Source organism: Sinohyriopsis cumingii, chromosome 3, assembly GCF_028554795.1.
Source record: "Sinohyriopsis cumingii isolate HCF-2022 chromosome 3, ASM2855479v2, whole genome shotgun sequence".
Lineage (NCBI taxonomy): Eukaryota > Metazoa > Mollusca > Bivalvia > Unionida > Unionidae > Sinohyriopsis > Sinohyriopsis cumingii.
The window spans coordinates 102,170,582-102,314,760 of NC_142963.1; the positions used below are offsets into that span (position 1 = coordinate 102,170,582).

At 36.0% G+C, this 144,179-nt stretch overlaps 2 protein-coding genes across 2 annotated transcripts; both read right to left on the reverse strand.

Moving 5' to 3' along the window:
• Nucleotides 1–19,968: 19,968 nt before the first annotated feature.
• On the reverse strand, nucleotides 19,969–39,153 carry LOC149803414 (receptor-type tyrosine-protein phosphatase alpha-like). The gene is made up of 12 exons (XM_089953116.1): nucleotides 39,057–39,153; nucleotides 38,514–38,636; nucleotides 37,922–38,070; nucleotides 36,993–37,128; nucleotides 27,046–27,195; nucleotides 24,959–25,130; nucleotides 24,649–24,719; nucleotides 23,929–24,066; nucleotides 23,343–23,471; nucleotides 22,872–23,020; nucleotides 22,317–22,452; nucleotides 19,969–21,975 (listed from the first exon to the last, which is right to left on the reverse strand). The coding sequence occupies exons 1-12, from the start codon at nucleotides 39,117–39,119 to the stop codon at nucleotides 21,895–21,897; spliced, it is 1,497 nt and encodes a 498-aa protein (XP_089809242.1). The 5' UTR covers nucleotides 39,120–39,153; the 3' UTR covers nucleotides 19,969–21,894.
• A 22,096-nt stretch (nucleotides 39,154–61,249) lies between these two features.
• LOC149803415 (uncharacterized) lies at nucleotides 61,250–105,287 on the reverse strand. The gene is made up of 5 exons (XM_089951407.1): nucleotides 105,151–105,287; nucleotides 100,637–100,894; nucleotides 91,394–91,651; nucleotides 71,909–72,178; nucleotides 61,250–61,386 (listed from the first exon to the last, which is right to left on the reverse strand). The coding sequence occupies exons 2-4, from the start codon at nucleotides 100,817–100,819 to the stop codon at nucleotides 71,945–71,947; spliced, it is 675 nt and encodes a 224-aa protein (XP_089807533.1). The 5' UTR covers nucleotides 100,820–100,894; nucleotides 105,151–105,287; the 3' UTR covers nucleotides 61,250–61,386; nucleotides 71,909–71,944.
• Between the last annotated feature and the right edge of the window lie 38,892 nt (nucleotides 105,288–144,179).

A 144,179-nucleotide genomic window follows, 5' to 3' on the forward strand; every position in this document is an offset into this window, starting at 1 on the left:
TTCCATTTGGACAACATGTATCTTCATTGTAAACTTTATTTCTTACCCGAAGTACAGTCGCCGTCTGAGGTACAATGGATTGTGCGTGAAGAGTGGATATATGCTATTAATTTGGTTATATAATTTAGGTTTTGTTCATTTCTGTATGCATACTAGGCCTATGAAAACGTCTGCAGTTAATACAATCAGACCGTAAGTTTAGCTCTAGTCCAAATCTAGAAAGGTCTTCAGGGAATGCTATCGCTGAAGTCCCCTAGGATCCTTTATAAGTCTAATTAAATGTGAGGAAGAAAACCCTATAATTCCTCCAAGCGCAGTTACATCACATTATAAGCTATAAGAGCTAGTGGATAAATCACAATTAAAATTTTATTGTGTGAAATTTTATTAAAACTGTAGTTTAAGTCGTATTCAGGACATTTTTTGACTTTCTACACAATTTCATGAAGTGATCTGTCCCGTAGAATTTCTCTTTTGACTTGCACACACACACACACACACACACACACACACACACACACACACATATATATATATATATATATATATATATATATATATATATATATATATATATATATATATATATATATATATGTATATGTATATATATATGTATATATATATATGTATATGTATATGTATATATATATGTATATGTGTGTGTATATATATATATATATATATATATATATATATATATATATGTATATATATATGTATATATATATATGTATATATATATGTATATATGTATGTATATATATATATATGTACATATATATATATATGTATATATGTATGTATATATATGTATATATATGTATATATATATGTATGTATATATATATATATATATATATATATATATATATATATATATATATATATATATATATATATATATATATATATATATATATATATATATATATATATATATATATCTGGCTAGGGTTCTGTTGTAAAATTCAAGTACTGTTAACCAAGAATATCACGATATCCTATTTAATAGTCTCCATATGTACAGATTGTATTAAAATATTTTTATACCCGTTGGGTAAGATTGCAAAACTCGTGTGCTAAACAGGAGTCAGAAAATGCATAATCTGTAACATACACAGAGTCAGAAACACAATTTAGTTCAACCAACATCTATGAGAAACTATATTATAGTTAATTTAGCGACCTCAGTGACATAACTTGCAACTGTATTAAATTGCAAATACAAGACATGCACCACCACTATTAATTGAGCTTGGAAGATTATTCTGTTAAAATTGATCCAGTTTCGAAAAGTGTGTTTCATTCAACAATGATTTCTTATTTGATAGATTCATACAAGAAGGAGAAGCAAATAACAGTCAAATTGACAATTATTTATAAATAGCTTTAGATTCTCGAGACAGTGTATAAAACAGCTCCACAAAATATCTGAGATTAAACGTTCACATAGACACGGAAACAGTTAAAAATATCGTATATGACCCAACAGCAGAGTGTGCAGTTGACAATGTGTAGCAGAAGTACAATAACATTTACTGTTTGAGGAAGGAAATTTAGCTGTACAAATACATGGATAGCAGTGAACGTTTTAATAAAACAGCTATACCATCGATAGAGAAATCGTTTTCATCAGTTTATTATTCAAACACATTGAATAGAGAGTACCAGAATGTACATAATACCATGGAATATTTACGCTTTAACACATTTGGAGATCTTCATAACTACTTCGTAACGATAAATATATTAATACTATATCCCAGTATTAATACCATGGATTATTTACGCTTTAACACATTTGGAGATCTTCATAACTACTTCGTAACGATAAATATATTGATACTATATCCCAGTATTAAGGAGTCTAGTAATCTTCGTTTGAAAAATTACAAACTACACCCTGTTCAACAGAATACGTCTCTATAAGTAGCTCATGATACGCTGAAGCAAATTAAGAATAATTACTACTTGGACAAACATGGTTAGATAAAAATGATATGGTACAGAAGGTCAAGGTCACTTATGATATACCAAGATACGAGCAGCCTCTATGTGTGTGTCATGAGGCAATGCTGATTAAAATAACTAAATGGGTAATTGATCACATTAGATGGTAGAAAATGTATGTTCGCTTACCAGATGACAGCTTTTAAGAAGTGGATTTAGAGTTTCCATAACCTTTATTACCTAATTAGCACCAGATAGATCAGTTCTAGATGAAAATAAGACTGGTCTACAATGTTTTAGAAGTCGTCTGCTTCAGAGATAAAATGTCCTATTTATTATGGATTTAAATGTGCTGAATTCAAATATGATAATTAAAACAACTGATTGGCTACTGTTTCCAAGATATTGAAGTTTTTACATTTAACGTCTATGTATATTGTGTCGATAGTAGAGCGGTAATCATACATTGTAAACATAGGTCTTTTCATGTGTTTATGGTTCCTTTACATTATAATATTTCACCTGTCTTGTTATGTAACACGTTGAAAAACAACAAAAGGGTTTATTATGTAGGAAGAGGCAAAAACCCTATTATGCATATATAAGCACACAGTTTAGTCCTTATTCAGTGTCTACTCGGCTCTTCTTTGCTTTTTTCTTGTCTTCGATAAATTGATTATCTCTTGTCATTGTCCAGCAATAATCTGCAAACACTGATGGGCTCCATTTGCCAAGATAGTGTTCCTCCATTGTTGCAATGGCCTGGTGAAATCGCTTGCCGTGCTCGTCGCTCACTGTTGCTCAATTTGGTGGAAAAACATAGATGAGAATGCAAACAACGTATCTTTAGTGACATGATGCAACCAAGGCTTTTTTATGGCTTGATCAACTCAGTGACTCAGAATCAGTACAGTGTGACTACATTTATTTCAGAAGCATTTTGCCTGTAGACCAGTGTAATTGATATTCCTTGCAAAATAAGTTGATTGCAGGAGTTATGTTATATTACTTATATTAGTTTTAGTGGATCTGTAATTTGCTATAACTCTATGGTCTTAAATTAAGAAGCGAAACCAGCAAGTTTAGTAAAATTCAACAGGAACCTATTTCCATAGAATACAAACTGAAAATTCAAAAGACATTCACAGTATTGTGAATTAATTCCCAAAGAATCCTAAATGTTCTATCACAACTCCAAAAGTATAAAATGTTCCAAATTAATGCCAGTGATCTTGAATGTGTTAATGTACAATAGTTTTCAATGGGCTGATGTACCAGTAGTCGTGATGTATCACAATGATATAATCCAGAATGTATTTGAATAAATCCACAGTATTATTTTCGTTCAAAAGATCAATGAAAGCTTCATAATTCCAATGACTAATTTAAATAAAAGATGCCTCTGAAATTATATCTTAACACAACAGTAAATGGTTCCATTGACTGAATTTTAAACAGGAATGAAGGCTGTTTACCAGACCTATATATAGTAATTTCGCTTGACCTAAGTCACACTAGAAGTTTAGGCATTGAACTTAAATTGCAATAAATATCTTGTTACTCATTTATAATCGTGACATGAAAACCAGGAAAACAAAACATGATAATAATCAGATTGGCCAAAACTGTATCCTCAATCACGAACAAACGTCAAACACATGCAATAAATTCAATATAAGTAAAATATTTTCATTGTAGAGAGATTAAAAGCTTCTAGCAGAGATAGTGGTTCATATCCTATTTCATAATGTGTTCTAATACCGCTTCTGCTACGATTAGCATCAATATAAATGATAATTTATTTCGTGTTTAGATTTTGTCCGTATTTTATGATACCATTTTTGATGTATTTTTTAATTGAACTTTGTCAACTTTGTCAACATATCGCCATGTGGCCTTTAAACATCTGCACAGTTATCAGTTCTTTGTACAGGCTAGCTCGCAACCCGTCCGCTCTGGATCGCTCTGATATTTTAAGAGTAGGACTCTCGTCGCCAAAATTAAGAAGTTCCGAAAGAATAATTTCTTGTCTTGCACAATTTTAAAATTGTTGAAGATCAGATTAAATTGTTTAAGATATATGTTATTGTTATTTGATTTATTTTCATTGGTTTTCGCACTTGGAAATAAATATAAAATGTATATACTGACTTGAATAGCAATGTAATTTTAATACCATCATGGTATGCCACAATCAAACGCAGCCGTCAACATTACTCCGTTTTATTGATTTCATCAATGACACATTTAAAAGTTGAGTTATCACAAATGTTTAATGGCTTGTCTGTGAAACATTAGATTCAAACATAGTCAATTTGAATCCCATTAAATATATTGGAACTGCATACATGGTAAAGGTGATTTAACCAGTTTGTTGTGTTGAATCGAATCTTTGAATCATATTAAATGCTGCAGTTGTTAGTGCTTGTTAGAAAAATAGAAATTACAGTTTTTACCTTTTGCAAATCTACTACCACATCCACATCGTATATGATTAGCCTTTTTTATTGTTACGATTCTATGGTCTTAAACTAAGTAACAAAAAATGAGTGTAAACCAACAAGATTTCTAAAATTCAAATTATAAGTTATTTCTCTAAAATAGAAAGTGAAACTTAAAAATAACTTACAGATGGTTTATGAAATCCTAACTAGTCCTAAAAGTCATGTCACAAGTCAAAAGGTATAGAGTCATTCAAACGAGTTCCAGTGGTAAACCGAAGTTCACTCTGTTATGATGATGTGCCAAAAGCCGTGATGTATCACCGTTATAATCTGCAATGTCTTTAGATGAATTCACTGTGGTTCAACACAGTTACTAAATCCGAAAAGTCTGAGGACTTTGTAATTCCAAGCGAATAAATGAAACAAATAAATACTTAAATCCCATGATGTGCACTGAACTAGTCAACACGTTTACTTCAGTAGAAGTACATCTCACTACCTTTGAAACTATGAATATATTTACAAGAATGACCTCATCTTTAAAGTACAAATCTGCAACTATAAAGAATGTTTATATTTCATTTGTTATTTAATAAAAGACCCTTTCAATCTAAAATCTTGAAAACTAACACAAACAATTATTAAATGCATAACATTCAACAATTACACGAAACTCCTATTTACAGTTTCCATATACCCATTGCAATTTTGTATTGATTTATCCCTTAAGGTTTTCATCTGGTCTACTTCAGTGAAAATTTCATCATTGATTTACACAGTATTTTCAACTCTTGTGCATTTATGTTGCTTTTCTTTTTCCCCTTTCCTTTGTTCTCAGTTGCATTAATGACACTTTGTGTATTTTTCAGGTTTCATGGAGATGTAGTTTGATATTAGTAGATGCTATCTCGTTTCATTTGGACTTTGTGCGTGGTAATTAACTTAGGACATTTCTACAAGTTGTTTTTGTTCCTTATATAAAGGTAACATTAAAAAAATTTTTATAGCATGCCATCTATCTCCCTTCAAGTTTTAAAGCAACTAAAATTGCCTGTCAGATTTAAGATATTCTGTCAGGAAAGTTGCAAAAATAGCCCTTTGCAAACGTTGTTTATTATTTTAAAATTGTAAAAATCCTTTACCTCTTTTAAATTTAGGCCTTCGAGATCTATATCTTCTCAGGCAACCTTATAGACTAACCAATAATTTTGATCTTTCTCTTTGGTTGCTTTAACTGGGGTCATGACAACAGATCTAAGACAATTGTTATTGTTGCTCTAAACCAAATGTTTATATAAGTCAACGCAATTTCTGGTGCATAATGAGTCAACTACGTCCATTGTCTAGTCGGCACATACATTTCTGTCAGTGTTGTCCTTTTTGAACTAATCATTCACAGGTCAACTGTCAAAATGCAGTTGTATCCCGCTTTGTAGTTTGTAAAATATTTTGCTTGCATGTCAGCAATGTCCACGATAATAAGATACTAAGGCAAATATGTCTTTTTATGGCAGTTACTTTATACCTGCTCGTGGAATGTGTAACTTTAAACTTAAATTATATTATTTTCTTTTATCTTATATATCTCTTTTGTTCCGTTTAATTGGTTCCCACAATCGATTGATATATGTGAAACAATTGGAATAGTGAAATAATATAGAGAGCGTTACTTTCATCACTAGTCTCTATGGAAATGCGATCTTTCGGTACGTCATTTAGAAAGGTATACAAATATACAGAGGCTATTGTATATTTGACAACTTGTCTTTAGGTGGTATCAATAAAGCATAGGGAGATATAAACTACAGCAGGTACTTTTAGTTTGAGTACTTTATATTTTCTCTTTTGAGACCGACATGTTCAATTTAAATAATATCCTATCACCATTCTGAAAACCAATCAATTCAATAAAATGTAGCTTTATACCACTTTTTATGTTGTGTACAATTTAAATTGGTGTTGTGCTTTGCTAAGTGTCTTTATAACTTGTGCATATGAATTTATAATATTATGCAGGTACTTATGTAGATGGTTGTATTAAAAAGACGTGTCTGTAAATTAATAGATACTACAGAATGTTTAATACATATCAGTAACACAGAGGTTTCTCTTTTCGCGATAGTGACAAGAATTAGTATGACGGCAAAATCTAACAATTGTTTTAATAAACTAAATATTGGCAACAAATACACACACACACACACACACACATCGATCTACAAATATTGGGATTAGAAATACAAATTGTTTATTTATATTGTCAAGAACGTGCCTATTGCAGTTTCCAGTTATACTATTCCCCTGAAAATTGATACACTATTTTTGGTTATTAACACCTATCATAACGTCACTATATCGAGTATTGTCCTTAAAAAAGGAGACAAGTCCATCGTTGTTATGAATGACGACACGCTATTCAGTACCTTAAATCAATCTAAAAAATAATACAAGATACACGAAAAATATTAGTTAAATTCACAAAAAGGTTTCACATTATATAATACCTCATGGGTTTTATAAATCTTGCTTAATTTTGATATATGTCCAGTTTATGATGTAAAAATATTCCTGGAGTGCAAATGACTAAATTCAAGTATATTTCATAAAGAAAATCGGATTCTTTGTGGACACAGAGCGACTAGCAATGTTTCGTGTTGGGCGGCGAATCACAGCCGACTGGTGTAAGGGAGATAACCCAGTGAACCATATTTAAAACCCCGTGTGTTCGGAGATGTAGAATATGCCCAATACACTGTCCTCAATGCTTTACAAAACAAACCACTCTCTCATTATTATATATACATCTTTTAAGGAAACATCAAATTCCTGTGTTGGCACCATATTTGGTACCAACATCAGAACCCATCGCTTTATTCAGTGCGGGGTAGAATCTGGGTAAATCATATTTTAGCCATGATGGTTCCAGATTTGTTTGTTTTTATTGATATGTATAGTTTTTCGGTATTGCTTGCGATATTTATGAAAATAATCCGTGTGACGAGATTCAGATATATAGGCAGTTACAAGTCTGACATGCAGTTCTTGTGTATATTTATACTGTAGATATTGTTATTTCATGTTTATGTTTTAAAAATTATATTGCCATCGTTTTTTTGTTGCTCTTGTCAATCTATCTCTGTTTTGAAAGTACCTTTGATTTAGTTGATTTATGTTTATTTACATAAGTAGAGGGACTAATTATCATCGTCTACTTAAGTAGCACAAGATATCCATCTTAAGATGGCGAATTGCGGGACATGGGCTGAAGGTCTTAATTTGAGTTTGTTTTAAAAAAATCTTGACTGAGAAAGCTTCATAGAACATACATTACCTCTAGATTACTTGGAGGGTTATGATCATTATAAGACTTTTGAATTGTAAAGCGCATCTTTAAATATTTATTTTCAAGAAATGGTGGAGATTCATTATTTTAGTGTCGATAGGTAATTATTGCTGCATCAGTTTCCTAAGCAGGAAATAGAAAATGAATGGCACCATGTTGGGACCGAACTCTTCTCATGCTTAAAACACGATCCTGGGGTCCTCCACTGTGCATTTTTCGTAATTAGATGATTTATGCATCTCGCCATACAGTGAAATCAGAAACCTAAACAAAATATATTAATTGTCATGCAAATATGCGAATTTCCTCTAATCTTTGAACAACGATTCCATAAAGAACCAAAGTCACTCAATTTATAAGAGCTAAAGTATTTAACTAGATGAAAACTCTCAGTCATGCAAACTGAAATATTAAAGTGTTGTAGTCTAAAGTATTTTAAATTTTTTTGATTTTTCTCTGCTTTTAAATCAAGACACTATCGCGGATGTTGATAAATTAATATGGGAGTGATGTATATACATCACAATACTCATTTCCCAATTTCCTTTAAACTATTCATATAAAGGATCACCCATTTATTATTGTGAAGAAAATAAGTCATTATTACAGCTTTGCTTTAAACAGGACAGTTATATCGTATAAATATTCAGAGCGGTCGACTAAGTATTGACTGTAAGACGATCTATTTTGAACTTGCTTATTAAGTAGAAGTAATAAAGAAAATAATCAACCAAAAATATAAAATACGAGAGAAGAATGAACGGCAAAAGTAATGAAAAAACCCCCAGATTTTATATATAAGATCTATTATTATCAAGTAATCAAGAACCAACGTATGGATTTTATATTGCTAGTTTGGAAGATTCAACATTTTGGAAGCATCTGTTCATTTGTTCTGCCCATAACAGTGAATTCGTCTCTTGAAAGTCGATGAATGTTAAGGAAAACTTCACTTGTTTGCAAAAGCTAGCAAACTTTGTCTTGCGCCCCTTACGGAATTATTACTAACCCCGGAGAAGGACGGATAATTAAAAGGTTAAATAGTCCGAGCCCCAAGTCAGCAAAGTCGATGGTCTAGGTGTATTAAGTATACAAATAATAAGGTGAAAGAATAACAATTTAATAAACTATATCATGGCGTTCAATAATTACAGGAAAAATGTTCAAAGCAACTGCTTCCAATCAATACAAGACCTATCCAAATTGCCAGTTATTTCATCACGCGAAATTAGAGGTCAGAGTGTTTCCTTCCCGTGTCCCTTCAATGTTTCTCATCTGTAACTTCAGCCTTGTATTTCTTTGTCGGTACTTCCGGTACCCTTGTTTCCGTTCTCCAGTCCTCCTTGTCGGTAAGTACGGCCTCCTTGTCGATACTTCCGGTACCCTGGTTTCCATTCCCCGGTCCTGCGTCTTCGCACAACTGAGTAATTCCACGTGCTCTCCTAGTCTCCTTCTCTCTAATCTTCGGGTGGCGTCCTATCTCACCTGAAAAGCTGCATGTGGATTGGAAGGGAAGTACAATTTGGCCTCCTTGTTCAAACATAGGAGAATTAACACACTCTGACAGACCTTTCGTCAGCATAATGGTAATTAAATCATTAGGTCAACTTATACACACACCTCTAATTATTACATACACGCCTGTTCTATAATAAAGGCTACAACAACAACAACAATCACGACTTCTGATACATCCCTGCATATCCCAAAATCTCTTTATAGTAAACTATCAACATAAACAATATTCCTACGCATTTCCTACCTTACAAAATATAAAAGACACATACAAATATACAAATTCATAATTATACGTGCACAAAGCCAACAAGACCTGACTCTGCATAATCCCAACTATATATTCAAATACAAACAAGTACAATTTCTAACACTACTCACTATTAAATTCAGTTCTGCACCACGATGCAACATCGTAGCGGATTACAAAATTAACTTCGATTTGATCCTAACAACTCCATACATTAATCTTGAATATTACTAATTTGCTATATGCTACATGTTGATAATTCAGCTATACATAGAAGATTAAAATTCTACTAAATTAAATGCACATAATAACGTTTAAATCTTTAAATCGGGCGAAGATATTTTACCTTAGAAGCCTTTGTTCCAATTTCGTCCGAACTTCTTTCCCGTTCTTTTAATTAGAGCATACCTACGGCACTCGAATCGCAGTCTAGTGTCTCCAACTTCCCTTTGATCTACTCTTGACAATGTCCAGACATGCCCTGATCCGTTAATAATGAATGTAACAGAATAATGTCTGGCTGAAAGACAAACACACCCCAAACTTTGACTCTCTTTGTCTTGATTGGATACCGGTGGTTTCTTTGAAAACTGTCTCAGGTAGTATCACTCATGTGTTATAATGTCGGGTTTTTTCGGCCTATAGGTCTAAGACGACCCGTGACATCAATGCCGATTGCAAAACAAAATAGTTTCTCACTACCGTGGCAATGTTCTCTTTGTAGAAACCACGAACTGGACCGTAGCTTAATGGCTAAGGTAGTTTCTTTGTTTCAAAATCGGTCTGACGTCGTAATATTAATTACCAATTATATCAGAAGACATTTTTAAGCATGAGGCAGGTATTGATAGCAAGATTTCTCACACAACGTGACACACTTCTTACCGATATCTATCATTTAAACTGCCCATTAATCTTTTTTGCTACGTTAACAGGACTTTGTTAATAAAGTTTGTATAAGGGCATACATTTGGTTACAGATAGGATTGAATTCTCCAGGAATTTGCATAAAATACAATCGTTCTCTTTATAATTGTGTTTTTTTTTCAATAAAAGCCGAATAGGTACTACTTCGGTACTTTAAGTACTTCACATTGCAGTAAGATATTAGCAATTAATGTTATATTTCATGCTAGGTAAGTTCAAAAAGAAAAAGCTCATGTTAGGAAATTCCTTCGACATATCACGTAGGTTGAAGATATATACTAGTGTTAGTAAGGTCATGAAATCTGAAGTCTGGTGGCGTGAGCTACATCGACAGGCAAACCATTTTCGGAAACGTAATTCGTTATAAAACAAACCTCGTGACTCTGGAAAACAAGTATAGCTTTCCGTAACTTCGGAATGCAGGGTTGAGCCTATATGCTTATACAGCGCCTAAGAACTTGATCAAAAGTTCTACGCCACAGAACAACAGAATGCTGACTTCCTCTTGTATCTTATTACAGTTTAAAGACTTTATGTTGGGGTCTCAATATATTTGATTTTTTTTGGAAACATAGCTAGAAAGTATTTCATTCTCTCTCTTGACACAAGTATAGGTTTATTCTATCATATTAATTATGTTATAATGTTTTATGGAATTGTCCCACTTGCTGTTAATTTATATGTATTTTAATCGTAGTACTGACATATTGTGAAAATGATTTCGCCGCCAACTTCATGCTCGTTAATAATTAATTTAGAAAATAAAATAACTTTTACAGTTATAAAACACATTGTTTCGTTATATAAGATTCAGCATTTATTAACTTGCCCTTACGACAAAATTGTTTTGGTATTAGTTAAAATACTGAAAACTTTAAGTTTAATTTGACTATCTTTGGTTCATTCGATATGTTTAGGCCATAGTTTAAAATGACAGCAATTTCAGGGTCGTATGAAGTTGTTAAGCTTTGGAAAAAGTTAAATTTATAAAACGAAACAAAGTATTTTATGAAAATTCTGGGTAAAATGTATCGTAACACTACGATTTGTATGTGATATACAATGAAATGGATCATAATGTGTGTTGTTATTGATTTTTATAGACCCGATATATTGTCCATCCATCAGTCTTCTGTAAATTTCTATTCCGTACAATAGCTTGATTTGCCCATATTTATATAGCTAACAAATTTCGTGGATGGCTTTCACTTTGGGGAAGGATGGGCTCTGGGCTTAAATATTATTATCTTCATTTAATCTGCACTTAAATGAAGATAATAACTATCGGCACTCGAACATTATTTCTTAGGCTTTTACTTGGGGTACAAAAGAAACACGTCAATTTGCGGGTCAAAAGGTCAAATACTAAAATAGTTATTATTCAAGAATGAAAAAATTTCGCATACTAATAGTAGTTCTGCATAACAGACCTGGATCAAACTATGCAGATGGCTTGTACGTGTGGTAAGGAAGAAGCTAGGCCGATAAATGAGCCCCACACCTATGATGATAATGTATGCCGGTTTAACTGCCAGTCAGTATCGCTATACGCGTTGGGCTAATTTATCAACTTAGGAAGAAACCTGCTGTTTGGGATGTGCAAAGATCAACATTAAAAGTCTCTGAATGATATTCACCAAACTGTAGCTGATTTACACTGAGTAAAAAGAAAGTCTATTGGTATAATGGTAAAAGGTCAATGTCATTGACCCTGAAGAAAGCAAAATGTTGTTTCACTTAATAACTATAGATCTAGGAAAGTTAGTTAGTGAAAAAATGTATAACTTCACTGTCCGCTTCACAATAAATTATTTTAGTGGTACAAAATCAAGGCCACGATGCCACGTTTCATTTGTCGGCATTTACACTCGATCCCATGTATATTTACTTCCGGTTATGATGAACAAGTATGTTCCGGACTCGTGCACCTTTAGCATGTGAGGCACCTTTTTTGAAGTACAATTACGGAAATATTATTCAAAGAAGGAGAGAAACCATCTGAAAATAAAATCTTTTTTTTTTCTTCTAGTGTTGATAATGGCTTTCATAGACCTAAACTATTTTTTCCAACTGACTCTCACTAAGGCCGACCTTCAGTTCGCGATAGAAATATTATCATTTTCCACAGGCACATGACTCTCATTCAGCCACCAGCAGAACAGAATTTTGTCAGAGTATCACAGAATATCATCGATAAAAACCACCAGCATAACCGACCTCCGCATGAAAATATATGTCGACAACGGATTGCCTAATCAATTCCACGTGTTGCAATGAAAATTAATAAATATAGTACAACGAACAAAAGTCTTGTTGAAAAATTTGCATGCTGGTGTCATCGTTTTGATATCGGTCCATGTATGGGCCACAGCTTGTGATATGCAGGTGCGGTATGAAGAGTGGTTTCTTCATTGTTAAGCCTAGTTTCTTCAGAGGGTTCCTGCTGACAATTTAACCACAAAAGGACCTCACTCAATTCTAAGTTGTCAAATATCGTTTAACTTTGTGTCCTTTCATTATCTCTTGCTGCAAGTTCAAACACTCAGAACTAATGTTTAGGTGCAGTAAGACCCAGCTGGGTACTTATTTGCCAGGTAAAGTGTCCCACAATAGCAGTGAGTGGGTGTGCGTCTGTGGTATGTGCAAAAGAGGACGATGTTGAAGTGGTTCCTGACAAGCATGATTATGTAGCTTCTGAAGGGAATGACACATGTATCCACAATGTCAGTGTATATAATACAACTTGACCAGCAACTGCACCTGCATTACGTCAATCTGCATTGTTGAAGATATTTTTACGAAAAAATGAGTCTGTATTTAGATCCAAATATACAACCAACCATATACCAACCAGCACGGCGAAGCACTTATCAATCGTGTTGATGCTGCTTGTTACCGACATGACTTTGTATAAACGGTACCAAAATATATCAGAGAACGTCAGCGAGCCGACATGGATGTCCTCGGTGACTTGAATGCGACTAATCCAGCACGGAAAGAACGAATCTCACCTTGGGTCGTAAAAGGAGGCATGAAAGCCAAGAATGCATTGGCTGCTGAACTAAGAGCTTCATGCAGACAAAAGTCCACTCATTAAAAGCAAATTAATACTAATACAAACAATAGACACAAATAGCGGAACATTATCCAAAATATATTATAGTCCGCGTGGGTAAGTAGAACATGTAGCCAGTGTAGCAAAGGTCACGCATAGGATTTCACGATCATGGTTAGCCTACCAAGGGCTGTGGCAAATGCATTTACCGGTACCAAGAAAGACTTGTGCAGTACCTAATGAGGTACGTCAGGCTGATTTGTTGTTTTTGTTCCATATGATCTTGTCTGTGATAAACAGGGTCGTTCGCGCATATACAAATTCGCTTCACGATTGTCGATGTTGCCGGCAGATACAAGGAAGCTGAACCGTTGACATCAAAATATTCTGTAAGTGTCACAGATGCACTCGGATGCATTTACGCACATGGAACGCTCACATGAGCTGTTAACCAGACACGGTGTGCAAATCGGTCGTGTTAATATAGATTGTGACCAAGCTATTGTAGAAAGATTTAATCGCACTCTTGCAGAACGGTTCGTCGGCCATGAATACCCGTAGGAATTACTCAGGAAAACTCGGATAAAGGGAACTAGCCTAAAGTGCCCCTTCGGCCATGAATATGCGCAGGAATTAAACAGGAGACCTCGGATATAGCGTCAAGTGCCCCATCTCAGGTTTAGCTAACACATCTTCCATTTGTCAAAGCAGCATTAAATAAAGATTTCATAGCCAGCACTATTACAACAAGTCGGAGACAAGTTTGCTCGGTATCTGTATGCACCTGGAGATTTAGAAGGTGGACAATGTCGTGCTACTGACCAGATTTGGTCCGATTGATATTCCAAGAAAACCAACAAATTTCGGTTTGGGACCATACTTGGTGGGCTAATTCCACTAAACCAAACATTTGTGCGAGAGGAATTGCAATTTATTTTCACAGCGAATACAGAAATGTCAGTTGCAAGTTGTTCACGCGAATACAGAAATGTCTCCAGTGTATTATTGACGTGCTAGTGCGTTGCACTAACCAGTACCAATCGTAAGTTGGTTCACAACATCACGATGACCTAACGCGTAGGTGGTGAGTCCATCTTTTGGTATCCGTAGCTTGGTATCAAGTGGGGACAAACTCACTTTGGTGCATAGGTAAACACCAATGTGATGTTTTGACATTGTATCGTATTTGCGAGTAGGCAAAATCACGTCGGTCGCGAGGACATGCCACAGTTCGTGTTTTAGATCGTGCTACACAATCACCCGTGGAATACCTTTGGCGCTTTTAATGTGTTTGCTGGAGCCAACCAACCAATCAAGTAAATTGTGGGCCGCAGCCGAGCGTACTGTTCGATTAGTTTGCTCGAGCATTCGTCTTTGAACTTGCCAACAACATTTGTGTTAGCGTGTTCTTTTGGATACTCGTTTGTATCAAATATTGTGACCAAACATGGCTGTGTGTTCTTCGCATACACATCATTGGTGGTGATCTGTATCAGCAGCGAGTCAGTATCCGTGTGCAACATCTTGACCAGAACCTAGTAAAACAGTTTGATCTTGTCATAGTCAAACTGATACATGAACATCTTCGTTAAGCCAGCAAGGTCGATCGAAAAAAGATTGGTTTTGTTAGCGTAAGTTTTGAGTTTTTAACTGTGACAAGTCCACGATCAAAGATTTTTCAGGATTCAAAGACAGGGTCAGTGAAAATCCTTCGAAATGTATCTTGTTCACTATTACAGACAAGATCGACTCGAATTCCGTTTGTGTAGATTCTGCATAGTTTTCCCTAACCCGACATTGTTAATGAACTTGAACCAGTTCTCCTCCGTGTCATTCATGGCCTTAGTTCTCAGATCGGTGTTCATCTGGATAAACGGTGTCATCCAAGTGTATTGGATAAATTCAATCACAGCTGGTACAAATGGTGGTTTCGTACGTGCAGTGTATACCATGATTCATCAACGATCACACACTGATACTGGCCAACCGCGTACCAGATAACGACAACGTTTTTGGTGTCTGCGAATAATAGTTTTGCGCCTTATGTAAATGTACAATGTTTTCTAGATCATTTCCAAATTAGTATTCGTGGCCACTGTTAAATTTGTAATCGTGCACGTATTTGTGTAGGTCCACATGCGCAGGTTAGATTCGTAAAGGCTTTTGTTATCTAGATACATAATATTACTGTTAGAGGGAACGTAACCATACCCTTCCACGTCTGGATTGTTGGCACGAGCATATCTGTGACTTGACATTGACATTACACCAAGAAATAAAATCTCGATGAACAGATGCTGGTCAATGTCAGTGGGCAATTCACGCTCGTATTTGGTTTTGGACAAGGAAACTTCCCGAACAGATCAGAGAGCAACAAAACATCGGTGCGCAAATACAGATCATGATAGTTACCAAGGTTTTGCATTCGAAATGAGACGAAATTTTAGTTTTATGTTCGTAATCTTGTTTTGAAAAACCTTCATGTGGCAACGATGAGTAAAATGCTTCGAAAGATGGCAGCTGCCATATCAGCAAATCTGTCCGAGTAACTCATGGATATTGCTTACCTTGATTTCTAATCGTGATGATTAAATAACTGAGCAAGATTCTTCGTCCATACGTAGAGCAATACGGATTCTGAATTTTGCATTTCACTCAACAACAAAAAATCTTTTAGTGCTTCTCCATGCTGCCAGTGTGTTGATAGTGTAAATGGATAAAAGCCTTTGTCGTAAGTAAGATCTGGATTAAGTGTTTCAGGTTTGTTCGGTGATGCATCGAAATCATCAAAGTTGAGATTACTAAGTCTTCTTGGTATTTTAGAGGCAGTCTTGGTTATTACTAGCCGGATATAATGCCGATAAAATTGTCCATTCATAATGTTGTCAAACTTCTTTACGTTTATCGCTGACCTTGCGGGACCCACTTTGGTGTTGCTATGTAGCTGGATCCACGAAACGATCGATACGGTGAGATATGTACGTTGACTTTTGTACATTTTTGGAGAGTCCATCTCAATCCTATAATGGTGTATTTCTGCAAAGTTTCAAGAATAATTTGAATGCTTTTGTGAGTTTCATCGCTGTTTTTGCGATTCAGGATTACGCGGGCACCGCTGTGAAACAATGGCGTAGAAGTGTTAAATTCATCCTTGTCAAGTGACATAAGCAAACGCATGCTACGGACATCTGCTTTAACGACAGAGTGCCAAAAACGTTATCGATTTCAGTTTATGATCCTGATAATATACAAAACTTAAAACATGATATTAACGAACTACTTATTTAGAGACACCTTCCCCTTCCTACCGTGCCCCAGCTGAAACAGATTGCGCTGCGGCATTTAATATGGATAACAAATCGTTTGAGAAAGGCTAACATACTTTAAATATTGAGACCCTTATTTCTACTGATTCCACCACCACTTCTTACCACTGCAACATAGGTATAACAACGAAACTATTTTCTTGAAAAGCACAGCAATCACTTGTATATGAATTCAGATTTCGAAGAGAATAGCGGTGAATTAGAAAATCACGTGGTAATTATCCCACCCACATACAAACCAGATAAAGATGCTCGACAACTATTAACTTATGATTCCGTATTGGTTCTAGTTATTATTTCATTTACTTTTGTTTTGTCTATTTTGTATCTTTATGTGTAGCCAAAATTGTTTGTCGATTTATTTTTACGTGTCTGATATTATTCACGATCAGATCCACAGGGCCGGCAAAGTCGATTATTTATTTGACCCCAATACCACACTTAAGAGAAGATCGTGCGCCTGGACCTTGACGTAACACCAGCGTATGTGTTTTATAGTATTCGTAATGATATACGCAAGCGCTAATCAAATTAGGCGTCTATGTAGTCTTTCTTGTTTTATCTTGTTGTAAACAAACTAAGTTGTCAATCAGCCTTTGCCAAATAAAGTACGCCTATTTCAGGGTACTCATAGCAAAAGTCATTATTTTTCAGAATCACTAACCTCAATGACCCATCACTGAGTAGTGCGCCAACATAAATTTTTCAGACTGACGTACGTACCAAATATTGTCAAACATCATTGTAAATTTCATCAACACTATTGGGTTGTTTGTATTCGACAAAAGCCATTACTAATTTTCTCGTCTTCTTGCTTTGCTTCGTTTCTGCATCGTGGTATATTATTTTGTAAAACAAATACTGTCGGTTGGTGAGTTCGGACGCCATTTGTTTAATTGACTTGCTTTTGGATATGCTCATCATTAAAGCTGGAGAAACTCTCTCTAAAATCATCAAACATTTCAATCACTTCAGATGGAGTGGGTAATTTATTCTTCTTTTATGACTTTACTTTTACCTACACAATATTCCGCAAATGAATTATTTTTGTTTTCTTCATAGGCCTGTCCTTGTTTATTTTGTTTAATTTCTAAGGTCTATCTAAAATGAATCAATTTATTATTGTGTATTGAATATATCTCAGAGAATGCATATAACATATTTTGAGAAACTTTGATAAATCTGTATGCCATTTATATATTTACCAATGCAGCAATCCTTCAATATAACATATTTTCAGCTGTACATTTAATTTCAGTACACATTCCATAATAATTTAGAGAAAATCAATACGTATGTATGTTTATCAATCAGAACTGCTGCTGCCATAGTAATTCATTGTGTGTTTATAAGCTGGACAGTAATAATGGATGTCTTATAGAACCACATACATAACAAGCACATTGGTGTGAATTATCGGGTTTTGTCCTTTTTGAGGCTCCATGGGCTATGATATGCCTCATAGATTCTACCCCCGAAAAAAATGGTAATTATCCATGGGCTAGACACAGCATATTGTAAACCTAAGAATCCATGGTGTGGGTGGGTGTGTAGAGTCTGTGAGGTCACTAATAATCAAGTTTTAAAAATATAATTCTTGAGTTATTTGTATTTTCTGACATTGTGACAGCAAAATGAAATCGTGCCTTTAATTATAATAAGTTAATTCTGGAAGATGATTAGAATGAATTAAGATCTTCAATGGATTCTTGCATAAAAATTACTGCTAGGTCTGAGAGAAGTTTTTGATGACATCCTTGTCCCTGTCCGTGGCGAGATCAAAAACACGTAATATCCCTTGCTGTGTAACAGGAACAATGTGCATGCGATCGGTCATGTTTTTCAATTGAAAAATCAAAGATAACGACGTATAGTTTTACCAAGCCTAGCGTTTATAAGTTTGCAATTTTCGAGTATGTTCCATCACTAATATTAATGATGTATGTTGTATAATTACTAAAGGAATAGTTCTTACGCAGGTATTTGCAAATTTACAACTAATCATAAATGTTTTACATATAGGCTATATTTATACAGAAAAAGTCAACTTTGTTGAATAAAAATTGACATATTTGGCACATCGCATGGCGATAATCTTTCATATGTATTGGTGCCGAATAGAGAAATCCCATTCGCACGGGTCATAATAGACCTAACCACAGCCTATTCTCTCTCAGAACATATTGCTGTCGTAATGATGCTTGGGCCACTAGGTTATCTTTATCTGCGATATAGTGCACGAGAAGCTTGACTGGTTTATATTATATTTCTTTGCACACATCAAAATCACTTTATTAAAGAGGATGGTGGCCCCCACACGTTACCAAACGATGCTATTCGCATAATATGACGTCACATGCTATGCAATAACGAATCCGACCTTGCGTTTCATTATGGAAGACAATTCGCTGATAACGGTCCTAATTTGGGAATCCAACATCGTGTGTAAAATTTGTCTCACAAAGAATTAGTGTCGTTATTCGCACAGCTGTGACGTTATTTACAGAACGGCTTCTTTGGGAACTTCCTAATGGCCTTCAATGATTAGCCAGTAGGTTCACATCAATGCAGTACATCATGGGAATACAAGAGGAGAATTCATACTTACATTTAGATGGTGGATGCTAGTAATCTGGACTCTCAAGAGCGTAGAAAGTGTGATGTAATTGTTCGCGAATGTCAGCAACAGAACTATCTTATTTATCACCAGCATGTTATGCGAAATCTTTAGATTCTGAGCCAAAGACACATTAGACCTCCCACAACACAGCAATTCAATCTAAATTAAGTAGCGTCAAAATATTATCAATGAATACAGTTATCACTAGGTAACACTTCAACTGCTGCTGCACTGTGAAGTGGTATAATCCTACCAAGCGTACATCAAGTGGAATATAAAATAACTCCATACTTTTGTATAAAAAGTTTTAACCACTGTGCTTTTCAAATTTCAGATAAGTTCCATTCGACAGGAGTCATTAATATTCTTTCCATGTCATTGGCCTGGCGATTTGCTGATCAGTATATAATGTTGATTGCAATAAATAGATATCATCATTACAGTCTGAATAGACAATAACGCGTTTATTGAGTTTGAACTCTTGGATTAGAAGAAAGACACGTTGAAACGGAGAGTTTTTGAAAAGGACACGACGTAAAATTTTCAGTTATTTAATTAAAATACAATTATTTGCAGAAAATGCATTATATGTTTTTGCATTTGCATATATGTTGTTAACAAAGTACAAACATGAATATTATTGTCCTGGTATGTTTGAAATTACAAACACTGTATTATATATCTTTAAATTGTCGATAAAAAAGGAAATACAATTATTATATGAGTGGTTGCTAATAATTTTACTTAAATTTAAAAACCAAGTATTAGCTAATATGTATTATGTGGCAGTAGAATGTAAAAGAAGTAAAAAAAGCTATTAAAATGCAAAACTTGTACAATATAGCAGATAAATGATAAAATTAAAATAACCCTGTTGAAACATAGCCCTAAACTAATTTTAACAGAATAATACTTACATCTACTGCTCTGAATCTCTTCAATCACTGACTATCATAAAGTATTATGGAGAAATGCCTACGTGTAAAATGGGGCTATATTATGTTGTCCAAAACACACCCACTCCTTGATGTTTAAATTATTCGTCATGTTTATTAATACTCATGGACTTTTCCAACAACATGTACAAATTAAAATACAACGAACATGGCTGCAGCTTTTGAGCGAGCTACTGTATTGTCAGTTTTTGAAGAAAATACAATTCAACAGAACAAAATCAGCCTATTGTTCTTTTCTATGATGATTATACATTGATATTTATAAAATCTGTAACCTACATCATCTTCAAATTCTCAAAAGTCATTGAAGAAGGCCGTTGTTATTGTTTATATATTTTATGTAATATAACATTTAAAGTTTTCCCTAGAAAAGCGATGGGGACATGAAAAGACCTACATATGCTTCGAAAATACATTTCTATGCAAAGGCTAAACAGGAGAATTAGTTGGTAACCAAGTCTGCATATGTATATAGCACAAAATTACTTTATAACATTCTCTAGAATACAAACGTTTGGGGATTAAATTCACTTGTTTATATATTTGGGATTGCAGAACATATTTGAAAAGACATTGTATAAAATATGTATACCATATAAGCACATATGCTGTTACGATGTTCAAGTATGTTAATATTCAACTATTGTCCAGTTTGAATTAAAAGATGCATTGCTTTCAATCTTTAGCAGCCCTTTCACCTTTATTAGTGATGTATTCAAACTGTGTGGTCAATCTAATCATTTGATTTCTTTGAGACTTTTGTACATATTTCAGGACGTTAGATGGATTCATTAAAAATGTCATATGAGTTTCTTCATTTGATGTCCATCTCAGTATTTTCTAAATGAATCATTTCCCAAACGTCTTTGAAGACGATAATGTCCAGCATGTATCATTGATTTAATTTAATGTCACACCACGTCTTATACATACAATGGTACTTAGTTTATGCCGATTTGCACCATGTTAGTTCCAATAAATGTTCTGCATATTAAAATTCAACCTAACCCGAATAGCATATGCTGTACAAAACCACTTAGAAAATAGCTAAAACCAGCTCGCTATAGGCTACCATGGAACAATCCAATAAAGAAGTATACGATACCATTATAAAAGAGTATCACACACACACACACACACACACACACACACACACACACACACATATTAAATGATGACCTTTTTTCAGATAAAAAATTATAATATCCACTCGAATCAACATTTTATGATAATGTAAATGATTCGAATTTTGCAATGATCAAAGAATGGAAGTAAAACTTAGACCATTTGCGTTTGTAATGAGTTGATCCATTTTTGAATAATACGTTTATATCATTAGGAGAGGAATGTGGATTCAAATGTATATTCTGTCTATCAATGCAAACCATATGGTCAGTGTAAAAGTTCTCGTTTTATGGAAGGTAATAATATCAACACAAAATGAGCACTTAAATGGCTCGTATCTTCTTGGTATATTATGATGCCTCTAAGCTTCTCGCCTTCAGTTATATTTCTGAGAAATTTGAATACATTCCAAAATTGCTGAGATAGTCAAGAACAACTTCATGGCAGTATTTGTATTGCTCCTGAAATAGAAAGTTCACATAAAGTACATTTATAACTTACATATTCATCACTGGTTAGGTGCGTGACTTACTGCCATTTTGTTTTCTGCATTAGCGTGTGTTCTAAGTTGGACAGATTAAGATAAAGGTTGTAAATCAACAGCTGTGACAATTGCATAGATCTGCTGTAATACATGTTATTCAAAACCATTTCGATTTGTACTTATGACAAGAAGGTAAGATATCTAGATTTTCTCGATGCGATTCGCCCCAGTAATCCAAAAGGTAATTAAAATTATCTTTTGCAAGGTGAAGGTTATAAGTTGATCATTTTCAAATACATAATTTTATACTGCTCTTACAAAGTTTGGAATGATCTGTTGCCTCCTTGTCCTCATTTTCTTCACCGTCTGATAAATAGCCACGTCCCTCTCAACGTTCAGTCTCTCCAGGACAGTGGTCAGCACGCAATACAAGCCGCTCCTCTCTGCTCCATCCCTGATAGAATGTGCGTGAAAAGGGCACTTGTATTTAGTGAGTTGCTCTGTTTAATCATTTTAAATATCTATTCAACCCTATCCTTTAACAGAATGTATCATATTATATTTAGGAGATGTTTTGGCCTTTGAAGCTTATATTCTATTCATAACGTTACTCATTAACAATCGTTTCATTTAGTTCTCTTTACAGCAGGGGGATTAGAAGTTTGTTACGAATTTTAACTAGTCATTCGGATTTAACAAGAGTTATTCCGTTATCTAAATAATGTACGTGATATGTGATTATAGTTTACTGTAAGAATCGTTAGTGCATTAATATCTTTAGAATACAATGACCAACAAGCACCCATTTATTACTTATTCAAAATCTTATTATAGACGACAGCATGTAAAAATAGTCTATCTTGGGATTCTTACATGCAGTGGATGACAACAGTTTTTATATCGGACTGTCTCTGCCACTGTTCCACCCCGTCAATCAATTTCAGCATGGCGTCGGCCTGCAAGGGGACCTTGTCAGATTCGGGCCAGAACTTGCACTGGAACTGTCGCACCTCACGAGGCTGCTGAAAATCAAATTAAGATTGCTCACTTCAATGAGAACAGTTTTCAAGTATGTAAACTTCTGTGAGTTCATTTCTTTCCAATTTACTTTCCTTATGTTGCTGTGCCATAAGACACAACATAACACAAAATCAAACCAAGCATAAACCTGAAGCAAACTGTCTTTAAAACATCTAACAAAAAAGATGAGAAATGAAATCTGTACGAAACGTCATCAATATGAAATTCTGGCAACTGCTTAGAACGCAAGCTTGGTGCTCTTTGTTAAGTGGCATATGTACAACTCGGTTGGTTCATATAGACATAAATATTTTTCGGAAGTACCTCGCCGTCTTTAGTGAGCCGAATTGTTCTCCATACATAAACTGTATTATCTGTGCTCTCATCGACATTTTCGATCTTGAAAACCATCTCCGTCATGGATTCTCCTTTGGAAGGCCAATATACTCCAATCTATTAAACAAATAAAGTTCAAGTTTAAAATGTTCAACTCGTCCAGAAGCTTAACCCGAATTCATTGTAATATGAATGATTCTTTGAAGGTTAGTTCCAAGGCATTTTGAGAGATTTTGTTTTCATATGAATATGCAAATATATAAAACTGAAAAAAAATATGTCAAACTATATCTGAAATAATTGAAGAAAATTTATTGCTGAAGTATTAGTCATTAATCATTTCATTTTACAAACAAGGATGACTGCGTATGTATTATATCATTCTCATTAAGTGGAGAGAAAATATATCAACGGATTATCCAACTAACCATCAACGGATAAATACAATTGGCCAAATCAATTCTCGGGTCATATGATATTATCCGAACGTTTATAATGAATAATTGAGCGACAAGCACTTCTTCGTTTTGAATATAATATAAATGCATTGGCATTTGACACCATGGGTACTCACTCCGTCTTTATTCCTCGGAAGAACATTCAACATTACAATAGTTCTAACTCCGAAGTCGTACACCAGTCTCCAGAAGTCTATCACTGTGTCTTCTGTCGGCATCTGCGTTATGATTAATCCATCTTTCTGTCTATGGCTCTAGAAGTAATAATGATTAATTTGTATATCTTTGAATATAAATCTAACGTCAAAATTGTAAATGACATCTCCATCAAATTAATGGCCAAACAATCACCAGATCAGAGATCGTAAACATTTGAGCATCAGATTTGCCAAGTTATTGCCGTTGTTTCGTTATTTTAATTGCTTTGGAGAAAAAACGTTTACCCAAACCCATACTCTTGTATGTTGCATGACCTCATGGTCAGATATTTCTAATTGTTTGAGTCGGGATCTAACTGTAATAATACGATCAAGAAAACAGGCTAAATGACACAGGATATTGTGACATCATATTTTGTCCTTCCGTAATATATTTCCTGGAGTTGCAAACTTTGACTTCGTGATATGTAGTTTCGACCGCTACAATAAACGTTATATTTAGATGGCACCTTGCTAGAAACTCATGACACTGGCATGGTATATTTCACTAGAGTTTAATCAATGGAAGAAAGATACAGTTTAATTTCTTAGCAAAATTTCATCATGGGAAACTAAGTGAGTATTTGCATATTGTATCTAATTACAATGGAAAATGGTGCAACTAATATTCACACTTACTGGAAGTTTCACGGCATTAATGTAATCAGTCCTTCCTTCTACCAATGACAAGCAAGGCCTGTATTCATCAGCTGAAACGGAAACTGGAAATTATTTGGAGCAATCCACATTTTATCCATTGGGTATCAATTTTCTGAGTGCAAAGCCATGTCATCAGTATGCTTTTCGTACTTCTAAATGAAGATGATTGCAATTTTGATGAGATGAAAAACGATTGAAGATTGTACTGCCATGTACACATTTTACACTACATAGCCGAGTTCGAGAACTTGTTTTAAGTGGAAGGTTTTTAGTATCATAACGTAATTACCTGGAAGAATGTTGCTGTATCGGTTTTTGTGTTTGTTCATTTCAAGCTTGGAAGTACGCTGAGGATTATTGGTGATGGTCTCCTTCTTCGACTCACTCTCTTCCTCTTCGTCATCTGTGTCATAGTCCCCTGGTGGACGATATACAGCTTTGTTGCTCTCGTTTTGAAGTTTCTGCAGAATATTAACAATAATATATAACACTGAAATAAAACGCATATGAGTAAATACGTGCATCTAATATTACACTGTTCGATTTATATTTTTTTTTTAATTTCGTTTATACATGTATTCTATTATACCTGCTTAGATTCAAACCGTACGCTTATTCTTTCTTACAAAAAAAAAAACCACAACAACGAATGTCAATGAACAGCCATTTGCACATATGTCTTGAAATATCGGACATGCATATATTAAAGTCATAGTTCTGTGAAGATGACATAAACATATTTATAGAGCCCAGAAAAACGACTGATAGTCTTCATTTTTTCCCAGAAGAACCACACCGAGCCTCCTATGTCTTTAAATTGATCTATTATTATTTAAATATTTCTATGTATATGTTTGAAGCTATATATATGGGGGGTGTGGGATTTTGTTTTGTGAGTGTGGTTGTGGGTAATTGTTTGCATCTCTGTTTCATAGGCAATATAGTAGATTTCACGCTTGAAGATCGAATAAACGTCTTCCGACTGTTTGTCGCAAAACAAGTTACGCGTGACGTCGTATGAATAACAAATAAAAGTGCAGGCATGCAAGTATCGCTACGTCATATGATACACCTATAACATTGATACAATCGCTGTAAATTACTCTTCCCATATTTTAAGCACTTTTTCTGACGTAAACTGGTGATCCATTGCAGCCGTCGTGATAATTCACACAATATAATTATATTAAGCAATTTAACGAGTAACACTATGAGAAATAATGATGAATATGTTCAAGTGAATTGATCTTATGCATACAATAACGACTATTAAAAATAATAACATCAATGTGAGTGAAATATAGAACGTCTCCATATAATATCAAAACCATTGGAAAGAAACGTATTGCAAGAACGTGTGGAGTCGCATACACCTCGATGTTGCCAATCAGGCTAGTCTTTAATAGAAATAGGGTTATGACTAGTTGCTGAAGATGCGGCTTAGCTTCTTGAACTGTGACAGTCGCAGAAATCATCACATTACGATGGCAGGAACTAACGACAGGAAAAATTTCAGTATAGAAGGATTCCACTGCAAGTTTGATGTTATTCATTTCATTAGATTTATGTGGTAAAGTTTGAAAATTGCAGTGATGTCAGTCGCAAACTTCATAAGTTCCCTTGTTTTTTTTAAAATCGATCACTTCTTACATACATTATAGGACTGCAGAGTATATTCAAGATTTACTTAACTCCGAAACTGAAGAGCTTTACAATGTGCAAAACTTACGCACCTCATAAACTTATGATTTGATTATTGGAAATGCTACGATGAGAATGGGCAATTTTTGTTTCACAGAAACGCGACATACATTTTTACAAAGAATATAAGTTAGATCAAGTTAAAATCAGTACAGATACTTAACACACCTTGGCCAACGTAACAATCAAGGTCTATAACAATTTTGTTGGCTCTCAACACACATATGCGTCAGTAGACATGTCAGTTCGATTCACAATCCATAAACCATGGTAGTTTCCATAGTCTGTGTACACTACCTTATGTAAAATATCAGTTGAATGTTGAAACATAGCAATCCTTTCTTCCGACATTACCCACAACGTCTTGTATTCGCACTGACAAAATATTACACAACGCTCCTTATAACAATCGTATCAAGTAACGCGTGCCTCCCCTTGGGTACAGCTGATACCCCAATGTAAATTTTCCAATCCAATTCACTAACTCTAAGGCCCATATCGCACTCAATAAAGTGTCTTGCGTTGATAATAATTTAATAAAATAAGTAATATATGCATATCTGATCTACTTCAACTTTAGAACAGAAGACTATGTTCTTTACATTGTATTATCCTTAAGTTAGAAATGAAACTGGAACCAAATGTAACATCTCCCAACCCCCACTTCTAATCCACCTCGAATTCAAGAAGTAGTCCATTTTTTCTTTGCTTCCTGTCGATCTCCAGTAGCTCTGTGTACACAGACGAGAATTTTTCGGCTGAGACAGCAGATCCTGATACCATCAGAGCTTCCACAAGGGCTTCGTGCAGGAATCGATACTGAGCCTGGAAAATGTATATTAAGAGGCGACTATTATTCATTTGAACGGTATTAATTGAAAAGGAGAAGCACAGTCTGGATGAGGCACAAACATGATCTATAATGCATTATATATATATATATATATATATATATATATATATATATATATATATATATATATATATATATATATATATATATATATATTGATTGACACATATTCTTTGCATTGGAAAATGTAAATTTTACTTTGAAAAATATGTTCTTTGTCCTATAATACCGCAAGAATATATTTCACATAGAATGTATGGTTGTCTCAATTATCTTTGTCCTATAATACCGCAAGAATAACGGAACTAAAAATGGTGTTCTACGTTTTTTTTTTTTTTACCATTCTTTCTTTCTCTCTCCACTGTAATGTTAAGTCTATCTGTCCATCTCTCAAAACACTCCAGACTAAAGTACTGCCCGTTCTACTGTCACCCAAGGCAGTAACACTTGTATGCGTGTGCGTGCCTGTGTTAGCTTTCGCTTACACACATATCGTTTGTACGAACATTTAATAACAAAGAAATAGCAACCATTGACGTAAACCATTTAATGTAACCGTGTAGGTGTATGTCATCGTTCTAAATTTTCCTACAATTCACTTATGGGTCTACTAGATTGTATAAAATAATCTTCATGAGGTATCAAACAAATTTATTTCTTCACTGGTCGTGTTGGTTCTGTCATCCTACTGGATTTACCACCGTAGTTCTCTCAATTTTGTGATGCACTAAGGGCGGAGAAAAAAATACAGCACCATAACGCTCCTTGTTCTATCCACAGTCTAAAATGAGAGAACATTGTTACATTTTATTTTTTCTCTGAACCCATGTTTTGGCTTTAGAATTCAGAGTTAACCATGGTCAGGGTTATACAGTGCAGTGCCACTCGCGTCATTCTTGAACATTGTTACATTTTTTTCCGAACATGCGTTTTGGTTTTAGATTCAGAGTTAACCATAGGCAGGGTTATACAGTGCAATGTCACTCGCGTCATTCTTGAAAAAGCATTGTGCTTGTTTCTTTTCTTGAGAAACGGTAGATCTAATGTTAGAATTTTTCCGTGACACATTGCAGTGCCAAAATAAAGAGAAAGCTACGATGCCTGATTTGTACAAGTTAGTGAACTCAAAATTTTATTTCATCCAACGATTTACTGATTTACAATTTGTAAGGATGTAAGTGTTTTAAAAAAAATGACATGACAAACGGAACAGTTCACAGAAATAGGGTGACTATTGATCACAATTTTGGAGAGGTATCTTCAAACAGGCACAGATACCCTTAAGATTTCAATCAAAACTACAATGACGGAGAGAGAGAGAGAGAGAGAGAGAGAGAATGTATTTCCTACTTTAAAAATATCACGACACGTACGTTTGTTTTTATGGTATATTTTCCTTACGTAAAATAAGATAAGAATTCTTTATTTCAGACTACATAGTCCATGCATCTAAATTAAAATATAAAGTAAAATCATTGAAAAGATAAAAGAACATATAAAACATAACATAATCACATCCATAAAAAATACACCATTAAAAAATATCACAAGAGTGAACTGAAGAGCATGTGACTAAAACGTGACCACAGAATAGTAGATCCAAACAAGTCGTCATGTATTTCGTAATATGACTAACATAATTTAAATGAGTCGCCCATGGCGTGATCGTTTGTGTGTTAGTTTTATTGTTTGTGAAGTGACTAGTGGTCAGGTACAGGAAAACGCGTCTGATCATCTCGCGGTGCGAATAACAACTGAAACCGATTTGAAGCTAAGGCGGTGGAAAATATCGGTTAGCCAATGAAGTCACTTACAATGTGTAACACATTGTTTGGTTGTAAATTCAGGGCAAGTAGTGTAGCGGCCAGCCGCAGGATAAAAAAAAATTCCGATCTTGTCCCTGTGCGAAAAGGTACTGAAGTCAATTTGAAGCGAACGCGGTCAGAAAATAAGTCTAGGCAATGAAATCGTTTATGATGAGTGATGCATTGTTTTTTTCTAAGGTAGTGTGCCAAAATAATGCCAACGCAAGAGCGTTGTTACCATTTCAGTGCAGACAGATTGGAGTGTAAACTTACAGTCCCTTTGTTGCGTATTGTACCATTTCTTCTTGCCACATGAAATATTAAACGACCAGAGTACTGGTTCGCGTTTTGAAACTGACAAACATTTTTAATCTTCTTCAAACATTTTGACAATCACACTCACATCAATAGAGACAGAAGTGTTACAGTACCGGGTGTCAGTTTTTATTGGGTTTTTTTTCCCCCTTCAAACTAGTGAATTTGGGGTTTGTATGAAGTAAATAAATTAAAGTACAGTGAACCTCAAGGATGATAACCCAAGCTGTATGTCCATTGATGCATGTATTTACATCGGAAGAAATATGATCTAAAAACACAAAGATATAAGACAAGAATGATTAGAACGAACACAAAGACAGCAAACTGTAGTAACAAAGATGTTTTCCTTCACGTCCGCGTAACTTAAAGTTTCAATCCCTTTGCAAGACAAACTCGGTACCTTTTGTAGAGCTTGAAATAAAAAAACTGAACAAACTTAAGCAATTTGTCACAGATATTTTCTTTCACAGCAACAGACTAAACAACATAAATACCGTTACAACAATAAATAATCTTGCATCTTCTATAAAAAATAAAGAAATACGTCAAAATATAGAATTAAAGATTAACGATGATTAACCAACAAAACCGAATTTAACAAAGGCAATGACATGTGTAGAAATGCCTCTCACTCTGAGAAGGTATTTGGATGTAATCTGCCATGCACCAACAATTTGAAAAAAATGTATAAACAGAGAGAAACCTTAATTCAAAATTTAATTTTATTCCAAATTGTTTGTGTCTTTAGGGAACATACCTAAGCACTAATAAAGGGTGGAACAGGGAAGATACACATAAAAGCTTTGATATTTCTGAAAAAATGAGGTGATATTCCTACAGTTCTTAACCAGCTCTATATGCTGGGACGGGTCTGTGGAATATCCACAAATAAAGAAGTACAGATTTCTGGTCACGTTGCAAGTGTGTGTGTGTGTTTTGGAAAATGGTAAAAATTGGATACACAATTTTCTCGTGACACTTATAAAGTGAAGAGTCCGTACAACTGTCAGAAGCCGAACATAGGGGCTTGACAGTTGTTGTTTGGACACCTCCGCTCAACTTCACAACTTACTTGCTCTGTCTCATATTTTGATCTTAAGGAAAGATCACCTTTGTGCAGCAACAGTGGTAACAGCAGGAGGAGACGCCGTCACTGCTGTCGAAAATGGGTAGTTCTTTTAAAAATGAGCTTAGTATATTCTTTTAAAATATCAGATGAATAAAAACGTGTGTTAAAACAGGGTTGGTAGAATCGTAGTCAGCGACAAAGTAGAAGTGACTGAGAGAAGGAGACATCGTTGTCGAGGGCGTAGTTTTCTGGAGTACGTACTTGTCCCAGCGACACAGTGCCACCGTCTCTAGCTCTCTTGAAGACACCAACTGTCTGGGTATTTTTCTTGCAACTTTTTTCTTTCGTGGTAGGGTTTGAATCGAAGGGTCGTCAAGATGCATGAGGTGTTTAAGACGCACCGCTGTCGTTGGGTTCCTATATGCTTGGCTTTCACTTGCCCTTGTGAAATATACCAAGTCATTGTGACAACAAGAGGTAGAGAGGGTATATATGGAGAGAATGAACTTGGTTAAATCATTTCTGAATCAGCAATCGAGATGAAACGATCGCACGATTTCGGTGAGAGAGAAGAAGAACGTAAGAGGCAGCGAAGTGACGTATCGCCTCTCACACGAAATGAAGTGTTCGCTCAAATAGAAGACATGAGCGAACCTGAACCAATACCTTCTACGTCTGCGACCAGACATAGAGAGCCTACTCCAAACCAAAGTGCACCAGTATCACCCGCAAAGTATTACTACATTCGAGAGACGGAAGAGCGCCCCTCTAGAAAATTTAGAACCACGGCTTACAAATACACGGTGAAGTTTAAAGATTTCAAGTCCGACGTACCGTTGGAGAAAGCAGAAGGGTTCATCACCGAGGTGTGGGATTCTTTGCTCACCACACTAAAGAGACAATGTCAACCCAAAGAATACGATCGCTTGAGACTTTCCATAGAACACGACGATTTGAAATCCCCTGTTTGGATCGAGTTTAGCAGCCCTGCAGAATTGACCCCTTCCAAAGTCATGGACAAGATTCAACACGTGCAACAATCCAATGACCAGTTTGACATCACCGATGGAAAAGCCACACTGTCCATGACCCACGTCTCTCCTCCTCAAGGGACTGGACGCAAAAAGGTCTTATTGGTGGACGACCTTCGCAACACCAAAACAAGTCTCGTCCGAATTAACAATCCTCAAGACCAGATGTGTTTAGCCCGTGCCATCGTGGTGGGACGAACCTATGCGAACAAGAACGACACGGTAGAATGGAAAAGAACCTGGAAAACTATTCAACAATCCGACCGAGCCAAACAACGAAATGAAGCAGAACTCCTGTTACAACAAGCCGGACTGTCCAAAGACACACCCTGTGGCATTCCTGAGATGCAAAAATTGCAAGATGCCCTAGCTCCACGATACACCTTGAAAGTGCACCCTCAAGAAGTGCGCGGACCTCTGTTGTTTCGAGGGAAAGACTTTAAGGACGGAAAATACATTCATGTCTATTATCACGATGAACATTTCGATACCATTACCGCCATCACCGGATTCCTGGGATACAGATATTACTGTGAGAAATGTGGCTATGGTTATAACAATCGAGAGCAACACAAGCATTGTGGGTCGAAATGCTCAGCTTGTTTGGCCTCTCCACCCTGTCTGAACGAAGGGCAAGAACGAGTGCATTGTCCAGCTTGTCTGCGCACGTTTGTCAGCCCTGCCTGTTACCAACAACATCTGAAGACGCAAGGTTCACAGCAGAAATGTACTTGTCAACTCCTGAGATTGTGCCCTACGTGTGGACAAGGCATATGTACCAACAGTGCCAAGGCACACGTATGTCGAGAAAAGAAAAAATGTCACATTTGTCACCGAATCGTGGACTTGGAACACCAATGCTACATGCAAAAATACCAACCCCAACAAGAGAAAGAGGATGGTCACAAGAAGAAGAAGAAAGGCAATTTCGTCTTTTTCGATTTCGAATGCATGCAAGAGACCGGTATTCACATTCCTAATTTCTGCGTGGCTCATCGAGCGTGCGAGAAGTACATTCAAGAACCTATCTTCAGTTATTGCCCTCAATGCAGCAAGATTCCTGGAGGACGTGAAAAAAATCTTTCGGGGACCGAACACGCTAGCCGATTTCGCCCGATGGGTCTTAGACCCCATCGACAAGACATGGAGCCAAGAGGACATCGAACGTTACCGAGATTGTCATCGTCATGCCACGGTGATGGCTCACAATTTCTCCGGATACGATGGACAGTTTCTTCTCAGATACTATACAGAACATGGCACGGAACGTCCTAAAGTCACTTTGAACGGAGCCAAAATCATTTTCATGCAAGTTGGACAAGTACAGTTTAAAGATTCGATGAGCTATTTGGCCATGCCTTTGAGTCGAATGCCTAAAACGTTTGGAATGACAGAAATGGCTAAAGGGTACTTTCCACACTTTTTCAATACGTAAGCCAATCAACACGCCGTTCTACCCCATTTGCCTGAGGCTCACTATTACGACCCTGACAACATGCGTACCGAACAACGAGAAGCTTTCTACGCTTGGTACCAGGCTCACGCCTCAGACCCTTTTGACTTTCAGGAAGAAATGCTAAAGTATTGTCGTTCCGACGTGGACGTTTTACGGCGTTGCTGTGGAAAATTTCGAGAACTGTTCATGGAACACGGAGGGGTCGATCCTTTGAAAGAAGCTTGCACCATTGCCAAAGCGTGTTCCTCAGTGTACCGGCAACGATTCATGCCTGAAAACACCGTGGCTGTCACCAGTCCTCAAACGACCAACTATGTCAAACGTCAATACTCGGTCAAAGCCCTACGCTGGTTACATTACTTGTGTGACAAGGAAGACAAATGGATTCAGCATGCCCGCAACGGAGGAGGCGAAAAGACCATCGGAACGCATTCGGTCGATGGATGGGACTTAGAAAACCCCAAGATCGTGTACGAGATTAACGGTTGCTTATTTCACGGATGTCCCGTCTGTTACCCTGACCGTGGCACTAAAAATCAGTTTTTACAACGAACCATGGAAGACTTGTACCAGGACACTAGTCAGCGACGCCTAAAGTTAGAACAGCAAAGATACCAAGTGGTGGAAATGTGGGAACACGAATACGATCACCGTTTGAAAACCGATCCCGAATTTAAACGTGTCGTGGAAAGTTACCAGTGGGTGGACCCCCTGAACCCGAGGGATAGTTTGTACGGAGGAAGGACCAATGCCACCTGTTTGCTGTACCAAGCCGACGAAGAGAAAGGAGAAGAAATCAAATACTTGGACGTGTGTTCGCTGTATCCCTACGTGTGCAAATATTGTCACTTTCCTGCAGGACACCCACAATTGCTAACGGAACACATCGACCTGAAAAACATTAGACAATACGAAGGCTTGATCAAGTGCAAAGTTTTGCCTCCCACGGACATGTGATGTGATGTGATGTGATTTGGATTTTTAACGTAGCTTTAACAATTTTTCAGTCATATCGCTACGATCTCTGCAATGTGGCAGTTTATAGTGATGTCTAGCACTGGGGCATCATGCCGCAGACATGTAGCATGATGTCCCACCCAATCACATTATCCTGACACCGGGCCGACCAGTCCTAACACTAACCTCTTAATGCTGAGCGCCAAGCGAGGCAGCTGTTAGTACCGTTTTTGTAAGTCTTTGGTATGACTCAGCCGGGGATCGAACCCACGACCTCCCGCATCCGAGGCGGACGCTCTAACCACTAGGCCACCGGAGCGGTCCCCACGGACTTGTACCATCCCGTGTTACCTCACCATTGTCAAGGCAAACTGATGTTTCCTTTGTGCCGTACTTGTGCCGAAACGTGCAACCAAGATCAACCTTGCCAGCACACCCAGGAAGAACGCACCTTGACGGGGACGTGGGTCAGCGTAGAATTGTTTAAAGCTCTGGACATGGGATATAAGCTGTTAGAAGTGTACAAAATTTACCACTTTCCCAAGACAGAACAATACCACAAGGATGACCCACTCAGAAAGGCATTTTCGCAGACTACGTGGATGCCTTTTTGAAACTAAAGCAAGAAGCCAGTGGCTATCCTTCCTGGTGTCACACTCCAGAAGACCAAAAGACATTCAAAGAGAAATACTGGGCACAAGAAGGCATCTCTTTAGACCACATCGAGAAAAACGAAGGCAGGCGATCGTTTGCCAAAGTGATGTTAAATTGCTTGTGGGGTAAAATGGCACAACGGTCGTGTTTACCCAAGACAGAGTATTTGACAGAACCTTCCCGCTACTTCCAGATGATTCACGACAAAACCAAATTCATGAAACACGTGGACGTCGTTCGCGAGGATTTGATCTTAGTCAATTACGAAGAAAATCTGAACTTTGTACAAGCCGACGAATTTGGAAAGTCATCATTGCGGCTTATGTGACAGCCCATGCTTGCTTAAAAATTGTACGAAGCTTTAGAACTGTTAGGGGATCGTGTCCTGTACTTTGACACGGACAGTTGCATCTACATCGATCGACCGGGTCAGCAACACCCTAACATCGAAGGAGACCGTTTAGGAGCCTGGACAGACGAACACCCCGACGACAAGATTCTACGTTTCGCCAGTGGCGGTCCTAAAAATTACGGCTACCAATACCGGGACAAACAAGGAGAAGTGCATACGGAGTGCAAAGTGAAAGGACTGACTCTGAATTATCGTACCAGTCGAGTGGTCAACTTTGGGGTATTGAAAGAAGCCTTGCAATCTGGAGAGGATGGAAACTTTAAAGTGACCACTCACCAACCGAACAAGATTGTACGTTTACCCACTCACCACATCGTCAGTCGATCCCTGGAAAAAGTCTATCAAATCGTGTACCAGAAGCGAGTGAGACTTCCCAATCACTTTACGTTGCCGTACGGTCACATCGATGTTGGTCAGCATATAAAAACGGACAACTTCCAAGAACGACACTTCATTGCGAGGACAAGCGACGAGAAAGATGAATAACTCTACGCAGAAAAAAAAAAGAGAAGGAACAAACATCATTGACCTCTTTCACCACCATACCGTCACAGCAAAGTGCGTTCAAGAAGGGAAAGGATTCAATAGACCTAAAGGAGTATTTTAGCATCCAAATGACTCAGACAGCGACCTCGAGAAAATTTAGAACGACAACTTACACCTACACGGTGACATTTAAAGACTTCGCGTCTGACGTTCCAGCCGAGGAAGTATCAGGTTTTATTACGAATCTACTTGACTCACTGTTAGAGGAACTCAAATGTCATTGCCAAGTCAAAGATCGAGGTCGTTTGAGCCTATCAATGTATCACGACAGTTTGAACTCGCCTGTATGTCTCGAATTTAGCACACCTGCAGAAATAACTTCATCCAAACTTTTGAGAGCTATTGAAGACGTGCAGTCGATGAGAGAAAAATTTGACATCACCGATGGAAAAGTGACTATTCATATGGCATATGTTGTACCTCCATGGGAAGAAGACGATGACTGCTCTTGATCTGCTTACCGATAAGTGTACCTAGCACGATGGACGTAACAGCAGATTTACGACTGAAAGGGAGTACGTGATGGGAAACATCTATGCTGGGACACAAGTGGTAGCTGACCAGATTTTAAACAACGTATGTGACGGATAGAGAGACAAACAGGAACTTTCTCTGATTTGATTGTTTGTTACTTGTTTTATTTTAGCTTTTTCTTATAAACGAACATTTAATGTAAATTTGTTGCATATGAAGTGATTTTAGAAAGGAGTGAACGTTAATTTTAAACATTAGTTTACTAGAGTCAATAACTAAACAACTCGTAAATAGGTTTGTTTTATGTCCAAATGTTTATGTATTAAATGGATATTGCTTAGACCAAAGCACAGGCTAGAGTGCCCATGTATATACTTGAATAAATGTTTTGAACCCATACAACAGACTTTTCTTTTTAGAGTCTCTATTCTATCTGTGAGTCTTTCTTTAGAATATTTCTGTCCTCTTTTCTGTGTGTTTGGATGTGTATTTGTTTGTTTCTGTATGTCTATGTTTGTCCCTATCAACCCTTTGTCCCTACAAATACATTTCACCCTATAAAAGGTTTTGACGCTATAAACCTATGACGTCACCAATGTTTAATTCCCATTGATCCCCAGGTGACATTCCCATGTTCAATTCCCATTGACGCCAAAGTGCAAACCCCATATTTTAACGTTAAAGTCCCATTGACGCTAAAGCACCGGTCCTGTTCAATTTCCATGTTCAATTCCCCTTGACGCTCTACAGTTCCATCCATGCTAAAATTCCCCATGTTAAATTCCCCTTGACGCCAGAGTGCATGGACCGTTTTTGCATGGTAAGTCCATTGACGCTAGGGTGGCCCTATATACTACTACCGTGTTTTCAAACGAAGCTTTTGATTGTGGGTTTTTGATGACCAGATTTGAGGAAAATCTTGATGTGCGACAACAAGATTTATATTTTCTAATAAGTATAGGATGAAATGTCTTTTGTCCCTTAATACCTGCTTTGAGAGAGAGAGAGAGAGAGAGAGAGAGAGAGAGAACCTCGTTTTTGTATTACCTCAGTCTGTACCAAGTTGACTCTTTGCCCCCTGAGTTGAGCAACACAAGGAAATATGTGCACGTACTGCTTGTCTATCCCTTGATCGACCAAATAGTCCAAGGCAATGTAGGTGCCGGTCCTGCCTATTCCGGCGCTGTGATAAAATGCGTGTTTAAAAGAATAACTTATTTTTCCTTCGACAATGTTGTATACTTATTATTATTATTATTATTATTAGTAGTAGTAGTAATAACAGTAGTATTATTAATGGTAGTATTTTTTATTATTATAGGGGTACCGTTACTGCATCGAGTTATCGCAGACACCGAGTTACTGCGAAGCGACTAAAAGTTAGGGACCACTGTAAGAAATACTAGAATGAGCAACAACAATCTTTGCGATTTTCCTAAATACAAACTAACGCATCTACTATTTACAACTCCTACTCCATTCTCAAAGTCGTACACAATTTTGTTACCTCATAAGCAGATTTCAATCTTTCAAACAAGTTTATGGCCGTTGTTTCCAGAGATTTGCGTTGAAAAAAAAATGAAAAAAAAAAAAAAAAATGTACAACTACTGACAGGACCGCAAAGTCATGTTTTATATCATTTCTTTTTGTTGTTTTTCCTTCGCATTTAGAAAAGCGTCGAGACATTGCATTTCGGAAGTAGGTGAAATAATTACTTTTTAGGACGTCTTCATGCAATAAGTCGCAGATATTTATTTCTGCACATCATAATGTGTGAACAAAACACCTATAAAAGACGTGCAACAATTTGGTTAGGAATTTACAGCATATTCAAAACTCATACTTTAATTTCATAGTACCAATTAAAGTTTGATCGACAAAAATATATGCGTAGGAAATAATGTATACACTCTTAATAATAATAATAATAATAATAATAATAATTATTATTATTATTATTATTATTATTATTCACCTGCAGTGGACAACTGTTGGGCTCTGTTTGTGGGGCTGCGCGTTCCTAACCTTGTGCCAGAATTGAACAATGGAAGAGGCGACTGCCGGTACTCCTTTATCCGGCCATGCAGTGAAATGAAACTGTGTGACTTGTTTAGTTGTATTTTCCTGTTACAGATAACAGACACGCTGCTTCAGTTTGTTGCTGTCGCATCTTTCTGATATTTGTAATTATTCAGTTTTTATTTTCTCTATGCTTGATAAACGTTTTAAGGAGAATAATATAATTATAATAAATTTGTTAGACGGTATTGGTAACTAATGTTGAAAAGCGGTGAAAACAATAATTTTCTTAGTAACCTTTGTACGAATTGCATCACGTACCTTTGGAATCTCAAGTTCTCTTTCATCGTTCATTAGCAGAAGATAATAATTTCATGATTAAAACGAACATAATGTATTTTAAGCACCGACGACTGAATACAATATGTATGTATTTATTTATCAAGAGCCTTCAGATGGATAAAATGTTAATATATGTATCATATGTCCATTACGGATATTATAATACTTGAACTATAAGCTAGAATATGTCACGTAATGCGATTTACCACTGTCATGGTCAGGGTCCTTATGTCATATTCAGCAAACGTGTCAACATGCACTAGTGTAACCTTAATTCCGCCATATTGCTGCTGGGATCCCTCGTTGGGCCAGTACTGCAGACATTTCATCTAGACAGAATAATGTACAACAATGGACATTTTGAGAAAAATGTTATTTAGATTCACTCAATCGGACAAAGTAATAGAAAATAAAACAACAAACTCTTTGGAAGACTTTACACTGACATTATTGAAAATAAGACAAAGCGAATGGGAGACAAACTTTCAGAATGTGGGTCTTTACACTTCACGTTATGTGTAGCAATTACTTGATAGCGAATGAGGAAAAACATATTTTTGTGTGGTGTCTGGTGGCCTATTCAGCTTCTGTATGTTTGTTACCTGTCTAAAATACTGATTTAACTTTTATTTCGTGGAATTTGTTTACGTCATCAAAATGCAGTGTAAACTAAGTACGAATTTTACAACTATTTTCTTTTCTTTCTCTACTTTTTTCTACCATGACATACTATTGATTGGAATGCTTACCGTATCACCTTCAGCAAGACGGGTGAGCATGACTATTTTCTCTACGTCTTGTTGGTATATCATTCTCCAGAAATCATTAATACTGAATTTTGTTGTTCCTGGAAAGAGATGGCAATTCGATGGAATGGAAAGGTTAGAATTAGCTTGTTTTCATGGCAATACACAAGGCATTGTTAAGAATGATACCACTATATGCCCTATACCTGAAGCATAACACTTTATATACAGCATCTTAAGCAGATTATTGTATATTAAGTATTGAAATAAATACGTCTTTCATTATTCCTTAAATGAAATACGACATTAGAAAGCTGCCAATGTTGATTTTACAATATAAGACTAGATACATACATTGTGAAGAAACATTTATAATAAAAATTGTATTAAACATGAAAATCAAAATTACCTTGGGATGCTATATATGCTTTTGGTCTTGAATATCCCTGTAAATACACAAGAGTATCAAAGAAATAAATCAAATCATACAAAAGTGCTTAAGATGTTACTTATTTTATCATTCTTATAATACGATACGTGGAATATAAATACAGCAAATGTGTTTATACTTATTCGCGAATTTAAATTAAAATTTTGAAGACAACAGGTATATCTGAAACTTGTTATATAAACACTTGTTTTAAATATCCATTTGTTTAAAAAACGGTAATTAAGCCATTTCAGTATTTCGTGGTCTCGTTGATATGTGTTAATCTGCTTTTATGACTCACTTACCATATGGAGCTAAGATCCCAAATTAAATACTATACAGTAGAAGTCTTTTTTACTTCACTCATTATGAAAATATTAAATAACACTAATGTTGCAACATATTAATAAATTACAAATCATTTTAAGTAAGCCATTCAAATAAAAAAAATACTTACTTCTATAAAAGATGCGTTTATGTAGTCTGATTTGTCTTCTCCAACAGGCATAAGTTTGACTCTTGTGTAACATAAAAATGAATACTAAATCCTTTCTAAAAACGTGAACAATACATTAAAGGTACATGCACAGGCGCACATACACAAATGCGTACACAAATGCGTAATGTACGAACACTGGAACTTGATAAACGTGATATCTGCATGATAACTATTTATTGAATAAACGTATTTTGCACCATCCACGAGATAGAATGTAAGCACAGTTCAACCTTTCTTAATCCGTCCGATGTAAGATGGAATAATGTTTGCAATATATTCGTTGCACAGTATTAGCTTCCGTTAGTGCTTCTCAATACTAAAGAGTAAATGGTCTATAGCTGCAAATTGGAATCAGATCACAATTTATAATTCCGGTTCAGTACCCACGAATGCAGTCCCACTCTAATTTGGAGCATTGTTTCATGTCTAGTTTTGGTGATGATACAAGAGTTAGATTTAGGCATTCTTAGTGAAAAGGTAATAGTTTATTCTTTAGAAATTGAGCTTATGGCGTGGTTGTCTGTGTATATTTCGGCGATAGTGCACAGTGAGTAATAAGACCTTGGTGATGATCCGGAAGTGACGTATGTGTTTCATTTCACATTGCTTTGTTTACAGTCCAGCCTCTCAAATAAATGCCGGTGAACCTTTGACAAGAACTTCACCGTCAAGTCATCATTGAAGGTATTTTAGATTAACATATGATTTGTTTTGATTGGAACACAGTGGAAAGATCAGTTTTGATAAACAAATGTAGAGACTATCTATTAGAATTAATTGTGATCTGAATCCATTTATAGTGGCAGGATTCTTTACACTGTATATGCATTGTCACGTGGTAAATAGCATACCCCACAGTTAAATTTGGATCTTTTGCTTTAGATGCCATGACAACTATGGTCTGATAGATCAGATATAACTATATTTATTTTATTGCAGAAAACATATGACCGTTTGAATCTATGTAACTTCATCAACTTAAAGGAAAAAAATAAAGACAGTGATTTAATTTAATCATCGTTGTTGCAGTTTTAAGGAGAAGTTTATCATATCATTAATATGTAATTCATTGTTAGCAGACATCTGAACTATTCTTTGTAGGGACTGCATATTTTCTTTCACTATAGGAGTAATAATATGCTTTTACAAGAGCAACACCCAACTACATACTTTTAACATAATGTTAGATTAATTTTTTCTCTCTCTATCTCTGAATTTAGTACCAAGAAAATTAGGTTGATTAAATACAGTGTTAAAAGTCGTTTCTTTTCTTTGCTATTCACGTCTTTGTTGTAAATGCATTTTATTCAAATAGCTTTAAAAATGTTTGTTATGTTGAGGCCATTAGAAGCGAGTAGAAGTAATGACGTATTATTTTATTAATAAACATTCATATTTGCCTTATTTGTACTAAAATGCTTATGCCATTCAAGGAAAAAATATGACTGCAAACCTGAATTATATATCTATTCTGGCCCTTATAATGGCACATGTAACGATGTTATAGAAAGTAGATGACAGTGGTTATTTAACAAGCTGAATTAGCTTAAGGTACTTACGTTCGAGCATAAATACATACATAGTAAACCATCTTTTGTTGATGAACTTATCTCTAAATATTTTTCGATAAATTGTACTAAGGGTTTAATTCAGTTTTTTAAAAAAAAATTCTTGAAACTTAAATGTATGTGGGTTAATTTGACACTTGTCCAATAATCCATACTGTCTTTATTAGTCCTATTTGGTTTTACAGATGCAATGTAACATCCACATATTTTCATGTAAGATTTGACGCTTATCAAATCATTACAACCCGAGGCATGAATCCACTGTGACTTAGAATTAGACTGTTTAAAAAATTGATAAAATACACAAGTGTTATTAGCTCTACCTTTCGGCTGTTACACCCGTACACAGCACAATGATCGTGCCCGCCCATTTTATTCAACATGAATGATATATAAGTTTTGATTTGACGTGTTTACCGATGCTTGTATTCTACAATGACAGCGACTCAATTGCCCCTTCAATTGCTTGTCTCGCAAAAGCCGAGGCAATAGCATAGGATCTTGAGGCAACATTGTACGCGCAGAATAATGTGAAAGGGTGAAAGGACTGTACCAAGAGAGAAATCTTCGTAACATTGTTTGATTTAAAACTATACGCAAGTGATACACGTTCACTGAAGCAATTATTCCTGACCAATATGAAAATTATTTTCAAAATAGAAAGATCATAAATGTCTATAATTCAACATAGAATATTTGCATAAGCGAAACTTCATGGATATCAAATAAAGATATTATTCCAACATTCGGTATCGTAGTCAATTAATAATAGAACTGACTTACATGGGTAAAGACCTTTGTATCGGTTCTTCTGACGGTTGCTTGTCTTTGATGCTGCTTTTACTGGAGAAAGTAACCCAGACGGTAGAGCCTGAAATGTACACCTAATTTCATCGTTGATGAAATAAGATTGTCTAATTAAGCAATATTTTTGGAAAATAGATATACAAAATATTCCCACATAGTAGTTCACGATACATGTCCTTTAAATTCCTTCTGTTCTTAGTTTTCGTTTAGACTTAATTTCTAGTTTTCATTCTTTAAAGGTCAGGATCAAACGGGTAAGATTATATTGATATTAAGTGACTATTACTATCGTTTGTTCCTAAACTATGCAACAGAGAAGAAGCGAAACTACCAAGCTTAGTTTAATCAGAACATAGTGAAGTTTTCATGAATACAAAGTGAAAATTGAAAAGACACTGATAGTATTGTGAATTAAATCCCAGATAATCCTATATGTTCATAAGTTTAAAAGTACAATATGTTCCGAATGAATTCTAATAGTCTTGAGTGTCTTGATCTTTCACAATGATATAATCCAGAATCTCTCTTAATGAATATTTCGCCGTAGATAAAATAGAATTTCCGAGGTAACTAACAAGGTCATGAATTTGGATGTAAGTAAAGAACTTGTATACTTCATAGAATCATGACAAAAATCCGATAGAAAGATGATACTCATTGTTAGTTGAACATAATATCTATCTATCTATTTATCTAATAATCTCTCTCTCTCTCTCTCTCTCTCTCTCTCGCTATATATATATATATATATATATATATATATATATATATATATATATATATATATATATATTACTCTTAATCTGAGTAACCGAAAAAAGCGAAATCCAACAAGTTTTTTTTTAAAATTCAGCACGTATTTTATTTGACTCATAAAATATGTTGCATTTTTGAATTTACACATGGGCAAATCACAACACATTCAACGCATAAATTAAATACGATTTTTCTACAATAAATTACTATATCGTTATATAAGCACTTTCAGTTAACGGGTAATTTGTTGAAACTGTTACAGTGTTGTTGACTTTTTTAGCACTTTTTCCAAAGCATGGTACACTTTCTTCATTTTATTTGTACTATATATTTGCCGCATTTTATCGTCTAAACCGAAGTTGTTACTGACTTTTTGTAGAACATATCTCTAAGAGTAGTTTCAATGATCACAAATAACATTGCTATTTATTATTATTATTATTATTATTATTATTATTATTAAACCATGAAAAACCTCAAACTCGTCCGATAGTTTGCTTCCATGAAGTGTTTTCTCCTGGACATAATCCCACAGATTAGATAACATGACTGCACCGCGTGGAATGAGAGCATTCCCCTCCATATTGTAGTAAGTGTTATCTGTGGAGGCATATTCATCCGATGCTTCAATCTTTGTGCATTGTTCTTTCGAGTCCTCTTCATGTACTACCAAATATATAAACGTTTGGCATATATGAGGCAATGTTTAAATGTATTCTCTGAAATATATCAATGATACTATATATATATATATATATATATATATATATATATATATATATATATATATATATATATATATGTATGTATGTATGTATGTATGTATGTATGTATGCAAGTATCAGAGTGCGTACAGTGGCATATTTGGAGAGAACTCACCTAGATTTGTGTATATAACTTCTCGTATTTGCTGTTGTATACTGTTCTCTAGCTGTCTATTGTTTGGAGTAGGTAAAACACCATCTTTACGTAACGTTTTGTGGCTACTGTTCTCTTTTAACCTGAAAATGGAGCAGGAAATTGAATTCGTTGGGCATACACGAGGTCTATCCACTCCATTTCGATGAAACATGACAAATCTATGTTGTACTCCGATTTAGAGTAATATAGGAGTCGGATCAAAATTCTGAATAATTGACAATGTTGTAGTGTTTCATGTCAAATATTTGAAAATTATAGCCGCTTTTGGGTGGCTGAAGAAACATGAACCTAAATGCAAGACGTCCTCGAGATTTGTCACACGAACTGAGTATTACGGCCAATTCGATAACGAACATGTTATGACACATCTTTAAGCCTGAATTTGGTGCACGAATTCATTGGTTTTTATTTCCCAGCCCCAAATTAAAGGTTGATTAGGACACCATGACAGACTGGACTGATCTGAACACTGGACGAAGGCAAATGAATGAAATATTCATTCTGAAATATTATGTTAAATGGGCTTCCTTACTTTCGAACATTAATACGGTTTAAATATAAAATTGATGACATACACATTTGATCTCGTTTAGTACCTTATACTATAATAAGTATCACATAAATAATGTGCAAGTAGGTTCCCAGTCTTGTCAACCATTTTAACATTTTCTGGATTTCTTCAAGTTGATCTGTTTTCTATTATTGAGATGTCTATGTGGACGGTATAATCTTGTATATCACAGCGATTTAAGCACACAGTGTATATTGTGACATCTTCATACTTCTGGAACTATCCAAGAAAGGTCTATATTTCCAAGCATATCATAGATCATTTATATTGTTTCAGAAGACGTGTTTCTAGTTTTACCTGAGATAGGAGACGACTCAAGCATATTGCATATTCTGCAATAAACTGCGGGCAGCAGTTTCTATTCGCGAATTTTGAAAATATAATAATGTCGTTATGCGAAAGTGATTGGGATTCTCTAACTGCAGAGCGATTCTGGAATGGTCTACACTAGATTAAGATTTCAGATGATTTTGAACTCTGAAAATGCGCAAGGTGTGTTTGAAAGTTAACGGATAATAATTAACGACTACAATTGAAAGACTGTATCGTCATGATTGATGTATTCTAAGACAAATTCAACTACGTTACTTTTTATGGCAATACAAAATAAGATTGTAAACTAGACTATGAGAATCATATCAAGGATAGCTGTGACTATATACAGGACAAAAGTAGCAATGGAAAGGAATGACATTGCAGTTCAAACATTATCTGTTAAAAACAAAATGTAAATAACAAAGCAACTTTTTTGCGGTATATTTTCTGCATTATTCCCTTTACACAAAACGTCTCTGAGGGGATTTTGAAAGAAAACAAACGAGAAATATATGTTCAAAAAGCACACAGCAAGTCTCAAAATGCACAATAAAACATGGATAAAATCCTTGATTTTTTCATTAATCGCAGAAAACAAATTATTGTAAATTATATGATATAAAAATTTTCCAAATGCACGGGATTTCCATGAGATAATTTTAGTGAGTAAAGATATGATTAAAAAAGTAACTAAACATGCTCATTTAAATTATGCATGGTAACATACATCGTTTTAATACTGCATTGTGTGTTTCATGCATGCACTTTCTTCGAGGTGTCGACCCCTGAGAAACAAATCAATAAATCAAGTAATAACTTAGAATATATATATATATATATATATATATATATATATATATATATATATATATATATATATATATATATATATATACTTTATGTACAATATTTTTACACTTCTACATTACGTATACATTTAACTTGACCATTTACCTATGTCGTCTGATTGCGATAAAGATGACGATAGCTACCACCACCAGCAATGCTATAGCTCCTCCTGCACCCCCTGCAATGCCACCAATGTTTGTATTGTTTTCTTCGGAGTCAGCTCCAGTTCTTGCAGTATGTTCTGAAACAGTGGGAAAGATTGTATATGATTCTGCGGCGAAATTCACGTACATACGAGGAGAGATAGAGGGAGAGAGAGAGACATGGACAGAAAGAGAGAGAGAGTACAATTTGTTATATTTAATGAGTGAATTTGTAATATTTTATTAGTGTCAATTTACCTTATGAGAATATAAGGAAATATGTCACTAATGAAAATGCATTTTGATAGATCAAAAATAATTTGTTCAAATAATGTCATTTAGGGCGTAACGTCCGATAATTTATATATAGCGGAGAACAGCAACTATCAAAAGGTAGTGGACAGTATGAATGAGAAAATAAGAGAGGACACAGTTTCAACGACCTGGATACTGCATTAGTGCTACATGTATCTGCTTGCCCTGACATATGTACATACCCAGACAATAAGTATAAACTGAAAAAGCAAAGAGAGTCTAAACTTCTATCAGCCTTCTTATGGTCACTTGAAATACATGTCCATCACACTTGTAATTTGTACCAAACCAAAAATATGCAAAAGGCAACAGAACACAACGTGTATTGTTCCTTATTAACACCTTTGCTAAATTCAACGCTTTTTTAGCACAACTATAGAAACCAGGTGTAAGTACGATCAATCTATATCTCCTAAGAACATGTAATAACTAACACATGGAGATAAATACCCTCTGTACAAAATATAATTGTATTATATAAACCCCGACCATACTTTAACATAATCACACTGTACAGGTAGCAATTTCAAATCTAATTCTAAATATAATAATGATACCATGTTGTTTTTTCAACTGGTTTTATATGAAGGCAAAAGAAGATGCGATGTACACAGTGTCGTCATATCGAAGGGAAGCTATGATCTGTTTATATTGAATGACCACGGCATATTCATGACACAGTAGTATGCCTGGTTACATGTAATAGCTACAAATAGGATCGAGCAATGCTTTATGAATGACAAACTGAGTTAACGACCATGAGTTGGTAATGCGCAAAATACTGATACTAAAACAATACATATTCTTGAGTAGGTCAGGTTCTTGTGAATACTACTTAAGATTCATAGAAATTATTACAGGATTTGAGATTTAAAATTGATATGGTAAAATAATCAGATGTCATTAGGTTTGGTAACCAAAACTAAAAACTGTGAACATTTTGTTTGCATTACGATAAAATTACATCAGAATCAATTGCACAATCGGGAAATTATGAAAATAGATATGAAATTGCCTTTTCTTACGACTGATTATGAGACAAAAGACACATCGACATAGCATTCATTGCAGCATTGAAGAATATTATGCTCGGTTTTACTAGAATGAGGTTAAAGAGTGGTTGATGCTGTTGAAAAGGCGGAGAAAGTGATCTAGAAAAGCTTTTCGACTCAGCCATAAAATAATTGCAGTGACTATAGAATGTTTACCAGATATTGTTAGTCTCAAAGTTAAGTTTTATATTAGACAACATTTCATAAAAGTCACATGATATTTCTTGGATGAAGAATACAATTATACACAGAGAAGTCATGTAAGTGTTCCTAAGTTTGCATTGATAGCTATTTGCATTTTTTTGAAAAGTACAAATGATAACATACTGCATGGAATTGGTCTTATATTATGCAATGAAATGTTTCCTCAAAACAACTGAATGAATAAAGTGCATTTTCAAAAGTAAACGTTTTCCTTTGCGATTCTCAGAAAACATCTAAAACAGTAAAATAAAATAAAATATTTTAAGCATGTGTAAACGCATTACAGTTGGCATGACCATGTTTGTACTAAATCTGACAGAGACTGAATACATTTGGACTCAGAATCTCATAACTATCTGTCTAACCTTTCTGTACAACAAGAGTTATGAGGAAAGCGGTCACTGAAGGAAGAAAGAAGATATGTATAGATCCGGAGACTATGTTAGCCGAGTGGTTAGAATTACTGTTGGATCTCTGGAGAAACGGTACATTCTGTAAAATTAGATCAATATGAAGAAAACTTTGAAAGAGCTTGGTTAAATTAGGTTGATTTTCTCATTTCTCAAACATACTAAGACTAACGATCGTCAAGAGTTGTTCTCCTGAGAAATAAGAAATCTTAATGGCAGATAAATATGTTCATCTGCACACATTTATTTTGTTTTTCTTTTCCTGAGATCTTACATTTCTTTGACAATTAGTTTGAAGTAGTCTTTTATGAACTGATTTGTAGCATTTTGCCTCAAAATTGTATCCAGTTGAATACAACTTTTCAAACAAAACAACGCTGTATGTATTTTCAGTATTTAACCAAATTGTGTGTATATCTTTGAATGTTTTCCTACGTTACCTTATAATGTTGATACCATTGGTTTTTTATTTATCAATTGTCTTATTTGATTGGAGATGAAACGTTTTCATCTGGAATTCATTACTCTGGAGCTAGTAACAGTCACGCCAATGTAATGAAATATAAAAATCCCCTTCTAAAACACATAATGTATCATGGTCAACCAGTTATTTTGAACAGAGTACTTTTAACCATCTGAATTGGTTTTTTTTCCCTCAACTGATAATGTTATGCTTTTAAGTCATTTATTGGCTCAAGACCCATACATACAGGCTGTAATATTTATCTGAACATCTTTATAAGGTAGTATATGCTTGTTAAATATACATCCTACTTGATCGTTATGAATATATCACAGTCTTTTAACAGTTCTAATTCTACACACGGTACTTTAAACTCGCTCCTAAAACCAACTCATAAAAACTATAATAGTGAACCAGGCATTGTTTGTGTATTTTTCACGCATATATTTAAAATCTCCTCAGAAATGTAACATATCATGATTGGATCTTCCAGCATTTCATTCATATTTACGGATATAACAAGTTCATTTAAAAGTTTTGAAATATCTCCCAAAGTAATCCTAGTCTAGTAATTTGTCAATTGATATTTTAATGTTTTCCTATTGATACATGAAAACATGAAAAGAAAAATAAACTACTGATACATTACTGCCCATCGACAATTGTAATTATTCCTATGAAATTCGTTTTATGCTTCTTATTGTACGTTACTGTTTCAAATTAAAGGTTGACGGAATGAATGAACATGAATCTCGGTCATGAGAAGGGTGGATCAGCAATAGCTGGAAATTATTGGATAATGATTTAAGATGATACATTCATCAAGATTACCCTGGGTACTGAAATACTATGGGAATTATCTACCGTTACTTACACCTTCTTGGTTACTTGCTATGTACCTTGATACATTAATAATTGTGTCTTTCAGACCGTGAGAATCTCTCGTATGATATGTAATTGTGTAACCATCTTCATTATAGATGGAACTGATGTCTATCAAAATAATGCAAATATTATAGACGAGGACATTTGGCCTGCGTTTCTAAATGTTTTTTCTGATAAGAAAGTCACTTCTATAAGGACCGCATTATTTTAGATAATGAAGTTATGCTTTTCAAAATCAAGAAGAGAGAAACAAATTAAAGTTTACATTCATTTCACATTCATACGACGGATTTATTGTCATCAAGAACAACATCATGATCAACCTTCTCACTAATACAATTGTCATCAGCTGCATGACTATTAAAGCCATTGCGAAGAAGACTTCTCAATAGCCATCACTTAGATAAGCAGTGATATCCTTCTCCACCATAGAAAAGAAGCTTAAAGTTCCCTTCTAAAAATCAAAGGTTGTGATTGTTCATGGGACAATAATCATAAAGAACTGAAAATATGATTATAAAATGATTTTGCAACACCTTGGACTTTATATGATACATGTACCAATACACATTATCTCGACAGGAAAATATTTGATGAACTTTATGCAGGATACGTTAAGTTCAATGACCTGAAACTAAAATAAAACGTGCAGAAGAGAGCAAAATGAATTGTTCCGAAATTAATTGGGTAATGGATCATTTCGAAAGAAAAAGGCAGAACGTGTATGTATAATACCCACCAAACGTATACGTACCTGAAGAGTAGCAATCCTGAATTGATTTTGTTCCAATGCCAGTTGTGTTTGTGCTATTTGGGCACGTATAGCATGATATTTGGCCAGACATATTTTGATACATGCCTACATCACAATGGGTACACATATCAGGTCCTGGTTCGCTCTTGTAACTTCCAGGGGGGCATTCCAAACATAGTGATTGAGCAATAAAGTTTTGATACATACCAGCAGGACATGCGATACATTTATTTGTCCCCTCTGAAGACTGATAACTTCCTTTGGGACACGGAATACAATTAACTTGACCTGTTTGGTTTTGGAAAGTCCCGACAAAGCATTTGTTGCACGACACTGCACCAGGTAAATCCTGATAAGTTCCAACTGGACAAGCTGAACACTGACTGGAAGATCCATGATCTGGTTGGTAGAATCCAGGACTGCATTTGATACATGACTCAGATCCAGTGGATGACTGGTAACTTCCCGGTAGACATTGCATGCAAGAAGTCCGGCTTGTTCCATTCTGATATGTACCAGCGTTGCAGTAAAGACAGGAAATTTGGCCAGGTTTTGGTTGATACATGCCATTGGGACATTTCTCGCAACCTTGACCTTGGTTTGATCTGAATGTTCCTGCAGAGCAAACTGCAATGAGAAAAATTAACAAATAAAATAAAATAAATAAAAATATAAATAAATACATATGGGAGATAATAGTTGTTTAGCAATTGGTATTTGGTACTGCATCTAAAATGTAAGAACGCACATTTCCCGAGCATAATAGTTTCAGACCGTCAATGCTACATGTATGCATTCAATTTTGGATTGAATATTCAAAACTCTTGTAATGCGTAAATATTTATACTTTAACGTTAACATATCATTTAGGAAAAAATGAATACTTTCTTTAAATAATGCCAACTGTGAACGGCAATTTACTGATGGTACGAGACAGTTTATTATAACAATGAATCAGATTAGTCCAGTTTTTTCAGGGAATTACATCTTTAGTGTGGGTCATTTCTCATGGGTTAATTATATATATATATGTATATATATATATATATATATATATATATATATATATATATATATATATATATATATATATATATATATATATATATATATATATATATATATATAATTTTGTGCTTATTGGAAAGATAAATTTTTCAACTTCAAGGAATACTATACTTGGGCAGTAAAATGTGAATATAATTAATTCTAGGAGTCGAAATAGAAAGTCCGTTTTTGAACTGCCGAAGCCCACATGCAATCATGCGGCTATTGATATCGCAGATGAACAAAATCTGCAGAGATAAATGCCTTATATAATGCTAGTAGAAGGTACAGTTTCAGTTCTAACATGTTTTACCGTGTTCCTTAAAAATATGCATCTCACGTTGGATATATTAGACAATCTCTTATGAGAATCAGAGTTCGTTTCTGGCTTTATGCTTGTGAAAAAGTTTGTTCTGAATACTCTGAAGCATCTCGTTTTCTTAAGACACGTCGGCTTTGTCAGATAGTTTTAGGTATAACTTCGTAGTTAATGATAAACAGTGTTAGGTTACTGTTTTTAGAATTTGAATGTTGTAGGTGCACACTCATTCGGTAAAGGACAGTCCTGCCTGTATTTCTTCTTGCATATTGCACCAATACTTTCAATGTTCACAGTAAGCTATATTACTGTATGACCACGATGAGATAATACCGGTGTTTTTCTCTTCTTTTGCTTTCAACGATAATTCCAGTCTGGAAACAAACGGCACATATAAAAAAATTTGAGTATTTTCCAATATATTTAAAACAGATTGCATACTTATTTAGAGTAAGTATATTCTGCAAAACGATTAGGGCGTGCAAAGATTTTAAATGGATTCCAGGGTAAAAGTGGTTGCCTTTTCATAGAATTATTGTCAAGACCAAGAATACTTCATAGCACGAGTGTACAATAGGAGCACCCCTTGTAGTCCAGTATAGATGCGATGTTTTCCCTCTTAGACCATATAACATATGTTGTACGGCAATTACACGGCTAGCGTTTGATATCAATGACGTTGAATTTTAGGTGTGATGTTTTTTCATAGCTAAAACAATTGTCTCATATAGGTAATTATCCTGACAAACAAACAAACATACTCAGGTATTAGACTATTTACGACCAGTTATAGTCTTTACGTCAAGCATGCCATTATCGGAGCTTAGTCTTTCTTATTGTCTCACGGAGGTTTGGATCGGTTGGATAAAATTATCACTCATTCTGATGACTGCAATGGTGTCTGTATATGTCAAGATTTTAGTTGAAGTTTTCAGTATGGGCAAATGTTCGAACACTTGACAGGATGTACTACTTGGACTACGGACTTTGAAATCTTCGACCTTTAATTTGTTTCCATGCACAGTTGCTATTGCTTCAAGAGACCCCTGAGATTTTGCTTTCCATCCATTAGTCGCCTCCTTTGTATTTGGGAAGTGACAAATCCATGTCAAAGGCATGCATCTGAGTGAGGCTCCTGCAAAGTATTGTGTGTAGTGTAATATTGATGCACTATATAAGAATGAAATGTCCTCGGGTTTTGTTGCGCGTACAGCATTCCGTGATGATGGTTTAATCTTTAGTCGCAGTTATTTGAAAATACTGAACTTGGTTTACCCAATAGTGCATGCGCAAAGTGCCTGCAATTTGAAACCCAATTACTTCTAGTTTTCTAGCCGTGAACGTTTGCTACAACCGGGGTACTTATAGAGTACAATTTAATTATTTTTATCACAACACAATGAATTTTATCAGGATACTGACCACTTTATGGGAGCTAGCTTCAGCTGTTTTTGTGATGGCTAGTCTTATAAATCTTAGGAGGACGGTATTGGCTTACTCGCAGTGAGGGACCAAGACGTAGGAACTAATTAGTCTGCAGGGAATAGGGAATCCTTTGGTAAAATGAGATGGGCAAGCCTTGCAATGAGAACTGTGGAACTGGAAATACGTTGTGATCGGCCTGAGATATATTGTTCAATATTTTGAAAAAATCAATAATATTCAATATCACTATCTGGGTGTGTAAATAATTAAATATCGCCATATGAGTGAAAAATCAATAAATCTTATGCTATGATATGTTTGGCGATAAAATCGTGAATTGTACATATTTGTGCATAAATTCTATAAATTGATCATGCATAGTGATAGATCCATTTATCAACCATATTGGTCCAAAGATGCATACGTTGTTTCTTGCTTGATTCACAGACGTTTATAGTTTTGATTATTTCCATGTAGGAGCGATATCATTTCCTTATATCACTTTTTGAACTCAGTGCGGATCATTTTGTCAAATCCTATGTTTAGCTTTCTGCGCAAAAGTTCATTCAAAGCTCGATTACGTGATACATAAAGATCTCATTTATGAAAGTACTTTAGTGTCTTCGCTAAATCCAATCCCAACTCGGCTTCATCCTGTTACACTCATTAGATTGGGCACTGCCACACCCACACTAGCCAGCATCCCTACTTTTTCCTTTTTCCCTGCAGATAGGAAAGATTTTCTCTGTGTAATAACCATTCGGTTCAAATAAATACAATGTGTTTAATCTCTCTCTCTCTGACTGTCTTTCTCTCTCTGTGTCTTTCTCTGTCTCTCTCTCTCTCTCTCTCTCTCTCTCTGCGTATAGTGTCTTTGTTTGAAATTTCAGGGTGAAATTGCATTGTCTACTACGATTATTAATTGTGAGCAGACATGATTCGAATGTATGAAGATACAATTTGATCTCGTTACATTGCGTGATGAATGAAATGTCGGTAATATCACTGGTCAACAGTGAAATCATTACTGACTTGAAAAGGCCCTAATCTGTAGTATTTTAATGTGCCGAACACGAATATAACCGTGAAAAATTTGTATTGGCTCTCGTTTTGAAGATATTCATATACCTCATTTTCTATGTTTCACTGTGTAAATTTCTCCAGTAGGACTGCAGCAACATCCGGAATAATGATGTAACATTGCATAATACCATCATGCTCACATCATCCACAGTTGATTGCATCATTTTCTGATGCAATGCAATACTAATGCCATGCGGCTGCTGAAGTAAGTTGACGTCAGCAGTGTACTATACATGTGTAGGCCTATTATACTAATGCCAGGCGGCTGCTGAAGCTGACGTAAGCAGTGTACTATATAAAGCCCAATCAGATAGGTTCAGCATTTAAAATATTTTAGACGTTGTGCGAGACAGTTCAAGCTACTGTTACATAAAACTTATTATTTTATCCATTTACGTACAATAAAGAACAGTAATGCCTCGAAAGTGTGTTAATACCGCGGACAATTTTTGCTATATTTGTGGGGAAGTGACATTTGCCAACCAGAAGAAAAGTATCAATTCTCAAGTGAAGAAGGCATATCATCTTTACTTCGGATGCAAGGTTGGTGACCAAGACAAGCCTTGGGCTCCGCATATATGCTGTGCTACATGTACAACACAGCTTTCACAGTGGTTGAATTGCAAAAGGTCATCAATGCCGTTTGCAGTCCCAATGGTGTGGAGAGAGCCAAGCAACCACCTAAATGACTGTTACTTCTGCTTGGTTCCTCCTCTTTCCGGCGGAATAACGAAGCGAAAGAAGTCGAGAATAGTCTACCCAAACATTCCGTCTGCATTGAGACCAGTTCCACATGGTGAGGGACTTCCTATTCCAGAACCTCCAGCAGAATATTCTCTTGATTCATCTGACGAAGACAAAGGTGAGTCGACCTGTTCTTCTCCTGGTCCATCAGCATGCAGTGATCCAGATTTTCACTGTGGTGCATCATCAACCCCACACAGAATAACACAGGAAGAACTAAATGACCTGATTCGTGATTTGGACTTATCAAAGAACAAGGCAGAATTGCTAGGATCAAGACTCCAACAATGGAATCTTCTAGAAGAAGATGTCACAATTACTGCATATCGAAAGCGCCACCAGCAATTGGAGCCTTTCTTCAGAAAGGAAAGTAATCTGATATTCTGTTCCGATATTGAGGGCCTCATGAATGCTTTAAAAATCACTCATGACCCACAAGAATGGAGACTATTTGTGGACTCTTCGAAACTGAGTCTCAAGGCTGTGCTTTTGCACAATGGAAACATTCTTCCATCTATTCCAGTAGCGTATGCTGTCCACATGAAAGAGACATACGATAACTTAAGGCAGCTACTGAATTCCATTGAGTATAACAAGTACAGCTGGCACCTCTGTGGTGATTTGAAGGTAGTTGCCCTTTTAATGGGACTGCAGCAAGGATATACAAAATACATGTGTTTCTTATGCGAGTGGGATAGCCGAGCAAGGGAAATGCACTACATGAGGAAGGAATGGACTCACAGGCAGAATGTAGCCATTGGAGAGAAGAATATCCAACACCCAGCTCTGGTTGAGGCTCAGAAAATCTTGCTACCACCCCTTCACATCAAACTAGGTTTGATGAAGAACTTCGTGAAAGCCATTGACCGGACTTTGCCAGCATTCCGATACCTGCATGAAAAATTCCCTCGACTCAGCGAAGCAAAGATTAAAGAGGGAGTTTTTGTGGGTCCTCAGATTCGAGAGCTTTTCAAAGATGACCGGTTCAACAACTTGCTGGAAGGTGACGCGAAACAAGCATGGAATGCTTTTCGCCTAGTTTCTACAAACTTCCTCGGAAATGTTAGGGCAGAAAACTATAAGGAACTAGTAGAAGACATGTTGATGAAGTATAAGAAACTTGGCTGCAATATGTCTCTAAAGATTCACTTCCTTCATTCCCATTTGGATTTCTTTCCTAGCAACTGTGGTATTGTTAGTGATGAACACGGCGAACGTTTTCATCAAGATATCGCAACAATGGAACAAAGATACCAGGGAAAATGGTCCACTACAATGCTGGCTGACTACTGCTGGACACTCCTCAGAGATGCTCCCGAACAGCTGTACAAGAGACAGGCGAAGAAATCTAAGATGTAGTCAATGACTTGATTTTTTATAGGTAGGCTATTACAGTTGACCTTTTACTATTGGAATGCATTTCGTTATGTAAACATTAATTTCTTGCAGATTACAAAAAAACTAGAGCCAATTTTGCAATTTGACTGTCATATTCGTGTTCAGCACATAAAAATTGATAAGAATTGACTAATTTTATTTCAGTAACATGACTTTTGTAAAAATTTGTTGTCCAGTGTATTGCAACTCCCCAATATTGCTGAAATTGTGCTCACATGTGGCACATATATGGTATCACGCCTACATTGGTATCAGGGTCTCCCAAAAGTAATACTATTAGTATCATACCACACTTTTGTTTAGTCGAAGTGTGTTGATATGATCGACATGTGTAATGGTTCACTGGTGATATTTGTGTTTATTCTTTAAACCCAGGAAATGTACTGATAATGAATCTTAAGAGTTTGGGCGTATTGAGCATTTTGTTTCATAAACCTATTATGCGCATTTACAATATTATGTATGAATTTATTCTGTATGCTGGAAGCTTCAGCTGTAGTTCAGATATTTAAGCAATTCATCGCGGTGTTATTGTTCATGTCAATATCACACTTCACTTGACTCTAGTCAGACTTACAAGCCTGTATCAGTTTATCTGCAAGTACATGTAACGATGCAAAGTTTATGGCAAATCAAGCACTAAGGTATTTGATTGCAAAACCATTTAGAGTCTAAAGCCTGGTTGATTATCAATGCGTTTTGTGCTGTGAGCTAAGGAGTCTACAGGACACTTCGCATTAACGTGTCCTTATGTTCATCTGTACCTTGCTCTTTTGACTATTGCTTTCTGACAATACATATGAATGGTACTGCCAAATGCGTCAGGATTCTCGAATTGTATTTATGTTTCCCTGTAGATCTGTAACATAAGATATATCAGTTATATCACATATTCTCTTGGCAATTGTTGTAATCTTATATAACCCTCGAATCACAAACAGTGGACTTGTCGGCTTGCTAACAAATTAATTTAAATTGAAAATGACATTCTCCTTCTAAACCTTTGCACCCTTAAGAACGCCATACCTGTAAAACAATCATTTTGGGAAGTGGATCCCTCTCCAATTGTGGTTTTACCAGATTCACATGGATAGCATGATAGCTGACCTTCAGAGGGTTGGAACTGTCCGATCGGACATGGTGTGCATGAAGACCGGTTCAGAGAGGATTGATAAGTTCCACTTTTACAGGGCATGCAAGTTGTTGCTCGTGTTGTGTCGCTATAACTTCCAGCCTGACATGGGACGCAATCATTCTGACCAATTTGATTTTGAAATGAACCCGGTTTGCAAGACAAACAAGAACTTTGACCTCTGCTTGGTTGGTACATTCCTGCTGGACAGGCATAACAAACAAGACTTCCAGCTGGTCTGAATGTGCCAGGCCCACAGTCTGAAATATTGATTATTGTTATAAAAATATTAAAATTGAAAATCTGATCTCGAAAAAGTCATCATTAAGAAATGTAAAATATATATGGCACATATGTTTGTACCATGAATAATAACACTTTAAATAAATGTAATATCCATTACATGTTACATCTATTAGTTTCTTTGTAAGAGTTTATCATTGTGCTCGCCTAGTAGTCTTTCTCTTTGTCTATCAATGTGTTGGCACTTTCATTATAAGAATGACATAATGAGGTAAAGTAATGAAAATTTGTTGTCGACATTTATAGAAGTAATAACAATAATAGTAATACTACTACTACTACTTGCTACTACTACTAATAATGAAGACTTTGTATTGCGCCTAAACTTTTGAATCTCTAAGCGCTTTACAGCATAAGACAACACATATACAATGATATAATTACAAACAACAAACAACATGAAATTAGAAAACAGAAAACATGTTGAAAATATTTAAAGTAAGGAAACATTATTAGGTCTTTAAGTCTGTTCTTGCATCTAAATAGGTGAGTTTTAAGAACGCTCTTGAATGAGATCAATGTGTTTTTGTGACTAAGTTCGGTGGGCATTACAGAGGTCATCGCCTTCCATCTTGGATTTTCATCGGGTTTTGAAATGTGATTCACTTACATCTTTTCATTGATAGGACTTGTGTTTTAATTCTTGGATTACTTTTGGATTTAAATTGCAATACCGTAGTCTTTTTTTTGTGACTTAAAATACAATTCAAACTTACCTAAAGCGGCCATTCTATAATATCCACATATATAGATTTGAATAAGTGAGTTCTTATATAACAAGAACTTGATATACTTAATGTGTGTATCAATGGCAATGTACAAATAGAGGAAAACACACCGAAATGCTCTATTATTCCACACACATCAATACATTTCTGCTGAGGCCTTGTTCTTACATTTTCGGTCAACTTCCTATATTTTTAGGTTTCTTGTATTTCAATGGATTCCAGGGCAAAGGTGGTAGCCTTTTCATAGAATTATTTTCCATTGCCGTATTTTGTTCCAGTAGGCGAAGAGACCAAGAATACTTCATAGCACGAGCGGTGCAATAGGAGCACCCCTTGTAGTCCAGTATGGATGCGATGTTTTCCCTCTTAGACCATATAACATATGTTGTACAGCAATTACACGGCTAGCGTTTGATATCAATGACGTTGAATTTTAGGTATGATATTTTTTTCATAGCTCAAACAATTTCCTCATACAGGTAATTATCCTGACAAACAAACAAACATACTCAGGTATTAGACTATTTACGACCAGTTATAGTCTTACGGCAAGCATGCCATTATCGGAGCGTAATCCTATTGTCTCACGGAGTTTGGGATCGGTTAGATAAAGCTATCACTCATTCTAGGGACTGCAGCGGCGTCTGCATAAGTCAAGATTTTAGTTGAAATTTTCAGTATGGGCATATGTTCGAACACATGAGAGGATGTACTACTTGGACTACAGACTTAGAAGTCTTTGACCCTTAATTTGTTTCCTTGCACAGTTGCTACTGCTTCAAGAGACCCTGAGGTTTTGCTTTCAATCCATTAGTCACCTCTTTTATATTTGGTAAGTGACAAATCCATGTCATCGGCATGCATTTGAGTGATTGATGCTTCTGCAAAGTATTGTGTGTAGTGTAATATTAATGCTTTATATAAGAATGAAATGTACTCGGGTTTTGTTCCGTGATGATGGTTTAATCTTTAGTTGAAGTCATTTGAAAATACTGAACTTGGTTTACCCAGTGGTGCATGCGCAAAGTGCCTGCAACGTGAAACCCAATTACTTCTAGTTTTCTGGCTGTGAGCGTTCGCTACAAGCAGGGTACTTATAGAGTACAATTAAATTTTTTTTATCACAACACAGCGAGTTTTATCAGGATGCTGACCACTTTATGGGAGCTAGCTGCAGCCGTTTTGGTGATGGCTAGTCTTATAAATCTTAGGAGGACGGTATTGGTTTACTCGCAGTGAGGGGCCAAGACGTAGGAACTAATTAGTCTGTAGGGAATAGGAAATCCTTTGGTAAAATGAGATGGGCAAGCCTTGCAATGAGAACTGTGGAACTGGAATTACGTCGTGGTCGGCATGAGATATATTGTTAAATATTTTGAAGAAAAAAATCAATAATATTCAGTGTCACTATCTGGGTGTGTAAATAATTCAATATCGCCATATGAGTGAAAAACCAATAAATCTTATGCACTGATATGTTTGGCGATAAAATCGTGCATTGTACATATTTGTACATAAATTCTATATATTGATCATGCATAGTGATATATCGATTTATCAATGATATTGGTCCAAAGATGCATACGTTGTTTCTTGCTTGATTCACTGACGTTGCAAGTTTTGATTATTTCCATGTAGGAGCGATATCATTTCCTTTTATGATTTTTTAAACTTAGTGTGGATCATTCTGATAAATCCCGTCTTTAGCTTCCTGCGCAAAAGTTCATTCAACAACTAGGCTTCATCCTGTTACACCCATTAGATTACACTGTTAGACTGGCACACCCACACGAGCCAGCATCCCTACTTTTTCCTTTATCCCTGCAAATAGGAAAGATTCTTTGTCTCTGTGTAATAACCCTTGGGGTGATATAAATACAAAGTGCTTAATATCTCTCTCTCTCTCTTTATATATATATATATATATATATATATATATATATATATATATATATATATATATATATATATATATATATATATATATATATATATATATATATATATATATATATATATATAGTGGTTATGTAGAGAGTCTTTGTATGAGATTTGAGTGGCTCCTACGATATTAGTATCAGGGTCTCCCAAAAGTATTACTATTACTATAATACCACACTTTTCTTTAGTGGAAGTGTATTAATATGAGCGACATGCGTAATGGTTCACTGGTGATATATATGTGTTTATTCTTTAAACCCAGACACTTTACTGATAATGACTCTTAACATTTCATTTTCGGCGTATTGAGCATTTTGTTTCGTAAACCTATTATGCTCATTTACAATATTACGTATGAATTTATTCTGTATGCTGGAAGCTTCAGCTGTAGTTTAGGTATTTAAGTGTTATTGTTCATGTCAATATCACACTTCAATTGACTCTAGTCAGACTTACAAGCCTGTATCAGTTTATCTGCAAGTACATGTAACGAGGCAAAGTTTATGGCAAATCAAGCACTAAGGTATTTGATTGCAAAACTATTTAGAGTCTAAAGCCTGGTTGGTTATCAATGCGTTTTGTGCTGTGAGCTAAGGAGTCTACAGGACACTTCGCATTAACGTGTCCTTATGTTCATCTGTACCTTGCTCTTTTGACTATTGCTTTCTGACAATACATATGAATGGTACTGCCAAATGCGTCAGGATTCTCGAATTGTATTTATGTTTCCCTGTAGATCTGTAACATAATATATATCAATTATATCAAATATTCTCTTGACAATTGTTGTAATCTTATATAACCCTCGAATCACAAACAGTGGACTTGTCGGCTTGCTAACAAATTAATTTAAATTGAAAATGACATTCTCCTTCTAAACCTTTGCACCCTTAAGAACGCCATACCTGTAAAACAATCATTTTGGGAAGTGGATCCTACTCCAATTGTGGTTTTACCAGATTCACATGGATAGCATGATAGCTGACCTTCAGATGGTTGGAACTGTCCGATCGGACATGGTGTGCATGAAGACCGGTTCAGAGAGGATTGATAAGTTCCACTTTTACAGGGCATGCAAGTTGTTGCTCGTGTTGTGTCGCTATAACTTCCAGCCTGACATGGGACGCAATCATTCTGGCCAATTTGATTTTGAAATGAACCCGGTTTGCAAGACAAACAAGAACTTTGACCTCTGCTTGGTTGGTACATTCCTGCTGGACAGTCATTACAAACAAGACTTCCAGCTGGACTGAATGTGCCAGGCCCACAGTCTGAAATATTGATTATTGTTATAAAATATTGAAATTGAAAATCTTATCTCGAAAAAGTCATCATTAAGAAATGTAAAATATATATGGCACATATGTTTGTACCATGAATAATAACACTTTAAATAAATGTAATATCCATTACATGTTACATCTATTAGTTTCTTTGTAAGAGTTTATCATTGTGCTCGCCTAGTAGTCTTTCTCTTTGTCTATCAATGTGTTGGCACTTTCATTATAAGAATGACATAATGAGGTAAAGTGATGAAAATTTGTTGTCGACATTTATAGAAGTAATAACAATAATAGTAATACTACTACTACTACTACTTGCTACTACTACTAATAATGAAGACTTTGTATTGCGCCTAAACTTTTGAATCTCTAAGCGCTTTACAGCATAAGACAACACATATATAATGATATAATTACAAACAACAAACAACATGAAATTAGAAAACAGAAAACATGCTGAAAATATTTAAAGCAAGGAAACATTATTAGGTCTTTAAGTCTGTTCTTGCATCTAAATAGGTGAGTTTTAAGAACGCTCTTGAATGAGATCACTGTGTTTTTGTGTCTAAGTTCGGTGGGCAATTCCACGTTACTGGGCCTTGGTATGCAAAAGAATGTTGTCCATATGACGTCATTTTATAGTGGGAATAATGAGAATACGAGTGTCGAAAGAGGAGCATAAGTATCCTGCTGTTGGGTACACATCGGTGAGGTCGGATAGGTATGTTGGACTGGAGCCCGTCAGTGAAACTTTGTAAGATAACAAATTAGGTGTTTGATTCTGGATTGAATAGACAATGTATGGTATAGAGAAAGGGGGATGTGTGCTCTTATCGTAGAATTCTAAGGATGATCCAAGCAGCTGTGTTTTGAACTTTCTGAAGTTTCTGGATTGAGACGAACCAGACAGAATGGAGCTACAATAACCAGGTCTTGAAAGTACTAAGGAACACAGAATTATTTTAATGGTATCAACTGAAAGATAATTGCAAGTGGAGCTGATGCATCTCTGCTCAAGATATTCAGCCTTGCATATGTTCATGGCATGTTTGTGCAATGAGAGAGTGTTGTCGAGAGTAACACCTAGGTTTCGTACTGACTTCGTGAATTTAATGTTGGTGTTGCTGATATTCATTGTTTGAGGTAAAGGATATGAATGAGAAAGTCTTTGTACTGTTATCTGGATGGCTTAAGTTTTTTCATCATTCATCTGCAGCTTGTTACATGTCGTCCATGATTTCACATGGGAACTGCACCTCACTACACCTCGGATGATAGCAGTAAGTTCGGCTGGGTGGCTAGGTTTGTATATTTGGGTGTTATCAGCGTACAATTGGTGAGACACTGGATGATGATATATGACACTTGAGAGCGGCTGAGTGTATAGAATGAAGACAAACATGTCAAAGTACAGGTCCACGAAAAGAGCCCCGTGGAACACCAAAACATAGATCAACTGGGCTGGAGTGTATTCCGTTCGCTTACACAATTTGTGTCCTATTGCCCAAGTAGGACTTGAACCCACAGTACGACTGTATTGTGAATGCCAAATACATGCTGGAGATGGTGAAGTAATACATTATGTTCTATTGTGTCAAATGCTGCAGACAAATCAAGGAGGATGAGGATTGTAATCTTGCCGCAATCCAAAGCAGAGAGAAGGTCATTAACTACTTTCAGAAGAGTCGTTTCAGTAATGTGGCAAGGTCGATATGGAGACTGTACATTGTTAAAAAGATTTTGATTTCAGATGAGATACAAGTTGGGATATAACAACTTTTTCTAAGATTTTCGACATGTATGGGAGATTAGAATCTGGGCGGTAGTTCTCTAAGTCGTTATGGTTGAATGTTGGTTTCTTCAGCAGAGGCTTTACAATGGCAGTTTTGAAAAATGATGGGAATTCCCCGGATGAGAGAGCAGTGTTAATAACATCAGTTAGTGAAGGCACTATTGGATCTAAGCACTCAATCAGAAGTGATGTCGGAATCAGATCAAGTTCACATGACTTTGATGCACTCTTCATCGCGATTGTATGTACTAAATCCATAGAGACAGGTTCAAATGCTGCTAATGGTTGCCGCTGAAATCCTGTATCGCATCTGTATGGTGACGACGAGTCAACTGAAGGCATGTTGTCAAGATTATCTCTAATGATTTGTCGTTTGTGACAAAAGTAATTTGCGAACAAATCCGAAGATCGACTTGGGAGTAGGTAGTTGGAAGTGGTGTACATTTGTTACCGACATTAGCTTGTTAGTAATCTCGAAGAGCTCTTTCTATCTGGCCCTTTCCGTGGTCTTAGTACTGTAGTGGGTTTAGTTTGCTACATGGACTATGTTTGTGACATTCTTCTTAACTGCTTCATAGATTTGCGTATGAATAGTGAGTGTGGTGGAAAGCCATAGCCTCTCAGTTTTATGGCGGTCTCTTTTAGGAGTGCGAAGCTGGTCCCTAACACTACCATACCACAGAGAACACTTTTTAACTGATATTCTACGCTTGGTTGCTATAGCATGTTTGTCAAGCAATGAACGCAGGCAGTTATCGAGTTGTTCTGTTGTAAGAGGTAACACAGTTGTAGGTTTGCTTGGATGTCATGCATAAGTTGGGTTCTATTTATCATACGGAGGTTTCTCTTAGTAGCAAATAAAGGTGGAGGGGTAGGGACTGATACGTCAAGATGGCATATTATGCAGAGATGATCTGATGCAAGATCGTGGGATGCCAGGGAGGACCGTAGAATATTATCATCAGGTCTATGAAGAATCCATTCAAAGATGTGACCGTGTTTATGGGTGGGTTGGGTAACTGACTGTTTGAGGTTGAAAACGTCAATGGAATATAGCAGTTTTGATGTGTATGGATTTACAGGACAGTCAAAGTGAAAGTTGAAATCTCCAAGAATAATCAGATTGTCACCAATCGATTTTCCATACTCGAGGAGATTCGGAAACTGCTCCAGAAAGAAAGATTCAGTCAGCTTGTTTTTTTTTTCTACCAGGAGGAGGGTGGTGGAGCAGAAAAAAATGAGTTCATATTTTCCCATACAAATGTTTATTGCTGTCACATCACAGTTGGGCGTATCACAATTACAAACATGTTTAATATTTTGTTGTGTGTAATAATTATGCTGAAAAAATAGGACACAATTTAATGAAAGTAATTTGAGAGTAGTTATCTCACTCATGTAAAGAAAAATTGAATGCATGCACAAATAAGTTGCATAATTATTTACTGATTGAAATAGATCATAAACAATACAATTAATATACGAAATAGTTTTATAACTATGTTTGTAAGTGTAATTTATATTTAATTTAATTATTTGACGATTAGTTTTAATTTTTTTATATTTCATTAGATGTTATTGGGGTGTAGGATTGTTTGCTGGGCGTCATTTTTTTCAGAATTAAGTTCAGTTCCGTTTGACTTGATTGATCCTTTTTAATTTATTTCATTGATTTAAGTACCCAATAATATAAACATTATATCTATTTGTTGACATTAAAATCAGTGACAGATTTGGTAAACACCTTTTTAATTTTTTTAAAATTCTTTCTCGGTAAGATTCATTTAATTGAGTCAAGGTCATACCGTAATTCGTAAACAAACTTCTATTTCTTCCAGAAGGATGAACTCTTGACTATCATCCAGGAATCTGTTTTGCGTGTTATCTGGTCTTATAACTGATGTTATGATAAGAATTATATCAGTCGTGCCTTAACACTTGAAACGTCAAGTTGTTTTATGTTGTGTTCAGTTTGGGGCTGGGTTATTATTTTTTTCTTCAAATTAATGAATTTCAAGTGATTGTTTTCCCTGGAAATCTTGGACAAAGGCATTTATACGGAATTTAAAAACTGGAATAATTTTTGATTTGATTCAACGAGAGACTGTTGACACATCAGTATAACGCTGACAATTGCATATGTCATCCCCTTCCATCTTGGATTTTCATCGGGATTAGAACTGAAATTCACTAAGAAGGTTTCATTGATAGGACTTGTGTTTTTTTAATTATTGGATTACAATTTGGATTTAATTTGCAATACCGTATATTCTTTTTTCTTATTTTGTTTACTTTCTTGTCTAGGGAAATAAATTATTTGTTAAATTTTACAAAGCTTGTTGTCTTTACTCTTTTCTGTTACTTATTTTAAGAGCATAGACTCGGAGCAGCAAATTAGCAGGAAAAAAGGAAATTTCAAATGAAATTAAAGAAATTAGAGGTGGCAAGGGAAAAACACCCCCCACTTTTGATGTTTCAAGAAATATCAAGTTAGTACCCCCTTTTCTGAAAGAAGTATACTTTTATTTTCCTTGTTTTGAAAAAATTGCTGAAAATTTGAAATGGCCAAGGGAGTACTAGACTCTATTATTGTAATGTGTACTTACTGGTAAAGCTCATGGTATTTACATTTGACTGTCACTACAGCAGAGTGCTGACTATGATGTGGTTAAGGACTACATGTTAAAGGGTTATCAGTTGGTACCCGAGGTTTATCGACGAGGTTTTTTAGGAATTCTAGAAAATCACCTGACCAGACCTATGTTGAATTTGCATGGGAAAAAGCACGACAATTTGATGAGTGGTGCTCTTCTTAAAAGGTTAATAGATATTATGATAACCTCAGACAACTCGTATTACTTTGAAGAGTTAAAGAAATATGTCCATAGTGACATTAAGACTTATCTTGATGAGCATGAGGTTGAAACCTTGGAAAATGCTGCTCGTGCTGCTGACGATTATTCCTTAGCTCGTACAGTTCCTTTTGCAAGCAAGTCTGCCACTCAGCAGTCTTCTGGTAGAAAATTATTTCAGCCTAATACAAGCCCTTCTAAATTGCAACCTGGCATAACTGTTAGAAGTCAAATTTCTGATAAGAATGATCAAAAATCCTTATCTCTTCCTAGGTCTACCTATTGCAGGAAGAAAGGACACGTTATTTCTGATTGATACAAACTGAAAAATAGCAACAGAATCAAGACAGACCTATTCCAAATGCTTTTTTCTAAGAGGTCAAGGTCATGTATTGAAAGCAATACATTTGTTGGGTTTAATAAACCCCACTCTGATTTTCTTATGGAGAACTATGAACCTTTCATGCCGAAGGATTCTATATCAATCATGGGTGATTCGGCCAATTCCATTCCTATTAAATGTTTAAGGGACACAGGAGCTTCTCAGAGTCTTTTATTATCAGGTACTTTGACTTTTTCTGAGAAGTCTTCTGCTAATGAGTGTTTTTATTGAGGGACTAGAGTACGGCTTTGTTAATGTTCTTCTCCATTGTGTAAATTTGTGATCAGACTTAGTCTCAGTAGCCGTGACAGTCGGAGGAGTCTTCTTTAACCGTTGAAAGGCATTAATTTAATATTAGGGAACAACCCAGCTGTAGGTAAGGTTGTGGTTAATCCACTTGTAGCGGACAAACCTTGTTTGGATCAGAAAGTCGATCGTATTGAAAAAGAATTCCCTGATTTATGTCCAGCTTGTGCATTTACTAAAGCTATGGCAAATAAAGCTCTTGAGAATGATGTGAATCACGAAAGAATTCCTTTAGCTGACACATATATTGGTCAGGCTTTTGACGATGTCAGTTTCAATCCGTTTTGGATCAATCAAAGGGTATTGATCACAGTGATCCTCTTTTTAACTACTCATGTTCTTTATTCTAATCAGGATGACAAAAGACAATCACTTGTCCTCGAACAGGAAAAAGAACCTGAGATCTCTTGTTTGTGTCTAAGAGCCATTAGTGAAACTGAAGCCACATAAGTACATGTTTGTCATTTCATTAAAAATGGGATTTGTATGAGAAAATGGAGACCCCCCGAGGTACATGCTGGTGACGAATGGTCGGTGAACTATCAAATTGTAGTTCCAAAATCTTATAGACAGGAACGTCTTAGTCTGGCCCATGAAACTCCTTTGGCTGGTGATTTAGGGATTAATAAGATTTATCACAGGAGATTAAATCACTTCTATAGGCCAAAAAGTAAAAATGATGTTTGTAAATACTGCACATCTTGTCAGTTTTGTCAAATGGTAGGAAAACCCAATCAGAAGATACATAAGGCTCATCTGCAACCTATTCCTGCATTTGACTAACCATTTAGCAGAATAATAGTAGACTGCGTTGGTCCCTTACCTAAGACCAAGTCAGGTGATCAATAGATGTCGACCACTATTTGTCCGTCAACAAGATTCCCAGAGGCAATTCCTTTGAGGAATATTAAAACAAAAACAATAGCAAATGCTTTGATAAATATTTTTTTACTCAATTCGGCCTTCTCAAATCTGTCCAATCTGGTCAAGGGTCAAATTTTATGTCTGGAATTTTCCAGCTATTTATGCTTGATTTTGGCATTCAGCAATTCAAGTCAAAAGTGAAATTATGGTTCGACAGAACTTCAATGGAGATAACTTTTGGGTCTGGTGATAGAGTTCTGTCTCTCTTTCTCACTTTTCAAAATTTTCTTCAGATTAGGTAATACGGCGTTAAAAACTTAAGAGGAAAATGAATGAGTTAAATTATAATAATAGTACTCCAGGGATGCAAATAAATTAAAGGACTACTAGCATGTTGAGAGAGATAGACAGGTTAATCATGCAATTAATTTAGTTGTACCTGTCCCACTCAGTGAGGATTGAAGCGAAGGAATGTAATCGGACTCGACTGATTTTGGAGTGACAAATCTTCGGAATTCAGAAATAATGAATAATCTGGACCAGAAGCTTTCACATTTGTAACAGCAAGAAAGGAATGAACTTAAACAGTTATTACTAGAATATGAGCACATATATTTTCAGATGTTACTACAAGAACAAACAAAATTTACCATGACGTTGAAACTGTAAATTCCACACATGTGAAACAAAACCCGTACAGGATGAACATTCTCAAACATGAATACTTGAAAAAGGAAATTCAGTACTTGCTGAAGAATGATTTCACAAATCCGAATAAAAATGACTGAAGTTCACCATGTATACTTGTTCCAGAATCAGATTAAACTATCCGCATTTGCGCTGATTATAGAAAGGTGAACAGTGTGACTAAAAAGATTCATTTCCAATACCAAGACTCGATAGCTGCATTGATAAAATCGGAAATGCAAAGTAGGTCACCAAATTGTACCTTCTGAAAGGATTTTGGCAAATTCTTCTGATGGAAAGGGCAAAGGAAATTTCGGCTTTCGTGATTCCAAATGGTCTTTATCAATATAAGTGATGCCGTTTGGTATGAAGGGTTCGCCAAGTACTTTTCAACGTTTAATAAACATGATTACGTCTGGTCTAGATAATTGTGATGTTTGCATTAATGATATCATCGTCTACAAGGACACCTCGATAAAACATTTAGCGACATTTCGGAAATTCTTTGACAGACTCACTGATGTAAGTTTGACAATTAATTTAGCCAAAAGTGAGTTTTGCCGTGCTTGTGTAACATTTCTAGACATATCGTGGGACATGGACAAGCTATACCTTTATATGCTAAGATCAAGGCTATCTCTGAATTCCCTATGCCTATCAATAAAAAGCAACTGATATGATTTTTGGGAATGGCTAGATACTATCGGAAATTTTGTTTCAATTGTTCCATAATTGCTGAAACCCTGACAAATTTTTTGAGCAAGAAAATCAAGTTTCATTGGATGGAAAAATGTCATGAGGCTTTTGCTAAGTTTAAGGCAATACTTAACAGTGCACCATTTCTTAAAGCTCCGAATTGCAGTCAATCATTTAAACTGTCTGTTGATGCAAGTGATGTTGTGGTTGGAGCAGTATGGATTCAAGAAGATAAAAATAGTTGGTCTTATAATTGATGTTATGATAAGAATTATATCAGTCGTGCCTTAACACTTGAGATGTTACGTTGTTTTATATAGTGTCACGTTTGGAACTGAGTTATTATTTTTTCAAATGATTGAATTGCAAGTGATTGTTTTCCCTGAAAATACAAAAGTTGACAAAATTAATTCTTGGACAAAGACATTTACCGGAATTTATACGGAATTCAGAAACTGGAATAATATTTTCTGTGATTGAACGAGACTGTTGACTCATCAGCACAACACTGACTATTGTATATTTCGTCGCCTTCCATCTTGGATGTTCATCGGGATTTGAACTGAGATTCACTTAGAACTTTTCATTGATAGGACTTGTATTTTTTAATTCTTGGATTACACTTTGGATTTAATTCGCAATACCGTAAGATCTTTTTTCTTATTTTGTTTACTTTGTTGTCATGGGAAATAAATTATTTGTTAACGTTACAAAGCTTCTTGTCTTCACTCTTTTCTGTTACTTATTTTAAGAGCATAGACTTGTAACAATAAGTTATAATTTACATCCTATATTATGCCTAGTGGGTCTCATAAAACTAACCACGTTAAGGATATGATACGCCATGGGTAGTCTAATCTAAGGAATGTAGTAGTCTACACATGATTCTGAATTTGCGTAAATATTCCGGTGATACGGAAAGGTGTTACTGTGATTTGAAACGGAACAAGGGCTGATGTATTTTTCCTGATGATAATTATAAAGTGCACTGTTAAACAAGTGCTTGAGAGTTTTATAGTACACGTTTTAAAATAATTGGCGATTATTCCTAGACATTTCCAATATCACTGTATGCGTCAGGTAGCTGATGCAGTTTTCATAGGTTACTGCATTTGTGTGAACGAGTAAGTCGTACAAATAAAAAAGATTGTACTACAAGAAGAAATGTAACTAAATTTTTCTGTACTCCAAAATGAATACACAATCTAAGATTCATCAATACACACTAACAATATTAATGCGCACATATCTTAGTTAAATTTTTTTTATTGTTTTCGTCTACTTAAAATTGAAATTCAGATTCATATTGTGAATTAATGCGTATTGAAAATAAGTTTTCCAGTTGGTCTGGAATGGATGAATTTTGTTTTTCTGTTGATTAAACTGAACTTCGCTCTCCTGCTTGTGATGGACTGGATTTTTTTTTATAGCTGAATCAATTCCTTATGATGAATAAGTGTTTTGAGCAGTAGACTGGCACTGAATAAACTATACCTCTGTTTCTATTATGTCATTAATTGTTTGGAATCATCATGTGCGAAACATATTAGCTCTTTAATTGAAGTTATCAAACATGCGCTATGGAATATCATATTCATTTCGTTTTGAGTGCAGTAAGGAAAATGTGATTTATATTGTAAATGTAGTCTAAATTGCTGTACAGTTTTGCGGTGTATATCAAGTTTTTCAACCCATGATATGGCCATTTAATTCAGATTTGCAAAACTACTTCAGAAAGTAGATTTTGAAGCATCTCAAGATGAAAACTATATCTGTATATACTGATATTCTTAGTACCTAATAAAGAAGACATATTTTTTTTCTCTGTTACCTACATGCTGTCTGTTTTAGGGACCGCAGCTAAGTACATTTCCAGTATGGCTTCTATCACTAGCCTACATCTAAATATTGTATTAAAGAAATTCACACGGGGACATTTGCAAGGCAGCTACTGTGTGACAGCTAGCGGAAATAAGACTTCTTCGTCGTCTTGGCGTATTGGCTCTGAGGATCATGGTTTTCTACCAAAACCTTAAGTTCCATTTTTTTCTCGAATTTAGTATTTTAAGTAATTTGTAAAATGGTACGTATCTGGTAGATATGCGATAACCTTTGGCCTCAAGATACTTTTCTGTGCTATGTTTATAGACTATATATAACACTGGTCATAGTCTGAACCATTCTGTTTGGACAAAATTACACCATTTCTCCTTAAAACTGTTTAAATGATCAGAATGGTATTTTCGATACTGCATTTTTCACGTTTGTCGTGAACATTGCGGATATCACGTTCATTCATTTGTGACTTAGTGATCTTGTCCACACAGTTAACTTAATCATCTCTACTTTCAAAAGATCTAACAAGTCTGTTGCGTTATTCACAAACAAATCTAGGAAAGTAAACGCTAAAGTTTCTGTTACACGAGCGTACATTGTTTGTTTACAATCAAATTAGTTTCAAATACACGATATTATTTTTAGATGCATGCGTCGTGCAGTATGCAGCCGTGCAGAATCGAAAAATACTGCATGCTTCTGACAATGTAAAGTTAACGGGAAAAATGAGCATATAATAATGTAATTTATTCAGTTGCTGGCTGCTAAACATATCCAATTTCTTGAGCAAAATATTAGTCAAAATTGAAGGAATAATATTGCATTACTCTTGCCTTTCCATGGGAAGATATATCAAATGGACATTTAAGTTGAATTATGAATATACAAGTAATGTCTGGGATAAGAGAAATTTATATGTGTATATCGTGCGATGAATTCAAACCGATTCATCATGGCCTTTAAGAAACAAACATGATGGTGATTGTGATTTAACTATAATATCAGTCGATTAGTTTGCACATTTATTTCACCACATGATTCATGTAATTATTGGATTATTACAATTCATCTTGCTCATAATTTTTAACTTCTTACCCAGAACACATTGACTGCTATAGATGGCCCCGGGTCCTATTGTGGTTCTTCCATTTTGACACGAAATACATGATGACTGGCCCTTAAGACTTTGATATTTTCCAATTTCACATTTCGTACATGATGTTGCTCCTGTTGAGGGGCTGTAAGTTCCAGGATAACAATCGTTACAAGAACTATCCCCAGCATATGTCTTGTACATCCCTGGTTCGCACGGGTAACACCTTGACCCCTGCCACTGCCACTGATAGTAATTTCCAGGACGACAAACTTTTAAAAATAAAAAGTATTATTGATTAAGATGAACGCTTACGAGAGAAATCCCGATAGTTCAATGGACTGATAATATGAATTGGCTATTTGGGTTGATTCATAAAATTCTCGTACGGTCAAATTGTTTTCTCATTGCCAGGCGATTATGAGTATCGGTCCGCTAATGCAATGAGTCAGCACGAATTTGCTTTTATATCAAATTAGATAATCTATTTATCATATAGTTTAAATTCAAATATAAACCATTATTAAGTATAAAAGTATAAACTAAAAATACTGCTATAACCTAAATTCTCGTTTTCAGTTTTTAAAAATTACATGTACCGCCAATATCGGCACTGAGGTAAAGAATTGCTTTAAGGACCAGATACTGGCGTCCAAAGTATAATGCGCTAAAATGAAAAAGAATCTGCTGTGCTACATCGCAAGGCCTTAAATTATATAACAAAAAGAAGCGAAACCAAAACGTTTAGTAAAATCAACAAACAATTTTTTCTCTATGTTACAAAGCGAAAATTTAAGAAACGCTTTATGAATTAAATCCCACATAATCCTAAATGTCGTAACACAATTTCAATAATGTAGAATATAGTCTTGATATACCAATAGTCTTGAATATCCTCATGTATCACAATAATGCAATGCAGAATGTCTTTGACTGAGTTCACAATAATAACAAAGTAGTGTGTTTGTCCAAATTCAGGGAACTCTTTGCAATTCCAATGAATGATTTAAATATGTAATTCTTCTTAAATTATTTATCCACACATCTGTAAATAGGTCCACAGACTGAACATAAAACAGAGATGAATAATTTATGTATGAATCCCCTACTTAAAGGTCTTTCACTTTACGTGTGAGGTAACAATGTTCTGGAAGTTTTGGCCTTGAACTCAAATTAATAGTAAACATCCACAACCCTCACTCTGAGTAAAATTAAAATTAGCGACAGAACAAAGATATACATAACATGCTTTTATCTACATGTACCTAAATGTATCTCCATGCAATTGAGTTTCAGGAATTGGATGGTACTGATATACAAAATAAGAAATATTTGTTTAATTTATTGACAGTTGCAAGGCTTATTAGACAATACAATTACAAGCACCTGTAAAATTTTCTTAACTACAAAATAACTTAGGAGTAAGTTAATTAGAATCTTAATGAAATTGTTTAGATATTGATTTATTGGAAATTTAAATGAACAGCTTGTAGGGCGGTAACAATCAAGATTATATGAATTTGTCAATAATACTAAACCATATTAGAAGAAGAAACATTTGAAAAACGCGAAATGTTGACTTAGGAAAGGTACACCTAGGAAGTAAAGCTGATCATATATTATTTGTCCAACAAGAGTTCTAAATATTCTGAAGAGCAGCGTATGCTAATGCTATTAAACTTTAATCGATACTTTGCGTACCAGATTTGGGCAGACTGAAAGGAGAGACTGGATGTTTCAAAGGATTCAGCATTTAATGTTGTACACAGTCATATCTGATCCGCTTAGAGGGGGATCATACAAAAATATCCCTGAATGGATTTGGACTGGTCGGCCTGATGTCAGAATAATGTGACTGGGTGGGACGTCATGCTACATGTCTGAGGCATGATGCCCCAGTGCTAGACATCACTATAAACTGTCACACTGCAGACATTGTAGCGATATGACTGTACAAATTTTTAAAGCTACGTTAACAAATCCAAGTCGCACACACCCCCTGAATGGATTAAGAACAAACCGTGTTGCATAAACGTGCAAATAAAAAGGCAAGTGTTATGCTGTGGAGCGTATTTGTGGCTGGCAGCGATGTGCAGAGGAATTAAGTCACCAATTATCACAAACGAGATACAAAGTGCAGCGACAAAAACCATATGGACATGATAATCATATATCACTGGGGTGGTCCTAATGTTCCACCTTCGATGCATCCATAGTGAACTACAAAGATGGAAGGTACGTTTATTTTGGAATAAAAGAATTTTCATGTTTGTACTTATCATACATGCATATATATCGCAAACATGAATACAGCAATCAAATAATGCTTGAATACTGTTCAATTCACTGGAAAAAAGTGAGAGGACTAAAGACTTTCTTGCAATGAAAATAGCCCGTGTCAGATTCAATGTGAAAAGAGAAACATATATGCATCTAAATAGATGTGAAAGAGCAGTGTCTGGCAATCGTGCTAGATAGAATGTATGCACCTTTGCTTTCATGTCACGTGAACCAGATTCAGAACTCAATTTTTTCTCATGCGAGAGACAACGCGTGCCGCAATCACGTATAACAGAGATACATCTAGTCCTGGACAGTTATACTGCCAAATTTATTCAAGGAATTTCTGTTTGTACGACATACCAATGTGTTAGAAATATTCTTTGACTCATTGAGTAAAAGTTTCAAACTGAGACTGGAAAATGCAGATTTACAACATTCAAACAGAAAGATGTAACACATATGAATTCAGCCAACACATACTGCATCTGTGAAATAAAAATAATCAATGAACAAAAAATATAGAGGTCATGCTCGTAAATTACAAATACTGGTTAAATAAATCGTAATGTTATTAAGGTTTAGAACTAAAACAAATAACCCATGTTCATTATTATTGCAGCCCCTCCGCCAGCAACAAACATACTGAAGTATGAGATTATTTACCACCAACTATGTTCAAGTGTACCATTAGGGGAGCGTAACCTCTCTTATTGTCTCACTGAGTTTAAAATAGGCGAGATATGGCTTTCCCTCATTCCGGAGACTGGAGAGGCATCATCATAGTTTATGGTGTTTCCGTCAGTTTTCCTCTATGGTTATAAGTATTAAAACCTAGTCGGGATACCATACGTGGACTGTGGAATCAGAAGGTTTTACCCTTTTTTGATGCACCCCTACCTACCCTCCATCTGACCTTCAGAGAAAATAAAGGTTAGTGCAAACGTTTTGACTGGCGGTAATGTTTTCTGTATCGTCACAAGTACCAAAGATTGGGGATACCTGTCATGTTTAGACCGTGGAAATATAAGATACTTATTATTTCACATTCATCCACCCGATCGTATCAGACAAGGTCAAGGTCTGGTCATTTGAAAGTGAAAACCTATCTGTATCCGACACGGGAGTAGGCGACAAATATAATTCATTGCAATTTTTCTTAAACCCAAAGAAAGGATACACATCTTACTAGGGCTATGTACTCAATATTCTTTGCACTTTCACACTGATTGATTTCTATCCTCCCTGTACCTCACGGTGAAGGTTAAGGTAATTTAAAAATAAAAACAGTACTTTTATCAGGCAAGACTGAAGGCTAGATACATAATGTCTTGGAATTCACGATTGTTTTATTTATCTCATTATTTTTATTCTTGCAAAATGTCCACATCTATCATCGTCACATTTCTGTTTTACAACAAAGTCACTGAGATTTTGTGTTTCTCTACCCATGGTATTATTAATTTCTCTTAGTTCTTAAATATCCTGACCTTTACTTTCAATACAAAATGATACTTCTGTATTAAACAGTATATTTGTGGTTCATAACCTTGTTCCATTTGCCAAACGGTTGGTATAAATTTACGGGAAACACATTTGAAGATATCCATTTGGCCCACTAAAAGATTTCTTTAAAGGTTCCTGGATCTGACACAATTTGCAAATGTAACATTAAACCAAATATATCTCTTTGTCATAAAAGTGACCATTCAAGAGTGAATAATTTTATCGACAATCCACAAACATTAAAAGTTAGATATCAGGGTATTGACTGACTTATTTATTAAACTTTGCTCCCATAGTTCAGAGACAATGAACTGAACTGAAATAAGTATTTCAGAACTGCATTTTTATATAATCGATTTTGATTTGTTGCAAGATGCTGTGATATTGGTACTAAATTCAGTATATATATATATATATATATATATATATATATATATATATATATATATATATATATATATATATATATATATATATATATATATATATATATATATATATATATATATATATATATATATATATATATATATATATATATGACTGACAGTCTAGCAAAGAGGCATTTTGAAAACTCTGACACTCTGATTATATCCAGAGGTGTGCACACGATAAAAATGGACTGGCTGGTTGGATAATGCTTTAGATTATACACTGGTCAACAGTGAATTCATTACTGACTTGAAAAGGCCCTAATCTGTAGTATTTTGGTGTGCCGAACACGAATATAACCGTGAAAAATTTGTATTGGCTCTCGTTTTGAAGATATTCATATACCTCATTTTCTATGTTTCACTGTGTAAATTTCTCCAGTAGGACTGCAGCAACATCCGGAATAATGATGTAACATTGCATAATACCATCATGCTCACATCATCCACAGTTGATTGCATCATTTTCTGATGCAATGCAATACTAATGCCATGCGGCTGCTGAAGTAAGTTGACGTCAGCAGTGTACTATACATGTGTAGGCCTATTATACTAATGCCAGGCGGCTGCTGAAGCTGACGTAAGCAGTGTACTATATAAAGCCCAATCAGATAGGTTCAGCATTTAAAATATTTTAGACGTTGTGCGAGACAGTTCAAGCTACTGTTACATAAAACTTATTATTTTATCCATTTACGTACAATAAAGAACAGTAATGCCTCGAAAGTGTGTTAATACCGCGGACAATTTTTGCTATATTTGTGGGGAAGTGACATTTGCCAACCAGAAGAAAAGTATCAATTCTCAAGTGAAGAAGGCATATCATCTTTACTTCGGATGCAAGGTTGGTGACCAAGACAAGCCTTGGGCTCCGCATATATGCTGTGCTACATGTACAACACAGCTTTCACAGTGGTTGAATTGCAAAAGGTCATCAATGCCGTTTGCAGTCCCAATGGTGTGGAGAGAGCCAAGCAACCACCTAAATGACTGTTACTTCTGCTTGGTTCCTCCTCTTTCCGGCGGAATAACGAAGCGAAAGAAGTCGAGAATAGTCTACCCAAACATTCCGTCTGCATTGAGACCAGTTCCACATGGTGAGGGACTTCCTATTCCAGAACCTCCAGCAGAATATTCTCTTGATTCATCTGACGAAGACAAAGGTGAGTCGACCTGTTCTTCTCCTGGTCCATCAGCATGCAGTGATCCAGATTTTCACTGTGGTGCATCATCAACCCCACACAGAATAACACAGGAAGAACTAAATGACCTGATTCGTGATTTGGACTTATCAAAGAACAAGGCAGAATTGCTAGGATCAAGACTCCAACAATGGAATCTTCTAGAAGAAGATGTCACAATTACTGCATATCGAAAGCGCCACCAGCAATTGGAGCCTTTCTTCAGAAAGGAAAGTAATCTGATATTCTGTTCCGATATTGAGGGCCTCATGAATGCTTTAAAAATCACTCATGACCCACAAGAATGGAGACTATTTGTGGACTCTTCGAAACTGAGTCTCAAGGCTGTGCTTTTGCACAATGGAAACATTCTTCCATCTATTCCAGTAGCGTATGCTGTCCACATGAAAGAGACATACGATAACTTAAGGCAGCTACTGAATTCCATTGAGTATAACAAGTACAGCTGGCACCTCTGTGGTGATTTGAAGGTAGTTGCCCTTTTAATGGGACTGCAGCAAGGATATACAAAATACATGTGTTTCTTATGCGAGTGGGATAGCCGAGCAAGGGAAATGCACTACATGAGGAAGGAATGGACTCACAGGCAGAATGTAGCCATTGGAGAGAAGAATATCCAACACCCAGCTCTGGTTGAGGCTCAGAAAATCTTGCTACCACCCCTTCACATCAAACTAGGTTTGATGAAGAACTTCGTGAAAGCCATTGACCGGACTTTGCCAGCATTCCGATACCTGCATGAAAAATTCCCTCGACTCAGCGAAGCAAAGATTAAAGAGGGAGTTTTTGTGGGTCCTCAGATTCGAGAGCTTTTCAAAGATGACCGGTTCAACAACTTGCTGGAAGGTGACGCGAAACAAGCATGGAATGCTTTTCGCCTGGTTTCTACAAACTTCCTCGGAAATGTTAGGGCAGAAAACTATAAGGAACTAGTAGAAGACATGTTGATGAAGTATAAGAAACTTGGCTGCAATATGTCTCTAAAGATTCACTTCCTTCATTCCCATTTGGATTTCTTTCCTAGCAACTGTGGTATTGTTAGTGATGAACACGGCGAACGTTTTCATCAAGATATCGCAACAATGGAACAAAGATACCAGGGAAAATGGTCCACTACAATGCTGGCTGACTACTGCTGGACACTCCTCAGAGATGCTCCCGAACAGCTGTACAAGAGACAGGCGAAGAAATCTAAGATGTAGTCAATGACTTGATTTTTTATAGGTAGGCTATTACAGTTGACCTTTTACTATTGGAATGCATTTCGTTATGTAAACATTAATTTCTTGCAGATTACAAAAAAACTAGAGCCAATTTTGCAATTTGACTGTCATATTCGTGTTCAGCACATAAAAATTGATAAGAATTGACTAATTTTATTTCAGTAACATGACTTTTGTAAAAATTTGTTGTCCAGTGTTATTTATGCCGATAAATTTCCGCATGCACATAAATAACACAGCTGAAGCAAAATGAAATAAAATCAAAACGAGAGAATTAGTTATAAGATTCTTAATTAATAATTTCAGTGTTTATTGCAACCTTATTCTTATTAGGGTGTGCTTTCCGAAACATAATTGTCGTTGGTACCGAATGTCACTTCGTAAAGCAGATCTAAGAAATTTATTTTCGTATCGAAATATTGTTCCCATATCAATAGAATTCGCCAAACTCTGTTTTCAAACGCCACAAAGTTGTCAACTAGTCGACTAATATCGATCATGATATCACATATTCTCTTTCGGCAGTTAGTCATGTATAACCGTCGGCTCGCCAACAGTCGACCCGTCTCCTTCCTAACAAAATGTTCCAATTGCGAACGAGATACTTACTCTAAAATAATTCTCTCTCGAGAATGTCATGCCTGTTTTGCAAAAATTTGAGAAGTGTGTTTTTCTCCAATTGTGGGTTTATTAAATTCAAAATGGATGGCATGACAGTTGATCGTCAGAGGGCTAGTCGTCTCAAAAAGCACATGGTGTGCATGCAGACTGTTTAAGAGTGGAATGATAGGTTCCAGTTTTATAGGGGTTGAAAATTGTTGCTTCCAGCGTGACATGGATTTCAATCAGTCTCACCTTTTGAATTTTAAAATGTCCCAATTGAGTATCTTAATAGTATTAATTACCCTTTCGGTAATGATACATCCCAGGAGCACACACGATGATGTTGAACAGATGTATGCGCCAGATTGATTTTCAAATGTACCACAGGGTCGCAGAACAAAAAATACATTTGGCCACATCTTCATTTTTAGCATTTTGACAGTCCTGAGAATTAGAACCTCCTATTGATAAACATTTGCTATAGTATGACTGAATTTCAGTTCGACTTTTGTTTTACGTTTGTTATTCTATTGTATTTGGTATACACAACTAGCAAGGTTGATGTTTGGATACTAGTTATAAGAACTGCAATAAATAAAAAGCCATAACAATTACTGACATGTTGTTTCGGTTCAAGCAAGCATTTATCATCTCTGGAAGAATGTTATTCAATTTGGCATAAGCTGGCGTTAATATCGGCTTTTTGCGCTCCTAAATTCTTTTATCAAATTCTCGAAAAGGTAAAATTTTTCATAGTATTCATGATATTGTATATTCATTGTTTGCTATGCATGCATTTGTCGCTTTATATTGTGTAGAAGTCATTTTCTATGTCGATTGATTGGTTGAGAGTTTCATATTAAGAATGATACAAGGAGACATTGCACTAAGAGTTTATTGACGACAGCTATTTACTGACATATTGCTTAATATTGTCACCGGAGTTATGCGTTTCACAGCCAAGAATTCTATGTATTTTTCAATGACATTGAACCATATTTAAAGAACATCAGAAGAAACATTCGAAATTATCATTCAGCAAACCTAACTCTAGAGCAAGTTTAGGATACATATATAATTTTGTTTCAATCTCAAAAGACTTGAAAATACTCTGATGAGCGGCGTAATGGACAATGCTATTAAACTTGTAATAAATAATTGTGATGCTAGATTTAGACGGAAAATTAGCGAAAACACAAACTAGGCGTCTTACAGGATTGAACATTTAATATGGTACATATGTAGGTATGAACTGCTGAGATGGGGTTCATAAATTAATTTGCCTGAATGGATTAAGAATGAAACAGACTGCATAAATGTATAAAATAAAGAGGTAAGTGTTATTATCCGATAGCTGTATCAAATACACCAAGTGATCAAGTAGATGAGCCATCAAAATACAGATTTCCAAAGATATAAGCACGAGCTTGACATATCTCTAGTAAAGGAACAGGACAATACGAAAACTGAAAAAGTGTAATTATTAATGTAAGTGACAGTAAAAAAGAATATGGGGGTCCTGGACCACTTTTTCAATGTGTTGTTATGTACAAAAAATGTAGTTTCTAGTCCATTTTCGAAGGTGATTTTTACTGCGTAAAAACCACCTGCAAAAAAGTCAAGAACGCAATTATTGCTAGATAGACACGTATTAAAAAGTGTTCCTGAACCCCCATTCCCATACTACTGATCCCACTATTTGATGGGGGTTCTGGACCTGTGTTTGTGTGTGTGTGTGTGTGTGTGTGTGCGTCTGTTGAAGTTTTTTACATAACAGCAATTGACCACGGCCTGATGCGTTTATGTCCAAACACAAGCGGAGTAATATCGTTTGTCGTGGAAGGTGCATAAGACATTTTTGTTGACCAGCAACGTGGAAATCCTGTGTCGGTCTAATTTCAAAGTTCTTATCGTATAATAATGGAGACCACCAGCTAGAACCATCGTGTAATCATTTACCGTGGCAATTTTATTGACGACGGCCTTATTAATGCCTTTGGTCTTTTTCTTTACCGCCTCCGTGTCCATCTTGATACAATATATTTTGGATAGCAGACCAATAAACTCTGCAGTGGGGGCACCGTTACACTCATCTTTGAACTTTCCATGAAGCTTTTTATTTTCTGTGCAGTATAAATGTCTATATCGTAGGTAATCGCCGAGATAAAAAAATTCTTTGTGGGAAAACATATCTTGGTAAAAATCCTCCGTCTGAATTTCATATGCGAGTGAATCTTTGTCAGTCACGATCAGATCACCATACCATGACTTAATGCAGCTATAATGGGAATTAAGCATGAACATTTTGGAAAGATCGAACATGATGTCTCCAACAGACACAGGTTTGGCGAGTTTTAGATGTGTTTTTCTGGATTATATGGCTACCAGGTGTTAATCAAATATTTTCATGTAGACGAATGCGTCTGACAAGACAACTTTTGCACATCTACTTACCTCGTTGACGATTTCATTTTTGATGTTGATGTATTCCATGGTTTTCAGCAGTGAATCCCATGCCAACCCGGACGCGTAGAAGTACCAGAGCGGGTCTAGCAGGTAATGTTCCTGGAAGGGTTCCCTGAAATTCTGAAACACGTCCGCAAGTAACAGCAGGTTCGCTTTCAGATACACATCGTAGTAATCCCCAGTGTCTGGCAGTCACACGTTTGCTCCACCGCGAGGACTTTGCCGTATTCATCAGTGATATTGGATAGATTTAAGTGTGAGTAAAATGAGTGTTTCGGAGGAAGAGAAGTTTCATCGGTCCGCTACCAGCCATCGATGTACTCATAAGGATAAATCCAATTTCGTTTAAGTAAACAATTTCTTTCGTTTAGGCCTCGTCTAAATGAACAATTTTGGGCCAGTTGGTCCAATGGCGCCGACATAAACTGGAAGATGTTTATGAATCTGAAAGGTAAGTGAAAACGCCATGTACTTTTCAAAATCATTAGGGATGCTTTGGCTTTTGGTTCCGACAGACTTTAATACTTCTCTTACCCGCGATGGTTTAACGCCGTGACGATAAAGTGTCCATCGTACCTTCATGGATTATGAACAATCACTGGAATGAAATCTGGAACATTCAAACGGAGGTTGCATTGGTCATGTGACAGTGGTCTCTGACTTTCTTATCGCGTGACAAGGAACCGCCGATATGTCTTGCCGTTGTTGTTTTGTCGTCAGTGGAATCATCGGTGCTGAATTTTTTCGGAGGTTGATGATGCGATGGTACTCCGCCACGAGCTACTCATAGAACTAGACGACACAATCAGGAGCGCGATGATGGCGACAGAACGATGATAAGAGTTCATTTGCATTATTGCAGGTTTTGTATGCGATCGCGCACGGCACGTTCAGTTGCTCAAACTTGGTGAAACATCGATCAGAATCAGGATAAGGTGTATATTTTCTGTGGTTCTTGCGAACTGCAAGGTATTGTTTTCCTCGTTGGTCATCTGAATTGCTTGCGTTTTTTGGCAGTACCACGACGCGATGTGCTCCTACAGCTTTACCCGTGAAGAGAGACATTTTAGGCATCTGAGGCAGAAATGCACATTGTTATCGTGTTTGGTGTACTTGCAGCGGCACAGGCGGCTGATGCCTTTGATCCAGATGAAACGCGACGTACAGTAAATTAAGCTGATGTTGTGGGTGCACAATGTAATCTTTTTCCCGAGTTTTGTTTCTTCCTGTCCAAAGGCATTAATCTACAGATGGTTTTGCTCGTCTAGTTTTGGGATATCTTTGACTTCCGCGTCATACGGTACACGGGCTGCTTTGATGCTTTTTAAAATCTCCCGGGCTGTAGACGTCGTCAGACACCCTGGCAACCGCAGGGTCTTCAGCGACTGCCGCGTTGAGTTCATCCAATGCGTCATTCTATCTGGGCGTGTCGTTGGGTAATCCTGAAGTAAATCTCTCTAAGGCGGCGGATCAGTTGATGGCGTAAGATAAATTTTGTCCAGGGTTGAGCATCATGATAAAGAATTTTTATTCTATATTATGTTATATGCATTCTTTAATTGTTTGTCTCTTAACCTTTTTTCAAATTAGAGTACTGTGCTGAGGACAATGCGGTCATCAAAAAATGAAGCACAGGGCCTCAACCCTGCCTTTGGTGCGAAGTCGGTCTTCGTAGACACCTACAGGTGTGTCAGAACTGGATAGGACGAAACATTGGGCCGACCAAAATATTATTAAGAAAAGACTCCAAAAACCAACAAGGCTCTCTTGTGAACAAATTCTGTTCTCATGCTACCCATTTGGCTCTCGTCGCTTTGAGTTCCAGAGTCACAAAAACGTTGTTTCTCACGAGGTCGCGATGGCTTCCTCGAGGATATCTGGATTATGTAAAATGGCATCGGTGTTGTACACCTCGTCAGCGTAGAAGATCGCTGACATTTTCTATATTAGAGAATTACTATTAAAAGTAAACATAATGGATGAGAATTTGCACAAGAAACTCGATGAATTTATTTCACGATACCGTTTCAAGCAAAAGTCCGCGGAGTGCTATGATCTGAAGCAGATGACGTTCGTCGGATCTGAGCTCTCCGTGGTCTTGTGATGCTGCCGTTTGGCGACATCGACGTAATCGTTTCAAAACATTATCTTCGCCAGTGGTTAGGACGTTAGCGCGCTTTTGGTGATCAATGTTTGAGCCTGCGCTGCGGCTCTACACGCAGAAGCTGCAGAGAGATAAGATCGTGGGTAACGACATCTGTATCGATGACACCGTCACAGGTTTTCGTTATTCCTCGGACAGGTACATAGTCCAGATTGTGCTTCTCGAGTTTAAATGTCCGTTTGTGAGACACTTGGGAGTGATGCTCGAGTATTTCTAACCGCATGTGTTATCGGACCTGACCGTATATCCAATCGTGTGTCCAGGTCTGCTGAGCGACGCTGCGTTCGAAGCACTATTATAGTCAAATAAATTTCATACCACGGTACAGCAAAAAATGTCATCACCACGACTTTTGCCGTTATGTCCAAGCATACCTGTCCGTCTGTGTCATGATCACGACTTTCGCGAGGACTACGGAGACTCCGGCGTAGCAAAGATATTCCAATTACTTCAGCAGGGTCTGGACATGGAAGTGATACTATGCACGGCAAGCCATGCCAGCTAGCGGGTGTTTGTTGATTACGACATCGACATGATCTATCCGGAAACATCTTCACATACTTGCCGTTCTAGCCGATGACAGTACAGCAACATAATCTGCATTCTCATAAAAATTACCATGACGTAATCGTCCTGGCTATAATGCGTGTTCGTGAAAAAATGCTGACATACGTTTAACGCAAACAGGCATTTCTCTTTATCTATATTTTATGGTAGGCCTTTTTGAAACGGCTCACGGCATCGGAGCAGGATCGATCAGAAAATCGTCAATCGTTCTGAGCTCATCGATTTGATTAAAATCGATGATCGGTCTTATCTTATGTTCCTGCGGCGACTAAACTATGCAACAGCAGCCGAAGCTGAGGTACATGCATTATTAAGAATGCCATGTATTTAATGATGCTTTCTTAGTCCTACCTTAGATCCTGCAGTGATTCACCCACCACCCACAGTGGGTTCCTGTTTAAATCATGTATGATTCTTGTCATCTGATTGAGCTTGACAAGATCCAATATGGTATCATGAGTCGCCTGCAGATCAGTGTGGTCCAGATATTGTTTTACCACAACGACATGTAATAACCTAAACTCTTCAGCTCAATAGGGCGATGTTTGATGATATTTGTAAAGGTAATTAAAATCCACATCGATTTCTTCATCGTTGAGGTTTACTTTTTCAAAGGTCTTCACTGCTGAAAACATAAATCTTCGGTCCGTGGTGGCGCAGCGGGACCAATAGTTGTCTCGATACTTTTCTTGATCATTTATTGTTTCAGCAGATCGGGAGTTGCCTTTGGAGGGTTATCAAAATATCCCCCAGGAGGATAAAGAAATATGTCAGATGCAGATAAATGTATGCCGCTACAGCTGTGTCCAGGTCCACCTTTCCTTGCACGCTATAAAGGAGCACATGCATCAGTGCGTCCATGGCCATGTGGGGCTCAAACAAAGGTGGTCCTGAAACCACAGCGTGTGGTTCCTCGTCGGGAGCGTCCATCGGCCGATGTTAGAGCGACATTACTTCTATGATCGTGTCCAGGTCCTCGTACTCCAACCCGATGTATGTAAATTGTTTTATTTTGTCAATGGCATCGCGCAGCCGCCGGTTTCCTCGAAATCGCTCTCTCGACGCGACTTGTTCATGCACTCGTGGTCTTTCCGATGCGCGTTATCTCCTTCGTTTGTGCAAACTTAAGTCGCTTGACGTGGCCGTTTTTCACGATGGCACTGATTACCACTGGATGCAGCTACACGATTATGGCATGAAGGATCCTCTCGATGTCTCTGACTAACCGCGTCGATTCTATGTCGTTGCAAAGTTTAAACACGGCAATATAGTTGTCGATGGCGTGTAGAAGCTACCACATGTATCCCATGGAAAAGTAAGTTTAGCCTCATAGGGTTTCCATTGACGGTAAGCCTCTTCGATCGAGGATTTACACAGGTTCGTGGCCTGCTAATAAAGATCGATCACCATCTGGTGATTTTGGAGGTGTCTCTGAATCTTATTTGAAGATGTACTTCCCTCAAGCTAACTTCGGACGGACACTTGATCTCAAACCATCCTCCGATGTATGATGACGAGTTGGCCCACTGGCTTGCTTTGGACAGTTGCGTGAACGCGTAAAATGCAGGGAATGACGTGAAATACTCTGAAGAGTCATTATTGATAAATCCAGACCTGTTGGACGCTTTGGAGGTCAGCGAACGGTATCAAAACCACTTAAATTTTATCACAACGTTTGTCCACCTACAGTTTGTTAACGACGTCATCTCCATTGATGGGGGTTGACGACATGTAAATCGTATTGTAATACATGTTGAGGTCTCCTGTCGTGTATCCACCAGGGCGTGCCAGAGCATAAACGATCAGCTGCTTGTATCTCAAAGCATCATCCTGCTGTTGACGAATCGAAATCCTCCTCCGACATGGCCTGCGATGACACCATAGATTTTCCAGATGTGCAGATGTTACCGGGTGTCTACAATTTAGTCTGCGCCATCCTGGACACGTTCGACAACCGTACAACGTTCTCGTCCGGCGGTGGATAGCCCACGTCGGCCAGATTCGTGCCCGTTCATGTTGCGATCCCCCTGCATGGAATCTCCGACGCAATTTACTTTTTTGTCCAGTTCCTCTTACGAGGTTTTACTGAAGCTGCCCTATCTTATGATGGTTCCAAAGGAAGTGTAGGTCATAATTAAAATAAAAAGTTTAACCTCATTAATTTAGATTCGAAGACGAAGACGAAGACAAGAAATTTCCTGCACCATTTTTTGCTGCCGAATTGCCACTATATGATCGTGGGTCCGACAGGTCGAGGGCAGACTAACTTCCTCATGAACAACGTGCTCAATTACGACCGTGTGATCATTTATACGCTTACTCCGCATCAGGACAAATACACGATGCTGTCGGAGTTCGACCCATCGCTAACAAGATGCACTGGCGACACCATCTTTACCATCGCGGATCCGGATGAGATCCAGCCGGTGGAAGAACTAGTTTTGGACATGCACAACATTACCGCGATTGACGATATTAAAATCAACCAGGAAAACATATTGAAGATCTGCGAGCATTTTTCTTTGTCGCGAAACAAATACTGCAACAGTACATACTAGACGCAATGGTATTACGACGTGCCCATATATATGGTATGTTTTGTCCTGCTTTTGGGGTGGAGAACCGGGACATCGAAGCGATACCGCGCGACGACTGCAGCGGCCTCGCCGCGAACGAATTCAAAGACTTCTACGCCTCTGTAACGTCCGGAAGTTCCAAACACGATTTCATGACGTTTCATCGCGATGGAGAATCTGTACCTGAACTGTACCGAAAACGATTTGACGAATTTTAAGTTCCTGCCCTTTTATCTGCTCCGTCGCTATAACACCATATCATTTGAGAAAATCACCAGTAACCTTCAGCACTACGTCCTCAGATAATCTGGCGAGTAAAGAGATGCTTTGCGTCAGCGCGTCATCGAAGATAAAGTGGGCAAGTAGGCGTTTCATTGCGCCCAGGAACTGCTCAAACCCATCACAGAGGGGATTGCTAAATGAAAGGAAACAGCGCTTTCCAATTCAGCAACGATGGCAGCCAAAGAGGTCATGCTCCTGAAAAACCTGACTGATCTCGAAGAGCAGGTGATGCAAGCTTTCGGCAGGTGATGAAACATAAGGCTAAAAAGATCGACTTAGTCACGCTGCGAGGATTCTGCCGAGGATAAGGAGTTACTGGTGAGCGAAATCAATACACAGCATAGCTTCCCGCGATATAAAGCCGTGCATGAGCCACATCGTAGTTATCAGCGGTGTTGTGTATGTGGAGTTGTCAGAACAGTAATGAATGAAAGTATAAAATATGAGACAATCACATGTGCAACTATGTAGAATCGTGGGTGAATTTTTATACACGTTGTTTTCTTCGATTCTATCGGCACTACCTTGAGAGACCGGAGCCGCCTCTATCGTAGGAACGGCCATGGACAGAAAATCGCCAGTAAGAACATTGGGCTGGCAACTTCGTTGTCCGCGTCGCTCGCAGCACCCATACGCAAGCCATCCTGGGAAACATTGTCTCAGACGACGAAGTCTTCAATGGAGACCTCGCCGCATCATGCAATGCATGTCCTCGAACAAATAGCGACAAAACTGCCACTTACTGCTCAGTCAGAGCAGGTTCTTTGTGACCTAGACAGGAAAACTTCCAATGTTTACATGTTAGGAGCTGGTCACCTCATGCCTGGGTACGGCATGAAAAGATTATGGTGACCACGGTCTGATTTTAATGAAATCTTAACTTGTCTGATATTCATGTCCTCATCAATTCCAGGCAGTATACCAAACGAGAACTCGAGTGCTATTTGGCACCGCCATAAGAAAGTAGGTAGAGGCCATGCAGAAATACCAGGAGGTAGACACTGGTATATAGGTTACGCTGCAGGATTTCTCAGCACTGTATCCCATTTTTCCTTTCGATGTGCCCAAGCATTCTGAAGATCAGGTGGACTATTGGCGATCCTGGTGGGGAATACCAGTGTTACGTCCTGTTAACGTCATACCTATTCATGATGCTGAATGTGCTAAACGGAAAGATGAATGTAGTCATGTAACAGAGGAGCTTTTCGAGAAGACGATAATTGGTGTAACAGCTCAGATCACCAGCCATCTAACAACGGAGACCACGATTGTTGTAACAGCGGCAACCGCCGGTGGTGTGGCTGAAAAGAAACGTCTAAACCATTTCTCTATAGCATGCCCTAACCACAACGACAAAGTCGTCAGCAACTAAAAGCAAAAACTACCCGCAGCAGTGCTGCTAGGGGCGGCTCCAGAAATATTGTCACCGCAAGAGTTCCGTTTGTCGAAACCTTTGCTACAAAATTTTTGAGCAATGTATTATTTGCACTGGGACTTGCTGAAGCGTTAAAAACAGTCACTGAAACTGCACAAAAAGCTGTGATGGGCAATGGTATTTCCGGTGCTGCCCGAAACAGAGTATTCTGCCAGAAACACGCCCTGTAACCTCTTCAGGTGGCTATCGTAACAAAAGACAGAAAAAAGCAAATAATAGCAATTATTATAAATAAAAATCAACCATGTCTTATACTCCAGTGGGATTAACGTTGTCCCTGCAACAAAAGAAAAACGAGGATGAGTCAGCACTTTCGAAAAAATTGTATAGATGAAGGTAAGCTAGGCTGCACACTCAGGACCGGATAAGCTCAAGTTGACTTGCCGCGAAAATTTAACTGAGTCACCAAAGATACAGGCAACACAGTTGCCCACGCACCTATAGACAACTATGTTGTCCAACTGTTACATCGAGAGAGAGTAAGAGAGAATTAGAGCCAAACGTTAGCAATATCAGAGGTGTGTTTTCCAAGGATCGTTTGCCAGATCAGATCAAACCAGACGAGAACTGCATCATCAACCTTAAAAATTATTACGATAGATCTGGAACTCACTGGGTCGAAGTGGTGAAATATCCACCGCTGCGCGACGTGGAGTGCAATGAATCATTCGGTTTACCTCCTACTGACGAATTGATCTGATGCCTTAAAAACCAGTCAACCTGATGCAGTGTGACTCATGACAGATTCATGATGTCAACGACAGCACGTGTGAATGGTACCGGATCCGTTACATCCTGCAGTGGTACCATGGAACGTTTATGTAAAATCAGTTTTATCACTGCAAAATAGTAGATTGCATGAAGTACAGCACAATCATGAATTCAAGTGTCTCAAGTGCAGACCTAGAACTAGAACCTCATGGTAGTACTGTGGGGATTACCATGTATGGTTACACACAGAGCACATATGGTAGTATAGGAAAATGAGGGGCCTGGAACACTTTTTTCAGTACGTATCTATCAAGCAAAAATGGCCTTCTTGACCTTTTCTTCTTCATGTGTTTTTCTGCCTTACAAAATGGACAAGAAACTACATTGCTTTGCTGCGTGAAAACACAGTAAAAAGTTTCCCCAAACCCCTTTTTACATACTACTTGTGACATAAAGCGCTTTGTTCAAATTTAGATCATACCAACGAGAATAGCTGAGATATAAATAGAAAGTAGAGATACAATGATATGTGGAAATGAAACTCATATTTCAATGTGGTTGTTCTGGTGGTCCACCTTCGGTATAACAGTTATCCAGAGATGACTAGAAAGACTGAAGGTGTGATTACCTTGGAACAGAAGATTTTTCAAGTTTCTTTCTGTCACAGATACATAGACATTCCGGACTTAAATATAAATGGAACAATTCTTGGATATTGTTAAGTTATTCAGAACATTTATTGGAACACAACAACTATATTGCAATGACTATAACCCGTGCCAGTGTCAATATGTAAGAGAGAAACTGATACACAACTGAATAGCTGTGAAGGATCAAAATCGTGCAAGATAGACAGTGCGCAACAACGATTCAATGTCAACTAAATTTTATTCACAACTCGACACATTATCATGCTCGAAATAGCTCGTGCCAGATTAACGTTCATAACAGAAGAAGTATTAGCAGTCAAAAGTACAAATGTGTTTGAATATAAATATAATGTCATGGGAAAGTCTAAAGACCAGTTAACATAGAGTTTATCTGTTATTACAAAGTTGAGTTTTGATAGGATCCTCCATGCTGATATTTCAAAATGTCTACGAATAAATACTATTTGATATGTTTCCTTTATTCATCGTCATGACTGGCACTGTCATCAATAATAAACACAGTATTTGTTTCTTGCAATAAATGACCAGCAACTCTCACCACTTAAAATAATTATCATCAAGGCCTAAAGCAACCAGCTGTTGATCCATGAATAACTACTTTACGTAGTACGTTGTACATAATAATTGGACAAATAAAGATGATGCACTCAAATGCATGAATAAGTTACATCCTACTTAGCATGCTGAATGAAATATGTACTATTTTACGATAAACAATACAATTAGACATCAAAAGAATTATATAAGCCGTGTTAAAAGGTTATTTGTTACCTTTCTCAATATGCGTTTTTTCAGTTTAGACACTAACATCTTCTTTGAACGGTTCCCTTTACGATGTTTGTGATTCATAATTCCAGCAGCAAAATATAAAATGAAAAATAATTTCTGTCTGATGGTATAAGCCTTTTTTGTAAATAATATCATAAATTAGGTTCTCCACAATGAAACGTCATACTGAAGTTTTATGACACATATTCAGAAACGATATGACATTGTCCGTAAGTCTCTCGAGTGATAACCATATGTATGAAATGGTGGACACAGTATTGGATTTTAACCAGATGCTGGCTGCTAAAAATATCTCCCAAATTCTTGTGCAAAATGTTACTTAAATTTAAGGAAAGATCTGGAGAGTTAGGCTAATTTATAAACATACAAGTAACGTTTGAGATAGTAAAAGTTCATTGGCGAATAGTAGACGATAAATCCAGACCGATTCATAATCGCCTTAAAGGAAACAAAATGGGTGATTATTAAGTTTTCCTAATTATCGGATTTGTGCCGACCTGTTTACCTGTAAATTTCGCATCTTGAATCATTGAATACTTCCACTAAAACAATTTATCTTCATAACAAACATGACCTCTTACCGCATTCACTGTTAGAGGTGGATCTGTTTCGAATTGTGGTTTTACCATATTCACAAACCTCACACCACGATTGACCCCAAGTGGGCTGATATTTTCCAATTTCACATTCCGTACATGATATTGCTCCTGATGAGGAGCTGTAAGTTCCAGACCTGCAGTAATTGCAATTGGTATTCCCAGCATATGTCTTATACATCCCTGGTTCACACGGGTAACACGACTGCTGATCCGAATGATAGTAACTTCCAGGAGCACAGACTGTAAAAGATATAAACTATTATTAGTAACACGAACAAGAGAAACCCATATAGTTCAATGGGTGGTTAATATGAAAGGTCTGCAAGGCTTTAATTTTCAAATTGTCATATGGACAAATTGCCTTCATAGTATTAGATGTTTTTAAGACACAACTGACAGTGAGTGCACACGAGAATATTTTTTAATCCAGTATGATAACCTATTTATTATGTACTTTAGAGAAATGAAATCTAAACTAAAACTTTACTATAGTTTAAATTCTCAGTTTAGTCCAGAAATAAAATAATAGTTCAACCACTATCGTCAACACAGTTAATAATTGTTAAGTACTAGAAACTGGCGTTTTCATGTACATGCTGGTAAAATAATCTCAGCGTGATGATTTGCTGTGTCCACATGCAAAACTGGATAGAACTTTCTATTACAGACTTATGTAAGGATTGCATAAGTATAAAGGATGAAAAGGATTTTTATATTATTGATTTTGTTATAACAGATGAACAGTACTCTGTTTACATGACTATCTCTGAATATAATATCAACACTGATAAAAAGGTATTTAAATATCTCATCAAAACTTAGATCAGACCTGATCTTCATACGATCCTAGTTACTCGTTTCTGTGATATCAATATTTGCATTCTAGCTAGGTTTTTAGTTCATGTAACTCGATGATATTCAGACACTATATTTCATTACCTATTAGACATATGCTGCTTAATGACATCTCCCTTATCATAAATTCCTCAGACTCAAGTATTCATGCTTACCCCCGTTATATATTTCAGGCGACACAAATCATATTATATTGAACGGATGTCTGAGGACTATCAACATATATTCTTTTATGTCTGGTAAACATTCCTTTTTCTAAATTCTAGTGATTTAATCGTGCAACAAGAACGACATCATCCGTCACGTTTTCACTATGTTGTATTGCATAAGCGCCAGAAACCACACGGCCACACTCGACGTGCACGGGAAATCACTACCTAGACAGAGTTTAATATTCGTTACACAAATTACACGAAAGTTTTAAAGATGACAAATTATAAACTGAGGCTAAGACATCAAGCTCACAGGAAGGTTTGTAGCCCATAAATGTGTCTTCTTGTATATAATTAAATATATTAGACACTATCTACGTTAGGAAATGAATCACACAGAATGAACGGTAAATAGAACATTATATAGGAAACTGCGAATGTATGTATAGCAGTTGTAGAAACGGTCTGTTGAATTTGGCCACTTTTCGAATCGCAAAGCTAGGATTCTCTAGAATATTCAATCAGTTAGATGGTAAAATCTAACGAACGTCCTCGTGATGGTCTCAATGTCGCAACTGGATTAAAGGCGATTGATCCTACTATTGGGCTGATAACATGGTGACTGCGTACGAGTCCCCTGTCAGAGGAAGCTAATTTGTTAAAAGTAAGAACAGATATGTTCCTTGGACTGCTGCAAATGTATAGTAATTATGAAGTACAAGCGACTAGTTACTAGGCTTGAGCTTTTGAAAAACTTCATGTTAGAGATTAAGGCATGAAATCTGAAAGAAGCTTTGTAATCATATAGGGTAAAATAATTTACAAAATGCCAGAGAATGTAATTTATTGCGACAGATTAAGTCATCTCAATCATTCCAGTCACTTAATTGATTGATAATCACATGATCAGACTACGTAAACTGATGAACGTGAGGTGAATTTACGAAACGACGGCCGAGGTAGTATGCTAAATGACAAAATAGACAATGGTGCCTCTATAAAACCAAGTTATATAACAGACCATTCTTGAGTCTATTTTCGAAACAAAGAAAAAATAGAAGAAAATTTTGGAAATTTAGCAATTCTCTTTTGAAAGATTTAGAATCCAAAACGCTTGCTAAGCACCCAGTTCAAGAGTGCCAGAACAGATACATGTTTCCCCACAGCAAATTATAACTTGGAACTAGCTACAGCTTCTGCGATTAGACTCCCCATTAAGGACGAATTAATTTTGAAATACTTTCATTAAAAATAAGAGGAAAAACTATTTATTATGCTTCGTATAAGAAACGACAACATGCTCTACAGGAATATCAAATTACGAATGAGATTTCTCTTTTAGAAGAAGAATGCAATACAAAAGAGCCAGTTAGTGGCAATTCGTGCCCACATATTGGAAGGGGTTAGAGTAAGGTCTAGGGCAAAATGGATTGAAGATGGGGAAATGGTTTCAAAATATCTCTGTAATTTGGTAAATAGAAACTATAAATGATGATACCAAATTTAGTTAAACAAGATGGAACATGTGCACAAAATGAGCTAGAAATTTTAACAGAAACTAATTTGCATTATAAAAAAAATATATTCTTATCACAATGTAGACACCACTGAATTTTATAGATATCTCTAAATTAGCTTGTACACAAAGGAAATCAGTGAATGGCCCATTTACACTAACAGAAACAATAGCTAGTCTTAAAAACATGCCTAACTATAAAACACCAAGATCAGATGGTTTATAGTCGAGTTCTTTAAAGTCTTTTTGGTGAAATGTTGGTCAGTATTTTGTAAGAGCAATCAATTTGGCCTATAATAAGGTTGAACTATCCTCAGCTCAGAAAGAAGATGCTATGCTAAGTTTACCTAATGGGGATAAGCCAAAACAATTTTAAGATACTGGAGACCCGTTTACATACGTAATGTATCATATAAACGCGCATCAGCATGCATTGCAAATAGACTTAAACATACACTGTCATCAGTTGTAAGTGGTGATCAAACGGGCTTTATTAAGGGCGGATACATAGGAGAAAATATCTGTACTCTCTATGACCTTATGTTTTCTCGAAAGAATGCAACCTACCTGGACTTCTTCTTTGAACTGAGTTTCAGAAAGCATTTTATTTCGTTGCGTGGTCTTTTATTGATAAAGTTCGATATTTTTTAAATTTTAGCAAGGATGTTCAAGGCTGGATCTATCTCTTCTATAAAAATGAAATCTTGTGTAACTGTAAATGAACAATGTTCACCATGGTTTGAAATCAAGAAAGGATGTAGGAGGATGTAGACAAGGTGACCTTCTATCCTCATATATTTTTCTTTTACGTGCAGAGTATAAGTACAAATATCAAAGGAATTAAAAATAAAAATAAAAAAATAAATAAAAAAACCAACAAAAAAACAAACAACAGAATATAGTTTCAAAGCATGCATATAACACTGCTCACACCCTGGATGACTCCGAGAAATCTCTTAAGTCAGCTCTAGATTTTATCTACCAGTAGTCTCAATATTTCAGTGCTCAGTATAAATATTGAAACATTAAATGTGTATGATACGAAGTACAACTGGAAGTACTAAAACGTATTGCCAAGAATATCATTTATATTGGAATATATCTTATTTTATGCATCGAGGTATTACATTCTCAATAGAGTCAGATGATATGGAGAAGCTTGATATGAAAGCAAAATTAGGGAAGTTAAATATTTACTTTTTTGTGATCAAAATGATCACTTATCCATTCGGAAAAAATTGTAGTTGTGAAAAGCTTACGCTATCTAAGATTAGTCACCTATTTCTAAGTTTACCAAACCTACCTAAATCTAAGCTTCACGAGCTTGAGGTACTTTTTGACAAGTTTTTATGGAGTGGATGAAAAGATAAAGTAAAAAGGAAGGTTTTATGTAAAGAAAATGTTGGATATAAACATGTTTGTACATTGACTGAAACGCACCTGCGTGAGAAGACTTGTGGCCTCTAAGAAAAATGGAAAGAGATTTTGACAACTTCCACATCAAATATAAAGTGTATTTCACATTTGGTATATACTTTATGACATAGGTGAGAAACACTTTGAATGTATTCTGGACTGATGCATTTGCAGCATCTATCGAATTACATAATAAAGTTACTGTAGAGAACTCAGACGATTTTCGTAAAACTCCATTATGGATGAATCATAATTTTAAAGTTAGCAATTCCAGCGTTATTTAAATGCACTGGGTGAAAAACGGCATGTTGCATGCAAACGATTGAGTTCATATATTATATATAGACGATTATTTTAATAAGTTTGAAATGCACTTCAGCATCCTAGAATTTCAAGGCAAGCTCATGGCCATTCAGTGTTTTTCCAATAAACTTAATATAAACATTCGTTCAAATATATATGGTCCATTGTTACATAAAGCTGTAAGTTTGCTCAATAACGATTAAAGGGAAGTAAATGTATATATAAAAATTAAAAGTTAACATTTCTAGGCCAACATCAGTATTAAAATGGAATCAAAAATATGATTTTATACATGAGAGTGACTGGAAGGAATAGTTTCCTTGCATTTTAAAATAGCTAAGCGTCCGAAACTGAGATGGTTTCATACTAAAATAATGCATATAATTTTACCAACAAATATGTTTTAACAAAATTGGAAAAGTCCCTACAAGCATGTGCTCTTTATGAAATGACTCTTCAAAGACTTTAGCTGATCGTTTTTGGAACCGTTCAAAAATTGAGTCAATTTGAAATGGTTTTATTGGGTGGATAAGAAGTACGTATAATCATTTGAACAATTTTCAAGTTTCAAAACTAGAATTTATTCTTGGTATAATAAATCAAAACAAAAGAGATAAAGTTATCAAACTCCTTTTGTTGCACCTGAAATCATAAATATATAAATGTAGATTTAACAATGAAACACTTAGCCCATTTAAAAAGAAGCGAAATTATATTATATGTCAGAAAAATATTATGAATATATCAACATGGAAAAAGTTTGATGAAAAATGGCAACTGCAAAAACATCTCTTTGAGAGATTCGTACAATATTTGCAGATCACAACTACGATTGTAACTAAGCTCAGATATGACAATATATGATATTAAGAATGCGTGCAGTGACGGTGTAATGACCTCATTTATTTTGTTGTTGGGTCTATAAGATTTGAAAAATGTAGTAGCTATATAATACACACATCTGCAAGGCAGAGTAATTGCAAAAGTGTTAATGAAATAAATTGCTCAAGCAATATTTATCTCAAAATATATGTATTGGTTTTATTGGGAGATTGATAATAAGAGAAAATAATCACTGAAGGCGATAATAGAATGTAAATATTGCCAAAATGAATAAGGAAACCAGTGACTAAATATAACTTGTCATATAAGTGAATGTTGAATCTAGTAGTTACATGCAAATGTGCATGGGTCTCTCTCTCTCTCTCTCTCTCTCTCTCTCTCTCTCTCTCTATATATATATATATATGTATATGTATCTTCTCTCTCTCTCTCTCTCTCTCTCTCATAGCCAATATTAATTTCTGTTTCGGGTTTAGTGTTAGAATATAAGTCTAGTGTGAGTCATTATTCCCTGTTAAGTACTGTGCACCTATACCGAATTTTGAGGTATTCAGTGGGATGGTTCCCTGACCTATGGCTTCCTATACAAAAAATATATCCCTATTGACGTAAGAAAAGAAAATCTTTCTGTCTCTGTCTGTCTCTCTGTCTGTCTCTCTCTATATATACATTGAATATAATGCTATGTTAATCCGCCGCCAGCTATATATTTTATGACAATACTAGCTGCATAAAATGAAAAGAGCTAAAGTTATGTTAAACCTTTTCCTACACAAAGAACGAAGCAAGTTAGCCAACGGTTCTCAACTAGAAAAGAATTCAAACATATTGCTAAACCTATGGCAATTATAAATAAATAATAAAAATATTCATAGATTCCTTTAAAATACATTTCAAGTAGTAAAAGTGGCTCGGTAGCAACCGTCTAGAATTTAATGCAGTGTTCTGTGACACTGAACCATATTTAAAGAGCGTCCGGAGAAACATTCAAAATTATGACTCGACAAACCTACAAATAGTTGGCAGATCGAGCAGAGGGTATATATATTTTGGTCCAACAAGAAAAGAGCTGAAAATACACTGAAAAAATGCGTAATGGATAATGTTATTATGCTTGTTATCAATAAATTTCATACTAGATTTGGGCAGAAAATTAGCAAAAATATAAATTGGAAATCTCACGGGACTGAACATTTAATACGGTATGTAGGTATGAAGTGCTCAGATGGGTTTCATAATAAATTTGCCTGAATGAATTAAAAATAAAACAGACTGCATAAACGTAGAAAATAAAGAGGTAAGTGTTATTTTGCGATACAGTGTATCAAATACATCAAGTGATCAAGTAGATGGGGTATAAACATACGTATTTACATGGATATAGACACTAGTTTGACAGATGTCCAGTAAAGAAAAAGTGTAATTAAAATTGGAAGTGACATAGAGCGCCATTGATTGAAATTACAACACACCAATGTGAATAATTGAGTTAGAAATAGAAAGTAGAAATACAGTGATATGAGGAAATGATAATCATATTTCAATGTGGTTGTCCTGATATTCCACCTTCGGTGCATCTGTAATCCGGAGACAAATACAAAGATGGACGGAATGTTTACCTTGCAATTGAAGATTTGTCAAGTTTGTTTCTGTCAGACATACATAGACATTACATAAATAAATATAAATGGAATTAATTAACCAGAAAAAAATATTAGCACACCTATGTTGCAACGTAAATTACCCGTGTCAGAGCCAATATGTAACAGTTAAACTGATACACAACTAAATAGTTGTGATGGAGCAAAGCCGTGCAGCTAGAAAGTGTGCACCATTGATTCAGCGTAAAGTGAATTTTATTACTAACTCGACACATTATCATGCCAGAGACGATGAATGCCAGATATAAGTATTCGAGATGTATATTCTTGGACAGGAAAAGTTGCTAGAAACATTCCAAGTGGTTCTTTTTGTATGGCATGCCAATATGTAAGAGATATAAATCAATAGTTTACAGACGTACGATGACTACTCAATATTGTTTGACTCTTTGGGCATGTCTGTCAAACTTGTGTATGAAAATTTGAGACAGTAAACTGCAAAACCTGTGATATTCAAAGACAAAGATGAAACCCAATTCAAATCAACCAAGATGTATGACATCTGTTAGCAGAAAATAATTAAATTAATCCTAAGTGATAACGATAACGTAAAGGGCAAATATGTATAGGGTTTGCTCGTAATGAGTGCAATTTAAATTATGAATTACCCAAAATATATTACACTATTAATTCATTACTTGTCAGGTTATGAAAGTCATAGTTTCTTTAAGGCATGGATTGAAAATGATCCAGATCAAGACAAGAAATATATTTAATTCAGCAAGGATTTCATAGCGACAGGTTCATAACAGAAGGATAAGAATTACAGTGAAAACGATAATTGTGTTTGAATATATATTTGATATCATGGGACAGTCTGGAGAATAACTAACAGAGAATTTATCTTTTATTACAAAGTTGAGTTTTGGTAAGATCATCTATGCTGATATTTCAAAATGTCTACGGATACATATTATTTGCTTTCTTTCATTTATTCATCGTCATGATTGCCACAGTCATCAATAATAAAGGATATATTTGTTTCTTGATATACAATGACCAGTAGATCCAACCATTTAACGAAGTTATAATTAAAGTCTTAAACAACCAGCTGTTTAATCCACGAATAACCAATTTATGTTGTAGGATGTGCACAAAAATTGAACAGATAAAGATGATGTAATAAAAAAGTTCTCGTATTGAGTCTCCATCACATTCAGTTGAGTTTATAGTGTTTCTACAACTATCCACTCAGCAGATCATCATGCTTTGATGCTCGTTTAGGTACGTTTAACAATATTTCAAACATATTTAATTTTAAAATATTACTTACCAAATCATCCGAAACAAAATAAATATCTATTTTGAGCATCTACAAGCTAATTTCAGTTGATGCAAAAGACAATACCTTGTTGACCAATGACATGCAATCTGTTACAGTATATGCTTCTTAAATCAAGCAGATGCAATGAGTATCAGCGTACAACTGTTCCCACTTAATTTGTTTATCTTTTGTAAATTTAACAAGCATGCGGACGAAAATAGGACACGATGTGATAAAAATAATTTGGCACGCCTTACGTCACACGATACAATTAAACTTTCAATGCATGCATGAATACGTTACATGCTACTTCTCATACTGAATGAAAATATAATAATTGATGATAAATAATACAATTAGAAAACAAAATAGTTACATAAGCTGTGTTGAAAGGTTATTTATTTTCTTTACCACTATGCCTATTTTCAATCTGGATTCACCAAAATTAACCATGTTAAGGATATGATAAGACATGACCGGCCTCGTGCAGAAGACCTGTAATAGGCAACATCTAATAATGTTTTAAATCTAGGGTAAACAAAGCGACTATCTAGAAAAGGAATAATACCATTCAAAAACCGAAAAAGGTGCGGGAAGGGTTTCCTGGCCATAATAATAATCTAGACTGCTCCGGGTTACTGCTTGACAATATCATGTTCTTTGAATGGTGGTTCCGTTTATGATGTTTGTGATTTATAATTCCACCAGCGCAATATACCAGAAAAAAAATTATATTAGACAGTAGAAACGTTTTTATACATAATATCATAACTTCGGTTCCTCACAATGAAACTTTATACTGGAGTTTTATGGTACATACTCAGCAACGATATGGGATTGTCCGTAATTCTTCCCAGTGGTATTTATGTATCAAATGGCAGACACCGTATTGGGTTTTAACCAGATTCTGGCTGCTAAAAATATCTTCCAAATTCTTGAGCAAAATGTTAATCAAAATTGAGGTACAGTTCTTCAGAGTTAGGCTAATTGATAAACATACAAGTAATGTCTGAGATAGGAAAAGTTCATAGGTGAATAGTAGACGATGAATTCAGACCAATTCATAATCACCTTGAAGGAAACAAAATGGGTGGTTATTAACGTTTCCTACATTATCGGACTAGATTCGACCAGTTTACCTGTAAATTTCGCATCTTGAATCATTGGATTCTTCCACTAAGACGATTTAACTTCATAACAAACATGACTTCTTACCGCATTCACTGTTAGAGGTGGATCCGTTTCGAATTGTGGTTTTACCATATTCACAAATCTCACACCACGATTCACCCCTATTGGGTTGATATTTTCCAGTTTCACATTCGGTGCATGATATTGCTCCTGATGAGGAGCTGTAAGTTCCAGGCTTGCAGTGACTGCAGTTGGTATTCCCAGCATATGTCTTATACGTCCCTGGTACACACAGGAAACACAGTTGCTGGTACGACTGATAGTAGCTTCCAGGAGCACAGTCTGTAAAAAGTAAAAGCTATTATTAGTAATACAAACGTTTACGAGAGAAGTCCACGTTGTTCGATGGGTTGATATTATGAAAGGAATATTTGACTTTTGTTTTCAAATTTTCAAATGGACCAGTTGTCTTCGCAGTACTGGATGATTTTAAGACTCCGTCGACAACAAGAATGTGTCAACGTGAATATTTTCCAGGCCCAATAAACTATTTATTATATAACTTAAGAAATGAAAACTAAACTAAAACAATTGCTATAGCATAAATGCTCATTTTCGTCCAGGAAGAAAATAACAGTTCAACCACTATCGTCAACACAGCTAATAATTGTTTAAGTACTAGATATTGGCGTTTTACATGTACATGTTGGTAAAATAAAACCAATTGCAGCTTGATAATTTGCTGTATACGCATGCAAAACTGGATATAATTACTTTGTGTTACAGACTTCCGTAATTACTGCATAGGTATACATGATGAAAAGGATTTTTATCTTTTGGATTTTGCTAGAACAGTTTTACAGGATATTGTTTCAGGAATATGTTCCACATTATTATTATCAGATTTTTGTTCAGCTTTATCTCGAGTTAATGAATGACAAACACGTATATCTCATTTCTTTGAATATAATATCAACACTGATTAAAAATGGTACCGTAATATCTCAGAAATAGCTAGATTCAGAGCTGATCTTAATACAGACGCAGATACTTCTTCCTGAGAGATCAATATGTATCTCCTAGATAGGACATTACGACATAGAACACTATGACCTGTTGAATTATGCCAGCACAGTTGCTTAATGATATCGCCTTTATCCAAAATCTCCTCCGTCTTAAGCAGTCATGTTTAACCCCGTTAAATATTTCAGACGACACACATCATGTTATATCGAACGGATGTCTCATGACTATTTTTAACATCTATTTTTTATATCGAGTAAAGATTACTTTTCCTAAGTGTCTTTAATAGATTATTGCTTACCGAAGCATCAGAAAAATAAATATTCATTTTGAGCTTTTACAAGATAATTTATGTTGATGCCAACGTGAATACATTGTTGGCCAATAACATGCAACGTATTACAGCATGTGCAGATGCAGTGATTATCAGTATACAAATGACTCACCCTTACGTTACTAATTTCTGTGTCGTTTTGTGATGAAAGAAATTCTTAATCACATCTGTAAACTGTTGTACCAATTAAAATTACTGGGATCAATAAAAAATTGACAGACCTTCTGAAATCACTATTCTTGTTCTTTCTATTGCTGCGCTATAAAACCACTTTCGATTATCTACAGCATTTAAACACATTTGTAGCAGATAATGTAAGAATTAAGCACAACATTTTTGTGAGAAAACAATACTTAAGAAAATCATAAAGAGAACGGTAACCCAATTATAAAATATGGATGTCCTGATTGTTACGATTGCAATTAAAATACAAACACCCAAAATAAATTCTGCTATTCATCCATAACTTCTCAGGTCATGACAGTCATCTTTTATCTAGGCCCTTTTTAAAAATTATGAAGATGAAGACGTAAATAGTCTGAATAAAGACAGAAAATATCTTTCATTTAGCAAGGATTTTACACAAACAGGTTCATGAATGAAGGATTAGAAATAGTTAAAAGGACAATTATGTTGTATCTAGATTTAGTTTTACGCGACAGTCTGTAAAACAGCTAGCAGCTAGTTAATCGTTTATGACAGACGTTTAAGAATATGACAAATATATTTGATTTGAGATTATTGTTTTGAATAATTACCTAAGCATCCGAAACAAAATAAATTTACATTTTTGTAAGAATCTACAAGTTCATTTCTGTTGATGCGAAAATGAATAACTTGATGAACGCCAGCTAATATAAGCCATACAATATGCAGTTTGGTGAAAATATAAAGCACATAAAATGTAGAAATAGATTTCACAATGATGACAAATTCAGATTAATTAAACTGGCATGAAATAGGATTTTAAATCATTGACAAAAACTAGATTCCCCAATCAGAAATCAGATTTCAACTGTCTTCTGCCATGGATAATTATTAAAAAAAAATAATCATGAAGTTTTAAGTAAAGATCCTTTAGACATAAATCAATTCATTTCATGTGAATATTATTACCTATACGATCCCGTGGAACAATAAAAAATGCTTTTGTTGGCGAAATACTATAAAAATAAGATAGCCAGGTCGAAATAGGATAAGGTTTCTTTTGAAGTGAAAATTTAAAAAATAAGTTGCATCAATCAATATTGTCTAATATACTGTATATACTCCATTAATGATACCTATTGTGCCAATTCTGTTTAAAGCCAAAAACGTAGGCAAATCAAAGCGACCAGTACAAATTTAATTAGGAATATTGTTGCATTGATTGATTTATATTTCCTTTCGACCTGTTGAAGTTGTGTCCTTCAGAAGATGTTTCTCTAAAGCAACAAAATGTTTACATGTTAGGATACATATGGGGGCAAAACCAAATTATATATATATATATATATATATATATATATATATATATATATATATATATATATATATATATAATCCTTGTCGTATATTAAAATTATTTTACATCGGTGACACAAACATTGGAAAGAAAGCTGAAAGGAAATATAAACCTGATCATCATCAGAATATCCTAATAAAAAGAAAAAGACATATTAGTAATATCAAATCTGTGGAGCGCAAACAGCGCAATTTTCCAAAGTTGCTATGGAATAACACTGAAGTTTATCTTAAGTCAGCTGACCTGGATATAAGCTCATAAGTTTCGCAAGGATCAAATTAGATTTTTCTCTAATTCCCAAAGTGATCGTAATATATTTCATGTTAATATTACTCTCTACATATTTTTGTAACTTATAGATCAAGTATTAATTGCATTCTTTGTTCTTACATATTTTGGTTCTGTATGCATTCTACCCAAATTTGGAAGTACCACTTTGAAAGACAACGTGAAAATTCTAGGAATTGCTATCTGTTGCTATTAGGAGGCTTTATATTGCGAAAAGGACACTATGACTTCAATATTTCCAATCAGTAGTTTCAATTGGTGATGAAGCTTTATATAACATTATTTGTAACCTATATTTTTAAAGAAGAAAATTAGAAAAGGATAATTTTGTATTGAAACTGTGCATTTTAAGTTGTGTCAGGTGAATTGATACATAATGGAACTGTCAAACAAATTTGGGCGTTGCATGCACATGGTCTTTATTGTGTAACAGGGGCAATTCTTTACAAAACCTAAATAGGGCTTTCTCCGCTTAATGGAAAAAAAGGGCTGATGCACACCAGCGAAGTTAGTGGACGAAGGGAGGGAGTGAAGCCTTCAGGTATTCCCCAAGTATTTCATTTATTCTAACCCAGGTTCGTTTCTAATAAAAGAGTATTCGGTGAAATAATCTAGTTATTGGAGAGAGAGAAAGTAAGATAGAGAGTTCTAAAAGTAGAACGAGAGAGAGAAGAAAAAGAAAGATAGCTCATTTCACTAAAGTGAAATTATTCCTTAATGAAATCAAGAAGCGAAGATGAAATTCCAATGAAAATAATAAGGTTTATTTAAAGTAAATAATTGTAAAATAAGCAGTTACAAACGAAGGATATATTTTAGGTGGATGGAGACTAAATTTAAGAAGGAAATTAGGAAAGTATGAAATAATCTGATAAATGACGCAATTAATAGGGTCAAGCTGACTTACTTACCATTTTGTACGCCACAACAAACCAGACGATTATATCGTCTCGATGAAGTAACTCTTTAGACACACAAGTCTGGTATAACGCTAAACAATGTTGACTGTACTATGCTTCAACAACCGCAAACAGCGATTCCGCCCAGCTCGACGCTGGACGGGTCGAAAAGCAAATATAAAATGAAATTCATACACGCGCCGCTACCGCTCTATCCGACATGCGCAGAGAGTGGACGAGTGCGCTGACCAGTAAAAATGGTCTGACATAAACAGAGCGTAAGTAAACACTTCATGTAGAAAAGAGGGGGGGGGGTGTAACTTTGAGTTTCTGCGTAAAAAAGTCCTAAATTAGCCACATCGTATATTAAAGAACCACTTAAAGTAAATTACACATTAAATTTCCCTCCACCATCACAATTGTGATAGCAAACTCATGTAGTCAGACACGTAGGTCATAATAATACCACGGAGTATGACACGGAGGGTTTAGAATAGAACATAACAAACTATATAAATGAAAAATATTTTGATGTTAGAAAAAGATTTACCTGACGATACGGTATCAATAACCATTGCAGAATATACCCATATAAGGTAGATCAACAACATTGTTGAACCGTCTATTTGATACTTTAACAGCGCACAAAGTTAGGCTTTCAACACGGAAGTTTTGTTTCTCTTTCATAAGTGTATAATGCACTTTTTAATTAAGGATACTTACTTTTGTCCCATATATTTTCTATCAGTAAAAAGTATCAACGCTGGCGGTATCATGAACTTACATCTAAAATCCGATGCAACATATAAATTCTATGATATCATTTACTGGAAATAAATTAAAAATAAATAAAAAACAAATAATATACGTAAATTATGACCAGACAAGATGAACAATAATAGTCAGCAAGAACACATCCAGAAATTTATTTTGATTTTATTTGTAATCTTTATCGTTGACCAGTAGGAGCTATATATGAACATTATTTTTACTTTCTTTTAAAATATTTCTCCCTCCAACAGTCCTAAGGAGAATAATTGGGTGGGTAATTGGGTTATGAGATTGCCTGTTACATCTTGCTCATCGTTACGACTATGACCTTCTGCTGACTCAACGACTGCTTACATTCACTGACATTGGTATGAAAGCTTCCCAAATCCTAGTTCTCAACAACATAAGCAAAATATCTAACATAGCTTCCGATATGATATGCCGTGATTAATTGAATGGTTTCATAATATTGGACCAGGAATCGAAGCTCAAGTCCATAGCGATATTGAAACGCATAGAAACGTGTTTGTACTTGTCTTTAAATAGACATTTTACATTACCGATGTGATAGGTTTGGTTTGTGCTCCAGTTTAAGGATACACTCACTGTACAAGCCTTTACGTAAAGCACAAATAATCGAATTAGGACACTCATATGAACGTCATGAATAAAATGGAAAGACGTGATGACGGAAGAGCAACAAACCGACGGAACGCATTTAACATACCCTGGTGAAAAACGGGAGAAATGAAAAGTATTAATACGGTTATATTTAATCCTTGAGGTGTCATTTGTATGTCCTTAATACGTCGTTTGCTGTGCTACCACATTTTCTTCCATATGAACCTTAGTTCTGCTCTTATGTTCATTGTACAGCCCTCATCAAAGCTCAGTTTTATGTCACTAATGTCTAACTTATTCGATTTTGATGTCTCAGATGCCAAATGAAATGTGTTTTGAAAGAATTTGATATTGGACTTACACGAATAACTCTCTCCTTTCCAACCGGGACATTAAAACATGAATAGCTAACAGACAGTCTGTTTAGATCGTATGTAGTTTTTCTTATAGTTTGAAACGGCAGATTTAACACATTAATGGCTACAGCATGCCGCGAAATTGGGAGCTATGTGTCGTTCACCAGGACAAACGAAGACAACCCACCCTGACTGGTTTAGGCGAGTGTCGAACATTCAGTTCTTCCTGCTGAGTACTGTGGCTGCCTAAGCAGATATTTAGTTGCATTGAGTTCTTACACAAGCGGGGGAGTTTACTGATTGTAATAAACGGAGCTTTAGATATTACCAATTATCAGATTAATGATTGAATTGCTTTCTTTAATGTCATTTGTTATTTAATAATAGTTTAAGTAAGCGACCTATACGATTCATTAATTACAATACAGCAGTATGGTTGTGAGAGGGAGATAAGACAAACCTGAAAGTGGCCTCGTGATTAGAGTGTCCGCCTCGGATGCGGAGGTCGTGGGTTCGATCCCCAGCCGAGTCATACCAAAGCCTTACAAAAAAGGTAATAACATCTGCCTCGCTTGGCGCTCAGCATCAAGAAGTTAATGTTAGGACTGGTCGGCCTGGTGTCAGGATAATGTGACTGGGCGGACATGATGTTACAAGTCTGTTGCATGATGCTCCAGTGCTAGACATCACTATAAACTGTCACACTGCAGACATCGTAGCGATATGACTGAAAAATTGTTAAACCTACGTTAAAAATCCAAATTACATACACACACATGCGTATATAACGCATTTGTTATTTGGCATATATTATGCATGTGCCTTAACCTTGAAAGGTAATCGTGATCCTGAAATTATCATGAAGGTTTTATCCGTCTCATATCTTAAAAATTAGTTGTTTTTATTCGTCTTACAACAAGAAATTTTAAAGCCATACTCACAGAAATCGTAAGGTATCAATAGTGGTACGTTTTGAAATGTGTGGTAACTGAACAAAAAAAAATGCAAAATGCATCTACACATTCATTGGCGTCATAAACAAGTTTACTTTATTCGTTTGCCTTCAAAGATGTATATTATGTTATGCCTCTAACGTTGGCCACTATTTTGTTCATGATGATGTAATATAGTTTGGTTTTTGACCTGGTTGAGGATTCACGTTTCCATGAAAACAGACGGGTACTTTCGAGGAAGAATTTAATTGATTCGGTGAAAATAGGTTAGATGAGAATAGAAGAGGTGTGAAACTCCCTTACGATTGCATCATTTGATTGTAGACTATGTGAGAAACTACCTATATATGAAATAATTACTATTAATAACCGTCTACATGCATGGTTTTCTGCCTCTGTATCATAATGAAAACAACCAATTATTAATCATAATTGTTATAGTGTCATTAGGGTGGATCGCATAATGTCATTTCATGCCTAAGTTAATACAGAGACGGAGTTCTCCTAAATGGTGTACTGTAAGCGTGTGTGTCACGCTACCCACGGTCCACTATGTAGAAACCTTACACAACGTTACCTCTTCTTGCAAGAGGTGTGGGTTGGCGGATTGTACCTTCTTTCAAGGTGTCCGCTTAATCCGGTTCTGTTATCTAGAGATTTACCGCCCTCGATGTTATTGCCTGGTTCGAGTAAATATAAATATAAGTGGTGAAACTTATAGGTGCAATAGATAGAAATCTGAGCAGATATATAGAACAAAGCAACATGAGCCCCTGTAGATGTAAACAATTTCATCAATTACATAAAACAACTGTGAGAATTCATTACATCAGGAATATACTCTGCTTTTAGAAATAAACTTTTCACCGAATTACAAAGAACACAAATATATTTAAGTAAAGTAGCTGATCTGTTTTACTGATAGATTTAGTTCATCATAGGATTGAGTGAACAATCGAAGTCAATGCCTTGTACGATTGCATAACCTGTTCCTTCGGTTCAGTCCACTTCCACTCTAGCTGTTCCTTCGACTTTTGTCGGTCTTGCATCTTTCGATCCTCACTCTGTGCGTAGCACGTAGATTCACATATATCTGGGTCTGAGGATAAGTACGTCGCACTGTACTTCTCAGAATAATACATCGCAGAATTAATACATCGCACCATACGTCGCAGGAGCTATTTTCTCCGTTAAAAAAATTAGAGACAACCTAAATTTTCTGTTGTTTATGATAACAGGGGCTTGCATTATTCCCAATCTCGTTATCAGATCTTACTATCGGTACTAAACAGATGCTAAAGCTATTAGTCGGCTCAATATGTCCTATAATGACCCTCGTTACTTTGTCTGTATTTATATTCACACAATCAGTACGACACCTAGGTGTTACTCTGGACAGTACTCGCACATTGCACCAACATCTCATTAACATATGCAAGGCTGCATACCTTTAGCTGAGACGCATCAGCTCAATTCGCAAGTATCTTTCAGTTGATGCCACTAAAACACTTGTGTGTTCATTAGTACTTTCAAGACTGGACTATTTTAACTCAGTTCTGTCTGGTTCATCTCAATATTTGCTCCAGAAACTTTAAAAAGTTCAAAACACAGCTGCTCGGGTCATACTTAGAGCACCACGATCAGAGCACACCTCCCCGCTGCTCTGTACCCTACACTGGCTATCCATTCGATCCAAAATCAAACACAAAATTTGTTCTCTGTGCTACTTTTCACTGTCGGACTCTAGTCCAACATACCTATCCGACCTCACCCATGTGTAGACATCAGCACGATACTTCCGTTCCTCTTCTGACAATCATATACTCATTATTCCCACTATGAAAACAAAGTCATATGGACAGCGTTCTTTTGCATACCAGGGCCCAGCAACATGGAATGAATTGCCCACTGAACTTAGACACAAAGACACAGTGATCCCATTAAAGAGTTCTCTAAAGTCACTTAGTTCGACTGTAAGAACAAACTTAAAGACCTAATAATGTTTCCTATTTTTCATATTCTCAGCATGTTTTTTTTATATTTTCTAATTTCGTGGTGTTTGTTTTTGTAATCATATCATTATATGTTTTTTATGTTATAGGTGTTGTCTAATGTTATAAAGCGCTTCGAGCTTCTAATGGTTAAGCGCTTTACAAAGTCCTCATTATTATTATTATTATTATTCATCACGCATTTACATCACACGTTAACACCACACGAGGCATAACGGTTCCGAGCCAGCCTCAATTTACACAAGTGAATAAAGGAGATACATTACATGCCTTACTACGTCATTTCAGTCAATACACACTCTCTCTTAATCATACGTGAAATCTTCTAAATTCGGTGAATTCACACGGATTCTCGTAACTCATATTAACTAATGTAATGCATGAAATCCTTAGAACCTAATTATTATGCAAACAAGACAACAAATTCAAACAATTCGTCAAACTTATCTAAAGATTAATATACGACTTCCTATGCATAAACTCAACACATTTCTACTTCATAAAGCAAATTGTTGTACGAATGTAGCAAATAGATTCATGCAAATATAAGTAAATAAATTCAGCAAAGCATTATATATGGCATCAATAAATTACATGGAATTGTCACAACTACCTTTGCTTTCAAAGTTCCTCGTTTCTGTCGTCAAATTTGTTCGCCTGTTTTCCCTCAACAACAGTCCTCTTGGACAACAGTTTTACGAGAGAATTTCTCCCAAATTAAACTTGTTTTTCTCTTGCAGGAAAGCTTAGACTGGTTACAATTTTCGAGTGGGCGATATTTAAACTAGGAAATTTAGTGTGGGAAACACGCCCCTTACTTAGGGTAACCAATCGGGATTAAGTATATTTGCCTCCTTTTTCCAGAGGCGCCAAATCTAGGGTCAATTTGACCTTCTACGTTGCAACTAGTGGTCACTGGAAATTCTCAATTTGTGACAGTTTTACCATGAAATCAAAGTTTACCGTGTAACTAATAGTCCGTCTGGCTCTGTATAAACAAATGCTTAATTAAGATTAAAATTCTCCCCTCGAAAAGACATTACCGATCATATCAGTATGGCGATTTGATACGCGCCTGACCCCATAAATCTAATGAATTGTTATCTGGTCTCAAACTAATGTGTTCTTCATAGATCGCCAGAAATTTGCCCCTGCACAGGTACGTTCCTTGTCATAACTGTTTACCAATTGATCGATGAACATATTAGCATGCTTACCTTTCCTAAAGTATATCTTTCGCGAATGAAAGTTCCTTGTTCGTTATACTGATCACCAGCGTCAATTGACTGTTTGTTATTATATGTCTTCCGTTGTTTTGACTACAATTTATATTAACATGAGTTACTAGAGCTTCAGACAAAATGAAAAGGTCTCTGGAAGACATTTTTCTTTGCATGTTTCGCTTGTTGTGGATAGTTGTAGTGGTTTGTATCATGCACACCAAATGCAAATCTTTCAAAAATTGTAATAAAGTTTGAGGGCTATACAAGAAAGAAGAATTTGATGGTTTTCATTACTTATAGTGACCTTGAGGTTAATAATATCCCAAGGAACATTTGTCTTATAAAGGAAGACTGAAAAGATAAGCTGAAGGCATTATCAGTGAAATCATGACCAATTCATGAGATGTATTACTGATGGACACCAGTATAAGTCACGTTTTTTGATTTATCGATTCATCAATTCACATTTCCAAATTGCAAAACCTCAATCCTAAGAAACTGTTTTACCAATCAAATGTTTTCGCTCACAGACAGCTAACATACTTGGACGGGAAAATCAATCAAGGTCATCAGACCATAAACTCCTATCGGTTTATGTCTGATTCCGTTTATTTCAGAGCTTGTTCTGTAATCCGATTGATCTGAAAGAGAACTTGATTATTTTGCTGATTCGAGTATAAAACGATATTAAGATAGTGAGAAGCGGAAACTAGTAAGGCCAAAGAAAAGTCAACTCATATCTTGCCGTTCTGTAAAATAATAAACACAAAATCAACATGAGCTCATTTACACATGAACTTCATGCAGCCTCTAGCTCATGTACACTTCCATTGGAAGAAAAATGAAAACGTTATATTATATTCCTCGATCTTGAAAATGAAATGTTCGTCCCTGAAAAGGGAGTCAAAGTCATGAACGAATAATACATACTTCTATAATTTCAGAATAGATGCAACAACAACTACTGTTTCAGAGACTATTATTGTGTACCCATAGAAGCCAGATTTTACTGGGTGAAAGTCACATATTATAAGTACCATTGGAGTGACACTCAATATGATCACTATTAGAAGCATACTTCATGTATCAGTAACTACCTTGATTAGCCATTACAGATGAGGCCTCAAGTGAAATGTACATTGTCCACTCCTCTAATTCCTATACTCACACACATGTACAGTACACTCTTAACATGTTGAAGGTAACCTGTCATAGTACATAAAGTAATTACATGAATATGGACAGGGTTACCACTGACAAAAAATATATTTAGTCTTGCTTCCAACAGCACCGGTCAGAACAGAAAATGTCTTCTGTGCAGGTTTTGTTATGTATATTGTCATGTATATCAATATTATATGTGTTAATTTTTATGATCATAGATTGAAAGGGTCGTGTTGAAACACATTACATAGGAAAACCAGGTAACTTAATGTCCGATTGGTTAGCTGCTAAAGGACCTGACGTTGTTGAGAAGTTTAAATGATCTGGAAATAAATAGTCGACCCTCATTATGGATTTGAAGTTACGTCTTAATTTTGTTATATACAAGCGATGTTAGGCCATTACTCTCTTCAACATCAGTCTTAGTATAATCAGATTTGGTTGTGTTCATCTGAGTGGATTTCATTTATTTCAGTTATTCATTGGAAGTTCACGCTGCTCATAAGCTTTAGAAGTAAGTAGCAGTAAATTATTAAAAGAAATTTGAGGTTATATAGTTGCGATGCATCAAGACTGTTAGCATATCAAACTATTCCAGATGATTGGCACATAGGCACAATAGATTGTTCTTCGAAAGACCAAATTTTGAATTCTCAATACTTTTGACTTGTAACATAACTTTTGGAACTGTTCAGTTATTCGTTCGCTATGCTGTAAGTTTACTTTTACTTTTTTCATTTTGTTCTCGGATATTATATTTTTAGTTGACTTTACTGTTTTTTTTTTTAACTCTTTTCTGTTACATCGTTTGAGACCATATATTAGTAATAAGAATATTCCTGGCTAGTCCTTTGATACGAATTTCTTTAAAATATTTGAGAGAAATTATAATTGCTTTAAAAAGTTAATTTCATTTTGGTTTGGAGTTTTCTTAGTCAATGGTATTTTAATTTCAATATCTGAGACACACTTTATTAGAAATATATCTTTGAAGTGGATCAGTCCTGGATATAAATTGCATTAACGACGTTTATCTTCGATATTCAAACAGAATGATACGAAAAACAAGTTGAAATAGGAGCACATCTGGAGCAAATAATACGACGTGCTGCCCGTATACCAGAACAAATGAAGCCACGAGGATAATGACGACAAAATGTGCAATAATCTAAAATGGCGGAACCACTACCAGACATGTAGGTAAAGCCATTATGAACACTGTTGCACCCATTGTATTATACTCATATTACTGTTTATTGATATATGTAAATATATTTCTCTTTAACACTTCGTTTTGAAATATACCACATGCGTTCGTATACAATATCGATAACAGTGAGGAAATTGCCTTATTTACTGAAACTGACACTGCTTTTGCGTGTACATATTTTTGTTTTAGGTTTTTACCATAATGCGTAATGACGTAATACCACTTATGTCAATGTTTATGCATTGAACACATATTCATATTAGGTTATAGTTATTCCATGGCGTATTTATAATCAAATCCTGGTACTGGTCTAGTTGCCCCCACGGTATCTGGTTCCGCCATGTCTTGTTAGTCCCTATCAGTCAAATCAACTCGGTGCCAAACATTCTGATTGTGGTTGTCACTGATGGTATAATTACCATAAAAGATATCTCAGTTTTACGTTCTCACGGCATCGACATTTGCCCAATATACTTGAGTATTTTGTTTTCAGCTCACCTGGCCTTAAGCCAAGTGAACTTATGGTGTATCACTGAGTAATTCAAGCCTCGCCCTTCCATCAAAGAATTGCTTTTTACCACTTGCAATATCAAACTGTTCATTAAGATTTCAGAGACGAATTTGCAAATGAGCAAAATCCCTGGATATTAATGATGTGACATTGCACTTGATTGACTGAGATATTTCCAACGTTGGAGACTGAGCAAGTTACCACGTAGGAGACCGTGATTCTGATTCAGTTTTGATCAGACTTAGTAAAAATGTTTATGTCATCAATATTTTGGAAATTTTCAATAATGAGCGAGATTCAGAAATCTTTTAGATAGTCGTTCATCTTACTGATTAAGAGTGTTACAATTCTGTAGGTCATATTTATGGTTCAATTTTGATCAAACTTGAATATAATCCTATATTCTCCTGGTATCAGAATAGTTAAATAATGAGCAAGATTCCTTCATATTAATGAGGTGATATAGCATTTGACTGGCCGAGCATTTTACTACTCTGGATGCATGATACTGAATCTCTTTTGATCAAACCTAAAATATAGGGTTATATCATCAATATAGGAAGACACTTACTTAACGAGCGAGATGTACTCTTTATTGATGTGATTATGATTATTCATGAAATTATTATCTTCGCATAGTACGCATGTGAGAAAGGGTGAATAAATTATCACATAATGTTATTATTTCCATATATAACATTTTTAAAACCTCACAAGCATCATTGTACTATGTTGTTACCATCATCCACGCCCACCTATGAGAGAAAGTGAGTACTTTACGATGTAATTGCATGTTGTGTAATAGATATTGCAAGAAAGTTACGTGATGCTGCAAATAATAGTATTTTCTTGTGTACTAGCGACAGTGACTGTAAACAAAGAAACATCTAGGATTCATTCTAATTTTATACTTGCATGGCCATGATGACTGATGCCATGGCTATATTTTTTTTCTGTGAATGAAGATTTGTAATCTTTAAACGTTATTAATTTTTCTTTTCCTCAACCTTTGCTTAGGATTACAAGTGATTACACAAAGCAAGTTGGAAAGCTCTCCAGCTTCTTGATTGTTACAATGCAACATATCGCGAACTAAAGTCTGTCTCTGTCTCTGTCTCTCTGTCTCTCTCTCGTGAATCAGTATAAGTTAATAAGTCTCAGTGACCAACTATATTAATTAAATTTAAACCGATGATAAAAAATGTGCACATACACGATAAATCAGCCACACTATCTCTCAATCGACGATTTTTAAAGTTTATTGTTTGCTTTTATTTCCTAAGCTCCGTATGGATTTTCTTTGTACATGGACTGACTCAATATGAGGCTAAGACAATTCATTACGATACTTTCTAATTTAGGCCTTAGGGATTTGGGGTCAAGATCACGCTTTTTACATCAATGCCTTGATCGTGGGCTTGAAATGTCGACTCTGACTATTTTTGCTTTCCTTTTAGAGATGTCAAAAAATAACAACTTTAAGTTTAGACGCCACTTGCGTAAACTTGAAAGACGTAGCTAACGCCTGTATAAATAATTATTTTGCATTATAAATATGTTTTCAGAACAAAGAAGAAAATGGACAGTATCACATAAGCGAGTGAAAATTATTTGGTAAAATAAAAAGGTTTAACCGAAAATCCAGAAGATATACATACACGAACATATGAAATGATTAGATATCCTACCTACACTAATCCATTCGCCATATTCGTACGGAAAAATAGTCCAAAAACACCGGAGTATTAATCTCATTTGCCAAGCGTATGATGTAGACTTCAATAAAGGTTACATATATTTATAATGCGTTTTATGTCTACAATCTTATGACCAACAGACCATACATAAATACAACTGTATACAGCAGGAATGAGTATTCACTGTAATTTTCTAGATGTTAATTTGGTTCAAGAAATATAATATTCGTTAATTAGGGTATATATGCTATGTACTTTCTTTAATAATAACTCTTGAAATATTGTAACGTGGAGAAAATGTATTTTTATATATTAATGCAAAACAACTAAAACAACAAATACATTCACTGTTAGGTACCAACACACCTCATTATCCAATTTTGGATTATAGTCCGCTCTCTGTTTAAATTCTAATATTTTTATTCAGAAAATAATGTGATATATATGCTTTAAAAATGACAACGACTGCTTTACTTTCCATGATGTTGCTGTATTGTTAATTTATGCCATTACTCGCTTTAAAAACCCATTATGTCACAAAATTGCCTCTGCAATGGTAGTAAAAGTCATTACTGCTACCAACAGTAGTATGTTATTGTTTACGAATTTCGATTCTTCACCTAATGTTTAGGCTTATTGGGTGTTAATGTAGATTCAAAAGTAATGCAGTTAATCATCGAAGAAAATGCAGTTATTCTGAATAATCAAAAGGAACCCTTAGCTTCAGGTTTACCTATTCCTTCCAGCAGCACATTACATGCAGTGCCAAATTTGGTCAAGTGGAAGACATGTGCCTATTTGGACGACAATCCCATTTTACATCTTGGAGAGTTAAAGTTAAACGTGAAGACAACTCTAAGTAAAATTTCCTATATCGAGAAAGTTAGGCTATCATTTCGTGCAAGGATTTTCCCGCGACATTAATCCCGTTTTATGCACACATGTTGCACTATATCCATTTTCCAGTCATCAGTTCCGATATGTCCGCACATTTGGATTCCGATATGCCGGTAAGACTGAAAGTTTTCTTCCAATATATTTGTCTAGTCGTTACTTTGAAACAAACTTAGTGAGTACACTACATTCAATCCTCTTGTCGAGTTTTAGTTCTTGGTTCATGATGTTCGATCAAGGACACTTGTCGCAGGCATAATACTGGCACGGGTTGTTTATTGTAAATTACGCTTGGACTGGATCAATATTATTATCCTCTAAAATTGCATACCATCGTTCCAAGGCACTGGCGACTATTCGCTACGCTCCTTTATCACCTATGGCTGCCTGTTAGGCGCTTTCCTCGTTTTTTATGAATATGCATACAGCTCTTTAATTATTCTTTGTGAGCGCCAGTAAAAGTTTCTCACCAATGTAACCAAGAATGACCACTCAAACTGTTTGAATTGAACCAATCAAAATTGTCTCTTATCATCATATTAACGTATCGTATTCACTCACATTTACGTGTGGGAATCTGTTCCATTATCTTCTTGATGAATTCGTTTTCTTTATGAGTACTCATAAAAAACGAGGTACACAGTCACCTACGGGTTATAAAGTAGCAAAGTGGGTTGTCGCCCGTAGCTTGCAACGATGAATTTGTACTTTTTAAGTACTGTAATTGCTACATCCTTTCCTTGAGTTTTTGTTGTATTTAATATATGCGCTCCTCTCATGTGACAAATACTTTGTGCTCTTATCTACAAACGGCCTCCGGATGGATAGAATATAATTGGACCATACAACCCTATATTCGACTTAACGTCTTACTATTAACTCCCTCTCTTTTACCACTTTTCTACTTGGTCTCCACTTTATTTTCTACGTGTAATTCTTTCCTGGTTTTTGAAATGTACAAACGCATTTTCTGTTAAATTATACTCTACCATTTTGATTTAGATTTCAATGGATTGCTGACGAAGTATTATCACTTTCTTAATAAGCTAACTAGACGATAATATAAATGAGATCTCTGGATAATTTCCTCTGTATTAAATGACAATGTTTCCCTTTGAGACACATGTATAGCGCACACTAATTGATTCATTTTCATGAGGACAGTTTGTAAATTCATTACAAGTTCAGCTAAAGTATCATCAGTATTTTGACAGATTCTGCCAGAGATCGTTTAAGTGTGATGTAAACTGCAATAGTTTAATGCGATATTTATACATTGAACTTACAAGTTATACATTATAGCTTACTCAACATATCAGAGACTCGTTTACTTTGTCAATGTCGTCAGAATAGGGCATAAATGGTTTAGAACACAGAGCAATATAATTTACGTAGATAATGCAAATATCACTTCAAATTGACAGGTTCGATGACTAATCCAAAACATAACGTGATGATACATCTCAACATATTTGAATAACCAGTCTAATAACGCGTATAGCCCATTAGAAAAAGAAACATTACTTAACACGAAAGTTTTGCTGCTCGTTGAGATAAGTATATAATGCAATGATGAAATTTAGCTCTCAATAATGTTAAAAGTTGAAACACATTTCAAAACATCTTTAAACAATTGTTCACGAGCTGAGGTAGCGACCAGTTAGCTTAAATGGTAATTGAGCAAAATGTACAGGAACGAATGCCTTTATTAATTTAAAATACTGTAAGAACAGGGTCAGGGAATGCATCAACTGTATCTTGTTATATATTTTGGTGAAATGTTGTCTATTTACATTCATCGATTTAGTTTTAATTGATACCATATCAAGTGTTGTGCTGACGCGCTTTTATGCCCGACAGCTATTTTTACTATTACTCTGTAATCGGCTGTACAAGTATAAAGACAGTGAATTGTTTCTGAGAAAACTCAACTGATAGTACCATGTATCTGGCATTCATGATACAGCCTTACTGTGGTTCATGTCCTACTTGGTCAAGAAGACACATATTGTGTCTGCAAATGGAATACACTCCAGGCCAGTGTTCCACAGGGGTCTGTTCTTGGATCCGTTCTTTTCATTCTATACACTCAGCCGCTCTCAAGTGTCATAGATAATCATCCACTGTCTCAAAATTTGTACGCTGCTGACACCAAAATATGCAAATCTAGCCACCCAACTGAAGTTGATGCTACCATCCAAGGTGTCGAGAGGTGTATTTCTAATTTGAAATCATGGATGACATGTAACAAGCTGCAGATGAATGATGATAAAACTGAGGCCATTCTGATCACAACACAAAGACTTTCTCATTCACATCCTTTACCTCAAACAATAAATATAAGTAACATCAATATTAAATTCACACAGTCATTACGAAACCTAGGTGTTACTCTGGACAGTACTCTCACATTGCACCAACATGTCATCAACGTATGCAATGCTGCATATTTTGAGCTGAGACGCATCAGCTCCATTCGCAAATATCTTTCAGTTGATGCCACTAAAGCACGTGTGTGTTCATTAGTACTTTCAATACTGGACTATTGTAACTCAATTCCGTCATCTCAATATCTACTCCAGAAACCTCAAAAAGTTGAAAACACAGCTGCTTGTATCATACTTAGAGTACCATGATCAGAGCACACCTCCCTTCTGCTCTGTACCCTACACTGACTCTGCATTAGATCCAGAATCAAACACAACTTTTTTCTCTGTGCTACGTTTCACTGACGGACTCCAGTCCACCACACCTATTCGACATCACCCATGTGTATACACCAGCAAGATACTTACGCTCCTCTTCTGACAATCGACTACTCATTATTCCCACAATGAAAACGAAGTCACACGGACAAAGTTCTTTTGTATACCAGGGCCCAGCAACGTGGAATGAACTGCCCACTGAACTTAGAAACAAAGACACAGTGATCCCATTCAAGAGTGCTCTTAAAACTCGACTGCAGGAACAAACTTAAAGACCTATTAATGTTTCTTACCTTAAATATTGTCAGTATGTTTTTTTATGTTTTCTAATTTCATGGTGGTTGTTTTTTGTAATAATATCATTATATATGTTTTTTATGTTATAGGTGTTGTTTAATGTCGTAAAGCGCTTAGAGCTTCTAAAGATTAGGTGCTATACAAAGTCCTCATTATTATTATGGTTATTATTATTATTATTATTATTACTATTACTATTATTATTATTATTATTATTATACACAAATTAAACGTCTGCAATAAAGAGAATGTTGTAGTAACACTCACTTTCATCATTGTCGCCATTATTTTTATTATTATTATTATTATTATTAGTAGTAGTAGTAGTAGTAGTAGTAGTATTTGTTATTTGAAATTTAACTCCGTGTGGCCTTCCAGTGGTATTTACATATTTGATAATCTGTGCTTCAAAACGTATTAACAAATGGAATTACATCTGTATTAGTCAAACATTCAGGGTGAATGCGATTTAATGGGACAGATTAGCATCATGGTTACAAAATTTATACCAACCATTCCATTACATGCATTACGGTTCGACTATTCATTTATCGTCAATTCAACAAGGACGTTTTGAGTTCATTTTCGTATAGGAACCTTTATTCATGGAACACGACATGCTTAAATACCATTTATGGACTAGCTATCTTTGGAATTGAAAAAGTCTCACAAAATAACTAATTTTGTACCTTCTTGTACCCAACTTTGCCGCTTTAATTCAATCCCCTTGATTAATATACCAATGACCTTTAAGATCTATTCGATATAACCCACACCAAAGATACATTTTAAAAATGTATAATTTCAGCAGAAATTAAAAAAGAAATTCATTTGTAAATATCCTCGTCTTGTAAGAATCATGTAATTGTTGTGTGTATATATATATTCCCTTTTTGTATGTACCATGCCACGTTCGCATGTATAAAGATATCCTCGTTTGTATGTAAAAGTTCAAGTTGTTTTGAATTTACTGCATCAAGATCGTGTGTATGAAAATGTTCCAAATATGCTTGTGTTACTTCAAGGCTGTGTATGAATATGTCATCTTTTTGTATGTACCACCTCAAAGCATTGCGTATTTAAATGTCTCCATTTTGTACGTACAATTTCATGGAGACGTTAATGAAAATGTTTTCCTTTTGCATAAGTCACACGAATGATGTGTTCGCATCAGTGCGCTGGTTTTGTATTTTCCACTTCATCGTTGTGTGCACGAAAATGTTCACAATTTACATGTACCAGTTAAGGGTTGTGTACATCAAAATGTAAATATTCCAGTTTTGTATATAACACTTAGAAACTGGACGTATGGAAAAGTCCTGTACCGCATGTAACACGTGTAGAGCATGTATGAAACTGTCTTCATTTTGTACATTGCTTGCGTGAAACTATCCTCATGTTTATTTGCTGGGTTGTATGTTTGAAAATGTCTGTTATGGCTGTTTAAAGGAAAATGTCCCCGTTTCTTGTGTATCACGATTGGGTCGGATGCTTATTGATATCATCATTTAGCACATAAAACGCCGTTTGCGTGAAAGTGTCTCCATTACGTAAGCACTACGTCAAGCTTGTGCTCATGTAAATGTTCTCTCTTGGTAGGAGCATCTTTAAATGTTATGGATTAAAAAAAACCAATAGTTCTTGAAAACGTAATGGTTACGTATATAACAAAATTAAAGTTTTTATGCACCACCTCATAGTTTTTGTTTCAAAATGTCTCTCGGGTTCGCAGTAATCACGTTTAGGCTATTGATATGGAAATGCTCCTATTTTGCATATCTCATATTTTATGCATTAAAAAATCTATATTAATGTGCATCAGGCTATGGAACCGCGGCAGAACAGTTGGTCGAGTTTAACGGTCATAGGTTCCATAACTGTACAGGCCAGCCACGGTCGGCAGCCTCAGAGCGTATTTAATATTTGTAATTTGAAAAACCTATAGGTTGCATAGAATAATTTCACTTTATAAACTCAGTAAACGTATTTCTCGTTTGTATGACAACATTCACAATCAGAGTGAGAAAAAAAGATAAAAGCTATGCATATGAATACGTAAAATACGTTCTCACCCAGTATGATCTATTGAAGGTTGTGGACAATGAAATGCCCCAGGCCACCAATTCTATCTTTCTCTTTAGTATGAACCTTAATATAACATTTGAGTATTTTGAATGAACAGCCCCGGAATAAATGTATGGATCAAGTCTCAGTCAGTATTAGGAACCACACGCAATTCAAACTAGAAAAGATCACTCTTGAGTTTGCTATTGGCAAAATATATTTGAGAGTATTTCGGCGAATTCCAAGTACTTCAAAAATATTATAAAGATAATGAAACGAATACATAATTCATGTTGATAAAAACAACAACATTTACATCAGTTTTCTTTTTTCGGCAACATACGAAGCATTGCTATTTTTTTATTCGTTGTTGATTTTTATTTTTTACTCTAGAAAAGTATTAATACACCCTGTTTTAGTGGCGAAATTAATAAATATTATTCCCTTATATATTTGCTATCTATCTTTTGATACTGAAGCTTCAATGATAATTATGTAGTTTTATTTTTGCTTTTTTTCAGCAGTTTTAAAATTGTTTTCAATCTATTACCTACATAATACTTTATTTTTTAAAATTCTGTATTATTCTGTATTAATGAAAAATGTAACAGACAAATCAATCAGCCGATAAAAGAAGGTAAGGTAAGTAAAGAGTTAGAAAAGGAACACGTTGGTGAGAAGAAGGGGAGGCGAATCCTACAAGTTTTCAGGCAAAGGGAGGGCGAAACAAAACCACGAGACGCTTCGTTGTAAACACAACTGTCGCCGTCGTTGCTGCGTTTTGTTGTCGTTGCCCTCCCTGCTGCTTCCTGTGTCCTTTTTCGAAAACCGATGTGCGAACCCGATCGAGGAAATAAATTAAAAATTACTATACCAGATCATGGTACACTCAGAATCCTACACAGCTAGACTAGCTAGAGAGCGAGAAGAAGCACTTAAGAAATATATCCCTGTAAAGGAAAAGTTTTAAAAAGGATGTGCAATCACAACAGGAAGCACAAGTTGAGTACGCAACTGAAGCGGAACAATTATTTAGACCGGTCACTGCGGTTACTGGAAAAGTCTTAACTGATATTAAGGGATCTGAAGGTGAAAGGGAAGAAAGTCTTATTCAAGTATTAAAACAAACCGCTGAAAAAATAGCTGCCGCACAACCGGAAGGCGCTGTTGGTAAAAAATCTTTTACAGAAAAAATAAAACTCAGAGAAAGATTTACTAAAGCGGGTATAGAAGAAATTGAAAAATATAACACGGAATCTGCCCCCGGTGCAATTGCCTTTGGTGAATTTGCCGCCGAGAGTTATCGTCGTCGTAAAGATCAATTTTTAAAACCCGGATACTCTAAAAAAATAAATAATAGTACTTGGAGCGATTGGTTGTATAAAATAAATAAAAATGTTGATTCTATAGACAAAAAAAGTTTTGATTATTAGATATATTTGCGGGCGGTAAAACAATATAATGATGATATAAAAAACACAACGACAACAGCAACTGGCGGAAAAACAGGAACAGCAAAAAATAATACGAGAACAAAAACAACAAAGAAAGAAACATCAGGAAGAACCCTCCCTTTCACTTCCCCCGCCGTTGCAACAGATAGAAAAAAAAAAACGACGGGGAAGAAAACCCCAAAAAACACCAGAAGCAATAACAGTACCTCAAGCAGAGATAGATGATCCACCTTCGGCTTCGGCTTTAACTTCAACTCCGGCCTCGGCTTCGACTCTGCCTCTGTCGCAAGGGGAACGAGCCGTGATTTCTGCGAAAAGCCTCTTCACTGAAGAAGCTCTTAATACTTTGAAAAACGAGGATGAATTAATCAGGATAGCTGCACATGGTTACAATGAGAGAGAAAAATATCTAAAGCCTGAACTTGTTAATATCATACTTCCTCATCGCTGGGCTGATGCATTATATGTTGTTTCCAAAGGCTTATCACCATCACAATTTAGTAGAAAGGATCCCGAGTATCTAAAATTTATGGAGGATGTGGAAACCTATAAACAAGAACATTTTGGTGGTGGTCTAGGTGGTTTTACTTGCCCTGATAATATCTTCAATGATGTGTCGCGGTTAGAAGTTCTCATCGGAGGAAAACGCGCTGGAGACAACTCACCGGAAATAATTAATGAAGCCGCTGATAGCTGTCGGCGATTATTTCAAGGCGGTGTTATGGATGTTAATATATATCAAGAACTCGTCGATGAGTTTGTTGATTATTACAGCGATTAGATACATAGCAACAAATAACATAATATGGTTATGTACAACAGTCACTATACACCCGTGCAGGTCAGAGCAGTAAACTCACGATTACCAATTTATAGCGCAACTTACGGAGACGGACTTGGCGATGTGGTTCAGGGGTTATTTGCGGGGCTAGCACCAAAAGTGGGTCCTCTTGCAAAACAATTATGGATGAAAGCCATTAATGTTGTTGGTGAAAAAGCTCCTGGTGCAATTGTTAGTGCTGCTGGTAAGGCTCTCTCGGTAATCAAAGAAAGACTAGCGCGACTAATGCGTAAACCTCAAAGAGGTTCACTGGTAAAATTACCAAGTACCGAAATTATGTCCGCGGATGTTAGTAAGGTGATAAATCAGGCTGCAAATCAGAAACTAGCGTCCTTGATAAATCAGGAATCTGACGCGCAAAGAAATATCACAGCAAATTTGATAGCAGGAAGCGGACTTCGTGTGCGACGAAGATAATCATCCATTTGGAAGTATACGCAGTAGTATAAAATGTTCAAACTTATATCCGACTCAGCATTTGACATAGATGCGCCGGTCCCTAAAGATAAATCAGTGCGCATAATCAATTTTATTCCGATGGCGCAGTTAAACCGGATCAACGAGGGCGTATCGAACTTCAAGTTCATGATACAAGTAGATATTTCTTGCCCTGTGAGGCGTTTATTGAAGTAGAAGGTGAACTTGTAAAGGTGGATTGTACTAACTACGATCCCAATGACCGAGTTGGTTTTGTCAATAACGGAATTATGGCCTTGTTTAGTAGCGCCACCTACATGATTGATGGAAAAATATCGAATCGATTCAGAATGATGTCGATGTTGCTGCAACAATAATTGATCTAGCAAGATATTCTGACGACTTTATAAGATCAGCTGGGCCATCAATGATGTTTGCCAAAGATATTACTAACAACACCGATCATATTCAGTATATTAAGTCACTCACGCCAGCAGCTACTGGAAATGTTGATCAGGTAGAAGCTGACAACCCCGACCGCGAAGCTAAACCAACTAATCCTTTTGAAGTTATAAAAAGTGTTAACGCGACTTGCAACTTGGGATTTGCAACACGCCGAGCAATGTTGTCAGGAAACAATAGGAGTTTTTCATGCGCTATTCCAGTAAATCACATCTTTGGATTTTGCAGAGATGTTAGAAAGGTTATCTTTGGAGCTAAACACACCGTTGTGCTTCACAGAAAAGGTGATGATAATGATGCGATCTGGCGAGGGGCTGGTGTTGCTGCTGCTGGTATGGTAAGAATAACGAAACTCTCATTGTGGATGCCGGTATTAACTCCATCGGTCACAGAAGAACCGCGACTGCTCTCTTTTATGAATCAAGGCGGTAAATCATTGCTATCGTGGCTTGCAGTAACCACAGACGCTATTCAAAGTTCCGTCAGAGATGTGTTTACTTGGCATATAGCATCACAACAGGGGGTTTCCGCACCGCGACATATTTTCATTACTCTCCAAGGTATTCATCGGACGGGTAATCAGCAACGGTTTCATATGATATTTGACAAACTTGACGTTACCGAGGTTTCGTTGAGAATAAACGGACAACAAGAACCATCCGAAGATATATTATTAAGTTTTACAAATAATCATGTGGCGCGCGCATATCATCGCTGGCTGACATTCTTGTCGCGTAACACAAATATAGACACTGGGACGCAAATATCACAGTTTGATTTCACAAATTTGTACCCGATTTATTACTTTTCGCTGGATCATCTTGATTTATCCAAGCAGTCTGTTGTTGATATTCACTTCCGAGCTCGTGTCGGCGACCTACCAGTTCCCGATCCTGTTGGTGCGGCAGGTGTTCACGGTCCCTATAGAGCAATCGCGGTCAATCTCAGTGATAAAGCAATGTTACTTGAAGGTATTAGTGGTCGAATGAGAATCGTTGATGCACCAGTGGAAAACATGTAGTTTTCCGAAAGCATGTAGCATTGTTAAAACAATGTGTGTAGACAATTAGATCAATCCAATTTAAATAAAAATGTCTTACAGTATTGTTAATGTCACTCTTGCTCATGGTCAGGCGAAAAAATTACAATCGAAAAACGCGAGATCATGTGGGGTAAAAATAACTTTAAAACATGATCAAATCGCTAATGGTGGTCCAAATAAGCTATCGTTGGCTAAAACACAACTTAATCATTTCAATAAAGCAAAACAAGCAAAAACTGGAACCCAACTTGATTTTTCTCCATCCGCGGTCAAAAACATGATTAAAACCGGTGGTGTATTTCCTCTTCTTGCCGCAATACTGGCACTGATAGCTGTTGCTGCCCCAGCTGTCGCTAAGGCCGCCACGTTAGGAGGGGTTGGAACCGCTGCTGGAATGGCACTGAAGAAAGCAACTGGAAAAGGATACAAAAAAAGGGACGCGGGCTAAGACTTCCAGGAATTCCACCATCATGGTACCCAAAACGGTTCTAGGTTTTACACCAATGTCAAATTTTGATTTACTCGATGCTGTTAAACAATTAAATATAAAAAATTTCAGAGGCGTTTTTATGAGATATCAGTTACCACGACAACCGAATAATCCAGAAACTGGAAATATTAATCTTGATAACAGCGATGGTCCAGGAACTCACTGGGTTGCTTACGCGATCGATCCACGTGGAATTATCTATTTTGATTCGTATGAGTTAGCACCGCCAGTTGAATTTCTAAAATATACAAAAGACATCCCCCTGTCAAAAGTTTGGTAATCAACGCTACCAACACAAACACTGACCGATCCTCCGATATGTGGTCGTGAAGTATTAAATGTTCTCGATGCGATATCAGCGTCAACCAAACCACCTCACAAAATCGTACACGAGTATACCACGGGTCGATTTAAACAGTTTCCTATCAAATAATGGTTGATATTTACGGAAGATCTCTTCTCAACAGAAAGGTGAAGCGCACCGATATAGATTTATCAAAATATGCGACCAAAGATGAAATCGATAATCTTTTAAGTCTGACCGGAATAGACCCAGATGAGGTTGTTATTTCAAGACCGACACGGAAAACTAAAAGCCAGCGATATCAAATGGCATGAAATAATTCGTAGGGTTATTGGAGCTACTCCGGGTAACATCCCTGTATTCACTGACAGCGGAAAAATCAGAGATTCGCTGATATCAATTGCGGCGTTAAGAGATGATACGCAAAAGGCTGCAGGGGAACGCGTAAAAAAGACCGGTGATACAATGACAGGTGAACTCAGCATGAACGGTAACAAAATAACTGTGTTAAGAGATCCAACATCCCCGGAAGATGCCGCGACAAAAAATTATGTTGACACCGTTGACGGTAAATTATCCACGTTGCGAGCCGAGTATGATGTTCATGTAAACGCGTTTGCAAATCTCCGTAGGAACTTTAGAAAAACCGATGAGACCACGGACAAATCCTTTGGAACTCCTCCCGTCATCGATATGAAGCTTTCTGATATCAAGACCAACATTGACACGATCAAACAAACACAGCAAGATATCGTAAGTGGGATTCCTGAGATCGTTAACAAAACCAGTTTGATTAAAATCCCATCTGGAGTAACTGCCGGGCATATTACCAACATAGTATACACAGTATCATCTGGATTTGCAACATGGTCTAAACAAAATAATACTATCAAATATACAGCAACAGTCACTGGAGTATACAGGCTGTCTGTGTTCAGTGCCGCTAAATTTGAAATCTTCACAACATACCCCTGGCGACATTCCACTGACAAGTTTTCCGGGGTTGTAACTATCATATTAAACAAGGGGACCGAAGAAACATTTATACTGGAATCCGCCGACAAGAAATTAACCGCGACATCTTACTGGTGGTGTTTGGAATTTGTAGCTGAAAAGCCTCAATTGGTTACTGCGTAAAATAATAAAATGGCATTAATGAAGTCAACAATGGCAGCATCAACGACTATACTGGATGCTCAGCAATATAGATATGATCAAGTAGGCGAATGGCAATCTGAGTTAAAAAATACCATTAACGAATGCACAATTAAAGTAAAAAAATACAAGCGACGTGTAATCATCCTAGACACAATAGTGTATTCGGTATCCGCGATAGTTGCATCTACGGGAGTATTATTATCAGCGCTAACACCAGTGACAACTGCAATCGCGGTCACAATTACAGTTTCAACATCAACGACAATTGCAGGAGTTGCTAATATTATCGCGAAAAAAATATCCTCATGCGCGCTAACAAAATTGCACGAATATGAAAAGTTAAACAATGCGGCCAGGAGCGCCTACTCGAAATTGTCGTCGTTGATATCATCAAGTCTGGACGATACAACAATATCAGATTCCGAATTTGTGCAAATGGCAAAGATGTATGAAGACTACACCGGTCATTTGAAGCGACAAAAGATAAATAACAACAATGTCGGAATTACTTCATCAAGCTCTGCTTGATATAGTCGAAAATACAAGCCCAAAACGAACTTCTTCAATAACAGTAATCTCGACTAAACCAGAATTCAGTATTAATTTTCCAACTGCGATTCCAGTAAACGAGATCGCGTTAGCACAATTACGAGTATATCACAGTTGGCCCAATATCAGATCAAGATCGTTCGGTGGATTACCAGCAAATAATTCGTTTGTGTTTGCACATAAAAATAAACAAGATGGCACTCCCGACTTGAACGTCATTGGGTTACCAACCAGGTCTCATCAAATCGAAGAAATGAATGAAGAATTACAACGTCGAATAAAAAATATCACAACAAAGGAATCTAAGATAACAATAACTGTTCATGAGCCAACGCTGTCTTCTGCCATCGAAATAAGCACCCCAGACTACGCCGTGGATATATATAATAGTTCGATCAGAACAGTGTTAGGATGGTATGAAACCGTTCCGCCGGCGCCACCAATGCCACCAGAACCGAAAAAGTCCGATTATATCACTGACAAACAATCATATCATGAAATTACACCATCATACAAACAACGTCTGGATGATGTAACAAAATCAACGTTGGGTAGTGAGCTTGGCGACTACAGTAAGAGCCATATTCGGTGGTCTTGTATTTATGAACGAATTCCTGTAACTAGACTATTTGGTTTTGAACTAAGTCAAATTATTGAATATTTTAAAGAAATTAATGAGTTACATAAAACACAACTAGAGCAACTACGGCAGCATTTTCAAGAACATCTTTTTGATATAACAAGTTCACGCAGCGAAATCATCACGCGGATTGAAATATTAAATCAACTTGCAGCCGACATGGAAAACATTAACCAGCGAGTAATCGAGGCAACAATTGATCACACTGATGACATAAATCGCGATAAACAACAATTTCTAGCTGCATATAAAATAACAGAAGCCATTCTGCCGAATTTTAAATTTCCCGGGTATAATATTCCCGAGCTAAAGAAATCAGTCAACGATCTAATCTATGAATTCTTCGATGACATACTTGCACAGCACAGAAAAACACTATCGTTGCCAACTATCCTCAAATACAACAATAACCAAGCGGGAGACGGACGACATGTATCTCCGGGCATCGTAAATATAACTGAAGTGGTCGCGGTCAATCTTGTGTGTGATGTCATTGATGGCAGTTACAGCATGGACACGACAGTATCAAATCAAACCCAGCAAGGATTTGTTCTTTATTCATTCACCCCGAAAGAACCACCTGGATATCTAATCGTGCAAGAACCGATCAATCCAGTCTATCTACGATGTCATAATCCGTGGCTGACCAGAATAAATTTCAAACTGACAGACCAGTCTGGCCACCTTCTTGATTTGCGAAATGAAGAACTACATATTAATTTACTTGTAAAGTCGTAGAAGTCTTCGACTTCCAAATCTTACGATTTTCAATCGTAGCTCAGTAAAAATATTTTATTTATATATATTTTATGCACATCGACCAATTTCTCAGTTTTGATAGGGTGTTTACTAGTAAAAATCATAGAAATCGTCCGATTTGCTAATTTTGATAGGGTATTTACTAGTAAAAATCATGCGAATTTAGTAATCTGCAGAAAAATTTATTTTTTTACTGAAAAATCGTTTACGATTTCACAATTAGTCAAGCGAGTATTATAATAATGTACCACCGCGTGAAATGTTTCATACATAACAAAGAACTTCTTGATGAAGCTGTCAGTACCGGAAAAGTTACCCCGGAAAAAATAATTGTTGATGAATACGGCACTGACGATTTTATACTGACTGATACGCACCTACAATGACTGAAAAAAGATCATACTTTGATCGCGCATTGCAGTATACCTCAAATTTTAGAATATATACGCGTATTTTGATCTTAGATTTTTGAATATGTACCACCATATAAATGTTTTCGTGTATGACAAACAAGCGCTCGAGCAAGCAGTTAAGGCCGCATTTACCCAAGAAGAAATTAACGTTAAATTTATTATTGACGAATACGGAGATGAAGATTTCTTACTAACATAGCAACAGTTAGATAGTCTCAGACGCGAGCATATTATTTCAATTGTATGTGACCGAGATTAAATTCTCAATTGTGCTCACTCTTGCATTAAATCCAGCCGACTAAGGAAAATAGTATTACCTTGATGAGGAAGTAAAAAAAAAATGATATATTTGTTTTACTTTCAATTTCATTTCCAAGTACTTGACTTCATTTCTAGGTATTTACTTCCTCGACTTCGTCAACGGACATACAATTTTTTAGCTTTCTTACACGAGTATTTATCACCTTCCTTGTTTCATATTCTTGAGCTAATTCCAACCTAATTGTTTCAATTGCACGAGACAATGAAACAAATTCATTTATTTGTGCTTCTTCTACTGTAGCCAGCGATATATGTAGATTCGTCTGGATCCTCTTTATAAATCGGTACTGAGGAGGCAGAATATAACGCCCTGCGCTTTTATCTTCATGCAGTGATTCAAAATCAGATATGATTGTTTCAGGATTTAGTTTATCGGATATAATAAATCCGCGCTCGTCTAATTTTTTAATAGCAACAATCACATCATTGAAAGTTTCGTAATTCATATATATATATATATATATATATATATATATATATATATATATATATATATATATATATATATATATATATATATATATATATATACAAAAGAAAAAAAATTGCACACCACATCTCCTTGAGTCACTAGGGTATCTTATGACATCCTGCCAAACTCAGGAGCGGAAACACAACCCCCATGTAAACCCCAACCTGTCAAATAACAGTCTAGAAAGCCCAGAGGGCGTGTTTGCGAAAGACGAAACATTCCCCATGTTGAACCTCTAGCTTACCCAAATGATATGCTAGCGGGTTCAGAGGAATACAGATATATACACATTTGTAAGCTTCTAAGGTGCCATCGCATCTTAGCAAGTTTACAGTAGGACAGTACAACATATAGTTTTATAAGCTTCTAAGGTGCCATCGCATCTTAGCAAGTTTACAGGGACAGCACAACATATAGTTTTGTAAGCTTCTAAGGTGTCATCGCATCTTAGCAAGTTTACAGGGACAGTACAACATATAGTATTTACATGTATTTACATCTGTAAGCTTCTAAGGCGCCGTCGCATCTTAGCAAGTTTACAGGGAGAGTACAACAAGTATTTTTTAACTAAGGACAGTACAACATGTATTTTTTAACTAAGGACAGTACAACATGTATTTTTTAACTAATGACAGCACAGACAGATACGGGGTTATATTCTACGCTCAACAAAGTTGCACACCCTCCCCCAAATCAATCCCGCGAGGTGTAAAATGTCACCCCGTCAGGGTGGTAACGCGGAAAGTTGTGCAACTTTGTTGGGTTTCGAAACCCTGTACATAATTCGGACGCTATATTATATAAACTGACTGATACTTGGAAGTTCAAAAATAGCTCACTCGGTTTTTCGTAATTGTTTTCTTAAATATAATCGCAGAAAAATACAGATGAACCAGAAAACCAAACGAATTCAGTAAAACAAGGATTTTATCTGTGAAAAAAATATTATTTATTGTACATCCGCCCGTGTGATAGTCTTTGATAAAATCCTTGATAAAATCAACGGGAAGTAATTGAAGACCATGTTGTGATCGTAACACGGAGAACTGTTTACCCTTTTGAAGTGTATATCGTTACAGTTAACAAGTTCTACTAAACTAGATTTTCAACACTGAATTTAAATTCTGAACTGGATTCTAAATTTAAGCTGGATCTAAATTTTAACACAGAATTTATATTGCTTATGAAAAATAACACTTACCTGTACTGACAAACGCGGAAGTGTTATAGACTGTGACGCAGTGTGTATACAATTAGCGGTATACCACTCTGCCGCGCTGGATAAATTGACATCTCAAAGAGTGTTGCGCAAGGGGGAGGCATTAGATATGCTTAACGGAGTTATCTCCCATTTACATTAAAAAACTTCAGGATTTTAGTGAAGTAAATAATGAAAAACAATCCTTTGCTTATCATATTTTTTGAGAGGGCAGATTTGATTATATTTTCTGCGACTCGTCGTGCTGAGGGCATGCAAATGTCAAAATATTTGCCAGCTGCACGTATCGATTGAAATATTATTTCTTCATTCGTATCTAAATTTATGGATACAACTCTCTTGGCGCTCTTATTACTATGGCCAGTATTACCAGATTTACAATTTTGGCTTTGTGTCACAATTCTCAGATTGGATAAATTATTGTCGAGTTTGTTGCTGTTGATGTGATCGATTACAAGATCGTCTTGGATCACTCCGTTAAACACCTCGAATACGAAGCGGTGACAGAGATAATGTTTCTTTCCAACAGTAAATCTAAGATAACCAGCATTACTAACAACACCAACTGATTTTTTCAACTTGCAATGTCTGACTATTCCATTACGACTCGCTTCGTAATTCTTAATGATTGGATGTGGGACAAATTCTGGATTCATTTTGTATAATAATGTATTTGTCTAATTTATAATTTATCTGAAAACTTAGTTAAATAATCGCGCTCACATTTTAGCGCAACATCGTTATTTCTTTTGTTATAATATCTTTTAAGTTCATGGTATCTCTTTCCTCCGCAACTTGCACATAACTGTGTTTTACTCCTGACCCTAACACTACATCGCAGACAGGGTATTGGTCCTGAACTCCCCCTTTGGGAATGTTCCCCGCAGAATTTTTTTGCAGGATTTATTACACGGAGTCACAGATCCAACTTTAAACCACTTGCACTGGTTCATTATATATAATATTTCTTATTTAAATGTTTGTCTTAAATATAATATGGAGGAGCTTAAAAGATTATCTGCAATCAAGCCCTGGAAAGCTTCTAGATTCGATCTTGACAGATTAACCCCTGACTCGCGGAGACGAGCCCTGACTGATCTGTTTGATATTATCAGGAATGCCAAAAAAGAATTTCGTAACGACGGTGCATCTCACGTATGGTCCACATTTAAAATTATACGCGACATTGACGAAGCCAATGTTGACTCTGTCATTGATGCTACAATGAATGATGCACGAGCGAAAACAATTATCGATTATCTCTTTGATAATCAGAAATATTTTTTCAGAATAAAATTTATTGTGCAAGATATTTCCGATACGTGGATTATCCGTGATAAAAATGACCCTGTCCTTGCTAATGGAAAAACCGTTCTGTTAAGTAAAGATTCCAAACCAGGAATGTTGACTGAGATTGATAAACCATATTACACTCGAGCGTATCCTGTGACCGTGGTCATTTATGGAATCTATCCGATTAAAAAACCAAAAATCAATAAACTTGCCCCAATGAGATTCTCAAGGCTGAATTGTGTAGCCGAGCGAGTAATGGAACATTTCAAAAATGCGATCCGCGGAAACGGTCTAACTGATCTAAGACGTTCCAAGATAGCAGCGTGGGCTGTAAAAGTCAAGGATACAGGAGCTTCAATAAACGATGTTGCCGAGCAAGAAAAAGCATTAAGATTCCCCATAACCGTAACAACGATAACAGAAGAAGTATTATACAAATCGAAATATAATCGGAACGGAGCTCCAATAAATATCATTGATCATAACGCTCACGCTTGGACTAACGCAGTTACGATATTTCCGCGGGACCGTGTTGTGAAATATTATTCGGGAAATATATTTGATTTTATTAAACAGATAAGCAAAAATGAAAAACGACCCTGTGTCGATGTGGTTGTTTAAAAGTTCCGAAGATGGCGAGTATGATCAATTTGTAAGATCTAACGGTGAATTATACCGGACGGAATCTCTTCAACAGGAAATGAAAAAACTCGCAGAGAAATATTCAGAAAACACTGAACAGTTATTAACTAATTGTTTTACAGTTCCATCAGTTGCTGCCCATACTGTCAGAGAGAGAAATTCGTGGAGACCAACCCGAAGTGAGTTTCTTGAAGATATACAATTGAGTTGTGTCGAGTATGGACACGGCGGTTTGTGGAAAACCAAGTATGACCACAAGGATATAATTTCCGTGGACATGGTTGCGTGTTATCCGGGAAGCTTTCTTGGGATGGGCGAGTGTAGTGGATATTTTAAAAGATTTGGACATCCCACGAACTCGATGACGCGAGTTGCTATAAACGGTCCTTTACCCGATTTTGACTTGACAGAATTTGCTCGTGTAACGTCGTTTGCGCGGGCTGATAAACTTCATCCGATTTGTTATGTTTGGTTTGGCAGACATTTCTCAGAGAAACGCTGGGCACCAATAGTATTGTTGCGATATATGCTTGACAGCCGAATACTGGTATCGTTGACGGTCAGTGAAGCAATTATATCATATCGACCGCAGATTTCGGTTTGGTTACCAACACCGGAGCGTATCAGTCTCGATGAAGTCATTGAAGAATATGCACGAGAGTGTCCCCATCAGACCATGGATGTCATTAACAATAACACTCCTAATATTCTTAAAATTAAACTCAGCAATAGTGATAAAACAGCAAAAGATCTCGGTAGAAGAATAATCGGTAAATTTACTCAAGGTGGTGCATATCATCATAAACGACATCACTCACGATTGATTATGGATGATGCTGAATTAAGTTTTATAATTACTGATGCCGTTGCGAGAAATATATTTTGTAATCGGGAGTACGCTTTCTTGTCCGACGGAACACGGTTGGGCACAATTGTAAGTTATATTAATGGAGAATCACCTCAGTACAAACATTTAAGATCTTCGATGCTGGCTTATGTTTCTATAAACTTGCTATCGATGATAAATCGATTCCCCTACACTGCAGTTAGAGTTGCAACGGATTCATTTTATATCGATAAAAGATATTCAGAATCACTGGCTCGTTTTGCAAGCAACGATGAATCATGGAGTTCGTGGAGAATAAAAAAGGAAATGCTACATTGTTATTGTGAATCCGCTGATGTTGCTATCAAAGATAATTATTGTAAATCAGAATTATCAGAAGTGACATTGGCGCCGTCTGTAAATGATCCAATCACTAGACACAAAACCGTTTATTTGAACGGACCGGGTAGTTCTGGTAAGACAACTCGAGCGATTGAATTATTTCGAAATTCAGGTTTAATTGTATTAACACCAACACACAGACTCGCCAGGGAGATGAAACAGCGAGGAGTTAATTCTTGTACTTATCACAGCTTTTTCAAATACAGCGGTGGTGTATGGACTCCAGATCGAATGGGAACAAAATACATTCCGCGGAATATTATTTGGGATGAAATAGGCAGAGTGTCGTTAGATATATTAAAAACATTTCTCGATTGGCTATTAACAAAAAATACAGCTGTGATAATGTGCGGCGATCACGGTCAGCCACCACCTTTTGTTGGTCCATCTCCGCATTTGTGGTTAAAAGATTTTGTTGATTATTGTGAAGAAGTGTCTGATGATTATAGATCTCTTGATGTAACGTTGAAGGAATTTAAAACATTAATCAGATTACAACCGAATAAAATTCAATGTGAAATGATGCGCGAAATAATTTCAGAGATTTCAATGAGCGACTTTTGGAAAACGTGGAGACCAAACGATTTGATAGTGGCAAGTAGAAAGATAGTCAGAGACACACTTCAGATGAAATTGTTTTTACTGCAACGAGAAAAGTTTCCAATGTTGCCAGTGCCATTGTGTTATAGACCAGCTGATACACGACTACAAAATATAGATGTTGATATTCCTGAGAAAACAGAGAAACAGAATTTAGTATTAAATGATATTGTCCCAGTTGATGTCAATGTTGTTGAAGATGCACTAAAAATGAACAAATCCCCGTGGACGCTAGGATACGCAATGACGATACATTCATCTCAAGGACTAACTATTTCTGATACAGTTGTTTGGATTGTTGATGATCGAATCGAGTGGTCAAACTTAGTTTACTTGTCGGTGTCTCGAGTCAGAAGAATATCTCAATTGCGAAGAATTGTCTTGGAAGAGTCAATTGCTGATGATAATGAAAACAACAGTGATATAATAAGAAAAAAAATTAGCCGGTTACAAACAGAGTGACAAAAAAAAAATAATCGCGATTTCGACCTCGATGTTGAATTTATCATGACACCGAAACACCAACAGAACAATCACTGTGCGAGCTGTAATTGTATAATGTTGTGGTGTTACACTAATAAAAATCCAAAACAATTTACCGTAGACAGAAAAGATAATAATCTTGGTCATACACGACAAAATGTGATGCTGACATGTCTTGAGTGTACTCGACGTAGGGGTGCTAGCTACTTAAGTGATCTGGGCGGTAATTGTGTGTCCTCGGGAATTACTTGTAACTGTTCACGTGTGAATCCACGTTGAGGAGCAGTTGAATCCAGCCTGTAGATTGCTGGCCTACCAGTAGATCTAGTTATGTTAGATATCTTGTGTGTCGTGATGCTCCAGATAGGATCAGTCGCTCTTTTTTTACCACCTTCAAGTTCACCTGGTTCATATAAATATCTCACAGTGACATTGCCCAGTATTGGCTGCGCTGAAAAATCACGTCGTTGTACGGGTATATGTTTTTTGATAATTGCATTAATAGGTTTCATGTTGGTTGTTCGAGTTACTTCTTTATTTAATGCAGTTATCACGCTTGGTAATCTTGCAACCCATTCACGCGATCTCTTGTCCTGAATGAATTCCTTCGCGTACTGATATCCAAATAACCGCTCAGCAAGTGTTCGATTAAATCGCTCAACAATTGCCTGATCACGATGAATCTCAGTATGCCCTCGTCTGATGGTGACATTATGTTGCTTCATCGTTGATGATACTGCACCCTGAAATTCTTTGCCAGGATCAACTTGTAACAGATTTGGCCATCGTAGACCACCTCGTTGATAAATTCGTTCAAAAGTAGAAGCAACCTCAGATGCCGTTTTAGCCGTTAACGGTTCTGCATCTTTGTATTTACTTGCAACATCAACTACAGTTAGCGCGTATTTATGTTCGACGAGGAACGGTATCATGTGGTAGAAATGATATATCAGCCTGATGAACTTAATTAGGAACACTAACATTAAAATGTGCAAAATTAATTTTTCTAGGACGCGGTAGATAAATTTGCCATATTGCTTGTTTGGACAACCAATTTGCTGCAGTATCACGTGTGACTTTTGCTGCACTGGCAAGTTTACTAACTGCTTCGCTACCCCTCCAGCATCATCTTGGGGAATAATAAATCGACTCCATTATAATTAATTACTAGCGCCTAATACAAGCTTAGATTTCATCGCAGATTTTATTAACCAACTAGCTAACTTTTCTTTGAAAGATTTATCAGTGATGGAATTTAACGCGTGAATTAATTTCACATCCGCGAGATGCCTATCTTGTAGATTTTTACTTTTATAAGCCACATCATGCGCATGATACGCTTTATCAATAGCATTTATCGGATACTCACCTGGTTTTGGTCGATCTTGGTCATCAAGTCTGATATCAAGTCGGGTTCCAGGACCTCAGTAATTATATCCTGGGAGATGTTTTTCTCCTGGGTATTTTGCCCACGGAGCCTCTGGTAATTTTGCTAACTTGGCGGCAATATCACCGCCCTTTTTTTTTAGCTGACTTTGGTTTCGGCGCTGACTTTGGTTTTGGCGCTCCACTGGAGATAAATTTAAATTTCTTTGTACCGCATCCTTCACACTTGCCTGTAAGCGCTTGTCGATTATTTTTTGTTGTAGTGGTTGTTATGTCTGCAGTTGGAGTACGCGCTCTGTATTTCACACAATATAAATCCATATTTATATTATATTATTCTAATGGAGATCACTGACTTTTCTGCTACAAGGAAACGAGAACCAGTTAAGCATCACGCAGCTCTACCAAATTCTGTTCGTATGATTATAATTGGCCTATCTGGGTGTGGTAAGACCCAATTGTTACTTAATATAATAATGAAGTGGATGAAGTGGGACAAGTTGTATTTGGTAGCACCAAGTGTAGACGATCAACGATGCTACGAAGTGTTAAAAGATTTTAATGAAAGCGCAAAATCATTAAATGAAAACGGTGATGATGTTGTTGAATTTATAACTGACATTAATGAAGCGCCAAGTATTGATGATATTGATGGATTTATTAACAATTTAGTCGTGGATGATGATGTGATGTTGGATAAACAATCAAATCCTGCCAGGATATTTTCCAGAGGCAGGCACAAAAACACTGATGTGATTTATGTAACCCAACGATATACCCAAATTCCTAAAGTGATCAGGGATAACTGTAATATTCTTTCTGTGTTTATACAGTTGATACACACACGTTACGAAATATAGATCAGACTTGGTGCAGCGGTGATATGGACATAATTAAGTTTAGAAATTTATTTAGTCAGGCTCAGTCAACCCCGCACGGATTTATAACAATAAATTTGCATGATCCTCGAACACGGTATCGAGTCGGGTTAGATGCGATGTTTGGATAAATTGGTTTTCGAGAAAGGACACAGGAAGCAGCAAAGAGGGCAACAACAACAAAACGCAGCAACGACAGCGACAGTTGTGTTTACAACGAAGCGTCCTCGTGGTTTTATTTCGTCCTTCCTTTGCCTGAAAACTTGTAGGATTCGCCTCCCCTTCTTCTTGGTGTTATGCAGATCTATATTTTTGGTATATGACTTTAACTATATATATGTGTTGTGTTTGTTCGTGACTATAAATTTTAATGATAATCTGTCGTGAAAATATTAGATAAATTTATTACCAACGAGTATCAAATGCTAATTTAAGATATTAATGATGTAGATTGCGTACGATCTATTAATAGTTGTTGACGCAGGCGTTTACGAACATGAATTTGCGAAAAGTCACCTAGCTAGTAGTAGCGAAATAGGAAATCACCCCTTGTGCATGTATATAAATGCGTGCAGCTGGACTGTTTTGGTCAGTCCTATTTCTTATGTTCTTGTTGTAACAGCAGTCTTCAGACGTGCTTAATGTTGTGTTCAAATATTATTTGAGAGGAGACAGATGTTTATATTATTTATTGAAAGTACAAAGTGCTCATTGGACTAAAATATGGTTCTTGGACTACTGTGAATTATTCAAAGGAGCTCTAGACAATACATTGAAAAGGAATATCTATGAAACAACTGAAACATATAATCAGCAAATAATTGCACGTAAATTTATATCTTATAAATGGCGTTTACAAAAACATGTATTCTGCAAGAAATACTATATTTCTCACCAAAATTACATCCATTCAACTTACATAAATTAAAATGGAGAACAATTTTGATTGTATCGTCTATTTCATTTAAGTCTTTAATGGTTTTTTTTTTTGTACAAACAATTTAAGATTTTGTCCTTGAACAATTTCTATGAGAAACATCATGCATACAAAATAGTTTAAAATGTAAATGACAGAGAGGGAACCAACAACTAAAAGTACATCTCTCGACAGAGGTTCTAGCATCTGGCATTTGTTTCATTTTTACCCTCCGTTGTTGGCATTTTGTAACTAATCGATACTGCGGGTCCTATGCATTGCTGGTAGAGCCGTTGTTAAAATTTTAGGATTGTTTAAATAGGACCGTCATAATGTAGCTGATTTAAATATTTTTTTAAATATCAATAACCAAGTCCTAAAGTCAATTATGGAACCAATAACTTTATCGTTGTTATAAAACACTACAGAAAAAGAAAACGTTAAATAATGCATTTGAATTTATGGGTAAAAAAGATCTAAGAATATCAGTTCGCCTTTCCAATCTTATACGAAGAGAAGGGCTTGCTGGAGTACTTTATAATCTCTTTATTCATACCCATCAAACAAAATGCAAGCATCAATATGCAAAAATGGAAGTATGTTGGTCCCAATATTATATACAACAAGGAATAAAATGCTAATATTGGAGAAGTTAAGGCGCAAATATTGGGGTTAAATATTGTGTTCTGTTGGAAAATCATGTCATACAATCTTGACTTAACGGAGAACTTCAAGCTTAGTTCTGTGACATAGTCAATGGAACTTGTCATTCAACCAAGATTCAACATGAAATCATTTTATGAAGATTGTTCATTAACTTTGTTTTCTGTAGCATATTAACAACTTTCATTCTAAATGTTGTTTAAAAGGTATTCATCAAGAATATTATTTGATGGTTTTCTCCACTTTGTTTTCATCCTTCTCTCCCATATTTATGGAATCCAGAGTTCCAGAACCTCTATCTCTTTCCACCATTCTCTATCCTCAGCAGGATCTTGCTGACTTGTGGTTCCTGGATTGAACAATATTTTTGTCTGACCCTAGATATCGTTGCACAGACGACTGGCTAGAATAAAAAATCCGTTGTGTTCATGCTTATCAGCTGTGACATTGCCACATTTTGTTTTCTTAATATGATAGATGTTAATTTATCGGCTTCTTTTGTGTCATACCTTACTGCAAACATGCACAACCACATGCACATTGTATATGCGATGTCGTACAGTTTGCTGTGGTGAATAAAAACGGGCTTGATCTTGTGAAAACCAAAGGTCTGTTTTCATTTAACGCTTCCAAGTATTTCATAGTATGACTGTTGATTAGTACTGGTACTGCTGTTCCTCTTTCTACCCCTGTTCCAACTGTAGTCAAGGTTTTCTGTAGAATTTTCTCCACTTTAGTTAGATCATTTATAGCAGCCGTGTGTATAAGTGTGCATTCTCTTGTTATCATGTGAAAATCTTCACTGGCAGGACACCAGTTGAAACGTCGAAGTTAACACATTTTCTGAAAGTTCAACCTAATATTGTCTCACTGCTTCATTCTGTGTGGAGGATATGAGTGACTAGTACGGGAAGGAGCCGTGAACTGACAGGTCCATCATTTGTCTTTTTCCTTCTTCTTTCGATAGTTTAAAAGAACAACTGTGCCGCCAAAGTTCCCTGTGCATAAAATAACCAATACAGTATGGACACCGGTCATAGTTGCCAGCTTTGAGGTTATCTCGGAAAAGTTTTAGTCGGATTTTGGCCGATTTCGATACATTGTTGAGCAAATTTTTGCTCAAAACCAGATAGTGGTCGGATTTTGACCGATTTTGGTAAATTTTTGTGCAAATGTTTGCTCAAAACCAGATAAGAGGTCGGATTTTGAGCAAATTTTTGCTCAACGTTGAGCAAATTTTTGTACAAGTGGGAAAATATTTTCCCATCATGAGAAATGAAGTGGAATGGATTACATTGCTAATTTTATGCAGAGAAACGATAATTAAACGTTTCTATGAAGTGTTTTGAATGCCATATAATGAACTTGAATAGAATTTGAAATTTTACAAGCGGTGCAATTTGAAGAATTGCCTTATATTATTTGTATGAAGTGTTTTGAATGTCATATAATGAATTGGAAAACAATTTGAAAATGTTTTCAAAAAGTACAATTTAACGAAATGCCGAATAATTTGTATGAAGCGTTTTGAATGTCATATAACGAATTTGAATACAATTTGAAATAGTTTTCAAAAAGCACAATTTGACGAAATGCCTCGTAATTTGAATGTATGAAGTGAAGTGAATGGTGGTTCGTAAAAATATCAAATGGCAGTGTTTAAGAATAATTGTATTATCCTTGTCCAAAGCACATCAATAGCAAAACACTAAGAGAAATACATGAAACTTGCATTAATGGCAGTATTTATGCATAATTTTTTTTATGCATTTGTGCTTGATTTGAATGGAATGGGATCAATACGAAAGAGTGGAAAGGCCTTTCAAAGTACAATTGCAACAGAGAGAATTTGAGAGTAGTCTCGAGATGGTGGTTTTGGATCGTAGAATGTCATTGCAATGGAAGTGTTTTATATGCTTGTCTCCCTCTCCCATGGCTGTCGGCGTCATCGTCTTTTCACCTCTTGTGCATTCATGTTGCTTTTCTCTTTCCCTTTTCCTTTGTTCTCAGTTGCATTTATGACACTTTGTGGTTTTTTCTTCTGAGGTTTCATGGAGATGTAGTTGGATATTTGTAGATGCTCTCTCGTTTCATGTGGACTGTGTCCGTGGTAATTCCTTCATGACATTTCTACATGTTGTTTTTGTTCCTTTTATAAAGGTAACATTTTTAAAAAAAATTTTATATAACATGCCATCTATCTCCCTTCAAGTTTTAAAGCAACTAAAATTGCTTGTCAGATTTAACATATTCTGTCCGGAAAGTTGCAAAAATAGCCCTTTGCAAACGTTGTTTATTATTTTAAAATTGTAACTCCTTTACCTATTTTGAATTTATGCCTTCGAGATCTATATCTTCTCAGGCAACCGTATAGATTACTCAATAATTTTGATTTTTTCTTTGGTTGCTTTAACTTGAGTCATGACAACATATCTAAGACAATTGGTATTGTTGCTCTAAACCAATTGTTTTTAAAAGTCAACGTAATTCCTGGTGCATGATGAGTGAACTACTTCCATAGTCTAGTCTTCATATATATCTTTGTCAGTGTTGTCCTTTTTGAACAAATCATTCACAGGTTAACTGTCAAAATGCAGTTGTATCCAACTTTGTAGTTTGTAAAATTGTTTGCATGTCAGCAATGTCCACGATAGTAAGATACTAAAGCAAATATCTCTTTGTGTGGCAATTACTTTATATCTGCTCGTGGAATGTGCAGATATAATTTTCATTTAACAATTTTAAACTTAAAGTATATTATTTTCTTTTATCTTATATATCTCTTTTGTTCCGTTTAATTGGTTCCCACAATCGATTGATATCTGTGAAACAGTTGGAATAGTGATATTATATAGAGATCGTTACTTTCATCACTAGTCTCTAACGGAAATTTATTCTTTCGATACGTCATTTAGAAAGGTATACAACTATAAAGAGACTATTGTATGCTTGACAACTTGTCGTTAGGTGGTGTCAGCAAAGCAGAGGAAGATATAAACTACAACAGGTGCTATTATTTTGAGTAATTTATATTTTCTCATTTGATACCGACATGTTGAATTTATAGGATATCCTATCACCATTCTGAAAACCAATCAGTTCAATATATTGTAGCTTTGTATCACTTTTTATGTTGTGCAAAATTTAAATTAGTGTTGTGCTTTGCTAAGTGTTTTTATAACTTGTGCATATGAATGTATACTATTATGCAGGTACTTATGTATATGGTTGTATTAAAAAGGCGTGTCTGTAAATTAATAGATACTACAGAATGTTTAATACTTATCAGTAACACAGAGGTTTCTCGTTTCGCTATAGGTGACAAGAATTAGTATGACGGTAAAATCTAACAATTGTTTTAATAAACTAAATATTGGCAATAAATGCACACACACACACACACACACACACACACACACACATCGATCGACAAATATTAGGATAAGAATTACAAATTGTTTATTTATATTGTCAAGAACGTGCCTATTGCAATTTCCAGTATTACTATTCCCCTGGAAATTGATACACTATTTTTGGTTATTAACACCTATCATAACGTCACTATATCGAGTACTGTCTATATAAAAGGAGACACGTCCATCGTTGTTATGAATAATGACACGCTATTCAGTACCTTAAATCAATCAAGAAAATAATACGAGATACACGAGAAATATTAGTTAAATTCACAAAAAGGTTTCACATTATAATACATCATGGGTTTTATAAATCTTGCTTAATTTTGATATATGGCCAGTTTATGATGTAGAACTATTCCTGGTGTGCAAATGACTAAAATAAAGAATATTTCATAAAGAAAATCGGATCCTTTGTGGACACAGAGCGACATGAAATGTTCCGTGACTCGCAATAGGTCTGGATTTATAATGAGATTTCAAAGAAGCTTGTCTTTTGATCTATTTTTTTCGTTGGTAGTGTAAATCCTAAAATTAAGCTCTTCGAATCAGGGTGCAAGTCTATCACGCATGTAGGCCGTAATGTCGAAATGCCTAAGGAAAAGTCTTCAGTTTCGGCAAACACCGAAACTTATGATGTCGGGCGGCGAATCACAGCCGACTGGTATAAGGGAGAGAACCCAGTGAACCATATTTAAAACCCGGTGTGTTCGGGGATGTAGAATATGCCTAATGTTCTGTCCTCAATGCTTTACAAAACAAAACACTCTCTCACTATTATATATACATCTTTTAAGGACATATCAAATTCCTGTGTTGGCACCATATCTGGTACTAACATCAGAGCCCATCGCTTTATTCAGTGCGGGGTAGAATCTGGGTAAATCAGTTATTTACACGGATTGAAATCACATATTGTCGATAAGAAAAGCTAAATCGCTGGGTCAGATTTCAGCCATGATGGTTCCAGAGTTATTGTCTGTTTTTATCGATATGTATTGGTTTTCTGTATTGCTTGCGATTTTTTTTGACAATAACCCGTGTGACAAGACTCA

Coding starts and splice junctions, on each gene's coding strand:
- LOC149803415 (XM_089951407.1), bottom strand. CDS start 100,819: ATGCTGGGAATACCAACTGCAGTCACTGCAAGCCTGGAACTTACAGCT. Junction 91,652..100,636: donor CACCTCTAACAGTGAATGCG/GTAAGAAGTCAT, acceptor TATCTTTTACAG/TCTGTGCTCCTGGAAGTTAC. Junction 72,179..91,393: donor CACCTCTAACAGTGAATGCG/GTAAGAGGTCAT, acceptor TATTTTTAAAAG/TTTGTCGTCCTGGAAATTAC.
- LOC149803414 (XM_089953116.1), bottom strand. CDS start 39,119: ATGATATACCAACAAGACGTAGAGAAAATAGTCATGCTCACCCGTCTT. Junction 25,131..27,045: donor GACTACTTCTTGAATTCGAG/GTGGATTAGAAG, acceptor AATATTCTGCAG/AAACTTCAAAACGAGAGCAA. Junction 23,472..23,928: donor TTCCGAGGAATAAAGACGGA/GTGAGTACCCAT, acceptor TTTGTTTAATAG/ATTGGAGTATATTGGCCTTC.